The following is a 142,278-nucleotide window of genomic DNA, read 5'->3' on the forward strand; positions in this document are numbered from 1 at the left end:
AACTTATCAATAAATTTTATTTATTTATTTTGACAATTTGAAATATTATTTTACCATTAACACTATAAAAGATATACACATAATTTTTTTTTCTCCTTCAAAATTCTCATTAAGTTCCTTTACTAGTTTTATACGCTTTATTATATGGTGTTGGACATTTGTCTATGTAAGTACACACACTTTTGGCACATCACATGCCCTTATTCATATCCTGTCATTCTTTACTTTTGCATTTTTTAAACTTTTTTACCAATTTATAATACATACATAAAATAATTATAATTTTTATTAATTTTTTTAATATATATATTTATCGACACAAAATTAAAAGATAAAAAAGTAAATTATTATAAATATTTATTATATTTGATGTTAAATTATAAAATATATTTAATATTTTCACTTAAATTCTTGTGAACATATCTTAGAAAAACTATTTTGATATTTACAGTGATGCTTGCTTTTGAATCATTTAAAACTTTATTTTAGTTTAGCATATATTTTGTTTTAATGTTAAACCTATGTGAATCAATATTTTATAGCATAATTACATTGAGTTTTATAATTCATAAAGTTTATCGCACACTCTTAAAATTCAATGTCATATCGTGATATATTATTATATCACATGTGTTGTATATTATCATCTAACATGTAAATCAACTTACGTAGAATTGATAGATAAGGCAAAATATGTCATTTAAATTGTATTGGGTAACTAAGAAACTAATGAAGCATAATTATTGTCTAACACATTTAAGCTTAAAAAATGTAGCTATATTTGCATCAAATTAACATATAGTTGGCTTATTTTACACAACAAAATTGAGTTTGATTATGCAAAGAGTGACATATTTGCACCAAGTTCATCTTGCGGGATAGATTATATTGTAGGAAAGTAACAAGAAGTGCTTCAAGTACTCACTCATCACGTGATGCTAATTTGACAGTGTTGTTGAGTTAGAAGACAATGAAGAACATCCAAGCTCGACTTCAGATACATTGGACCCCATCTGTTTAGACCGAATTTCAAAAACCAGACTGAGAGTCTTTACATTTCTCTCATTGAAGGTACTTTTGCATCACAACCATGTCTAGTACTAATTCCTCTTTTTTCTTCTTCCAATGGTTTCCAACTTTCTCTTTTCTATAATATTCGGTTCTTCTTATTGATCATTTGGTTTAAGGTGTTTTCATCATGAAAATGGACCACTTCCTCATCAACTTATGATGCTGCCAATGTGGATCTAATCGCATGATCACATAATGTTCATTTTAGAGGATATATTGTAAATGCCTAGACTATGTTCTTTTGGTTCCACTTAATTATATGTTATTCCATACAGTGATAAAACTTCCTACACAGTAGGAAAAAAAAAGGTATCTTATATTTTACATTTCATTGGATTTTTGGATATATAACGCTTTATCCTTATGTTTCACTCTTTTTTAAATAATTTATTTAACTTTCTATTGTACCACTTAACATTCCTCAAGAAACATTAATTTCTCAGTTAACTTTAATGGCAATTTAACAATTTTATTTTCAGTCTACCCCCTAAGTTTTTTTTTTTTAAAGGGTAACAATGACTAAAAGCCAAATCTTAGGGGGAAGAGAAATTGAGAAAGTGTTAATTAAATAATAAAGATATTTGCATGGATATACTTGGAGTTAACAACGATAACGCTTAGACTTTGATTGATTTAAAATTTATTCTTATATTTATTATTTTTCACATTATTTTTATATTTTGACATCTTTTATTGTTATAAAAGTATACATGTCTCCCTTAAAAATGTATGAATTTCTCATAATATTTTTTAAATTAAAAAACTAAAAAATATATAAGAGAGGTACATGATTATATATAATTTCTACAATAAATAAGATCAAAGCGCAATTATCATTAACTTTAGCAGAAATCCGTATAATTGTCCCAAAATTATTAAAAAAAAAAAAAAAAAAACCTAACAAACCTTAAAGTTAACTAAAAAGTTCAAGTTTTTAATTTAACTAAAATTGAGGAGACTAAGAGATGTTATGAAATTAGAAAAGGTTTAGGAGTTATTTTTTTTTAAAGTATAACTAAAGAGGATAAAACGTAATACATCAAAAGTTTCGTTGAAATCAACTTTAGTTTTGAAAACATAAACTATAGTCTCTTAAAAACAACATCGTAAGACACATGTATTCTGAGATTTGTCTACTAAAACACATTGACAGGGGGATCTTGTCCATTCTGTGTAACTATACACTGTATTGATGAACTTTTGGGAAACAAAATGATTACCATCATGATTGAAAAATTTTCAATTGCTAGTTTAAAAATAAGTTATCAGTAGTCCCATTAGTTCTCAATCTTAATGTAAATAAAGTGAGTTTATGAGGTGTTTAAAATATAAAGTTCTAAGCTTAGGATATTAAAATTGATTAAAAAATAAATTTTAAAAGTAACTAATAAAAATTAAATATGATTCTTAGAGATAAAATTGTAAGACCAAAAAGCTTTCTGCAGCACATGGGCATCATTTCTTTGGCCACCATTATTGAGCTTCGGCTCCTTTAGGGTTTGAATCAAAACTTTTTGACGAGGTGATATACTGCTATCTATGACTCTAATCAAGGGCATTTGAGAGTCTGTGAAATGTGAATAAATTACTTCTTTTACTCATTTTTTTTTTTCTAACTAATTTATCTCCATTTTTGCATGTTGGCAATGTAGGTGGCTACATTATTTGTTACACTAATGCCAGGGACAAAAGTCAACCATATTTCTCATCATCCTATAGGAAGATCATTAAAGATGTCTGGATTTCATTGATAAGATAACACACAAGAAATCATCTTAAATAAGTCATAAAAGCCCATACTATTATGTATTCATTTTATTTTCTCTTTTCTTCTTGATCGGCCTAGATGGTGAATAATATTTATGTTACTATAATTCTATGTGACCTAATGTTAACATTTTTCTAAAACACTTATAAGATTTTACAATTTGGTTATTTTAATAAACAATAATTAAACACTGACTTAATTAGTACTTGTCAAACAAAAATTATAAACATGTATTGAAAAACACGTTAAAAATTTATAAACGTGAATTTAATTTATTATAGTTAATAGTGTTGAAGTAAACGTAAAGTTATGCTTATTTTAGCATGAAGAACTTAAAATTGATATAATGTGTTTACCTGAAAGTGACAGCATTTAATGGTCACTAATTAGTCATTTAGAGTCTAGGGCCATTGAATCCTTGTTATAGTCGATTTGCATCACAATGTCTTAGTTAATTAATTAACTACAGAAAGAACAAACAAGAGAACTAAAAACGGAAAATTTCCCAATTTTTTGAGGATCAAGTGTAGGGAAAATGTGACAAAGGGTGTCTTTGGGAGGAAAGTAAAAGTGATTCATATGTCCACAAGATGAAAGACAGTGATGGAGCTAACATGGTTAGGGAAAGTTTGATTGAGGGAACAACTTGTCCTATTTTCTACTTTTGCTTTTTCCGCCCTATACAAAGTGTCCCATTTTCTTCTTACTTTGTGAGAATGATGTTTTAACATCTTGAAAAGATTCCCAAAACAGATCACCTCACTTTATACCTGTGCACTTCCCACACAATAATTCAGTCTTTGGTCCTTGCATTCCTCTTTCACTTCTCACCACAGTGAAACAATGATTTTTATTTTTTATTTTTTTTCCTTTGCTCCCTTATCCAAATTCACCTTTTTCTTTTCTGCCCACTTTGTAAATTAAAGAAAAATATTCTCCACCAAGTGCTCATCAGCATGTAACATTTTTAAGGCCTGCTTGTAAATATTTCCTCTGTGAATTATGAGAACATTAATTTTGAGAAAAGTAATTTAGTGAATTCTAATATTTTTTGCAAGTATAACAACTAGGACATTCGGAGCCTCATTCCCTTTTTCTTTTTTTTTAATAAAGATCATGCTTTTGTCACTTAGGTAAAAGTGTCACAAAACACATATTCATTGCTTACAGAATCATATTGTATTATAGTAAAGCAGTTCTACAAGAAGCCGTTATATATATATGGACCATTTAAACTGCTTTCCATTAACAAATCAAACTTAAACCCTTTGGTTTCAAGCAACAAGGTTAGAATATACACCTTAATAAAGTAATGATATGAATTCCATTCCAGCAGCACCACACAAATATTGTTAGTGGTTATCTAATCTTAAACCTACTAATAGAAGGTGATTCCAGTTTCTAAATACAATTAAAGACTAAATATAATTTTCAGTTCTTATAAAAAGAGACTTAACTAACTAAGCTAGCTAAAACCTTAGTCACTTGTATATCTTGCCCATTATGTTATTGATAATTTTTAACATGGTTTCTAAGAAACTACAAGATTTTGTAGTTAGTCCGTGATAACAGAAACCATCAGTAGTCATGTCAAATGGCAATTGCTAGAGAGTGAAGCAAATCTAAAAAGGACCACTGATAATTGATTAGTTAACCTTTAGCTGAAACTAAGCTTAACCGATATTAATATCATTAGCTCAGTTCAATTTATGATGCACACATTCTATGTTCACAGGTTTGGTCCCATCTTCTCTTTGAACTTATGGGCAATAGATTCGGGGGAAGCAATAGTTACTAATCATCACGAGATGATGGCATTTTTTGTCACGTTATCTGTAAGAATATAACTTGTCTTTTGTTTGTTGTATGTGGTTCTGTAAGTCTTCACAAGGGACTGAAGGTGAAACAGCAGAAAGCTCCAAGAAACATTTCCCTTTGGAAAATTCGTTAAAAGAAGCACTTGATGTTGTGGCAAATAATGTTGAGTAATATAAATAATATACAAAAATTCTGTAATAAGACAGCAATGTGTTTCTTTGGTCTTATTCATCTCATCTCAGTCATCACGTTTTGTTTGTTGATAAGTCTCATTCAACCCCTTTGGCTATCAGACTGGCAACAGTGTCACGGATTGAAAATGATATTAATATTTAGCCAAAACATTCAGAAGAATGAGGTATTTTCGAGCAAATGAAGAAGAGTATTTACTTGATGTATCATTTTCTATATGCAGCTCAAACATAATAAACAAGCCAATGTTCATGTATCTTCTAAGTACTATTCTCATTAGTCAGGAATGTGAGACATTCTAAAATTGAAATTTATTGTTGCATATTATTAAGCTCATGATTAGGTACCATTAGATTTTGTAATTTAAGACGCAAAGCAAAATGTCAAGTTCTTTGTCTTGTGTACTTCAATTAACTATAGAGTGCAGCAAAAGGATAATGTTACAAGGCACAATCACAAGCCTCATTCATGGGATTGTAATGAATGAAGCAGAAAATGGGTAGCCGAATGGCATTCAAATACAAGATAAAGACCACACGCATGCTTCTTGCAAAGACAAAATGGAAATAAAAGCGAATTTTAAAAATTCCTTCCCTCCCCTTGACAGTCACTTTACCAGTTTCAAGCATGCATGTGTAGAACAACAAAAAGCATATGCTATGCTTTGGTCCCCCCCACATTCTCTCTCTCTCTCTCTCTCTCTTTTTCCCTTCTTTGAAGGCTTTGATGCAAATAGGAACCAAATGTTCTCCGTGTCTCAAGCAGCATTGTTGTGATCTCCTTTAGGAGAACAAAACCCAACATTTTTACAGTCCAGACTGAGTTATATCATAATACATTACACAATGTTTTCATAAGGGGTGCATCAAAGTTTGAACTTTGAACTTTGAACTTATAGAACATTTTTTTGAAATATCCCAAAAGTCTTTATCACAAACTCACATATGATGGCAAGTAAATAAAATTTTGATTGGTGTTAGACAAGTTAGGAAACTTCCAGCCACACTATTCCTTTTGTTTCATTATTGTTACATTTTTTTTTTTTCGCTGGAGAGTCTTCAATGGCCAACCACATTATGCCTAAGAAACATAAAGACAATTTCTCAGGCAATGTTCACAAGAAAGTTTGAAAAAATGAAAAAAAGAAACTCACATTATAAACGTTAGTTTCAGACTCAGTGATTAGAGATGTACTATCATACCGGACCTCAATTTCTGCACAAAGTATTGGGTACCATGAAAAGTGATAACTCTTACTTTGCTTTCAAATAAAGTAAAAATGTGGTTATAACTTAGAACTTGGTTTAGGTGGTTGAATTTGGAACTACAAGATACAGGGTGGTTGGGAATAAAATATTAAAAACTGGGGGGAGAAATAAACACACACATCTATTAGTTGGCAATAACTAGTTAAAATTTTATTTTTTTAAGTCGCTATCTTTTTTCCCCAAAGTAAACAAGGTTGGGGACATGAAAATTTGACAGATGAAGCGAATCCAATTTCGTTGATGGTCCTAATTTTGTTGCTATTGTTGTTGAACTGATGGTCCCATGGTTCTCTGTTGTTCACAATTTTTATTGGTATTATTGTAATGAAAAATTAGCTTTGCTAATAATTATGCCCCAAGTTTATCATAAATTTATGTTAAAATGCTTCTTGTTACATCAACAGGGGTAAAACAGAATAAATACTTCTGAGACAGATTTGATGCATGTGCATCCATCTAAAACCATTATTTTTTAAGAGTTATATGTTCTTTGAACAATTACAATGTTAATGTATGATTATTCGGAGAAATCATGCTGAGATAAGCCAATATAAAAATACAAATAAAATTATTGTTCTTTTTCCCTAATGGTCACCAAATTCTACAGAAATTAAACACATTCGAGTCTTAAGGGAATTTATATTGCTTAATCTGTTCCATTGATCATATATAAAATTACAAATTGTTAGATTAACTTGTTATAAACAATCTAATCCCTGCTCAAAAGAACTTCTAAACTGTTGATGGTTACTTCATCAAGCTAATTCGCATTTCCTTGTATTCACGAATTATGCAAAAATATGTTTATAAAAATATCACTCCCTTTTTTATTTTGTTTTGTTTTCAAAATGTATATAAAAATGGTAAACATGTTTATATTTTTTCCATAACAAATCTTTAAAAATAAAATATTTTTTTATATTTATTAATAAAAATAGAAAATGTTTCTTCAAGCAATTAACCAAACAAGCCCTAATTTCATATTAATTAATGGCAGAGTCAACTAAAACCATGAATGTTGAAAGGAAAATCGAAAAACACGTCTAACAATATGGTTTATTTAATGCCCATTTGATTTAGGGTTAGATAAAATTAATTTTAAAATATTAAATATAATTGAGAAACATGATAAAATTAATTTAAATTACATAATTTACATTAAAACATATATTTTAAATTGAAACGTGTAAGAGTTAATTTTAAAAATTTAAAAGAAATAGGGACATAACTACATTATGTTTGATTTTAGCTTTCGGTTTCAAATCGAATAATTTATGCTAAGAATTTCCAAGATAATTCAAATTGGCATTGACATGACATCCCTATAACTGACGTGAGTTGTTTGAATGTCATTCCATATCGGCAAAGTCAATAAAAGAGGAAATTATGCATCGAATAAAAAAGGAGAGGAAATTATCGCTTAAGCATTGCTTCCTCCTCAAGAATGTTTTTGTTTTTTGGGCTCATCCCACTCTATCTAGCAGGATTGCAACCATCAGTTTATTGGATCAATCAATGGGGCTAATATTAGTGAAGCCCAACATTTAACTTCAAAATCCACCAGTGGCAGTTGAAACTTGTTGCCATTACAAAATCCAAAAGTAACATTTAGAGAAAATAAAGAATAAAACTCAACAGTATATTTATAGTGATGTTCCTTTATCTTAAAACACGTATACAATGAACGCTTATTAAGACATAAGAACAATTTTCTTATTAACTATATTTATTATTTATAAACTCTAATGGCTGCAATTTTGGGCTAAGTGAAGGGAAAATGAATGATAATTTCATTCGTTCTTTCTTTTCATAGTGATAGAGCCTTATGCTGAGGTCCATTTGGAAGTTAAGCTAGATCACCCTTGCCCTCGTAATACACTATCAAATAACTACGGCACAAAATGTGTATTTTGAGTTACACGTCATAATAGTTGTGAAGAATAGCCAATAACGAGTAAAATGAATTAAGGCACCGAGGCATTGTTAGAAAGTAATTCAACCTATAGAGTAAAACATAAATTTCAATTATCTTGTGTTCACACGGTAGTATAATATTCTTGTCGTTGTCGAATTCTTACGGTTGTCGCTCCTCCTCTATCATTGAAATTGGTTAAGAAACACTGAAAACCAAGCTGAGAATAACTAACCAAGTTTGGCAACTCCAATAATACAGACTCGAAACATACTAGTGTCCCACTATTCCATATGAAAATGGTTCAGTCAAAGAACAAATGAAGCCCACTAATGTCAAAGCACCAACCAAAGAATTGGTTTGCTGTCCTTCAATCAATAATGATGTTGAAGACAAGAGCTACGAAGTACATCAGAAACGCAAGTTGCAAATTGCAAGGGGAAAAAATCTTAGAACGTCAAAAATTTTGGTTTTTTGGGCTTTATTCAAGGCAAGATTCAACTTCCTTTTTTAAATTACGGACAAAAGAATAAATTCTGACCAAAATTTCTGAACAAACGCCATTGTACATTCTTCTTAAGAGTACAATATGAGATATGTTCTGAAAACTTAAGCAGCCAACATACCAGAAGAAGCAGCTTCTTTAGAGTTCATGGAACAAAAGAGATTCAAGACATCTGCATGATTGCGGATGTAACGCGGACATTTAGAGAGGAAATTTTGTGCTTCATCATGCCGTCCATGCTCGAAAAAGGCTTCAAACATTCGTAGAAACACAGATGTAGATGGGAACCTCTTTGATGTCATCGCCCTGAGAAACAGTATGGCATCATCACCACTTCCACATTTTGACAAGTGTTCAAAAAATGGATCAGTGTAAGGTGGAAAACCGTGGTTTCTCATTAAACCCAAAATATTTAAAGCATCTGCAAATCCTCCCTGAACCAACAACTTAGTTACCAACAGCTTGTAAGTAGAACGCCGGGGCTTTAACTCTTTTTCATTCACCAGTTGACAAAGAATCTTGCATGCATCTATTGCCTTATTCATTTGGCAATAAGAATTCACTAACAAATCAAAAGTATAGCCTGAAGAAGTGACCCCCTCTTTCTCAACCATCTCTTTAAAAGAATCAAAAGCTTTGTCAAGGTTCCCAGCTACAGTGTGTCCCTCGACCAAAGATTCCCAAGTCTTCTGATCTGGATTAGACCCAGATGCTTCAATTCTATTCACGAACTCGTGAGCTTGTTCCTTGTTACCAGTAGAACTAAGTTGAAAAGCAATTTTCCTCCGTAAATTACCACTAGCAACAAACCCACAATCTTCCATTTCTTTCAAAACCTTGTTCCACTCTCCAATCCGACCAACACTGGTTAAAGACTTCAAAACAGCATTAACCATAGCATCGGTCACAGCATTCCCACTTCCAGTAAAAACCTTCACAACCCTTGAAAACAAATCCATATCCAACTGCTTACCAGCAACAACCTTTCTCAACAGAAAGGTTGCACACTGTGGCGAAGGTTTATTTGCGCCAGCCATAGCAAACTCATAAAGTTCCACAGCATCCTTAATCATTCTCCTTTTCCAAAACCGCCCCAAAACCTTAACAAATGTCTCAACCTCCATCTCAAACCCGGCATTCCTCATATCACCAACAAGCTTCCAAAACCGATCAATCGAGTCCTCCCTCCCCAACACCCTCGCCATCGCATTATAAGTGCATCCATCATGCTTAAATATCTCACTCTCCTCCAACCACCTGAAAAATATCAAAGCCTTCATCGGTTCAGAACTCAAATTCTCCAAAACCAACTTAACCATTTCGCCAGAGAACCCAACATTCAACTCCCTAATTTGCCTCTCAACATCATCATCCCACACATTGTGCCGCACAATCCTACACACTCTAGAAAAACTCTTCTCATTCGATTTATCAAACAAACCCTTCAATTTCATCACATCACCATCCATTCCACCCTTTTCAAAACACTCCAAAACTCTCTCTTTCACACCCTTGGAAATCCCATAACCCTTTTTCTTCATAACACCAACCATTTCCCAAAACTCATCAACAAAACCATTGGTCCCCAAAACGCGCAGCATCGAGTTGTAGCATTTGGAGCTCAACTTCTCGGGGTCGTTTTCCGAAACCCATTGGAAGAACCTCCGTGCCACGTCAGCATTGGAATCGAGCTTCCCCAGAAGCGCGAGGACAGCGTCATGATTAATCGAAACGCGATTCGAATCAAGGAGATTCTTGACGTCGTCGGAATCCCTATGTTTCGAGAAAATTTCGGCGACAAGGACGTGATCGGAATCTGTGTGTGCAAGAACGGGTTCGGAAGAGAAAGAGCGAAAGCTAGGGTTTAAAGGGAACGTGGAATTGGTGGTGAAGCGAGGGATAACAGAAGAGAAAGAGCGAAGCACCTGAATGTGTTGCGAATGATTGGAAATGCGATGATGAGAACGAAGAAAAGGTTGAAGAAGACGCCATTGGTGTCTCATTGCTGCAAACAACGAATCGAGCAATCGAGATTTTGAGTGAGAGAGAGAAAAGAAGAGGAAGACAGAGAAGCACTTAACTAGGGTTTTAGGGGATACCCATTTTGCTGCTTTTTTTTTTTTGTGATTTGTAGATTTGGATTCTGATTTAGGCTTGGGAAATCCATTGGGCTTCATCTTTTTCTATTACTATGGTCTTCATAGGTTGAGGAAAATATTATTTTAAGGTAAAAAACTAAAATAATATTTAAAAACTATTTTTAAAATTTTTGACGGTGTTTATATTAAAACATAAAAATGTAAAAATATTATCTACTCTCTAAAATTATATTATCGGTTTTATTAGACTTTCTCGTGGTACATATGATTAACCGTAGTTCTTAGAAAATTATGATCAAATTCAATGATTCTTCTCAATTAAGATTAGGCTTTTTCATTTGAAGGGATTAATTTATTTATCACTATTTTTTCAAAAAACAAATGTTTGGATTTACTCAAAGAAGAAAATGATTTTGTATTTTTAAGTGTTTGGGGTTGGAAAAAGCTGTTTTCAGAAAATTGATTTTTATAAATAATTTTTTGTAACAAATGAAAGAGGATATTATTCTCATTTGCTTTATGCTAATTAATTTCCATGAAATAAATGGAACAATAGTATTTTTCGAAATTCTTTTTCAAATTATTTGGTATACAAAACGAAGGAGATTTTGTTACAACATTGATTCATTGGTATTATTAAACAAAACATCTTTAAAGATTAAAACTATTTGCATTATATTATTTGCCTTCTTTCGATGTTATTGGGATTCCACTCCAAAAGTTTTTGGAAACATGAGATTTGGATGAAGTTATATGAACCAAGAACATGAATGAAGAGAATAAAATCCAAATAAAAAGAAATGAAGTTGAGTAGTAGTTATAAGGTACCATAAGCATGTTTACACAAATGGACGAAGGATTTTTACACAGCTCTTTAATTGATCAATATATAATTGCTGAATAAAAAGACACCAAACAGAACACAATGCAATGGAGCCACATGTGACTCAGAATGTTGAAACTCAAAAGCCATCTGCAAAAAGGTTTGTGCTTAGTAATCTTGTTGATAATATCATTTTCTATATCAACAATCATGTATAAGAATTTCAACTTAAAAATAAGGTTTGTTGCATTATTTAATCACCCTTTTTTTTCCTTTTCAATTCATTGTTAAGGCTAGAGGATAAGGTGGCAATTATAACTGGTGGTGCAAGAGGAATTGGTGCTGCCACAGCTAAATTGTTTGCAGAAAATGGAGCACATGTTATCATTGCTGATGTGCTTGATGATTTGGGTGTCACAGTGGCTGAATCCATTGGGGGACACTACATACATTGTGATGTGTCAAAAGAAGCTGATGTTGAATCAGCTATTAACCATGCATTGGCATGGAAAGGCCATGTAGACATAATGTTCAACAATGCTGGAATTTCTGGTGATGAAGAAAGAAGCATCACAACCCTGGATATGGACCAACTAAAGCATTTATTTTCCATCAACCTTTATGGAACCATACATGGAATCAAACATGCTTCAAGGGCAATGATCAAGGGTCAGAAAGGAGGATCCATCATATGTACTTCTAGTGCAGCATCCATCATGGGTGGCTTGGCTTTACATGGGTATACCATGTCAAAAGCAGCAATGGATGGGTTAGTGAGAAGTGCTGCTTGTGAATTGGGAGTGCATTTGATTCGTGTTAACTGCATATCTCCACATGGAGTTCCCTCTGAGATGCTTCTTAGTGCTTGTAGAAGGTTTCAGAATGTTGATATTACACCTGAAAAATTGAGTGAAACTATTGGAAAGAGAGCAAGTTTACTTAAGGGAAGAGGTGCAACCATCGAAGATGTGGCACAGGCTGCTTTGTTTTTGGCTAGTGATGAGTCTGGCTTTATAACAGCACACAATCTTCGTGTAGATGGGGGACACACATCAGCTGATAGTAAAATGAGTTACATCTACCAAGACCCGAAATGAAGAGAAAATACCAATCAATAAAACTAGCTTTCATTTGACAGGGAGACACAAGAAAGTGAATTAGGCTTTGTTCACATTCAACTTGATACTCTTTAACCTTTTATCTATTATATAGTTCTTTAATTTCCATTCGAGAATAATATATGGTTTCTTCATGGTGCCTTAGCATTCCTTGACATTTCCTATCAATTCTCTTGTATTGTTATTTGGTTACTCCATCAATACATTTTTTCTTTCCAAATTTCACTTGTATCTTTTAATATTATTTATAGAAAACTTTGAATTTTTTTTTAATCATTTAAAAACCAAGTATATACTTTAAAATGTATGGAGCTTCATGACTTTGATCTTGAACATTTGTTTGACTCCCCACACATATTCATTAGAGCTCAGAGGTGATGTAGTTAATCTTTGAAGTTTCTTCTCATATGGATCAAATTAACTCGCAATATCAAAATTACGCCTACCTACACCACAGGATTTGCCACACAAAATGTAATCCATGCTTCAATTGACCAAACTATTAGATAATTTTCTTGAAAAGAACCAATGTTTTCAAGAACAATTTCCATAAACTGTAGTAAGTTGGTCCATCCATTCAACCTCATATAAAATACATAATTCCTATTTTTATCCTCAGCCTCTCGCTCTGTCCTTGAAAAATTAGATTATTTTTAATGTTTTAAGAATGTTTTTTACAGAAATTATGCTGGAACACTTGCATGCAATTTTTGGCAAGATGAGAAGAAAAGAAAAGCACAAATAAGTATGAGCTTGTTTTTAATCAATCACTGCAATTTGATTGAATTGGGCTACAATGGTCCAAAATTTACTTAAGAAAGAAAGACGATTTAGGAGAACATGTTGATCATAATTTAATAAATTGAGATAATTAGTTATTGATATTTTAGGAGGCCTTGGCTTTTGACCTTAGTTTGTTGAAACATGATCGTAGGTAATTAGTAGCTCAAAATGACTAAACACCTCTTTGATTTGGTTTAACTTTAAAAGTTTCCTTCATGATTAAAATCTAGAGAGTATTAAATTATTTAAGATAAAACTCGTTATTTAATTAATTACTGACAGCTACATCATAGGAGTTTCTCTTGTTGAAACAACCAAGAGTTACTCACAAGACCCGTAAAAGGGAGTCCCACACAAATTAGAGCATCTTTTTACATAATGCCCTTGTAAACAAGAAATTAACAAGATTAAAAAACAAAAACTAAGTTAATCTGGATGATCAAGATCCATCCCGCTTAACATTTCACTTCTTGTTCAAGCCAGTTGCATTCTTAACAGCATCAGCAGCTCCTTGGGCACCTGCCATCACCTGTTGACCAGCCTGCAAACAATATAAAAAAACACACATATTAAAGTGGATCAACTATATAATAAAGCTAATATTAACTTAGATCTAGTCTAGTGTATAACCAAACATGCATGATACTCACAATTTCACACCCATTTCATAGATTAACAATTTAACAAAGCATTAAATTTGATGAATAAAAAATTGGAACCTCTTGTATGGTTTCTTTAGCAGACTGAGCAGCATTGCTAGCCATGTCCATCAAGTTGTTAGCCTTTTCCTGTAATATATACCAAAAAACATATATGGGTTATTAACTATTACATAAATTGAGAACACCCAAAAAACTAAATTTGAGTGAAGAGTTAGAAAACCTGAGCTTGGCCTGCGGCCTCTCCAGCTTGGTAGTTCATCTTCTGAGAATCCATCTTCTGGGAATCCATCTTCTTTGAAACTGTAATGAATGTAATGAAGATAAAGAATAGTTCTAGTTTGAGATGAAGATGAATGTTCTTGCACTCTATATTTATATGCAAGTTTAGCAAAGAGTTGCATTGCACAAGCTTTTGCTACCACATGTTTAAGGGGCCACGTGGAATCCTAACATTTTCTTTGAGCGGTTCTTGGGTTGTGCTATTTTTCAGGAGATGCTTTAAACCGGTTCACGAGGAGTTCTGTGGAGAACTTTATGTTATTTTCTGGTAAGTGGTTGCTGATTTCATGTATGAACAAATTCTCTCTAGTGAAAAATAGACATGTTCTTTAGAAAAATGTTTGCGCAGCATTGAAAGTGAACAATTTTTAGGTGTCCTTATTATAGTTTTTAAATGTGTATAAAAAAAAGAAAAATAAGAATACTAATATACAATGTTAAATATAATATTAATTTTTAGGTAATTCAAATAGTTTCCTCTCATATTAATTTTTTTTAAGTTAAAAAAATTCAGATACCGTACATTGATTTGGACGGTTTGAGTCCATAAAATAACTATGAAAGAATCTACAAGCATTTTATGATACTTTGAGCAATTTTTATGCATTTTTTTTATATATCTGCTTATACAATTTATAACTATTGCCAACAACAAACACGAGGCTGTGAAATCTTTTGTTGTGTTTGGCTATTTATTTTCCTAATTTTTTAATAGTCATTATAATGAACAAGACATGAGATTTCTTATATTTCTTCCGTTTTTATATGTCAAATTTTCTTTTCTTACATTTATTAATTAGCGTATGCATTAGCACAATTCAGTTCATCGAAAAAATTGGAAACATATACTAAATCATGTACAAAGGAAATAATTCTCTTCTGTACATATATATATATACAAAAAATTGTAGTAATTTTTCTATTTATAAATATTTACAATTTTTTATAAGATTAAATTTATTTTTTTTTGCTATTAAGATTAAATTTATTTAATATTTATGAAGAGAAAGATAAATATAAAAATTTTATATTATATATAAAATTTATGTAAAAAGTTAACATGAAAAAAATCTATTTTATAAAAAAAATTATATTAATTGTAACACTACATATGTTTTTCAAATCTTTTTGCTATTATAATTATATGAATTTATGAGTCCTAAGATTTCTCGAACAGCTTTTATTGTAACATTAATATCCATCATCTATGTATACTGAATTCTTGTCACAATTAGTGTAAAAATTCTTTGCGCATTAAGTTTTCGAACTTGTTTATCATTTTGAGTGTTAGATTCAAGTGAAAATTGAATTTCAAGTTAAATGAAATATTGATAAGTTAGAGATCTATAAAAAGATAGATCATACACTTATATTCTTACAATTTTGATGTTACATTATAGTGTCTTATTCATTATAAAAGAAAAAAATATAAATATTTTTTTGCTTTTAACCAAAAAATATGTCACCAAACTTCTTTATGATATTGATTATTATTTAAACTTAAGTCAGAAATATGTACCTTAAAGATAAAAAAAGAAAAAGTTAAAAAAAACCATTTAAAAGTTACGTACATTAAAGGTGATAATAAAAAGAAAAATGATAGTTTTGATTTGGACTAATTTATTTTCTTTTATTTATTTTTCAAAAACTTATTTAGTTTGATATATGTTGTTTCAAGAATTTTTCTCTGACACATAGTTAGCCTAAGCCTAAATAAAGATTGTGGAGCCGTAGTAGATAGGTTTGGCATATTATTCCATATTGTTGGAAAATATTTATACTTAGCTAGTATTTCTTCTCAAATAGCTCCTCTTTAATCACAACTTCACATTTGGTTTCAATCATAAAGTGAACTATATATTAAAATGATTTCATGTTAAGGCTTCATATATATGATCATTTATATTGAACCAACAAGGTTGATAATAATATTTAGTTTGTTTTAATATTTAAGTCGAACTTGAGAATTTGAATGTCAACTTATTAACATGGAGAACAACTCATTAAGGATAAATGTATTTGCATGATTCAAAAAAATTCATTTTCTTGTTGTAAAAGAATTATCTTAATATATATATTTGTCGTTGAAATTAACATTCTCATTAGGGATCGAAATGGAATTTAAAGTTTTCTGCACGCAGATGAATCTGATTTCAATAGACTTATGAGAAATTAATGATTACATTTGTGAAATGAAATCAATTTATGATAATGTGTGAGATTAACATGAACACATAAATCTAGGGTTGAATCAACAACGCATGTAGCAATGTGAAGAAAAACCAAATGTAGCAAAATGGTCCATTAATCTTCACTTATTCAATGCATCCTTCACTGCATCAGCAGCTCCTTGTGCCTTGGCCTGGGCCTGTTGACCAGCCTACACAAAATAAAATAAATATCACTTAATTTTTCAAATCCATTTTATGCAGAAAATTCATGTATGGTATTAAAGATGCTAATACATTGGTAGATGGCTAAGAAGTAAGAACCATTTTAGAAATTAAAGTAGAAATTAATGAGTGAAGCTTAAGCCTTAAGGTTTGGCTTTCAATACTAGAGTTTCACTTATTTTTAATTTTAAATTATGACATAATTCATATATTTATTATAGGCCTTTTTTAATAATCCTATCATAATGTGTTTAAAAATTTGTCTTATAATTTAAAAAATTTATTTAAGTATTTATCTTTAATTCATATAGACAAGCCCATAAATTTATCAACACATATGACGAATACTAGCGATTAACACATTCTTTAACACATCATTTTTTATTGATCAACTTATTAAAAAGTTAAAATAATTTTTAAAAAGTTATTAATTTATAAGGTGGGTGCCTTGAGTTTTTAAAATGTTAATCAATCATAAGGTGTTATTTTTATAGTAATTCTTATAGTTATTATTTTGCTTGATAACTGTTTTTAAACATTAAATTTTATTAGTTTAATTATTAAATAATGTGATATTAATATGTTGGTCATCCATAACAAATTTTAGATAAATTAAATGGTTATAAAAATATAGTTTTAAATTCAATATTTACTTCTAACAAAGAAATATATATTCAATATTTACTTATAATTTAAAAAGGTATATTATTATATGCTAAAATAAATTTGTTTAATAAAATATCAATTAATTTTTTATTTGTATGAAATTTTTATGCACGTAATTTATTTAATAAAATATTTTAATTAAACAGTTAAATTAACAAAATTTAATATTTATAAAGAATTATTAAACTGAATAATATTGATAAAAATCACTCTCAACCATGTTTATATAAACAAGCTAACTCACCAAGCTTAACAAGCTTTAATTTATAAAGGTTTAAAGTCAAGTTTATTTAATCAGATCAGTGTCATGCTAAGTTAAGCCTAAAACAGATCAGGTGTCCTATGCGATAATTATTTTCACCCCCATTTGCAAATTAACTATCTCTAATAAAAAAAAATCTAATAGTTCAAAGCCTACATATAATATGTTAACACAAATAAATTAAAACTTGTAGAACCTCTTGGATGGAGTCTTTTGTAGACTGAGCAGCATTAGAAGCCTTGTCCATCATGTTGCTCATCTTTTCCTATAAGATAAACAAGCAATTAATTGTAAGCACTAAGCACTTATATGTATGAATAGATTAATCAAGAATTCAAGACAGCAAGAGACAAATTAAAAGAAGAGAAACGAAATTAACCTGAGTTTGGCCCTTGGCCGCTCCAGCATTGTAGCTCATCTTCTGGGAGTCCATATCTTCTTTTCTAAAGTGTATTGAATGAACTAAAGATATCAATAATTAGTTGTTATGTTTGAGATGCAAATTAGCTTGCAAACTCTTAGATTTATATAGCTTTTCAAAACATTGCATTGCCCAACACGTGTTTTCCCTCATTCTTCGCTTTCAAAATTGAAATTTTCAATGTGCCCTCTTTCCACGGTTTCTAGCTAGGACAAAGTCATGCCATTCTAACAAAGGTAAATATGGAACACTTTTTGAGTGCACAAAACTTTTATGTCTACACACTCTCCTCAAATGTGGATGCAATTTCGGGTTTGAAGCTAATCCACAACTTATTTCCTTTGTTCTTCAATTTATTAAGACTATGTATGAATCCCATGAAGCTTCTGCTAGTTAAAGCAGCATGTATAATATAGAGACAATATTTATTAGTTTCACTTTCGGATTAGCTATGTTCTTGTGGTCTTTCATGGGCATGCATGCTTGTAGAATATCTTACATGAAAAAATCTTTTTTTTCTTTCGTTTAAGAAAAATTGCTTAAAATTGGATTCAGTTGTACAACATAGGAAAAAAAGTGTATAACAGGGATACTTACACTCATTAAATGAACCAACCAATGCATTGATGGATCCAAAAAAAAGATGTGGGGGTGAGAAATATTTAAAGTAAAAACTAAAATAATTTATACTATTATAGTCATCTTATCAAACAAATAGTGGGGATAAACATTGAAGCAATTGAGTAACATTGAATTTAATATCTCTGGATATTAGGGAGAATTTATACATGGGTGTGGAACATCCGAATAATTTAAAAATCACCAAACAATTTCGTACTGAGAATACCTATACTATCAAGAAAAACTTTTTGTAATATAAAATTCACATGATTTATTGATAGTAAAATGTTTGGCATGGACAATAAATATTAAATCGATCGATATTAGTCCATCAAAAAAGACAAAAGATGGGACGGCAAAACTGATAGTTAAGCGTTTGTTCCAAGTTTGTGATTACACTTTCAGGAATATTGTCAAAAACACTATGATCAAGAACATATTCTTTTATATATTAAAAAAAAGGAATATTATTCTTGAATAAATTTAAAAATATATCTTATTACCATAATATTTCTACAAATGTTTTCAAATTTATATAACTAAAAGAAAAAAAAAAACTAAAGATGGGGAAAAAAATATGGTAATAATAAGGTGGAAATTAATGATTGGATGGTCCCAAAATAACTTTATTTGCATTTAAAAAATTGAAGAAAAATACTAAGCAGTATTTTTAAGACATTGTTTGATGAATCAAAAATTAAAAAAAATAGTAAAATGTGTTATTAATGTACTCTCACTGTGATTTTTAATATATATTTTAAATTTTTTAATCAATGTTCTTTAAAAAGTCTATATATTTTTAAGTCTAAACTGAAATAAGCATGTGATAACAATACTTAAAACTATCAATAAAGAAAATGAAGGAAACAATATGGAAGAATTTAATTATAATAGTACATGTATATATTTATATAACAATGAAATATAGGTGCAACACCCTTGAACAAGAGATAGCATCCACATGAAGATTTATTTAAGTAATAAACATAACACTCACAACATAACCCCCAAATTTATTTAAGAAATAACACTTGGCACTGAAGATAAACAACAAAACATAAAAAACCATAACTATATCTCCCTCGCTTCCTCTTCGTTCTCATCCTCACTCCAGCAGCATTTCAGAATAGACCTGGGAGATCCACAGCCATCAGCAAGAGAAAAGCTATAGTACACAACTGCACCTCCTGCTCCAAGCACTTCATTGCTCCTCTCTTCACAGTAGTATCCTTTAATGTCCAATGGAAATTTGTCAAGTTTTTCACCATGCATGTCAATGTGCAAAGCAACAGAAAACTCAGCTGGACGGAAGCATGCTAAAACCCTTTCAACAAGCTCAGTCAGAGCTATATCTTCATCATAGTCATAACCCACAGCTTCAAAACTTGCATAACTGAAACCATCTTCAGGGGTGACATGGATAGTGGATATTGCACTACCCTCTATTCCATTCATTGAATACCCACAAGGATCAAATTCAAAATCACATATATCAGATTGTGGAAGGATCTTCCTGATTCCAGAATTTTCAGTCATCAAAGCAGCTGAAGATGTATTACTTTTGAAAAATACAGATGCGCTTTTCTTATCTAAACCAGTCATGCACATCTCAAGACCATACACAGCTTCTAATGAGCCTTCTGGTTGTGCACTTGCAGAGTAGACATGCCAAATCTGTGACTTGTTAGGGTTACCCATAATATAAGCTTTGCTACCAGAATCAAGGTTGCTAAAATAACTGTCAAGAACAGCAACTTCCTCTGAAAAGCTACGATGAGGGAATGGCTGTGCACCAGGGAAAATGAAGCTTCCACGAGTGTACCTCACGGATTTCACAGCAATGTCAAGAGCATCAGCAAATTTAAGAATGACAGGGATGGACAGAAGCAATTTTGTAGTCCCACAAGTTTTGATAATAATTTTATAAGGATAAACAAATAGACTTGACTCCGAAAGAACATAAGAGTCAACATAATCATTTGAAAGTGATGAAACAATGGTGCACTCAGCTGGGTTCAGAATCTCATCCAATTGATCTTTACACAATGCTCGGAGGCCTAATCCTCTAGGGTCAGCAAACGCACCTCCCTCAAAAAATGATATCTCAAGCCTCTTTTCGTAGCCTTCAAAACCAATAGCTGAACTTGTCAAGGCCATCTTGACTCAAAGAAACAAAAATCTTGGTGTGCAGATAGAGAACAAGAAAAGCAAGGAAGAGGACACAAACAAGAAGAAAAGGAGACTAGAATAATATAACAATATGCAAAATCAAGGGGCTATGTCACAACCAACCAAAACTCAGGATGGTTTGCGGATGCACTGCACAGGAAAAAAATATTAAGTGTTAATCAACAAAATCAATAGACATTAAATGTTTCCATTTATCAGGGAAAAAAACAACGAAATAGAAACTAACGTTGGAGTATGCAGCAGATCTGAACTTCTTGATTCCACCGTGTGGTCGAACGTCTTCAATGATGTAATCGAGAGGAGCTTCGTACAAAAAGGACTTACTACTGGACTTCTTTTTACCACCCTTAGACTCCATCAGTTCATTCAGACCTTCCTGCCAAAAGAATAAAGCAAAAAATCCATGACCAAATAGGCCAGTAATTACAATACAATCATGATGTCTAGTTTTTTCACATGTGAGGGAGACTGAAACATATGAAATTATGAAAGGAAAATTGAAACTCTCAACAAATTCATCTTTTAACATAAACTAGTATAACCTCTCAAAATCTTGAATGAACAAATACATCCCTATTGTTAAATGATCATACCAATTTCATAACCAGTTGATAAACTCGGAGGAGTATTCTATAATGCAATCATGCCCATATTGCATGGAATACAAATCAACAGTATTAACAATTCAAAAAATGTTCCCAACCGACAGTATCATCAACATTTAAAAAATTAAATTAAAAATTATAAAAAGCATTGAGAACAATGAAGAACAAGAGCAAAAGCTTCCAATCAATTTTTTAAAAAAGAAAGTTAACATTTTTAATACCACAGAAAGCCTTGCAAATAATGCCACAACTCCCGAAAAAGTAAAGTTTAATTCCGGCTCTCATTCAACTCATTAATTCGTTCAAAAATTGATCGATTCATAAGTATTCCTCCAAAACATAAACACGAATCTTAAAAAAAATAATAATAAAAATAAAAATCCGATACTTACTGTTTTAAACAATGGTAGACCAATCTAACTTCTCGTATATTCCCTCCTCGAATCAAACTTCAAATCAAAATTAACGTAAATGAATAAAAACAAAAGGTAAAGACAAAAAACAGAGCAAAAACAGAATCATCAGAAAATAGTTATTTTGCCACAAAATACAAAAACTCAAAATCAAAAAAAGAAAAAGGAAAAAGGAAAATGGTAATGCACCTACAATATTAAAGAAATTGAAGGAATGGAAAGGAATGCAGAGAAGTTGAAACAGAATGGGTTTTACAAATGAAAATTTGTTGGGTGTTAGCATGTCGTAGGAAAACAGAGGTGAAGCTTATATAGGGGTGGGGCGAATGTACAATGACGATAATGCCCCTAAGCTATTTTTTTTTCTTGCTTTCGCTTTCCGCGTCCTCCCAATCTTATAATTGGCAAAGAATCTCAGATTACGTGACAAATAAGTAATTGTCTAAATTTTGTTATGGGGTTAGATTAATCACCACTCATTTTTTAGATTTATGTGTTTCTGGTTTTTTTTCAATAAAATTTCATATTTAAATTTCATGTATACAAAAGTTACTGTTAAAAAAAATAAGTTTCATAATCTTATATCTTTTTTATTTAAATAATCCTTTTTAAAAAAATAATAAATTAAAATGTCAACAACTTTTAAAAAAATTAAAAAAATAGAGAAAAATAATGATAACATTGCTGATAATATTATATATATATATATATATATATATATATATATATAAAATAATACTTAATATTTGAGTCTTTAATTTAATTTATATTTAACGAATTATAATTTATTATTTTATTGATCGTTAAATATATATACATATAATATAATAAAAATTATAAATTTTATTTTTTTATTTTAGAGATGAATTTAAATTAAATCTCCGTTTGTCTATTCTTTTTCTTTTAATTAAGAAACATTGCTAAGTGGAACTAATTATAAAAAAATGTATTTAAAAAATATTATTTTATTGAAATGTTTAAAATATTATCATCATTATTTTTTTTCTTTTACTTATCAATGTTAAAGTAAAGCTAAAAGAGAAATTATGATTTATTAATTTTTCAAAAATAACAAATGAAATGAGGGAAAAAGGAGTTTTAAGTGAAAGGTAAAACAAATAGGTGAAATATTTATCAGATAAAAAGTCCAATGGAATATGTATAGGTTCATGTACTAGAATTTAGATAGTTAATGTGAGAAAGTGTGTGAATAGTGAATTGAATCAAATTGAATTGATTCTGAGGAGAAAAAAATTATTTTAACTTTATCTTTCCTTTTATTAGTTTAGTTTTAAATTCAAATTTGATATGATCTAATCAAATTTAAAGTGGCTTAGTATAGGTTTTCTTTTATTTTCTTTTGTTTAAATTAAGTGGAAAAACAAATCTCATTTCATCTCTTTTATACATTTTCCCACAAAACATTTATCTTAATTTAAACATAAAAATTATATAACAAAGTTAAAACACAATACCGAAAAACATATTTTAAACTAATTTAAAGTTAATAAACTTATAAACATATCACAACAAGAAAATATAATACAGGTTAATTATAAGACATAAAGAAAACAAAGTAGCAATTTCATGAATGCATACTTTGGCAAATATCAGTGTTATAATAGTTTTATAGATAAAACCATATACATAAATAAGTTTAGCTTAAACTGGGACTAACTCAATTTTCAAAGATGAAGTTAAACATACAATAAAATATAAAATTTTAAAAATGAATAGTTATAACAAAGGGGTGTGTTAAAGATGTGATTTTCAAATAGGAACAATAAGGGGTATACGTGTGCGTTTGTGAACAATATTCGAGTTAGAAGAATCAATGAAAGTGAGTTGGTTCCCTTAATATTTTTGTCTTTGGTCTTTTATCCTTTGTTTCTTAGCTTTCCACGTTCAAATTTTATCGTTTTTGGCCCCATTGCGAATCACTTCCTCATTAGGATCTTATTTTTGGGTATGGGTTACATTTTATCGTCCAAATTGCATGCTTCGGTGCATATGATTCCACGTTAACATCATCACTCACAATTTCATAGTTGACACAATCTTTTTAAAGTGGAATATATTTTATCTACTTCTGTTTTTCTTTATCATATTTTTTTAGAAAAAATATAATATACTTGTTTTATTCCATTGTCATGTTATTTTTCACTTTTAATCGAAAAACATTTATATGTTATACTCTTATCTTATTTTAACACTTTATATTGTTATCTTCGTTGAAGCTTCAACCTTGAAGAAAAGATTCATTGTATGATATTTTTGTACATTGTCATCAACTCACAACTTCAAAAGAATATAGAAAATGTGGGAATGATCACTTTATATAGTTGTGGTTCAATTGCCCTAGACGCTTGCAAGTCTTCACTTTTTAGATATCTCCAGATTAAATCACCTTTTCAACATATTTTTATCATATTATTGCTTCAGTTCCTTTACAAGTTTGGATATCTAGTAACAACCAATACATAGATAAAGCATGGAACACTATATCACATAAAACAAATATTAGATTATAAGTGCACTTAATATGGTCAATTGTCATGTAATATACATTTTAATATCATAATGCATTATTGGGATGTCCACTATACAGTTTATCCGCAACCCAAATTCTCTCTTTCTTTATAATTTCTTTCCCTTTTTTTAGGACTCCTTTTCATGTTGGCGAATGATGTCTCAACACTTGCAATTCAAAGTGAAATGCAAGATTGTACAGTGTTAATCCTACTAATTCAATATTACTTAATGCTTAAAAAATTTTAAAATAGTAAAAATTTGTGCAATTGAAACCCCTTTTCAAAAAAAATTATCGTATGGTCTCTGACCAACATGCTCTCAACTAATAAAACATGATACTATGTACTCTTACAAAATATTGAAAACATGATGAAATATAAATAGATGAGATTACCTAAAAATTTCTTCTTTTTAAGACGCTAGAGAAAGACAAACACATAGTGTTCTTACTTATTTTAATTTACTAATGTCATATAGAAATATAAAAAAAACCGATTGTATCAAATATTAAAATATCATGTTGATGTTTTAAAATGTTGTACAGATGATAAAACATTTTCCTTTTCTTTTTTTTCCCTTGTTCTGTAGCCCTTCCTTTTTACGTTTTTGTTTTTGGTCAACTTTTTGCGTTTTGTTACGTACAGCAACAAAAAAAAGAGTGTTGATTGTGCAGGTGCTGTGTTGCTCATTTAGGCCTGTTTCTTTGTGGGCCTTGTATCGTGTTGTGTTGCAATTTTTGGTAAAAACAGCCTAGTTCTGCTAAAAAAAACTAAAAAACAACTGAATCCTAATAGACTAGCCCATTTCTTTTTTAAGCCCTTTTCTTGTATAAAAATTTCATTCTAGAATCCTCTTTTTGAAAATAATTTTTGAAAGTAATTTATTATCTTTTAAAAAAACTTTTAAAAATATATGAAACCCTCTTTTTGGAAGGGTACCTAATTTTCTTTTTTTTAAAAAAAAAACTTTATATATATACATATGTATAATCGCTGAAAGACCTAGCCTGGCATGTGCATGTAACTGGAACATGAATATGATTACCTCCTATAAATATACATTTTATGTGGTCCAAAATAATCCATAATATGTGTGATATGAGTTTTTTTTTCTTCTTCTTGGGAGATACCATAATGCAGAACATTCATTACAATTTCTCAAACAATAAAAATATAACTAATCTACCAAGAAAAAATATAACTAATTATTCAGAACATGCATAATTAATTGCACGTTTTTACAAGAAAAAAATTATATATTATTTTATAGAGTCTGGTCAATCAATTAATATTAAATTTTCATTTTAAAAAATATATATTTAATATTACCAAAATAAAAATTTTAATTTTAATTGGTGAATAGCAGCAACAAAAGTTATATATGAGCTTAAACTTTATTTTATAAAATCGCTGTCTTTAGTAGGTATGCTCTTAAAATTCAAATTGTCACCACATGTTAATGGTGGACGCTATGTTTTGTGTGTTTCATTTCAGTGTCTGCGTCAAAGGAGAAAATCCATGGAATCCAACTCAGTCATAGTTGGGATGCAATCTTCAACTTTGAATTTTGTCCTTTGAATTGGAATAATAGTTAAGGGCATCTCACTTGTACTATTACTTGGAATAATAATAATTATTATTAATATATGTATACCATTTGTTTACTTTTCGGCTTGGGTCACTTTCATATGAGAAATTGCTGCGCATTTGGCCGTTCCATTTTTCATGTGCATCAAAGGTGCCCAAAAATTGGAGTGAATTGAATTTGACACTTGCCCAATTGTACTAAATGGTGGCATATTGCTTGCAGTTGTCATGTCTTCTTTTATGAAGAACAGCTACCACTTTTGGACTCTTCCTAGCAAATGGAACTAGTTGTTATCTCATCAGCACTTTTTTAAATGAAATGGACAAATTTGATTTGAAATTGATAAGGTTGGTACACAAATTGAATCTGCAACTTGGACTTTGATTTTCTGTCACCGGAATTGGAATCATGGTTAATTCAACTTTAGGATGCGAGTCACTTTGGAATTTAGAAATTGCAAAACTTTTGGGCATGCTGGTTTTTATATACCACTTCATAGAACTATTTCAATCCCTTCATTGTTGATCCGACAAAACCTGTAAATTTTTATTACACTGAATGTAATGTTTGAAGAGAGAGAGAGTGTGAAGGGATTTTTTTTTTTTTTTTCTATAAAAATATCATTTAGCGGTTAAAGATTTGTTTAGTTCTTCTGTAAATAATCGTAATGTGTTATGAAGAAAAAAACATGGGAAAGTAAATTTTTTATGTTAATCTAAACATTTATTCAACTTTATTATACGTTAATTCTTTTGAGGAAATCAAATCTCAAGTAACATATTTAGAAAAGAGAATGTTTATTGTCATATTCATATACTTATTAGTACTTTAATTTTTATAAAATATTCTTACTATTTATTTATTTATAAAATCACATCCTAAGCGTTTGATTTTGATGTGTTTGCTGCTAAAGCCTATGCAGTAACCGAGCTTGTTAATTTCCTCAATCAACTCAGCACACATCATTTTAACCGTATACGTCACTTCGTATTAATATGTCCAAATCAATTTAAATTAAATCTTTCAACACTACCAACGGGTGCCAATTAGCGAATTAAGGTACTAGCTTTGTATTTTTCACGTAACCTTGAGTATATATAATGTTATAAATAGTTTTATTTTGGTAATTTTGTAACTGCACTCTGCGCACACAAGTGGAATTAATAGACCGAAAAAATGGACTTTTCATTAACTCAATTGAGCATTTCATTGAATTGAATGCACAAATCAGACAGATACAGGATCCTCTAATCTCTACTTTGTACAAAGATTTGGCGAATCCTGTTGCCTAAGAGCAAGACATTATTACATCCCATTAATTAAACCCATCAAATTAAAAGACAGCAGCTTTTAGTCTCCTTCCCAACTCCTTCCTGTATACAAAACAAAACATCAATGTCAGAACAACATCAACCAAATGTTTCATGTTGCATGCCACATAGGAAAGTAGTTAAAATAATTACTAGAATGTTTTTTTTTTCCAATTTACCTCATCAGTTGCCTGTCAAAGCCAGAAGCAGCCAACATTCCCCTGTTCTCTTCAGCCCTCCTCAGAAGGTATGGCATAACCTTCTCCACAGGTCCAAATGGCATATACTTACTAACCTGAAACCCTGCATGGCTCAAACCAAAGGAAAGTGCCTCTGACATTCCATGTAGCTGTGCAAATTCAAGTTTGTGGTTCACCTTTCCAATTCCTAACTCGTGTGCTTTTGCAGCAGCCAATCTCCCTATGTAAACACCATAATTCAAAGTCAGATAAAAAACACACCATACCCACAAATTGAATTTTTCTTATCATAAACCATCACATCATAGCATAAATAGCCATGCATGTACCTGATTCAACATTATGAGTTGCGAGAACAACTCCACCAGGGCCATTGGCAATCTTCTCAAGCATGTATGATGAGCAATCATTGAAGCACTTGTGGGTATCTTGGATGGTATTGTGGATAGGGGATGCATAGCCCAAAGAAGCAGCCAAGCTTCTCTCACTTGACATATAAGCACCTCTCACAAGTTTGAACCCCATTGAGATTCCCATCTTATCTGCAGCCTCACTTGCAAGCATCAACCTCTCTTGGGCATCCTTAAGGTAAGTCTGAATGGTTCCAAACACTGTAGGATTGTCACCTTTATTGTGCAAGATGGCAGAAGAGTAGGTGAAGTAATCAATAGCAGGTTGAACTTGGGTGTGCTCGGCATCAACCAATAGAGGAATGCTGGCTTGCACACACTTTTGGCACAGTTCATGGAATCTCTCAAAAGCAAGTTGAAGATCACTCTCTTCTTGTGGAGTGAGAGGTTCAGGTCTCTTCCGAGTGTGGTACAAAGGGCTTGAATTTGAGAAAATGGGGAAGCAATCTTGCTTCCAAGGCAAAGTGAAAGAAGGGTCTCTGTGCTGCCATCTAAGCAAGTCACTCATTCTTTCAAGCAAACTCATAGGACATATTGCAGTGATTTTCACGATCACAAAGCTCACCTGTCACATCAAAAGACAATTTTGGAACCATTAGTGACTAACATCATCTCAATCACATAAAAAGAGCACAAGTAGCCACAAAATTTGCGTGGTCTACTAGTGCGGTAGTGCCTTTTACCAAAGAAAATTTACAAAGAAATCACTGATTCTAGTAGTCGTTGCATTCAGCTGCGCTGGAGAAAAAAACAACACTCCACAGTCACACTACCCCATTTCATGCACCTTCACCGAGACACCAATCACCAATCTTTGTAACATTTGTCCCTCCCTAGCTAGTAGCTACTAGTAACATTTTAACGGACTCGATTTCGTTCTTTAACTATTCCATCATATCATCGCTGCAAAGGTGGCTCCTGCACATATGAACGATGGTGATTTTCGCATCATCTCCCCCCGAACTACCCCCATCATCATCATCATCATCATTCTCTCTCATTTCAACAATGCCATTAAGTACACGTGTCAGTCACTCCCAGATCGCACCATTCTCTGCCGTCTGTTACATGCAAAAACCCAAGAGCAAAAACAAACAAACAACAGAAAAAAAAAAGTGTTCCTTATATACACGCTCACCATAATCCCCACACCATTTTTATACACATACGTTAATGAAAAATAGTTCTTCAACACCTCATTAGATGTATATACAAGAGACCAAATAAAAAAGTATTTTTAAATAAAAAATTATTACTTTTTACACTCAAACACATCCTTAAAAATTAAAATGAATGAAATCACTAAAATTTATATAATAATGAAATGACCAAAAGAGAAATAAGAGATATAAAATGCATAAACAGCCATTTATCATCTCTTTTTACTGTTCTTTTGGTCACTTCATATGACATATCATATATCCCTTTCTTGTGCTTTCATAATGGGTGTTTACAAAATATCTTTCATTGACAAAAAGATGGTGAGGAGAATGGTGAGCAAATAAGAAACGATTTAGAAAGGGAAAAAAAAACAAAAAGGGTAAATGAGAGTGAAAAGGGGTTACCGAAGAAGGGGGGAGCGATCTGCTGACGCGGACGGTGTCAAGGAAACCTTGGAGGTTGCGGTCACAGGCGTCGTTGTCATTAGCGTCTTCGACGCTGTAAACGAGCATGCCACGCAAACCGGCGTCGTTTAAGGAAGCGATGCTTTTGCCGGCGGTGGAAGCGTCCTCGCCGGCGCAGAAGTGGCTGTAGAAAGTTCTGCGTACGGCGGCGAGGACGACGTCACGGAAGCCCTCCATGTGCATGAGGTTGGATCTCATCAGCCACGTGCCGAAATCCACCATTGGTTCGAGGGCGGTGGCATGGAGCACGGCGGAGGAACGGAGGAGCTTCGGGGTGGATACAAAGGAGAAAAGTTTCTCCACGTCGTGAAGGTTGAGGTCGTCAGCGGCGGGGCGGAGCACGGCGGAGGATGGGGGTTTGGGGTCGAGGACACACGGAGGAGAGAGAGTGTGGGAGAGTGGCGCGTGCACTGTACTTGCTGTGTTGTAGCGGAGGTTCCTTAGGATTCTTTGAGGGATCACACGAGTGGCCATCAACGTGCGAAAACTTACGATGTTGTTGGGTTTGTGTTTCTCCCTTTTTTGTGTTCCTCTCTCTCTCTCCCTCTCTCTCTTTTGTGACCTTCAAATGCTATGAGATGCAAAATGTGAAGTTCCATGTAAGCTATGAGCGGCTTTTATAGGGTTAACTTCATGTCTTTGCTCACTCTTTATTTTTAGCAACTCTCCTTCAAAATAGGGTCCTTTTTTTTTTTTTCTTCTTTTTGCAAATTTTGTTTTAAGGTTATTAATCTTAGCATAGCGTGAGTTGAGGGATTTGAGTTGCAATTAATGAAGGGTCCAAATTCCATTGCTGAGACACATCTTACGTGGATACACCAATCCTAATCCTATTTGTATGGTTAGATTATGTAGATGATGCTGATATGTGATCTCTTTTCTCGCATCAATTAACACGTACATGTTACATATATATTATCTAACTAATCAATCAATTAAAAGCTTATTAAAATAGTTTTAATGCTTAATTTGATTATATTTATAATAACTAATATGCTTTACTTTTCATGAATAATAAGCTGCGCCGCAAACTAGTAGGCTAATGATAGGGTAGCAGTCTTAATTAGATAGGTACCGTTGTTCCATCTAATTAATTTGGGTATAAGTGTGTGTATAACGAAGGATAAACAACTGTAATTTTCGTAACAAGTTTATCTATTATGAGGATATATATAACACTCCATTTTAAGTTAGTTTGGGCACTTACAAACTATAAGTGTGAGATATGTTTAGAGTAGAGGTATTTCCATACTTGAGTCAACAAAGTTACATGCAGAATTAATGAACTAATCTTGGCAAAGCTTGATAATTTGGCAATGATGATCATTCTCTAGCTAATTTTTTTTCCTACCTATTTGTTTTGTTGATAGTTGGCACTATGGTATACTTATGTCAATTATTGAAATTGAATATTACTTTAATATTTATTGATTAATTCTGACCATAATGTATGGTATAAATTAATTCATGATTTATTTATTATTATATTTTAGCAACATATAATACACCCTTATTGAAAAATATCTTAATTTTTTATTTATTCATCTAAATAACTTGCAAGTTATAATTTAGTCAATGTATTTTTAATTATCAGATCGAATGATTTTGTATATTAAAGCGAGCATCCATTAAGTTTTATTTTAATAAAAGAAATTAAACATACACTTGATTATAATATACAATTTTATCAAAGGTCATGCTTACATATGATATCTTTATTTTTCGACTGGGGTCACTTTCCAGCTTAGAAATTGCAACACTTTTGGCCTTTCCACTTTGTATATACTTTACAGTCCTGAAAGGGGGACCTTATGTTTCATGTGAAGTGATACGATTAGTCTAGTCTCTCTATTTTTGTCCTGATGTATGTACCTAAAGATTCCTTGAAAAAAGAGAATGAAAGAGTAAGAAGAAGAATTGATAATAAAGGATAGAAAGGTAACTAGCTAAATTTCCATTCACAAAGTGTTAGTCCTACATTACAGAGTAGAATGGGTAGAAAAATTATCTGTCTACAAAAAAATTTCTCAGAAAATTTGAGAGGCCATGTCAGCAATTTTGTGCACAACTTAGAAATTGGGTAATAGATTTATTTAGCACATGCTACTAAGATCCTATAATTTGAACTATTTTTGTAAATAAAATTTTATGCAAATTTAGTAAATTGTGGTTTGTAGTGTACCAGTTAATTAAAATTAACAGCGATATGGTTTACTTTAGTAACTATAATAACTTCCACTAAACAGAATCTCAAATTGACCCTCTATTTTCAGGTTAAAAGACTTCATGATTTGTAGTTTGTGGTCGGAAACCACCATGCAAGTTGGTTTGAACAGTAAAACCGGCTTAATTCTAGCTTTTACTATTTGTTTGGGAGTAAAACTCTCCATCTAAACTAATTCATTAAGTGATTAGTGAAAGTTGTTCACTGAAAACATGTCCACTGCAGAACAAATTCCTTGTTATTTGCTGTGCTTCTTCAAACCTTTTCCTCATTTTTCTCATGTGTTTTTTCATATTTTCACACGTTTTATTTTTTCCTTTTCTTACATGCACAATCCCTACATACACAGCTAGACAAGTGTTAATGAAAAAAAAAAACTAAATGTAAAATGTTTCAGTCTAAAAGTATTTTTTTCTAGCAAATTTAGATTAGATAACAAAAATTAATAGTGGACGGATCTAGCAATATGATAGACATAGTATGTCTAAGGGTAAGTGAAATTATAAAGGGTGCGAAAGATTATAAAAAGATAGTAGGGTAAAATGGAAAAAGGAAAATAAACTAGTACCTTGTTAGCTTAAAAATAGTGGTACATGAATTAACATTTTCAAAATTCACTACAAAAATTCTATAAGTTACTTAAATAACTTTATTGACTGTCTAGTTTGATCAAATAAGCTTTTAAGTTAATCAAATAAGTTAGACATTAGCTTCTTCTTCTTTTTTTAACACACTTTTACTAAAAAAGAATTTTATTAACATTAATTCTTATGACTAAGTTTAAACATTCATAAATAAAAAATATTTATAAAAAAATACACAATTATTGTATTGAAGTTATAAAAAATATAATAAATATTTTTTTTAATAAAATTTTATTATTATTAACTGTTTATTCTCAATTCTAAGTATTGAAATTAATAAAATCTTAATAAAAAATATATAATTTCTTTTATTGGTACAAAGATTCCTAAGCAACATATATGAAACATAGTATCACCTACACACCATTAGACATGAATCAATAGGTATTGAAATTAAGCACGCCATTAGGCAATGAAATCAAGCACTACCATCAGGCATGAGTTGACATCGAAATTAACCAATGATATCTTATAAAGGGAATAATTGCATATGTAAAAAAGTTAAAGAAATTAAACTTAGAGCATGTTTGGCTAAATACAGTTCCAAGCACACACTAATTTAATAAATTTGGAAGACCTGTTTGATTGAAATAAAAATAAATGTTGTGCAATTTTTAGAATAAGTGTAATGAACTTATTAAAGTTAATCATGATCAGAAACAAGAGTTACTTAAATGAAGTATAAAAGAAGTAATTATCACAGTAAGATTTATTTAAAAAAAATAAAATAAAAAGACAAGCAAGTCATGGTGATTTTAAAGCAAAAGAAAAAGGTTTGGTTGACATGACAAATTTAAGGGGTTTGGGATCTTTAGCATTAGGATTTAGTTAGGTCTTTATTTATGCAGTGAATCCCATAAGTGTTTAATTGTTAAATACGTGTAAAAGTATTTAAGTAAAATATGTATGTATATGTTTAGTATGTTCAGTCGTATTATTCTTTGTTAATATGGTTAAAAACTTTGATATCTAATCCAAAGCAAGTGGTCGAAATTCAAGAATCGGTCAATTAATGAAGACAACAGTGATAATATGTCTAATTGTTATGTGGTCCAATTCAGAATCAGCTGTCGATGGAATATTGAACATAACTGGATGCTATTTTTCGTGAAATTGGGTGTTAAAAAACACTTGGATACCAAGATGGCAATTTTATATGTCAAATTGTTCGTAGCATACTCAATCACAGGATTTTTACTTCCAGACTCTCAAAATTTTATGTTCATTATCCAAAGCACACGAAAGTCATGTTTGTGCCAAAACATAAGGAGATCAGCGCTCCTCCCAAATTCTCTTCCTTCGTTTGTCCTCTCATATTTTGCGCTTTTGCATTTTTAGTTAAACGAAAATGCAAAAATACAGACACATGGGAGTTATATTCGTATCAAAACATGAAAAAATCCTGACTCCTCGTAACTTCTCTTCCTTCATTCGTCCCTCACCCTGCAACACTTCCTCTCCCTCTGACCAATAATTTTACAAAAAATTTAGAATTTGCTTTAAAAATAATAAAATTAAATCGTCCTGTTTTCGCATGACCTGATCTAAATCCGAGTGAATCCCACCTTTGAATCCATCTATTTTCAAAAGTTGTAATAACCACTTCCTTGTCCAATGGTGGAAAAAACTGTAGTCACTTTTTTTTTTCTGGTTATGTTTGTAAACATCCAATGCATTGGATCCATTACAAAGAAATTTGGAGAGGAACAGCAAAAATCACGCAACTTGCAACAAACATTTTTCTGTATAATGGTGGATAGAGTACAGATACAAATGCTACAGGCCAAACAGGACAACGCATGATATTAGCCTGAGAGAACCATTATGAAAGTGACTCCAGTATACAGCTACAAAAATCCAACTTTATGGTGTGCCGGGGTAGAAAATACAGTACTAAAAGATAAAATCATGACGTGTGGAGAAGGAGAAGGCCTATAATTATGCATCTCTGATATTCAACATATAAAAGCAAGGGAGAGAGAAAAAAACCTATGTTTAACTATTCTCCAAAGTTAACCAAAAAATGTCACTAAGAATGCTGTCACTCTATATTAGCCAATTGACAGTAATGTTTCCAAGCCATGTGAACAATGGGAACTGAGCCAAAGCAATGAAGAGCAAGAGATAGTGGTGTTTGCTTGAGTCATAACTCCTCACTTCTGCAAAAAGAACTCTCTTCATTGTTTTCACCAAGAATACTCCCATACATAAGCAGGTCCATGGCATCATAAAGTAGTAGGAGTAACTCCATATCATTCTTCCTGAAACAGCCAAACACATGCCTGGAAAAGTGTACCCGGCGTATGATATAATGTCCAATAGAGGTGCCTCCCCGGTGCCCAATGAAAGCAAAGTAACTTTAAGCAGTGCTGTTTGCATAAACCAACCAACTAATCCTTTGATGAATAACCAATTCAAAGCTTCAGGACTAAATCTGGCCACAAACACAGCATGTTTAAGAAACTGACAAATAAGAATGTATGCAGAGATGGAATGAAAACGAGCACAATAAACCAAACTAAATTTCACTGAAAGTTGCCAGAGTAAAGCTACAGAATTTTCAAAATAACAATCATAAAAATGAAATTAGTAATCTATATAACATCTAAGAAGAACATTACTTGTCTGACTTCCGATTAAGTTTTTTATATTTTTTTAGTTGTATACTAAACACAAAGAAAGGAAAATTTTGAACTTGATTAGAAAGAGAGAGAGAAGCCAAGACTCATTATATACACCCCAGACAAAAAATGGGAGGTGCAACTGTTCAACTCGGTTAATACAGTTCCATTTTTTCATTGCAAAGGTAGATAGCCATTTGACTTCTCCTTGCCACCACCGTACACAGAAACACAAAAATCCCTTTTATAAAATGATTTACCAATTCTTCATAATCATCACAGAGCAAATAAACTGAAAGCATAGTTAGCACAGACAAAAAAGAAAGAGGAAAACGGTTTTATCTATTCCTGTACAATTCTCCTGATCAAGGACAGTAGTAAAAAGTTTGCAACAGAGTTCCCAGTACCACTAATAGCATTTTTTTCCCCTTTGGTCACTTTTGCAAAGGCCATTCTCAGTAGCAAGTTTTAGCAAGAACACGAAATTTATTCAGCTGAAAAAATGCTAAGTACTAATCATGCTGAGGAAGTATGGAACACAGGGATGCATCCAGTCTAGGTGAAAAAATATAAGGTTAGGTGACAAGTTCTACCATATGCAACTCAACAATCCCCAAACGAGAGGGGGAAAAACTGTACAAGAAAAGAAGGGAAATATTTGTATACAATGAACAGTGACATGCAGTGTACAGCAGACACAATCTACAAGCACAACAAGGGGCTACGGTGGCTAACTTCAAATTTGAGGGTATTAGGGTAATATAATTCATTTCAGTACTATACTATAGAATTAAGTTGAAGGAAATATTATACTTACTTTCCCCGAAGGCCCAATGAGATGCCAGCAAGAACAACATAGGTACCAAATGCCATTAATGGAATATACAGGTCAGGTGCATTTATATCATAAATTGGTGGTTTATAAGAGAGCCTACCTCCCACTGGTTCAGTAATTCTTGTCCAATGACCCTGAACAAGAGAAGAAAAAGATAAGGGCAAGCAAGAAGATAAAATAAGATAATGGAATGAAAGTTCAACCAGATAAATTCCAAAAATAGTGACATTAAGACTCCTTACCCGGTGCAGGAATGGGAACAAAACCACCTTTAATTTGTTCTTAACATAGTGGTCATTCACTTGGAAGTAGTATTGGGGATCAGAGAAATACCGGCTTATCTGTTATTGAAAAGAAAAAATTATTTAAAAGAACTTTGAATTCACACCTAGAGATAATATCTAGAATTAAGGTAGACAAGATCAGAAAAGCTATTTTAAGTCATCTTTTAGCTGTAAGGGTTTTCCCTCCAAAATCAGGGGAACCTGACTTGATTGATACAAGTGCATGTGCCATATATGAAATAGAATTGAAAGTGAATCACAGAACATTTCAATTATCTGGAAATAGTTAAATGGGAAGTCCAAATATCGAAATGCTATGTTGTGCAGTACAACAGTTTCTGATAATCAACAGATATCATTGTTCAAGTGATATACCATACAGCTTAGAAACACGGGACTGAAGAGTTTATATCCGTTTTCTCTGAGCAGTTTAAACATGAGGAAGACAATGAAAAACAAAAGAAATTAACAATTAAAAAGAACATAGAGTAATAGATTCAATATTACCAACCATGAATTATTATTTTATATTAAAGATTGAAAGAAAAATGACAGACTAATACATACATTGCTTTGGACGTACTCAGAGCTTGATCCTAATATTTTTTCTCCATACGCGCCCAAGCCACCTCGAATGAGTCCTGAACCGGCAGCATTAAATGCATTCCCAAACAGATTAGGTTGCGAGCTTGTTGGAGGTTGAGGAACATGTTGAGGAACTCCCGGTGGCATCCCAACATTATTATACATTGTTTCTGCCACATAAATGCATATAATCAATCAGAATTCAGAAATAACTTTTTTAAGGTTCAAGGGAATGTGGGGATTGAACCCCAGCACATAACTAGAACCATCCAGTAAAGAATAGGAGAGATAACCAATTGAGCTATGGTGCAATCAGAAACAACACCAATAGGCAGAAATCAACAAAATACAGACAAATAAAAAGCTCTCATCACACATAAAAACAAAACAAAACAAAATCCAACAAAAACATAAGATCCATTTCAGTTCAAATGTTAGGAAGACACTGTGCTAAGTCCATGTTGGTGATCTCACTCTCCCAACCCATCCAAGTTCTCAATTTGTCTATGCTACGGACCCTGTCCCACTCTACTTTGCATCTATCAAACGGCGATGTTTACGCCCAACTTGAAAACATATTCTAGTTCAAAAGGGTATAAGGATAAAAATAACAAATTTACTAACCCCATGCTTAAGTGGGGTTTAAGAAAGAACAACACGAGCTTCTAATTACTTCAGTAGAAAACGAATACATATAAAAACATAACAAACATAAACAAGGTGGAGAAAATGGGGATTATTATTAATACCCAATTAGAAAAAGTGGATTTTAACCAGGATTTTAGGCTATCATGAACAACATGATCATAAGGGTTCAAGAGGACCAAATAGAGAGATGATGAAAAAACTGCGAGATTTTTTAAGTGCGCGCAAATCAAGCAACGACCCAATAACAAAGGAGCATAGCAGAGTGAAAAATTCTAAGCTTTAAAGCAAAGCAACGAAGAGAAAGAGAATGATCTGTAATTGAAATGCGGAAAAGAATAAAAAAATAGAAAAATGAGGGAAACAAAATTAAGAGAGGGAAAGAAGAATGAACCTGAGTAGAAAAGAAAAAAGATGGTGTAGTCAAAAGAGAAACGCTGTTGGAAGATGAAATGAAGAATGAAGCAAAGAGAGATCTCACACACTCACCATTGAACCAAGTGAATAAGCTTTCCCTTTTTAAATCCGCACCGTTTTGATGCCTTCCTCTCCAATCTTATGACCAAATCCTACTAAGTCTTATTATTATTATTATTATTACTATTTATACATGAATAAATTCACAGAAAAATAATTAAGAATACTAAGGCATAGTTTGCCTAAAAATATCTTTTTTTTTTTACTTTTATTAATTAATAATTATGAAAATGTTATTTTACTTTTGTTTTTATTTTCATAAATGTGATAGTTAAAATAATAAAAATTGTTATAATTAATACAAGTGTTTGGTTATAGAAAAAAAATAATATAAAGTGATGATTTTCACCCAATTAATTTTACAGTGTCGAAGAGATAAGACAATTCTTCTCTCTTATGCTCGTTTTTTCTTCTTGCTTGAGAAGAGTTACCATCTTCATAATCATCATGTTCAATTGCACTCATAACAGTTCAGTTAATTAAAATTTTAAGTTTTATTGAAATAATGAGTTAATTTTTTTTTATTAAGGTAACTTAAAAGATACATATTCGTTATAAATGCAACACTAAAAAAAATTATATATTTTTATCCAATATTGTTTTCAAAATTATCATAATATATTGTTATATTGAATACACTCTACTTTAATGTGAGATATTTGAATATTGGGTCAATTAAAAAAAAAAAAAAGGCATAAACCACAAGATTTGTTGCACACATTATTATAGCATGTTTGGTTCCGTGGAGTGAAAATTGTTAACCCTGTTATTCAAAAATCAAGACTCTAAAAATGGTTTTTTAGAATTAAAAAAAAAACATTTAATTTTAGTTAAGGGTAAGCTTGGAAGTGGAGAGAAAAAATAAATAGAAGAAATTGGGAAAAAGTTTGGTATTTGAATAAAGGAAGAAAAGATAAGAAGGTTTATTTATTTAATGAATTTAGAAAGTATTACTTTTATCTTAATTATGAAGTATAAATTTATTACTTTCTCATTTTTTATAATATATAATAATTTTATTTAACATATTTTATATATTAAAATTAATTTTTAATGATTAAAATAAAACTGTGTAACATACTAGTCATATAATTGGTATATGACTAAATTTAAATTTTTAAATAAATAATTTCATAATAATTCTATACATATATTATATTACAATTTATTTTTTATTATATTTAAGTTGAATAATTCTTTTTTCTAAACTACACAGATTCTTCATAGAAGCAATTCGATTTGAGGCAGATGACAATTTTATATTTTATTTGAATTGAAGTAAATATATTAATGTATAAATAAATTAATTACTTATCTTTTGGTGATGAGTGCTAGAAAAATCCTTTTTTAAAATCCTCAGCATCATTTATGTTTTGTGCATTTTAACGTTCGGTTGTTGCAGAAAAGAAAGGAACCCTCGTTGAAGCAGGTAATCAAATCAAACCACCTTACATCCTGTCGGAACTTTAGTCTTTTCGTTTCACTATGATTGTCTGTACTGCTTACTTTTTGTTGAGGAATTTGTTATAGACAAGTATACGCTCATAAATTGCCTGCAAGATGTTTGATAAAATTGCTGCTTCTGATGTATCTCTGTTTTTCAACGTGATTTTCTGTGGTTTCTTGAATAAATCAATTGCAGGAGCCCAGATGCGTAGACCCACTTTTTGCAAATTGTCATTTGCTGATTTCCTCTACTTTTCTGCTTTATCTTCATTCTTGTTTGTGTTATTTGATTAGATGCTTAGAATGGGAAGCAATTGTTTGGATAGCCACATACACTCAGTTCACTGGACTCTTTACTCATTTTCAGTCCTCTTTTATATGCGCCCTATTATGGATTTATTCTGCTGTCTGTTCTATGCTGCTTGGAGTTGTAACAGTGGTAGATGTTGTTTTGGCTACCAATTTCAATGGTGCTTCATTAACTTTTTGTCATGTTCCAAAGTTTAGATGGTACAGAGTTTTAAGATCCTCTATCATGATTCACTCAACATTTTAGTGTATAATTTGATCTTCTGAAAAGTATAATTCATTTCAAATTGTGAACTACTTTTATTTTTCAATGAACTATTTGAGTAATATGATTACTTACTCTGTACTTGCCATCTTTCTCTTGTAAGGAATGAGCCGTTTGCAAGGATCTTCTTCACTTAAACGGAAACGACAAGACTTAGCCTCAGTGTCTGAGTCTTTGACAGATGGAGAGCGTGTACTCTATAATCTCATTCATAGCAAGAACGATATGGGAATCTGGACAGGAGACATGAAACGGGAAACAAACCTGCCTGACAGCATAGTAAAAAAATCCCTTAAGTTGCTTCAGTCAAAGAATCTGATAAAAGAGGTTGTTAACATTCAAAACAAAGGGAGAAAGCACTACATGGCAACAGAGTTTGAACCTTCCAAGGAAATCACTGGTGGGGATTGGTATAATCAAGGGAGTCTTGATACAGAATTCATAAACCTTGTAAAGGACGTGTGCTTGAAGTACATTTTCAGGCAGAAAGTTGCCACACGTGATGGAGTCTTGGAGTGGATCAGAAAGAGCGAAGTCTTCACTGCTGAAGTCACGACGCAGCAAATAGATGAGATTTTGCGAACTTTGGTTTTGGATGATGAGATTGTAGAGGTGAAGAGCACTGGATTTGGGGATTTTGCATCTGTTCCTATTGGCAGAATTTGTTACAGATGTAAAAGCAAAGGTGGGAATAGAGGGGAAGAGAAGCCTGGTGCCATGGCTTCCATTCCATGTGGAGTTTGTCCCCGAATAAACTTTTGTACACCAGATGGCATTGTATCCCCAAGAACTTGTGTCTATTTTCAGAAATGGTTGGATTTTTGAAGGATTCAAAAACCAATTCATGAGTAGCTATTATATTTGTATTTTAAACATTGTACTTTATGTATCAAAGATCCTTGTCATTAAAATCAAAACTGTTTTTGTGGGTCATCTCTCTCAGTTAGTAATCTTGGTTGGTGGTCATCCAAATTAGAGTAACCAATCTTTTACAACTATTTTATGAATCCATCAAATAGAAAAAAGAAAAATGAAAGCTATTCGATCTGTTCATCGATCAGATTAAAGATGCGTGTTGTCTCAAGATTTTTTGTTGCTTTAGAATCTACTGTGCTACATAATCTTTTGTTGAACTTGTTCTAGTTACAACCAGAGCAATACTGTCACAGCATATTCCTTGTAATAACTTGGTCAATCATCAGAGTCTAAACGAGGGGTATATATATTTGTTACAGTGAACGACTCATTCCAAGGCTTCTTCTCAGATGTGCTCTTTATGAATGAAAACAGATTACCACAAGCAAACAGAGAGAGGTATAAAGCCTCTGTTGTGGTACGAGGTCAGCACAAGCACTAAAGATACTTTGGTCATAAAGGCTTTTTTACAAAACTTTTAGAACCAAAATTTAAAATTTGTTGTTGATCACATGCATGGAAGCGATATTTATCTAAGGCGAATTCTAGGCATGTTATAGTTCCCCGAAGTGATATTTATGCAAGATATCATGTTATACTTCCCCCAGTGAAAAGTTTTGTTTTGTCTTTTAGAATTCTGTTAGGCAAACAATAAATAAGTTTTTTTTTTTTTTTTTTTAAGAAATGTAGCATTTAATATCATTAATGCATTGAATCCTGTAATATTCTTTAAGTTTTAAAAAAAACGTATAGATGTTTATTGTGTATAATACATGTTGAAAGATTTATTTATTTTATAATGTTAATTTATGTTAATATATATATCTTTACTTTTTAGTAGGTTAAAATTATGTTTTACTTAAAATTAAATAAATTATAATTACGTTTTTGCATTTTTTTTGGTATAAACACATTTTTAAAGGAGGCTTTTTTTTTTTAATTTTAAAGGATTTTTATACAATAAAAAAGTCAATTTTATATATTTTTATCAAACACAATTATTATACACATCTAATTAAATTAATAAATAAATATTTTTTTAATGTGTCCAAAAATAAAAAAAAATGTTAAGAAATGAAGAAATAATAATTTTAAAAAAAATTTGTAATAATTTATTGTTATTAAAATATGTGATATCTTATTTTTTTTTATAAAAATATATTATATGTAAATTTTTATTCTATCGTTCAAGTTAAAAAAAATTGGATAAATAATATAACAAGAATGTTCTATTTCCAATTATCAAAACTTAATTATCACTTGAGCCACTGTTCTTCCACCATGGTTAGCGTAAAAAAGAATATTAAATTCTGATTTATATTATGATTTCATGAAGAGAATAAAGGTTGAAAAAGAATAAAGCGAGCCTCTAAAGGTGGTTTAATTGCGTTGTCTTAATTCCTCCATCTTTGTTCCGTGTCATTTCCATACTCCTCTCCGGATCGCTCACATTCACTGATCAAGGTTACATTTTTCTTTTGAATATTAATTTACGCTACCATTCCATTTTCCTCTTCCTTGTTAATTTGTTGCAATTTCGTTTCTCTGCATTTTCACTTCACTGTGTTCTGTCTTCCCCATTACGCTAAGTTTAGAAAAGGCTGATATATGCAATTGCACATAGTAAGTTTTGAAGCGAAATGGGACTTCACCCTAGTTTCCTAATTGAAAACTGAACGCAAAACTGAAACAAAGTTTCAATTTTGTGATTGGGTTTGTTTTGGTTTGGATTTTATTCCTGTTTTCGTATAAGTTTTTTCATTTTGAAAGAAAAAAAAAATCACTGTTTAAATTGTGTTGATTGTGTGTTTGTTAGTTGTGAAGCGAAATTTAGTATATATAATACTTATTATTGTGGCAGGGATTTGATAAGATACTGTTTGTGCTGGTGAGGGCATCATCAGAGTGAAGTTGCTGATTATATAGCATTTGTTATTGGTTGTTTAACCCTACTATTTATAATCAGAGGAAAGAGAGAAAGAAAAAAAGGAGCAGAATGAGTAGTCCACAGCTGCCAAAGAAAAGAGTGGCATTTGTGCTGATTGATGGGTTGGGTGATGTGTCACTGCCAAGGTTTGGATACAAGACTCCTCTTCAGGCAGCGAAAGTACCCAATTTGGATGCCATATCATCTGCTGGAGTTAATGGACTAATGGACCCTGTTGAGGTTGGCTTAGCTTGTGGAAGTGACACTGCTCATCTTTCCTTGTTGGGTTATGATCCTAGAGTTTATTATCGCGGTCGAGGAGCGTTTGAATCCATGGGGGCGGGGTTGGCCATGTCACCTGGTGATATTGCTTTTAAGGTTGGTGTAGAAACCTATCGTCATATTTTTTTTAAAGCTTACTTTTGAATTGGAGCTCTGCTTTAGCCTAAGCAGACTAACTTTTCACATTAATGCTACTTCAAAAGCTATAATCTTTTTGGTACATAGTGGTAGTTTGTGTCTTTCCAAAATTATTCTAGGAAAGGCTCTAATAGTTGACCTTTTGCAGATTTATTGCAATGCATTACCAATGCAATTGTGAGTGGCATCAGTCTTCTGACTTAGTGACTAGTGTTACATCTAAATTCCTTATATAGATTGTGCTTTCTTTCTCTGTTATCTGAAAATTATTATTTCTTAACCTTACTTTTCTAAACGGGACATATCATACATCTCAAAGTTTGTTCTGCTGCTGCATTTTTCATGCTAATCACTTGATGAAATATTTTCCGGCAGTCAAACTTTGCCACTCTTGACGAGAAAACTGGAATAGTCACCAGTAGGAGAGCTGACAGGCATTTTGAAGAAGAAGGCCCCATACTTTGTGCTGCCTTGGATGGAATGAAGCTGCCATCTTTCCCTCAATATGAAGTCAGGGTCAGGTGAAGATGCCTAAGGTTGCTATAACATTTAAGGGTTAATTGTTAATGTAGGTAACCACTTATTATGTGTAATGTTAAGTTTTTAATGTTCCTACTTTGTTTTTTAATCCAAAGATAGTTTTGAGAACACTGGTTCTTGTTAGAGAAAATTTTAATGGTGGAAGAAATCTCTATGTTAGTCATCTCATAAATTTTGAAGGATCTTGGATCGTTGACTGTATTTTATCTATTTTGAAGATTTCATTCCAAAATTTTAAAATTCAACCCTCAAGTAAAATTGATTACTAGAGATTGACAAGTTGGGGAACTCAAGATTTATGCAGAATTAAATTAACAGTTCATATCTAGTCCACCAAAATAATTATCAATTCTGTATACGCTTCTGCTATTCTTTCATTAGGTATGCAACGGAGCATAGATGTGGAGTGGTTGTTAAAGGTCCAAATTTGAGCGGAAATATTTCAGGAACAGACCCATTAAAGGACAACCGCTTACTTTTGAAAGCAGAAGCTTTAGATGATTCTCATGAAGCAAGGAACACTGCTGCTGTTGTTAATGAGTTGTCCAAGGAAATAACAAAAATTCTGGTTTCTCATCCTGTAAATGCTAAACGTGTTGCCGAAGGGAAGAACATAGCAAATGTAGTCCTTTTAAGAGGTTGTGGCATTCGAATTGAGGTCTGTTTTTTCATTTTATTTCATAATTGGCACACTTAGCTTTCAAGCATTGAAGTGATGCTTAAAAGATCCAAACTACTTAAAGGAAAGCACATCAAATATGTAGCAATCATTTAAGAATAATTAGAAATAACAATATTAACATGTATGTTCTCCCGTTTTGAGTTTCTTCTCATTTGAGTTTTATGGTATGTTGCTTTCTTTTTGAATATTGTTAACTTTCAAAAGGTGGGTACTAATGAGGTTTTGTGGCTACAGAAGCGGGCTTTCTGTAACTTCAGAACTTTCTATTATTCTGTTACTTTGCAATATACACTGTAAATACTTGAATAAAGAGTTAAATGCCAGTTGGTCTGTTTATTGTATCCTCTGTCTGAGCTGTTATTTGATGAACTGAAATCTAGGTTATAGATGGTAATGTGTGTCCATGTACTAGTTGTATTCATTTATCACTTTAAATTGTATATTACAGGTTACACCATTTTTAAATAAACATGGTTTGTGGCCATGCATGGTGGCTCCAACAAAAATAATTGCTGGCCTGGGCTTATCACTTGGTATTGATATTCTAGATGCTCCTGGAGCAACTGGAGACTATCGAACTTTACTAACTTCAAAAGCATCAGCAATAGCCAAGGCACTCTCGGCTCCTTTACAGTCCTGCCCCCAAGTTTTTGTACCTGGAGAGGATGAGCTTAAAGCAGGCCGGTCGGATGGCTATGACTTTGGTTTTCTTCATATCAAGGTCATAATGTTATGGCTTTTAATTTCTTTATCTGCTTTTACTTTTCAGCAATTTGCCTTTTAGGTGTTCCAAAATTCCCATTTTACAGATGGAGAAGTATGAAATTGTGATTTAATCTTCAGCCTAATGTGAGGCTATGATGCATATTGCAAACAAATACCTTATTTTTAGTGCTGCTGTTGCATGGTCCTTTTGAAAAATGAAGATTTGAAAATTTTCAAAGATGATACAGAATCCAGGAAAATCAAAATTGAAATACAAAAGTTAAGCATTTGTAGACACTTGACTACATCACAAACCCATATTAGAGTTAAATCTACCATCTTTTACGAATAATACTGCTCTTTTCATTTATCCTTCTTCTTATGTTGTTCTAAGCTATATCTATTTCTAGATTTTTGGATTATTCAATTCTAAGAAGACCTTATATGGTATCGCAGGCAATAGATGATGCTGGTCATGACAAGGCAAGCATCCTCAAAGTCAAAGGATTAGAAGCTGTAGATACCGCTGTGGGGCAGTTGGCAAGGCTTCTCTGGGAAGCAGAATCAACAGGAAAATTTCAGTTTTTCCTTTGTGTCACAGGTGATCACTCTACTCCAGTAGAATATGGAGATCATAGCTTCGAACCAGTTCCATTTGCCATGTGTCGGTTGAAAGACTTTGTTGGTGCAGTTGGTGAATCCATTGTTTGCAAAACTCCTCTTGATCCATTTCCTATTCCAAGTGTTAAGTCTGGTGACGATTTACTTGATAATTTGGAAACAGAAGAAAGAAGGGACAAAAGTTCTCAAGCTTACTGTGGTGATTCAGTTTATGAGCTAAATGAAGTGGCAGCTGCAAGTGGGTGTTTGGGGCGTTTTCCTGGAGGAGAAATGATGGGAATTATAAAGAAATTCCTTGACTTAGATGTAGAAACTGCTTAACTAGGAACTAGCAAGTTAGGAGTGTTATGGCAGTTCATATTTTTCTGAGAAATTTTAAAGTTCAGACTTTTTCTTCTCTCGCTCTGAAGATCAAGGGACTTCAGGGTACAAAAAATCAAATTTTGAACTCTTTGTAGCATAAGAAGTCTACTCTAAAAATAACAATGGAAACTCACTTTAACTAAATTTATCTATCTTGTTCCCCCTCCCCTCCCCTCCCCTCCCCTGCCCTCCCCTTTTTTTTTTTATCATCAATTAAAGATAATATTATTAAATTAATAATGAATATTGTTGAATTAAAATGACTTTTTTAATTAAAAAATTAACAATGTATTGTATGTCTATTTTATTATTTTACTGGCCGTTAGATTTAAGTTAAATGAAATATTCAGATTAGGTATAAAAAATTTTAGATTTATACTGATATAAGAAGATCTTGTTTTTTTTTTTAATAGTTAATATGAGTATTATTAATATCTTAAAAATAAGAAATAAATTATAACAATTTTTTAATTAAAATTTAATTATAAGACAATAAAAAAATAGAAATTTTTAAAAATATTTTTATTTAAGCTAATTTTTCATCTAGATATGTTTGTTTAAAATTAATAATTCTTATTTGATATATTTAGATAGATGAATTGTATTTCACTCTTATAATTATACTTGTATGAGAATACATGCCAAGACAAAATAGAGAAGATAGCAAGATAAATTAACTCATTCAGAAACATTTTCTGCTACATGACATTTTTGCAAAAGAAAAAAAAATTGTGATAAATATAGAAGAAAGTGAATTTTTTTTTTATAAAACATTAATATTATTAGTGAGTTTTTTGTGCATTTCATGAGCATTGGTATGCATATTATTACATAATTTTTTTGATGAAAAAAATATACTATATGAATAGTGTTAAATAAATAAATAGGACTTTTAAAAGTGAAAAGAAATAATAATAAAATTGAAAATTGAAATTAAGGTTAAATTTAAAAACTTAAAATACAAGAAAATGTGACAAAATAAACAAATAATAAATCTTAAAGTTACTCTTATTTAACATAATTAATAAAATAATTATTTTTGAAGATTAAGAATTATATTTAACATATAAAAATAAATAAGTATATTTTAATTGAATTATGCTACACTTAAAAAAAAAAAGATCAAGCACTGAAGCTGAAGATCATGGAATCTTCTTTAAAAGATTTAATGTGACAAATTTTAATTTTTTTTAATCTTTTATCATCATTCCAATAACAAAAGCCTATCCTTAATAAAAATTGACAAATGTTCTTCAAAATGCTTTATTCATATGAAATCTTTCTTAATTTATTTTTATTTGATTTTATGGAATCTTTTTATCGTATTAAAATGTAAGTGGTTATGTTTACTTTAATTTTTGTATTTTATATATTGTAAACCAATTTTATTTTTATGTAACTCAACTTAAATTACATGTAAAAGTGAACATTCATTATTTAAATAAAATTTTTAAGTTGTGAAATATAATAAAATTTTATTTAAAATATAAATTTTAATATAATATAATACATTAATATTATTAAATATTATATTTTTAATAAAAATATATTATAGAAATAATATTAATCCGTTTGGACAAAAATTCCGGCTAATTAACATTTTCTTTGCTTATGCATGTGTTGAGTGTTGTTAAATCATATATATTGGCAACGGAACATTTGAGATGACACATAAACATGACCAACAACCTATCACGTGACCGAATTTGAAATTAGAGACATAGCACGTGCAGCATCCATTTGGTATTTTTCATTTCATTTGATTTTGATTTGAAGCAAAACCAAAAACTCAAACAAACAAAAACCCTCTCTTTTTCTTTGGTTTTCTCTGTGAATCGGAAGTAGCAGTCATGGAAGCCATACTGGTGGATTGTGTGCAGAAGAGTCTTCGCCATTTCATGCACACCAACGCCATCTTCCTCTGCCAGCGTCTCTGCGCTGAGTTTCCCACTGAGGTAGGTACCTTTTCCCCTTTTCAATTTCTCTCAATTTTCCTTTCCTTTCTCTGCTGAGTTTGGTTCCTTAGAAACTCTGAGAAAATGGAAATGGAAATCGAAAATTCTCTCTTCCCTGTTATAAGCTCCTTCTTTTAAGCTCTGAGATCGATGCTCTTTGGCTTCACCTAGCTGTTTGATTCAAGTCCATTTTGGAGTTTCTGTGGTGATTGTTGATTTTTTTTTTTATAGAGGATTTGGATTCGGTTTCTTCTTTTAGGTTCTCCCTCTATTTGAATTGCACATATATATATTTTTTCTTCTTCACAGTACACTAGTAAGATTAAATTGGGTTTGCCATGCTAGTTTGAATCATGAAGTTTCTTTGGTTCTGCATTAGTTTTGTGAAAGTAGTGAATTCATACGCGACAGTTTTTCCCTTTTCTGAGGTTTGAAATTGCCTGTGTGCTCGGTGCATAACAGTGAAAGGTTTTTTCCTGTGTGAGGACTACTTCCCACCTATAGCTGTTTTTGCAAACGGTAATGGGTTAAAATATATTTTGTGCTGCACTTATGAAGAGACTTGGACCTTCAATTTATTTACTTGAAGTCTGAAACATAATTCAATTGAATAGGAAATGCAAATATGGAGTTATAGACTTGTTTTTGTAATGTATACTAGCGGGTGCTTGCCTCTGTGTGTGTGTGTGTGAGTTAAAGGTTAAACTTTTTTCTTCACTGCTTATAATTTATCATTAAGTGTAGGCCCAATATTTTTTATTTGGCATGTATCTAAGATACATTACACATGCCTGAATGATAATTTTTTGTCCTTATAACTTTTGCTAATTGTTACTTCTTGTTCATTGGTGGTCCTCTCTTTAGCTGATATTCAACCTCACTTGCTGAAGGATATTTTTACTCTCTTTCATGATTTAGTTAGATAATTATTTTCTGTATACTATGCAGACAAATCTCCAATTGTTGGCTGGATGTTACTTGCAGAGTAATCAAGCTTATTCTGCATACCATATCTTAAAGGGTATATTTCTATCAATATTTATATACTAACCAGTTTTTGGAATCACATTCGTAGGCCTGTTAATTTTAAACATCACCATTCCTCATCTGTTTCCTGAATTTCATTTGAATAGATAATGTGTTATTTCATTTGTTTTCTGTTATATAATAGCTCTGCTTCTCATCATGTGTCACTTGTTATTCATTTTGTCTTTAATACTTGAAGGAACACAAATGGCTCAATCCCGGTACTTGTTTGCAATATCATGCTTTCAGATGGATCTTCTTAATGAAGCTGAAGCAGCATTATGTCCTGCTAATGAGCCAAGTGCAGAGGTATAAAGCACAATTTAAAAAATGTATTTTAAATTAAGAATAATCTTCCAAATTTTTTTAATGATCTCTTAGCGACCTTGCATTTTTGTCTCATAAACTGTTTGCTTGTGTTTTTATCTTTCTTATGTTTGTTTAATTCCTTATCTAATAAACTATTGTTAAATGCATCTTTCATATATGATATTAGTTCTGGCATGGTGCTCTGCTTTAGTCTTTAAGTTGTTTTTATATTATAATTTGTTTATACAATTGCTAGGAAAAATTGATTGACCACTTTTGTTTTGTTGTTTTCCTCTCTTTGTAGGTTCCAAATGGTGCAGCTGGTCATTATCTATTAGGGCTCATTTACAGGTTGCTAATCAGTCTTACCATCAATTGTTAATTTGTTTTTATGAAATCTGCTTTTAATGTTGTGTGAAAGGAAATTATCTGATCCTGGATAAATCTGATCATATGCATGTATACCCATTTAACATCAAAGCAGACATGATTGGAAATTTATATTCATATTCCTACCTCTTTGAGGCATATGCAAAGGCTTTAAGTCAAGCCACTAAAAGGGATGATAGCTATATGGTGGTGAGAACAAATATTAATTAATTGTAGTGAAGTGTTGTAACTTGTAACCTCTAAATAGCTGTTATAGAGTTTTTTTTTTCCTTTCCTCAAAGTTCAACAGCCCGTTAACTATTCATGCATGAGTTAAGCTGTTGATGATACTCTTAAGTAAGTTTAGCTTAAACCTTTGACTTTTGCAACCTGTTTTATATCATATATTTTAGCCAAGTTAAAACAGTGATTGTGTTTATTATGTTGAAAGATTTTTTGGTTTGCTTCTTTGACAAAGTGGATTGTTAATAATCTGACTTTTCTTTAATAGATATGCAATCTGCTAACTTTTCATTGGAGGAGTTTCCCACAAAGTCCACTGTTGAATTGAAAGTTCTTGTCATGTAAATTATACCCATAAAATTTTACATAAATCAAAAATTGTTTTAAACTCCTATACTTTATGATTAATGTATAATATGATTTTTACATTCAAAATATATGAAATGAACTATTTGATTACATTTTTATTGATTTTCAAGTTTTGCAACATTTGGCATGAAAGATCAAAATTATAGTTATAGTTCAACTATTGAATTAATAAAAATTACATTATATAAAAACACATTGGATGTGGTAAGTGTGTCAAGTTTTACGCTGGAGTAAATTCCTTGTGTGTGTGTGAGTGTGTCTCATGTATGCATGCAACACTTCATAAATTCACCCTTCTAAATTCTCTTTGCTTATTATTCTCTTTTTCAGATACACTGACAGAAGGAAAAGTGCCATTTGTCATTTTAAGCAGGCACTATCAATGGATCCTCTAATGTGGGCTGCATATGAGGAGTTGTGCATATTAGGTCTGTATGATGATATTCAACTTGCTCACTGGGCAGGCTTTCCATAAATAGATCACATATATGATATGAGAATAATGCACTTATCATTTAAGCATTTGGTTCTGGTGATGGATTGAAAACTTGAACAGGTGGCCTTGAATCATCACCTTGATGCTCTAGGAATTGATAATATTCCCTTTGCTTTTGACTCTTGAGATTTGCCTGTGTAAACATTTAAAAATTTGTTAATTTTTCTGATGACCTAATCTGCTTGTGATTGCTTTCTGAAAAATGCGTATATGTATTTATGTATAAGTTATGAATGATCATACAGATAATATGCTGCTGATGTACAATCTAAAATGTTCATCATGGTTTTCTAGAGTCCATTGCAGTTTAGGTGGTAGTAGTATTGTTATTGCTTTGAAATAGTTATGATTCATTATTTGATTTCTGATGGTTTTGATTGATTTATCAACATATCTTCATACACCTATGCGTTGGTAAGGAATATGGGTCTAAGAATTCTAGGTTGTGAGCTTGACACTGACACATTATGAATCATTACACATATGAATGCATAAATAAGTAAGAACATCTACTTGTAGTGTTTTGAGACCAAATTTACTTTTAGCTCTCTTTTGCCAGGCCTGACAGTGTTTGGTTGGCAAGTTGCTGGCTACTATAATATGCCAGATGGATTATTTTTCTTGACTTTGAAGTCTAGTGGATCTCTTTGGGTTTTGTTTAGCCTTTTTGATGATGAGTGTGATTTTACAACTTCATTTAAAGGTTGTTCTTCAAATTGACTAATTTTTTTTGCTGATCACTCTGGACTTGTTTGGAATTGCCGTGACTTACTACAAGCTACTGAGCTTCTATGTGATGTTGATGTAAGATACTACAATTAAAAACAAGTGTGAACGTAGCTTGCATCTCATTGAAAGCTAAAGCAAGTTTCATATTAGACTGCAGAAAGCAAAAGTGAGGATTGAAATGTGCAAAACTAGAGTTTTTATTGTTGTTAGATGGTTATTGTATTCATTTCTTTTAAAAACAAATCTAAGTTTTAGACTTGTAGTCTTTTGTTGTTCCTTGTCAATTATCACTATAATGTTTTCTGAATATTTAGGTGCTGCTGAAGAAGCAACTGCAGTTTTTGGTGAAGCAGCTGCTCTTTGTATACAAAAGCAATACCTTCATTGCTCAAACTCTCCTAAGTTGCACTCATCAGCTGAGGATTGTAACGTAGTTGACACTAGACACTATATCTCAGAAGAAGCAAGTCCAAGGCAACTGAAACTCATGCAAGGGCTGAAAGATATACCTGGAAATCATCATGGAGCATCTATTTTAGGAGGAACTGCTCAGCCGATTAATAGTGGTCTGTCTAACATATCATTTTATAACACCCCATCACCATTGGCAACACAGGTAATTGCGTCTAATTTCATATCATATATTCATATTAATGTTTATTAAATATTTTGGATAAGCTAAACTACTTATCAAGTCTCAATTTCTATAATTTTTACTTTTGAAAATGATTATCTAAATTCAGAAATATTGATTAAATGTGTTCTGTTATTTGATGAACACAAATGCTTGTTTCTTGGTTTATTGAATGTGTTCTTGACGCCAAATTTTCTTTTCGAACATTTGACATTTTTTGTTCACCTCTTCTGTAGTTGTCAGGCCTTGCTCCACCCCCTTTGTGTAGAAATGTGCAGCCTAATGGCCAAAATCTGAGCACACTTAGTGCTGACAGTTCTCCTAAGTCAACAGTAAACTCTACTATTCAAGCCCCACGACGAAAGTTTGTGGATGAAGGAAAGTTACGGAAGGTGGGAGACTTAATTGCTATAAAACTTCTTTTGTCTACTTCCTTTGCATCACTAAATAAATTGACCACCTTTTTTGGCATTTTATGTCTTAAAACATTTTTCTGAAACTTGGTTTTTTAAATAGTTCAAAGGCTTTATACAATATATCACCTAACAGAGCAAAAGCTTAGTTAATTTATATTCTATAAGGCCTGGCATTATACTACATGCATTATAACTTATGTGGATTTCTAAATATATTGCATGCTATTCTTGTTTATCACATTGCACTCTTCCTTGTACTTTTATTTTTGTTTTCTAATCTTTTAATTGTTTCAGATTTCTGGAAGGCTGTTTTCTGATTCTGGTCCTCGGCGTAGTTCAAGACTCTCCAACGATGCTAGTGTAAATGCAAATGCTAATGCAACAGTTGTGTCTGGAAATGGAACTAGTAACTCTTCTAAGTATATTGGAGGGTCAAAGCTTAGCTCTATGGCATTTCGTAGTGTGACCGTTCGTAAAGGGCAGTCATGGGCCAATGAAAATGCTGATGATGGTGATGAATCTTTATATATAAAACTATTTTATTCTATTGCTTCTTTTCTAAGGGTTATCCTTCATAAAGACTATTGTTTTGATGCTATTGTTGTTAATCCTCTCCCTCTTGTGCAAAGACACATTCCAGCTAATGGTTTTGGTTGTTTCTGCAATAGTCTTCTATGCCATTGCCTTTTCCCCCAAAAATGCTATAACAGGATGGGGCTATAATGAAAATTATAGATACATGATTAAAAATTTATATTAAACAATAATTGATGGTTACAGAGTTTGAGTCAGTGTAGAGTCTGCATAAATAAATAATTGATATTGATACTAACCTACAATTATAATGTTATATCTGTTACAAAATACTAACAGAATAATATTTATTCTATTAATCTAGTACTGATGTTGTGCAAGTAGTAGTGTTTTACTAACATAAATTATTCTAAAAGTCTAACGTGAAATATCTTTTTATCAGCTAAAACTTAATGTGTCTTTCCTTTATTTGCAGGGATTCGTAATGATGTTCTAGATGATACCCGTTTAAATGTCACATCAACAACATCTAGTTCCTCTCCTACCATGGAAGTTAAATCATATGATCAAGAAGCAGCAAGTTTTCCAATTGGTGGACTAACAGTGAGTGCTTCAAAAGTCATCTCTGGTGCTTCAGAAATATTGAGCCTTTTAAGAATTCTTGGTGATGGCTGTAGACTTGCCTACTTGTATAGGTGCCAGGTATTAATCAATTATCATTTCTGGAAAAAAGAAATATATAATTTATTTTCATCTCTTCATTAATTTTTTTAATTCCTAGTGGGGTAAGGCTTGGTTGTTGTTGTATATGAAGAATGAATAATTAAATGAAGATACATTGTTCTTGACTGCATTTAGTTTTCTAATATCTATTTATTGGTGAAACAGGATGCTCTAGATACCTATATGAAACTTCCACATAAGCATTACAATACTGGTTGGGTTCTTTCCCAGGTAATTTTGGTTGCTCAGTTTGCATTTTCTGGTCTTTCATAGGAACTTCTGCTGTGTACTGATTTAGCAATATACTACATTCAGGGATATTATGTTTTATTCCTATGCTTTGTGGCTCTACATTGTCAGTTTATTCTCATCCAAGGTTGTCAAGATTGTGATCTTTCTAACATCTTGTAGAGTATTCATTAAATAAGGTTGCAAAAAGAGTTAAAATTTTGGCTAAAAATTATCCTGTCTCTACACCTTTTGTTTATGTGATCAAATTTACTCTCTTATATCACATTTTCTTTGTCTTTCTTTCATTATGCTCTTGTGATCAATATTGTTTCCATCAATATCTTTTCTGGTTGATTTTTTCAAGATTGTAAACATAGTAGTCAATAGCGGAAATAGCGGCCGCAATCGCGGCGGAGCGGCCCTTTCCCGCGACGGAGACGCTGTCGCGTCGCGTTTCACAGTAGCAGCTGTCGCGCCGCGATTCGCGGCGGAAAACACCGAAAATAGCGGCTGGAGCGGCCGCTATCTCATTCTCGCGCGTTTCCCCTTTTTGCCCCTCATCTTTTACCGTTAGGGCCCTTTAAGGGGGGGCAATTTTGGAATTTCAACCCCCCTTATTTTTCTGAATCATCTTCTTCAACCCTAGCCTCCATCAGTCTGCTCTCCTCTCTTCTCCCGTCGGTTCTCTCTCCTCTGTTCTCGGTTTTCTGGTCATCCTCTGTTCGCTGTGCTCTGTTTTTTCGGCGAACTTCCACTTGATTTTCCGGTCATCTTCTTCGTCTCCGGCAAGCTTCTAAGGTGACCCAAATTATTTTGAGTCATTTTCTTCATCTCTTCTCATCTTCTTCAAGGTCAGCATAACTTTCCGGTCATCTTCTCCAACTCCGGCAGACTTCCGGCGAACTTTCCGGTATTGAACATTTTTTTTTCCTATATTTTTTTCTGTTTTTTTTTTCTCTTCTCTGTTTTGATTCTTCTATTATTTTCTGTTCGAAATTTCAAAGCTTAAAGAAGTAATGGCTACTCCTCCCAATCTGTCACAAGGAACCGGTTCTGTTTCAATTTCATCCTGTGCATTAGTGAAGCCTTCAGGAAATAATTTGGATATAGGTTGGCAATGGAATATTTTGAAAGACATAAATAATAAAAAGTCTGTTACTTGTGACTTTTGTGGAAAAACGACTACAGGCGGTATTACCCGAGCAAAGAGGCACCAAATGGGAGTGAAGGGAGATGTTGATAAGTGTCCAAGGATTCCCAAAGAAATAAAAGAAACACTAATAGCAGCTCATGAGAAGAAGAGAATTGAAAAAGAGGTATATTTACTTCAGCATGATGAAGATGATGATGATGAAGAAGAGGTGCAAGAAATTCAAAATATTCGTAGTGGAAAACGACTTGCAACCTCAAGTGTTGCATCAGTTTATGTTAGTGGTTGTAATGCCACCAAAAAAGGAAAAAATGTCAAGGGCCCATTGGATTTATTATGGTTAAAGAGTCCAGAAACAAGCATCAAATTAGCAAAATCAAAAAGACAAACAAGTATAAATGATGCTTGTGTCAAAGAGGCAAGAGCAAGAACAGTTCAATACATAGAGCGATTCCTTTGTAGGAATGGAATTGCTTTCAATGTTGTGCGCTCAAAAAGTTTCAAATTAATGGTTGAAGCTATTGAAAACTATGGTCCACATCTAAAGCCTCCTAGTTATCATGAGTGTAGAGTTCTTCTTCTTAAAAAGGAGTTAGAATATACAAAGGAAATGTTGAAAAGTCGTGAAGAAGAAAGAGAAAAATGTGGATGTTCAATTATGTCAGATGCGTGGACGGATAAAAAAAATAGAACATTGATCAATTTCTTAGTAAATTGTCCAACTGGTTCTATGTTTGTAAAGAGCATTGATGCATCTGCTTATATGAAAACTGGAGAAAAGTTGTTTGAGCTCTTGGATAGCTTTGTTGAAGAGATTGGAAAGAAAAATGTTGTGCAAGTAGTTACTGATAATGGAAGTAATTATGTATTAGCCGGTAAGAATTATTCTTAACTCCCTATATTAATTTCAGTTACTAATTATTTTATTAGTTTCTAATTTTAGACTATGCAATTTAATTTTAGGTAAGTTGTTGCAAGCTAAAAGACCACATTTGTTTTGGACTCCATGCGCTGCACACTGTATTGACTTGATATTAGAAGACATTGGAAAAATACCTAGAGTCAAGAGAACAATCCAAAGGAGAGTTACTCTTGTGGGTTTTATTTATAATCATTCATTGACTTTGAATATTATGAGGAAGTTCACCAATAAAGCTGAATTGGTTAGATATGGAGTGACAAGGTTTGCCACAACATTCCTCACATTACAAAGGTTGCATAATAAAAAAAACAACCTTAGAAAAATGTTCACTTCCGATGGCAAAGAAGCTAAAGGAAAAAGGGCAACAGACACTGTACTTATGCCTTCTTTTTGGAATGATGTGGTTTTCTGTCTTAAGGCTATGGGGCCACTTGTGCAAGTTTTGAGACTTGTTGATAATGAAAGAAAGCTTGCAATGGGTTATATATATGAGGCAATTGATAGAGCTAAAGAAAGCATTCAAAATGCATTCAAAGGAAATGTAGACAAATATAAGAAGATTTTTGCTATAATTGATAGAAGATGGGAGTGTCAACTTCATCATCCATTACATGCTGCAGGTTATTATCTGAATCCTCAATTTTTTTATAGCAATAAACAAATTGAGAATGATCCTGAAGTTGTGGAAGGCTTGTATAAATGTATTAAGAGGCTATGTACAAGTGAAGATGATGTAGACAATGCTACAGTTCAATTGTCAACATATAGAAGAGCTGAAGGTCTCTTTGGTTTAAGTGGAGCAAAAAGACAAAGGGCTACAATGGCTCCTGATAAGAGATTTGTTTAATTTTTTTATTGTAATGTAATTATGTAGATATAACACAAAAGGTTAATAAGTTGATGCATAACTTGCAGCTGAATGGTGGAAGAATTATGGAGTACGTACACCACATTTACAAAATATTGCTATTAGAGTGTTGAGTTTGACTTGTAGTTCATCTGGATGTGAACGAAATTGGAGTACTTTTGAGCACGTAAGTAAATATCTGAATCCTCAATTTAAAGTTTTTTTATGAAAAGTGAAAATCTAATATTTTTTTTTTATGGTAAAATAGATTCATTCTAAAAAGAGAAGCAGACTTGAGCATCAAAGGTTACAAGACTTGGTTTTTATTAAATATAACCAAGCTCTTAATGAACGTTTTGAGTGTTCTGACGTGGTGGATCCTATTATCTTAAAGGATGTTGATGATAGTAATAATTGGTTGCTAGAAGGAATAGCTGGAGATGATGAAGATGCTGTAGATGAATTAGTGTTTGATGATGATAACTTGACTTGGGGAGCTGTTGCTAATGCAATTGGGGCTAGTGAGCCTATAACCTACACTAGGCGACAAGCTAAATCAAAATCCAAGACAACTACAATTGCTTCTTCATCTAAATCTAAGGGAAAAGGGAAAGAAATTGTACAAGAAGAAGAAGAAGAAGAATGTGATGACGAAGACTCTGAAGAAGAGGATGAGGAGGAGGAGGAGGAGGAGGAGGTTCTTTACAAAAGTAGTGATGAAAGTGAAAATGAAGAGGACATTGCAAATCTTGGAGATGAAGATGATGATAATTATTAAAATATTTGTATTTGAATTGAACACTTAGTATTTTTAAACATCTAAGCATTAGAGACTTAAATTTAGTTAGTTAAATTTATTTTTATATTTTGTTGTAAATTGTTATTGACATCTAAGCATATATATATATATGTGTGTAATTTAATTTATGAGTTTATGAGTATATTTATAATACCTAAAATAGCGGCCATCCCGCTATCCGCTATGCCGCTATAGCGTTTTTGAGGTCGGCCGCTCCGCGCTGCTATCCGGGATTGACTACTATGATTGTAAAATAATATGTTGAAATATTGGGGTGTAGTCAGACAAGGAGTACAAGAGAATAGGAATACTAATAAATATTATGAGATTGGATTTAATGATAAATACAAAGCACAAAAACCTACATTTGCCTTTTTTTTTTAGTACCAGTTTAGTACTATTACCACAAGCTCAGACCTGCTTAATTCTTTATGGTTATTGGGCTATAGTTTCTTACTATTGCATCTCACTGACTATTTATAGTATGATTCTTGGATGTTTTAAGCAGGTTGGAAAAGTGTACTTTGAATTGGTTGATTACTTAGAAGCTGATCAGGCCTTCAGCCTTGCTCGTCAGAATACACCTTATAGTTTGGAAGGAATGGATGTATACTCGACAGTTCTTTATGTGAGTTTATATTATATTCATTAGTTTCTGTGATATGCATATATTGGAGAAGCAGGAATATAAGATTTTATTGACAAACTCTGAATAATAGAATATAATATTGGTATATGTTGTGTGTTACAAATTGCAATAATAACAACACACTAACCATTATTTATACTAATAATCCTAACCTAAATAACTAGGGAAACAAATCATGAAGTATAATGAAATATGAAAATCACCCTTAAGAAATCATCCAAGAAATTCTAAATTATTCCAAGCTACAATAATTATACAATGAGATATTTTCTAGATATTTTAAGTTTCACAAGGATAAAGTTTTAAATTTATTTTCTTTTGTTGCCTTTGGGATTCAGATTCGTGGTTGATTCAATTAGTCAAGTCTTTTGGTAGAAAAATTATGCCTTTATCATGATGGCTTGATGATAGAATGGAACTGATGGGTAAATCCAAAGAGAAAGTTAATATCACTTGCTAGTCTTTGGCACCATTTGGAGGAAAATATTCTAGTTGATGTTGGCCTACTGTAAAATTGCCTGTGGAGAATGTTTTACCTAAGGATTTTGTGATGTAGCTGGCTATCTATGTAATCAGATTACTTGTTTTATGGCACTCATCAACAAATTACAAAAGCATCATGAATATTGATGTGTGGCATAACCTTCTAGAGCTATTTTATTTTATTGTCATTCTTCACTTCCTGCTTCCATTTTGTGTCTAAATGTTAAATGCATATCTGCATTTTTAATGCTTCACCGAAAGACTAATGTATATCTGGTGCAGCACCTAAAGGAAGATATGAAGTTAAGTTACCTGGCTCAAGAACTGATATCAACTGATCGTTTAGCTCCTCAGTCCTGGTAGGCTTATACAGAACTGTGTGATTATTCTATGTACTGATTTTTATGACTTAAATTAGTTTCCTTTAAAACCATTTCTACTTGCTATCATCCTTATTCACTTTGCAAGAATGCCCAAAACGGCATCTCTTTGCATGTGTATCATTTGCATGAGTGCATGTGCTGTGAGCCAAAACTGTGTTGTATGTTTGTTAGTAAATGCGTTAGTTGTTGGGCTGATGCCACATTCCAGACATATATGATAACATTAGTGTCTATGTTCTTGCCTACTATTTGTGATAGAAGGCCTTCCATGTCTAGCCTAATCGTGTATTTCACTATTTAGTATTATCTGAGCTATAATTTTTCAAAGCCTTTTCATAAATTATACTTGTCATCATAGCATTACCTACTACTTGAGAAACATGATAATGTGCTTTATATATATGTAAGTTTTTGCTGTAGTTGGGTGTTCTATTCTGATTACTATCATTTATCCTGGTTTATAATTGTGTTTGAATGCTCTGGCAGGTGTGCCATGGGTAATTGCTACAGCCTGCAAAAGGATCATGAAACTGCACTGAAGAATTTTCAGCGAGCTGTTCAACTGAATCCCAGATTTGCATATGCGCACACCCTTTGTGGACACGAGTATGGGCAGTGTTTTTTTGTTTATAATACATACACACAAGTGTCTGTGTATCTTCTGCAATTTTTTTGTGGTCTTCTGATTCATTGCTACTTACAGGTATGTTGCACTGGAAGATTTTGATAATGGCATCAAATGCTACCAGAGTGCACTCATGGTTGATGCAAGGCACTATAATGCCTGGTATGGACTTGGAATGGTATATCTTCGCCAAGAGAAGTTTGAGTTCTCTGAACATCATTTCCGGATGGCTTTCCAAATCAATCCACGCTCATCTGTTATAATGTCATACCTTGGTACTTCTTTGCATGCTTTGAAGGTTAGTCTCTTGCAACATTAATTGTAGTTGTACAAATAAGAACTACATTTGCCTTTTGCTTGCGTTTTGCATCTCCAGAATTTTGAAATCACGTTATGTGTGTTATATGTTTGACAGAGAAGTGAGGAAGCACTGGTGGTAATGGAGAAAGCTATTTTAGCAGATAAGAAAAATCCCCTTCCAATGTATCAAAAGGCCAATATACTCATGAGCTTGGAAAAGTTTGACGAGGCATTGGAAGTCTTAGAGGAGCTTAAAGAGTATGCTCCCCGTGAAAGTAGTGTCTATGCTTTGATGGGCAAGATCTATAAAAGGCGCAACATGCATGAGAGAGCAATGCTTCATTATGGTATTTCTTTGGATTTGAAACCATCTGCAACAGATGCTGCTGCTATAAAGGTGATTGGCTTATAACAGCAATTGTTTTGCTCTAAAGTTGTCAACAACTTTACTATTTATCATTTACAATTACAAATCTTTATGCTTTTTTTTTCCCTGAACTATTGGCTACTCTGGAAAGTGTTGAAACGTCACATTTTCTTATGCAACTTGAAAATCTTTAACAGGCTGCCATTGAGAAATTGCATGTACCAGATGAGATTGAAGACAACTTGTAACTTGATGTATGAAGGGCAAAGTGCTAACTTGGTGTAAAATATCCGCATTTGAATCCTTGATCACAAGGATTTGGCTCTGCTTGTGCTTTCGGCATGTTGTGCATAAAAGCAGTACAAATGCTTGAGGGAGTATTCATTCGTGCAGCCATCACGCCCATCTAATTGACGGGTCTATAGAAGTGACCTGAGTTTTGTAGATGATTCACACACAAATAGGACATGATGTAACAAAGGTGCTAAGAAGCTCCTACACGTGTTAAGGAAAACAACATGTATCATGAACACCCATTCAATTTGTTAATAAATCACAGCTTTAGTCTGTTGCCTCTTCCATTTTGAACTTTAATTGTCTCAAGACGCTGAATTTCATCCCAAAAAATTTCTTTATTTTTTATCTTTCATATTTAAAAATGGCAAAAGGTAAAAGAAATGAAATGATACTTTTGAAAAATAATGATGATATATATGATATTATGTCTTTCCTCACATTCACGGATAGAATATAGTACTTTTAAAGTGTTATAATTTAATTATGCATAATATTTACATTGTATGCTTCTAACTTGTCACACGGTTTAATCCATCTTCAACTTTAAAATATTGAACCTATTACAATATCAAACTAGATTCGATTGAAGTTAAATTCAACATACTTGCTCATAAACGTTATGATAAAATTATAATTTTGTACAAAAAGAAGTCACAAATGAAGAGTCTTAAACATTAATTAAATAGTGATTAATATACTTTATTAAATTTTTTTATCATTAAAATAAATATGTTACATTTTAAAATTTTATTATATCTTCTAAATTATTTTCTTATTATTTTATGAAATAAAATAATAAATAAAAAATATTCATTATTTTAAAAACATAACAAATATTTATTTTTTATTTAATGATAAAAAATATAAATATAAAAAATTAGAATGATTGTATAATTTTAGTATAATAAGTATTTTTGATAAATTATATTTTTATTTTTATTTTTCTTTCTTTAACCTCCTAAAGAAAAAGTAGATGCTTATTGCATTGGAACAACGCTATCGCGGTTGTGACGAACCTACGTGACCTTCTCCTACCAACCATTTCCTTCCTCCATCATTGTGTTAGGGTTTTTGGTATTTGCAGTTCCTTCACTTCCAAACACACCGATTCACATTCACACTCTCCTAAGTCTTACGGTACTTTAACTTGTTTCTTCATCATTCTCTTTCCTCATTCCAATTATTATTCATTACATCAATTTCAAAATTGATTCTCTCGGTGCCCTAATTTCACAACCATCGTTTTCTCTTCAGCAATGGGCAGTAAAGGTCGCATGCCACCGCCACCGCACCTGCGGCGGCCGCACCCGCCTGGACCGCCCGCGATGCCCCACCCGCTGGCAGCGCCATTCGATCTGTTGCCGCCGCCGCAGGTGATGGAGCAGAAGCTCGCGTCGCAGCACGCTGAGATGCAGCGTCTGGCTACCGAGAACCAGAGGCTCGCCGCCACGCACGGCGCGCTGAGGCAAGAGCTCGCCGCCGCGCAGCACGAGCTGCAGATGCTGCACGCGCACATCGGGGCGCTGAAGGGGGAGCGAGAGCAGCAAATGCGCGCCGTGCTCGACAAGATCGCGAAGATGGAGGCTGAGGTGCAGGGTGCGGAAGGTGTGAAGCTTGAGCTGCAGCAGGCGCGTGGGGAGGCGCAGAACTTGGTTGTGTCGAGGGATGAACTTGTTTCGAAAGCTCAGCATTTGACTCAGGAGCTTCAGAGAGTTCATGCTGAAGTGATTCAGATTCCTGCTCTTATCTCTGAGCTTGATTGTCTCAGACAGGAGTATCAGCGTTGCAGGTATTCTTGTCCCTTTTTATTGTTTGGGGTTAAATGCATTCCATAGTTAGTTATTGAATTTGATTCTCTTAACAAACCTGCATATATCTATTGTGTAGCGCCTTTGCCTTAAAGAAAATATTGTGATGGTAATGTTAGAAGTGACAAACTGTGAACCTGTATGAGAGCATTGGTTATGTATTGTTGTCTCTGAAGACGATACTTCCTTTCTTGTGATATATGAAATAGGTAATTTGGAATGCTAGCTATTTTTGCTGGATGTGAGCATGCCCATTAATTCATGGGTGGTTTTTGTTCCTTTGTTTAGGGGCCTTTTAGTAGGAATGGTGGGTGGGATTTTGTGGAGAAGTGTTAACTGACAAGTTCAGTGGTAGTTGAGTCCATTCCATAACATTTGTTTTCATATAATGAAGGATATAACCTGATAATTTGTGAATGGAGAAGTGAAAAGAAATTAAGGGGGTAAGTGAACTTGGAAATATGGAAATTCCTTGCATGTAATTTGTTTATTGGAAAATATTGTGAAGAATTTGTTTCTTAGTAGTTAGAAGGGTAGAGAATGGGGAAGCTGGGAAATGGGAATTTTGGAGAAATTGGTGAAGCAATTTGGAAGACAGATAATGATATTGGAACTAATGAACTGTACAGCTTCTGTCGCATCACAATTAACAAAAAGTTATAAATGCTCTCCTTTATTTGAAATTCTGTTTTTCCTGTGTTCACAGGGATAGAAACATTTCTTTCATATTGAGGGTTTTTACAAACTTATGAGGGGTTTCCCTTGGTCTGGAAGGGGAGAAAAGAGAAGAGATCACTTGCAGGAGTGGTACTTTGTATTATGAAGGAAGCTTTGGCCCCTATCAAATTCTTTCAACCTCCATTACTCTTATAAAGAAATATTATTTTATTGTTTTTCCTTTTATACAGAGGAATGCTTTGCCTCTGGCTACATTCTTACTTAGGAGATTTGTTGTAGGCAGTAGGCCTGAGATGGATGAAGGCTTGGGTCATTGCATATTGTGTATTCATCTAGAGACAGTAATTTGTAGGTTCTTCATTATTCAGGTAGCAAAATATTATTCTTCAGTGATCTGGTATTTTGCTTGAAATGTGGCGTGCAATAGGAATATAGGATTAGTAGCAAGAATATGCTACTGGTTTATAGACCTCCTAAAGCCTCTACCCTGAAATGTGTGTTTAGTATGCTAGCTTAGGAACAGATGCTCCCTTATCCAATGAATTGTACTACAGGTATTTTATTCTTTTCTTTTCTTTTTTTGGAACAGGTGTTTATGTTTCTTTATTAATACTGGGCATGTCCTTAGTTTGGTGTAGTCTTTATGTAGGCTAATTTCAGAGATTTTGAAAAATAATGGTGTTTTTTTTAGTATATAATCTTGTCAATTTTGGAGGGATTCTTATCCTCACGAAATTTGTTTTTTCTATCAAATACAAAAAAGAACAGACAAAAAAACCTTATGATGTCTGTTTTTGCAGCCCTCAGGTGTTTTTGGCTGGAGTGAAGTGCTTTTATTTTGCATGGGGTTGTGTTACCTTTACAGCCATTATAATTGGATAAATAAATTTCATCAATTTTGTTTTGTTGTCTGCTCTTAGCTTCAGCATGAAAGCTTATTTGCACCAATGAGCTTTTTGTTGTTGTCACTGTTTTCCTTTCTGTTGTCTTTATAAAGTAATTTTGTAGTACTTCTATTGTAATATTCTTATCATCCTTCATCTCCTCCATTTCCCCCTTGTTAAGATGTGCCCATGATAGAGTCATTTTCTCTTCTAATTTTCTCTGTCCATAAATTGTACTACATTGAGCTTTTTAAGTTCCAAGCAATGCTGGAGTGTTCCCATAGTTTGTAGCTGAGTTTGTTTATTACTACTTATTAGTTAGTGTTCTTTCCAATCTAACCAATTTGATGTCTGTGAAACACATATCTGCTGGACTTAACAATGAAAATTCTCTTTCAAAGCAGAGGTTTTTTCCTTTCTATTAGCCTATCTTTTCTTTTATAAGCAAGTTATCCTCTACATCACTCAGTTCTTATAGGATTGGATTTATTCTTTGTTCTAGTAGAATTATAAATAGTCTATTTGAAAGGGTGTAATACTTAATTTTCCATATATGTACCAGGTTATCCAATGGCCACTGGTCTTGGCTGTATAGTGCAATCAGATCCTAAGTTGATGCCTAGTTTCTTGGTTTTGAACTCCATTCTGTTTTCATTTCATCTGTCCCTAAGGTGGTGGTGGAGCCTTGTGCACTTTGCTTCCATTTTTTATTCTGCTTTATGTAACTTAATCAGTCACTCAAGTTCTCCCCAAGTCTCCACAAGTTTATGAAGTATTATAACCTTTCCAATTTTAATCTCAAGGTCATTTCATTGGCCTCTTGATTCAAACTCATAAGAGTTTCTTCAATGGCAAATATATGTGGAATTGCCAATCAATGTGTTAGCATGGGCATGTGACTCAGCCAAAGAGATGCTACTAAGGCACCTACCTATGCTTCCCTTTCTAGACAGGCTTGGTTAAGCTAGGGTGGTCAGCATGTGGTAGGCATAGAAGCCGAAAACCGGTCTGGCAGCTATACTTTGGTGTTTTGGTTATGGGTGAATCTTCTATTCTCATCCCTTCTAGTTGGCATCCCATCAACCACCAATTTAACCTGTTAAACCCATTCATCACTTCCAAGTTCCAACTGATTCTAAACTTAGATTAACTCCGAACTTTCAATCCACCTATTTGCACCCATCTTTAGCTTAAGTAAATCCTGAGCCCAACCCTTTGATTGCTGTTCTCACTTTCTGTCCTTGCAGCATGCTAGCATAGTGTCAGACTAGACTACCATGTTAAGTGCCCCTGACAATATGTTGTTCTGGTCATGCAGGGCCACTTTTGACTATGAAAAAAAATTGTACAATGATCACCTTGAGTCTCTTCAGGTGATGGAAAAGAACTATGTTTCTATGAGTAGGGAAGTGGAAAAACTTCGAGCAGAGCTTACAAACACAGCTAATGTGGATCGAAGAACTAGTATGTATCTCCTTTCATACCTGTTTTCTGCGTTAGAGCCCTTGGTCCTCAATTTTTCATGATTTGTGGATTGATCATGGTAACAAAATTCAGGTGGGCCATATGGTGGCACCTCTGGAACTAATGAGAATGAGGCTTCTGGTCTTCCTGGGGGACAAAATGCATATGAAGATGGTTATTCTGTTGTGCAGGTGTGTGATGCCTCCCTGTGTTTTGGTGTTTCATGTTTCTTGTGGGAGTGCAGCATTCTAGTTCATTGTCTAAAATTATTAATTTCTATTTTTTAAAATAAATTATTCTTGACTTGTTTTGCCGGCATGTTTGAACTTATTTTTTAAATTCTTCATTTTTAAATATTGCAAATTTCTATTATGATTACAAATTGTAATTGGCAACTATGTGCCTCTGGTGTCAAGAAGTAATGATGTGTTGTGGGGATTGTGATACAAGCCGATGATTTTTTTGAATAATTAAATGTCTAGCAGTCATTTGTTTTTGTCTCCTATATTATGGAGCAACCTGATTAAGCATAGTTTGATAATCATTGTTCTGATGGTACCAATTTGACATAGTGTTGGTTACCTTGATAAAGAATTTCAAAATCTATTGGATTATCATGCTTATTGTCATGTCTGGTACGTGCCTTTTGTAATAACAATTTGGACAACTATTACTTTTGTGCAGAGATAGTTGGAATAATTGAGAGTTTATAATTGATGCTCTGTGTTCGACTGTTATATTCTTGTACGTACTTATCTGAAACAGAGCACAGTATACAGTGTAACTATAAAAAATAAAGGATTTTAGTTTATGGCTGACAAGGGAAGATTTACTGATTAGAAGGGCCACATGCTTTTCGGGTTGATTCTATTTATATGTTCAAATAATTTATCCAAGTTTGATCCACCCACTTTACTTCATCTGCCATGTGGATTGTAAATAATGTTGCATCCTACATTTTGTTTAACAGGGACGTGGCCCCCTCCCTGCGGCTAGTGGTGCTGGTGGTGGCAATGCCAGTACAATTACTACTCCTGGTGCTCAACCTGGTCCAGCTCCTGCAGGGACTGGTTATGATGCTCCCAGAGGGCCTACTTATGGTGCATCTACAGGGCATTCTTATGATGCACAGAGAGGTGTTACTTATGACACACAAAGGTTGACTGGTTACGAAGCATTTAGAGGATCTGCTTATGATTCCAAGAGAGGGCCAATTTTTGATGCTCAAAGAACTGGCTATGATCCGCAGAGAGGACCAGGTTATGATGTCCAGAGAGGACCTGCTTATGATGCATCAAGAGCAGCTGGCTATGATGCACCAACAAGAGGTGTTGCTGGTCCTCATGGACATGCTCCACCAGTAAACAATATGCCTTATGGATCCACAACCCCACCTGCTCGTGGTGGAGGTGGATACCCTGCTAGGAGATGACCTTGAGTCTTGAGATGCCTAACCCATCATACATTGATGGCACTCAAATCAAGTAGCGTGTCAAGTGCTACTAGAAAGCTCATCTCACGAACGTCTGTTTTGTCCTATCTTTCTTATGTAATGTGCATAGTAAACTAGAGGGGAAAGGCCGTTATTGGGAAATGCATTCTCACAGCATATAATTGTTCTAGATGAGGTTGGTAACACAGTATCAAACCTCCCCTATCTATTGGAGTAATTTTATTTAAGATAGCTTAATTTTTGAACTCTTTTCTCTTAGCCTTGCATCTAATGATTCCAAATCCAATTTCACTTTCAATCTAATTATATATGCGTATTTCTTTCTCTTTTTTTTTTTTATCAATTTTAAGCTCCTTGTCTTTTAATTATTATTATTTTTTAGAATTTTAGATGAATTTTAAAAAGAAATTGCATGTCTGGGTATTTATTATAATCATTAAAGATTTTTGACTTACAACGCGTTGTTAAGATTGAAATACATTGCAATACAATTCAGCCGTAGAACGTATAATATGGATTTCATATTTGATGCTAAGTTTGGTATCCATAAAATTGGATATATTTGTAATTTTTGGTCCCGAAAAACTTGAAAGAGGTGAAAAAGTCTTCAAAATATTACATTTTAATATTTAAAATTAATCTTAGTAACTGTTATTAATAAAATTGTTAAAATAATAACCTGGCATACAAACGAGATATTATTGACAAGATTGCACATATTTATGTCCATTCATGTGATCACTGTGTAAACATGAATGATGTTATTAAATGAGTTGTATGCTTCTGAATTACCGAATTCCTTTCCCATGAGTAGAGTGATCTAAGAAATTTAGCATGTTCCTCATATGATCTTTTTGCTTAGCTTGTCTTTGTGCCAGAAAGATTATACGTGAGCTGAGTTGGCAACTTCTTTTTGCGGCATTTGCTCCAACGTGTGTTTCTAGATCATTTCAGTGATTCGCCTAACATACTTCAACACTCCTGTACTTGGACCATGATGTGGTTTGTATACGTCTGTCACTTAAATATTCATCTTTGCTGTATTTTGTTTTTATTAGGTAAGCTATGGTCCCCATAAAGTTTATAACTAACACAACACTGGAATGTAATAACAGGTTAGAAGCGTACTTGTATATGTTGATAATGCACATAAAATAATTCAGAAAGATACTTTCAATGACATAATATCATGCTTTTGCTCCCCTTAAATACCAACATATTCTTTTTATTATATGGTGAAATTCGTGTATGTTTCACTACTTAGGGACTGGAATTCCTGAAGTGAGTTTCACAGAAATTTTGATTAATAATAATGAATATGTTAAAAAGAGTATACGAAATAATGAGTTGTTAGAATTTCATTTATCCTAAATATTTTATGGGTACAACGTAATTGACTCCATGAAGAAGAAAGGGCTCGGAAAGCCTCTGTCACTTTTGATGTTTCATATGTCCACCATTGTTTGAAACCTTGTGACAATTGAGAAAAAAAAAAAACATAGTCTATTATGGAGGGAGGTAGTATCAGAAATTTCTGAACGAATTTGAAAAGAACTAAATAATGTCATGTTGCAGTGATAGTAATAGGAATAAGAATTATTTGCTTCCAAGGTTTTCTCGTGTTGCTTGTTTTGACAATGGAGTTGTGAAATATATAGTGATCTTGCAGAGGGTGCAGTAATTTTTAAAAAATTATAATCAACTGTATTTTTATTTAACATTCAATAAGCATTTTAACAGTAAAACACTGGCTGTATCTTCCTTTTATCTTTCTCCTTTCGCACATAAGTAGTAGAATTATAGTGTGAATACATAATGAGATGAACAAAATGTACTATGCAAATGTGAGATGATGCATGTATAAGAGTGCGTAGCATCATTTTCTCTAATGATGAACCTAATGTGCTTGACAATCCATTTTGTATATTAATCTGCGGCTCCAATTTGTTGTGAACCTCCATTTTGGAGTATTACAATAATGAGATTTAGTTTATAATGACAAAAATGAAAGAGTTCAATTGAATTTCATTAGTTCATTACGATAAGGATTTTGACCAATTGATTGTGATTGTTATTAAGTACATGCCTACAGAACAAGCAATGATGTACATCCAATGTGTGCACATATTCTCACTAATGAGTTGTTAATGTTTTGTCATTGTCAAATCTATCAAATAGCTTTATGATAATTTATCTTAACGTGTCTGCATCTGATGCAAAGATTCAGAAAAATTATAGACCAGAGTCATAGACCAATGCTACTAAGAAGATAATATACTACTTGTTTTCGTGAATATATATTTAACATCAATCTTCAAATTAAAGTCTTGGAGTTGAGGTACACTAGGAAAGATACAAGAAGTACGTGTAACCAAATGTTCATCGTTTGAATCTTCTTATTTGATGTATATGCTTATGTTTGTCGTATACTTTTGTTATTAGTTTGAGTCTGATTGCTCATCACTTTGAGCAGTATGTCATCACAATGAATTGAGGTCTGAGCAGTGTGAATTCCTGTGGTCATATCCACTTTAGAGTTACATTACATCCTATGTTGATTCATGAGTTGTGGTATCATGATCCAAATTCCACTCAAGAGAACATGTTGGTTGGGTCTCATGGCCACCAGCGTCCCAAGAGAACATTCACAATTCACAGCAAAAGTTATGTGTCTATAAAGTTTTTAATAAATCCTTTTAAGAGTAAAAAGTAAGAAGGTAAAATAAATTGAACTTTTTTTAAGTCAAAATTTAGTTATGTATTTAATATTTTTAGAAATTATTTCGTTCAACTTTTAAAAAAAATAAAATATATAAGTTAAATTTAACTTACGAAAAATGTTTGATTTATTTGACATTCTTATTTTTCACTATATTCAATCATTGATTGTTTAGCATTAAATTTCTTCTAGGTCCATTCTAATTTACATTGACAAGTAATGGTGTGAACTATGGTTATAAAAGGATAAATTCTCTCATGGATTATTTTCCAATACTATTTGGTTTTGTATAAAATAAATTGTGAATAAGATATGTTGTAGACTACTAGGGTGGGGAAAATATAAAAGGTGGTGTGGAGTGCTATAAGAAAATGCTAAAGATGTGTGGTTGGTATTGATTTGGACTTAGCCCTTGGAAGAAACTATTATGCTTAGTCATTTTCCTTTATAAAGTGTCCTTATGCACCTTGTAGAGTGCATTTTGATGGCCAAGCAATTTACTATCCCTTGTCCTCCATCGTCAATTCATCATCCCCACATCACAATGTTATTCAAGTGCAGCCAAATTCCACAACAGAAATTTTCTACTTTATTCTTGGTGCTTACCCGCTGCACTTACTACTAATACTTGTATTTAATTTTGATTCCTATTCTTACATCAATAATTTTTTTAACACTTCCCTTCTTTCTGTATATACCTTTCCTCTCTTTTTCTACTAAATTGACACTTTTAGCGAATTATAAGACAACACAAAAAATAAAGACATGAATAATGTCAACTACTAAATATTACTTTTTGATATTTTGTCTTCACATATGAACTAGTTGTCTTCTCGAAGCAAGTTTAAATACTATATTTTTAACTATGATATGTGTGGTTTTTAGTGCATACTTTTATTATTGTAAAACCCAATAAAAACCTCATATTCGCAATTTAATAATCCTATGATCTAGTTAATTTTCTTTCATTTATTACAATATGAAATATGAGCCACTTTTACATAATTTTATTAGATGTAGGAATAATTTTAGAATGACCAGTTAAAATGTTAAAGAATGACCAAATCAATTTATCAAACCATGCATAAAATGATGTTACGATATATTGTTGAATGATAATGTAAACTTTTTACATATTAAATCATGTGTGCGTATGTGTATGAATCTTACTAACTAAACGCTAACTAAGGAACAAAATAACAAATAGAAAATATTCGTCAACAAAAAACAATACACAATAATGAAGAAAGTATAAAATATTCAATAATCGAAAGTATATATTCAATAAAAAGTAGAGCATTTAACAATGAAGGCATTGTAAAGCTTTTCTTTTTATTTTTACTTACATCGATTTATGCTTGAAGTTTAGTAAAAGAGTTTTACTTTACAAATTTAATACATTTCTGACGCGTTTCGTTGTGAAATTCTCTAATATTATTTTAAAATTAATGCGCGCGAAAATCCTTTAAACTTTCTAAGTTTAATCCATTGATAACATAAAAAAAATGTTTATTTATTATTGTTCTGTATGACAATCACTTAAATATTATTATAAAGTCGATTGAAAATCTTAATAATTTATAATGCTATAACACTTTGCTATTCATCAGCAACATGAACAATTAAAATATTAATAGATGCAAGAATATAACTGGAAACGAGTATTTTTGTTGTCCCTTAACTTAGCCTACGTTGAAAAACAATAAAAACATTGAACCCCAAAGTATTGTGCATCAAACACATAGATGTTATACATAAATTGAAGAAATTATTATTTATTCACACACACATGTAAAGTTTTTATTTGAATTCATTTTAATATATTAATCTTAGCAATTTGCTCGGTTAAAAAGCATTCTCTATTATCCCTTAAAATTTGAAAAAAAATACAAATATTTTTATCTTAATCGGAAAAAAATTAATAAATGCATGTTTTGATATTTAAAGAATACGGCCAAAAGCTATGAATTTATGGTAATAAAATTTAAAAAAAAAAATAACTATGCACTCTATTGGTAAAAATTTTACACAAAATTTACTCAACATTCGTTACATGTATTCTTGAAACACTGTTCTGAATTCCTATGTATTTTAGGTTTAATTCAGTGGCTTAAATTTTTTACACCAACTTAATTCTTAATACTTTATCAAGAAAAGAGAAAATTTTCAGTAACTAACAAAACTGCGAATTGGAGGATCTATGGAATATTCTTTCCTCCTTCGTTAAATATCATCTCTATTCATTACACAATTTGACGAGACATTTAAGATAGCCAATTCTCATCCATAAGTAATAATTATTTTAAAATTTATATTTAAAGTAATCTTTAATTAATGGATGATATAAAGATTTTTAAACCAATGATGTATTAAAATTAAAATCATACACATGCTCATATATGTTACATCATTGATTTTCAACATACTAAATTTTCTCCATTTCAATAAAAACAAAAGTGAACGTGACATAATTGCCCTGCACTCTTTATTTTGATGGTCCACCCAAAACAGGCTGAGGTTTATACGCAATAAATTTGAAAATGAAATGAGCTTGAGAGAAAATCTACCACACACAGTATAAATAAAGATATTATTCCCACCAAATTTTTACTTTTTATTTCCTGTTATTTAATTATTTTCCTTCCATTTTTCACCTAAGCAAAATGGCATGAAAAGAAAAATTCAGACTTGTTCAGAAAATTCTTTGCATGCTTCATAATAATCTCATGAGAGCAAAGTTCTAAACTTATACATATACATAACATAATAATTAGTACTGACTTGGCCATGTGGGTTCATGCTGGATGCATGTGGTTTAAGTTTAAGGCTAATTACCTCATTAAAATTGAAACAACATATGAAGAACAGAACCTTATTGAATAGTTTTACTACTACACTGAAAAAAAAAAAGGGTAGCATAGCATCAGAAGGTGAAAGTTTTGGACTTAGGTGAATCAGCAATTTTAAGGGTCTCTTCAATAAGCTTTCTTGCCTTTCTGCTCTTTATCTCCACTCTCATGCTCTCACTCTTCTCCATCTTATCATAAGGATTCTTCAGTTTCAATGACCTTATTTTGGATTTTAGAGTCACTACCAGCCTTCCCAGACCCATCATCACTATCTTTGCTAAATAATTCTGCTCAAAACAGTGAAAGCAACAAAATCACAAATCAGTGCATGAGAAAAATAGAACAAAGAAAGAGGGTAAGGAAGTAGTGAAACAAACCTTGTGGCCTTCTTGTGTTTGGCAATAGAACACTTTCAATCCACTTGGTAGAGAATGCAAAAAAGAAAGAATACTTAATTAGTGAGGAAGAACAAAAGGGTCTATGATGAGTAAATAAATGTGTATGTTGAAGGGTGAAAGAGAGAGAGAGAGAGAGAGGAGACAAGTATGGAATAGGAAATGAATGAATTGAAGGGTTGGTTGTGAATATGTGAATGGTAATTAAGCATTAAGAGCATGGAAGGGTGACCACGCATATAGTAAGGAAGAGATATGTGGATTCATGCCCTTAAATACTTGTTGTATTTTCAGTTTGTACTGACTAGTCAGTACGATAGTACCATAAAAATAAGTTTTAATTACTAGCCCTTTTTACCGAAACATATAATATTTAAGTAATGGAAATGAGATAGAATAGAGGGTTTTATTTTAAAAAAATTAGTAGACGATTAATTTACTTCTTTTTTTATTTTATTGTTGTTAGATAGTTAAATTATCAAAGGAGTTTGATTGTTTCAAATATCTACTTATTATGACAAACACTTTTGATTAAGTGTTAAAAGAGTTAAATATATTATTCATGCGTATAAATACAAGAAGTTTTGTACTTAGTATTTGTAATTTTTTTTCTTTGTTTTCATCCTTAATTTTTATTTTCTTTTTGTCTTTATCCTTAACTTGTCATTAGATAATTGCTGGATTAACTAATAATATATGCCCTAGTAAGTTCTACCACGTGTACTAACTCATCATATAAGTTAAACATGATAAAATTGAAGTGTAATATAAAAATTATATTTAATTATAATAACTAAAAACAAAAATCACTATATATATATATATATATATATATATATATATATATATACACACACGATAGGATCCTTTAAAAATATACATGATCTTGAATATCCTAAAATTTATATGAATAGAAAAAAATGAACTTTTAGGGATAATACCTGCTTTAATATTTAATCGCATTTCATTGGGAGATCACTTACAAAATTAAAAAAAAAAAGGAAAAAGATGTCAATTAATTTTTCTTTAATACAAAGTACACTTTTACATTAGTAATGAATGAAATTTATTTTTAATGAATAACTTCTATTAAATATCCAATAGTTATATGGCATATTTGGGTTTATTCATAATTTAAAACAGTAGTAAAAGGTTAAAAATGGATTGTTATTAGCCTCAATTGTTTTCTTAGAATTATATTCCTCCTGAATGTTTGATCTATGTTAAAATTTTTATGGTGGTAACTTAAGAAGAAATTAAAAATTTATATATTTATTTTGTATTAATATATCGATCACAAATTTTACCTTCCGTTTCCCTACTTTTAAAATTTTTAAGATCATAGATGTTCAATAAAAATATAATCAATCGTCAAATATAAAACCAATAATTAATTATCTAATCAACTATGTGCACATACACAAGGGTGTGTATTATTTTAACAGATAAAATTATTCTTAGCACAAATTATAAGGATCTATATTGAATCCTACCTATAAGCTCATGAATTATCTTTTCATTCAGTTCTTCTATAATTAATTAAATATCAAATCACTTATGATATTATTAATCTCCACTTTATCTTAGAAAAAAAAAGGGAAAGAGAAACCATACCAAAAGACGTTTTGGTCCACCGAACTAAATACTTAGAAAAAGAAAAAGAGATTCAAAGATATATAATATTTTCTTTTTATTAGTTTTGTGAAAAAAATTAAAAATATTATTTCACGAAAATAATCTTTAACACTACTAAAAAATCTGTAAATATAGACGAATTTACAGACGAATTTTAGCATTATAAATGAATTTATAGATAGTTATAGTCCGTCTATAACATGCGCATTGATAAATAATTACAGATAGAAAAATATGTCTGTAATTTATAGACAGAAAAATCTGTCTATAATTACAGACGAAAAAGTCTATCTATAATTATAGATGAAAAAATCTGTTTGTAATTTATTTATGAAATTTTTTACAAATTATTTTATTTTTTATAAACATAATTATTCCTCCCTGTTCCTAATTATCACAATTTATAAACATAATAAAAACTACAAAATTATATATTTAAATCAGAAATTATTTATAAAATGTAAAATTAAAATGTCATTATAAATAAATTTTGGCAGAATCTCCTGTAATATATGAATATTTTCTTATATTTGTTTACATTAAATACAACAAAATTTTAATGTAAATTTTGACAAAATATCTCTTAATATATGAATATTTTCTTACATTTGTTTACACGTATTTAATATAAAAATCTAAATTTTCTTTACACATAATCTATATATTATGTAACAATCTATTAATCAATGCATAAAAAACATACACATTACAATCCTAAATCGTTCTAGAGCACATCCTTTTATAACTCCACAAGATGTATATTCTACAAACTCTGCAAACACAAAGAATTTCACAGCACACAATAATCAGGTTCGGAGAAGGACCTCTACGCCTTTCCCCCAGTCATACAATCTTCAATCCTACAACTCTATCTTAGAAGTTTTAAATCTCTAAAATACATCAAAAATAAAAAAACTAAACCGATTAAAAGTTAAAATATCGTACAAGGAACACAATGATGCAAATTATCTTTCAAAAGGATGCTTCAATTACTCGCAAAGGTAAAAAAACTGAGCTCCTAGAGAGAGACACAGAGAGGCGAGAGAGAAAGAGAGATTTATGAAAAATGAGGAAAGAGAAGGGGGAGGCGCGATGTTATGGGTTTCAGACATTATAGACAGGAAAATCTATCTATAAATGGTTTAATGGAACGGTGCGTTTTAAATGTCCATTTATAGATGAATTTTTTCGTTTGTAAATTCGTCAAAACCATTTACAAATGGAAAAATCCGTCTGTAAATAGTCACATGAAAAGTCGCTTAAAAGGAGTAATATTTATAGACAAAAAAATCTGTCTGTAACTCCTGCTCTTAATTTTCCTCCAATTTTCAAATTATAGATGAAAAAATTCATCTGTAATTCTTGTCTATATAATTTTGCGCCAAATGACGAACAAACTACAGACAAAATTTGTCTGTCTGTAATATCCGTCTAAAAATAGTAATATCCATCTAAAAATAGTACTTTTCTAGTAGTGTAACCAAATACGTCCTAAAAAATTTCAAGACAAAAATAACAAGTTTTAACATATAATAGAAAGCAAGATAACATTCTACATACACCTTAATAGCTCATGAATGATGGTAATTTAACTAATTGTTATGAAAATTATTACGGGTAGAAGCCTTTGCAATTCATGCCAACTTGCATTAATTAAGATAGCAATTTTTCAAGGCTAAGTAGTTAACTTCTCAAAATATTCAATGAGTCACATGAATTCATTTCTAATATGACAGCAAAATCAATGGAGAAAACATTTAAAAATACAATACTAATTAAACATGAGTTTAAATTGTAATTGAACATATCTCGAGTGAAGGAATCAAGAACATGTAGAAGCGTGCATGTTGTGATATTACTTAGGGTTCTCAAAATGATAGAAGTTCAATAAGTGGATCAATGACACAATGTGAGATTTGTCAAAATTAAAGCCCAAAAAATTATATAATTAATTACTATATTACTATTTTCATGTGTATTCATTTAATTTTTAAATATGAAATGATTAAACAAGTTAATTAGATATAATTTTTTTTAGCTTAATCATCTAAATGAACAAAATATAATTTAATACGTCACTCTAAAATGCATTATTTTTTTCCTGGTCACTTTTGTTTTTTCCAAAATGGTCATTCTGAAAAGCTCTAAAAGATCATATGAAGTTTTTGGGCCATGGGTTGCACCCAATATCAATGAGTGGCCCAAATCTATACCTGAATCCTGATCCTGATGTTACATATTTCCAACAAGACTAGACCAAAAAACAAAACATTTCCGACAAGACAAAAGTGTAATGTGGACCAAAAACAGAGACAAAAGTGTAATAAGGTATGGCAATCACAGTTCTTAACTGTGTGTATATATTTTGTACCAAAAAATAAAAGCAGCGTGCATTTGAATTAACTGTTTAAATATGATAATAAGATCATATAATAAAATATGAGATTATTTATAACAATTAAATTTAAAACATGAATTATTAGAAAATAAAATAAAAATATCAACTTAAATTAATCTGATAACTCATAATTATAATCTTTAAAAAATTATTTACGAGAATAACCGTTTTTTTTTTCATAATAATTGTCACTTTGTCAAACACACCAGCTATCTTAATTCTACATTTGTACTCCAAAACTTCTTATCACAAAACTTTATCTTTATATTAATATAAGCATTGAAGATACTTTGAAATCACTTTTTTTTTTTTTTTTGGTTTTTTGTTTTGGAGGGAGGTCAATGGTCATATTATGAACAAATTTAATGAACACAATATATGCATACTATTTAATTTCTCATCAATAACTATTGTGTAAATAATTTATCGTCATCTGCATTTTTTGGTGATAAAATTTAATCATTAATTAATTAATAAATATTTCATTCTTTATATCAGTGTGTTTACTAATGATTAAAAAATATTTTAAAATTTGATTATATTATTATATGAAATAAGTTTTGTGTTTACTTTTTTTTTTTTTTTGTCAAAAATTAAGTTTAAGATAATATATTTCATTTAAATTATTTAAAAGAGGCACATTTTGAGTTAACTTATAACAAATATGTAGTTATTGACAATAACTAGTTATTGAGGATAAAATGAATAGATAAAAAATTAAAAGTAATTACAAATTTAATCATAATTAATTTGTTCATCAGACAGATATATTAGCATTTCTTCAAACCGATATTTTCTTCTTTACAAAAAAGCTTTTTATCACACTTATGCATGCTAATTAACAATTATTTACATTTTAATTATCAAAATAAAAGTAGTAGTAGAAGAAGATAAACAAAAAATTTCAAACATTGTGATCTTGAAGTAAAACGTGAAATGCATGTAACAAGGAGCAGGTGAATTTCTTTTCATTTTGTTGAAAAGTTCACTCCAGTTACTCACTCCACCTTCTGAATGCATCCAACAACAACGACTATGACGCATCAAACGAGCGTTTTGTGCGCGTAGCATTATTATATTACAAAAATCGTATTTAATTATTCAATAAATTTGTACACTTTTTATAAGATAAATAAAAAAACTGGGTAAAATGACATTTATTTTATTTTTATGTAAATAGTAAAAATAAAATAAAAAGTATTTAAGAAGAAAAAAATTTAAATTTTTAAAATTAACATAACATTTTTATTATATGAAAGATTAAATTAAATTAATTTATGCTTATAATCCGAAGAAATAAAATAAATATCTATCATAAATATGTTTAAATGATATAACTAATTAATGGCATTATTATAGGTAATTAACTAAATATAACAAGAAATTATTAAAAAGAAAGAACATCAAAATAGAGATCTGGATCAAAAACGTCTCTGACATGCCAGCATGATTTTCTTCCTCAATATTGACTCTTTTCAGTGGAAATTAATATTGGGTCTTGCACCAATTAAGAAACAAATTGCCTAATTTATCCTTGAACATAGAGAACCCCAATATTTTACGTTATTCGAGAAGAAAATGCGGCTTTGAAATGAATGATCGCAAATCTCAACGTAGTTATATAAATACGATCTCAATTTGCAGACTAAAATATATATTTCAGTTTTTTATTCAAAAATAAAATAAAACCAAAACTCAATATATAGTCAACACTTGAACATATCATACCTTAATTAGTTGCTTACGCACAAGTAAGAAAATTTCAATATATATTATATATTCATTAGTCATATGCTATAACAAAAAAGAAAGATCATCTGTTATGATAAATTACTATTTTGCACGTAATTAAGGATAGTAGGACACAGAAAAAGACAATTGCAAATATTATATATCGTGGCGCACAGCGCATGGGGGAGAGGGACGTATAGAGGATAAGCGAAAATGAAAATCTCCCAAACACATCTCATGCATGTGTGCAAATAATCAAAACCTTAGGGATACAAATTATAATATTTAAATCAAAAGTGGAGAACAACAAGCATTTGTAGTTGGTTTATAGTGAAAACATTACTCAATCATAACCCAAACAAATTAAAAAAAAAGAACCTTCTTTGTTAATTCACATCCCCAATATGTTTATATAAGCAAAACTGCTTCCATTTCCTCTATACCTTGCCACTCTTCCCTTCAATCTCTCTCTCTCTCTCTCTTCTCTTTCTCCCTCGTTCCAAATGAAGTTCCAAGTTGTAGAGCTTCTATTTGGTAAAAACACCCCAAAACAAATGATCCCAAAAGTAACTTTACTAGCAGTGTTTGCTGTACTTGTATTTACTGTCACCCCACTATCCTACCCTTTGTTTAGATACTCTTCATCCGTGAAGGACAAACAATCTAAGCAAGCATCATCTGCATTTGATGATTTGAATGAGTCAGCAAGCTTGCCCTCAACTTCTATAAAGAAGTGTGACATTTTCACTGGTGAATGGGTTCCGAACCCAAAGGCTCCATATTACACAAACAAAACATGCTGGGCAATTCATGAACACCAAAATTGCATGAAGTATGGTAGACCAGACTCTGAGTTCATGAAATGGAAGTGGAAGCCAAATGGATGTGACCTTCCAGTGTTCAACCCTTTCCAGTTCCTAGAAATTGTTAGGGGAAAATCCATGGCATTTGTTGGAGACTCAGTTGGCAGAAATCAGATGCAGTCCATGATTTGCCTCCTATCAAGGGTAAGTCTCTATCTTCTGCCTTACTCACCAAAATTAGATGGTACTTTTTGTTTTTCTTTCTAACATTTTGAATCAATTATTTATGCTTTATTGGTTCATAATTTAATATTTTTTTAATTTTGTAGTTAAGAGTATTCCGAAGTAAAATTTTGATCCGTTGAGTGCATATCGGCTTGCTAGCTAGTTTGAAAAATCAACAAGGGTCTTTAAATTTTGAAAAATGTTTTTTTTTAATTTTATAAAAACATGACATTATTTTTAGCTTTTACACAATATTTTGATGTTTTCATAACTTCGAATTTAAATAATTAAAATAAGAAACAAAGTAAAATAAAAAAATAAGTTTATAATTATGAATAAACTTAATATTTTAAGCTAAGCATATTGTTAAAAGAACTGTCACTTTAATGGTTGATAATATTTTGAGAGATTAGTCTGATACTTTTCACGGATTCTATATAAAAAATTGAACATATTTTGGAATAACCTTTAGGCTAACTTTTGAAATTAGTTTGGAATCTGATAACATAACAAGCCTACGTCTTTACCTTAAATTCAGAGCCTTGAACACCTTAAGAATAATACTTTTTTCCTTAATAGAAATCTAAAGTGTGTTTTTTTCTTTTTCTTAAGCTAACAAATTTCTTATCTAAAACACCCCCCAATTTTGAAGTGGAGAGGGTGAGATTTCAAATCAATGAACAGCCATCATTACTATTTTTCCAATGTCTGTAGACTCGTGAAGATTAGACATCAACAAGGTTTCAAAGTTAGCAATAATATATATATATATATATATATATATATATATATATATATGTTATTTAATAATTTAAAATAAGTTTTATTAGAATGAATTTCACTTAATTTTAAATCAAAACGACACTATCTTTAGCATATTATTTGAGCAATAATTAAAAAAAAAATTTTTTGGTCGAGAACAATAATTAAACCTTATTTTAAAAAATTATGTACATTTAATCAGTGTCGGGTTTACTCCAAATGTCTTTATCCTAGCTATTATTTTTTCAATTGCATATACCTACTTTGTCCTTTTACCAGTAGCGTAGTTAGTTCACCTAAGCCCATTATGGGATTCAAGGATTAGGTAAATGATCAAATGGAAGTAACATGCATGAAAGCATCAAGCATGCATGCCGAGGAATCGAATCTTTTTCCCGGGAAAATGTGCCAGTCACATACATCGCACCTTGTCTTCCACGTTTCTGTCTACCACATGAAAGAAAATCTCAACCTTTTTGTAAATTACAGCACCATAATCACCAAAGATTATCAGTTCGAGAGTTGGTAATTTCGTCCTCCAAGAAAAGATTAAGTGTTCTCCTTTAGTTTAAATTCAAATTATATATCTATATTAAAATATATGCTTTTAATGTAAATTTTTATTTTCTAACTATGACATAAGCATGAACTATGTCTTTTAAACAGAAAAAAAAGAGTGTGTCCAATTTTTGTTTTTTTTATTAAGTACATTTACCTAACATGACTTCAATTAGTAAAAAAGTCAAAATAAAATCTAATATGATTTTCAGTTACTAAAATTCTTGAACCGAAAAATTGCTATACCATAATCTTCTGATGTCTCAACTATACTTGTGCGGCACTCGACCCTCCACGATTAGCCTATGCATAAAGCTATTCTGACAGTAACTTAGTCACTGTTGATCGTTGTAGTATTTTTCATTCTATGGTCTTGGCTTTGGATTATATGGATATTATCAAGAGTCGACGTCACCTACGTCTACAATAATTGTTCAAAGTCCTGCCAAAACAGAAAGTAGAAATGGTTGAGAAGTGATCTATTCATTTTTACGATGGTGTATTGTGTTAATAATACAGCTTTGACCCTTAATAAGTGAAATTTATCCAAAAACAAAATAAAAAAAATATAAGACTCGTTATTTTTAGTGTGAGACACGCAAATTTTACTTATTTATATATGAAGAGTGTGTTAAATGATATTTGCATAATTGTGCTCGCATTTCTCTTATATGACACTAGGGAAAAAAGAAAAAAGAAACAAGGTGCCCCAGCTTTTGTAGTTTTATGTCAAATTGTCTTTAAAATTCCAAGCAATTTGCATAGGGCTACTAGCTAAGTCATGTTTGGATAGGTATAATTATTCCGAATAAAATCAAGCGGTTTGGATTTGCTAGTATAGGTTCAAGTTGTAACATCAAATTCTATCTATAAAAAAGAAAGAGAGAACTAAAAGTGGCCTGGAGTGTTCAATAATTGTTGAAGCTCAACCAAAATAATAGATAGATCTAGTTGAGAGGTCACATTTCTGAAAGTAGAAAAATTAGAAATGGTTTTGTACACGTCAATTAGTCTTGACAATATTATGAATACTTCTCATTGGGCTAAGTCGTTGGTTGAACATGTAATTAATGTCAAATTAAAGCTTGCCCAACCAAATCCATATTTGCATGGACAAAATTTCTTATTAGTGTGTGCTTGAAGGGAATCCAAGATAAGAATCCTGATGGGACCACTCAATTATTTTACTTAAATGTCTGTAATACAAAAGTGAAATATATCATAATGTATTATTGGCATTAGCGTAATGCATTATTAATCAGATTAGCTATCTATTTGTGTGTCTTTTGTGGAAAAGTTCACATGTAAACAATATACCTATGAGCTGGATCCTCCGAGTTTGTAACATGCAGGGTTTCTTTTCACTGGGAACAGAAAAACATGACTTAAAATAAAGGAGGCTAAAAAGAATGGTTCTAAAGATGATGTTCAACATAAAATAATTTGAAAAAGCTTGACCACTGTTAGGAGTTTCAAAGTAGTAATATATAGTACTACATATTAGATTTGAAACTTAACTATACACTTAGGGGTGGCAGGTCACGAGACTATGTATTAATTAAATTATATATATTAAAAAGTTATTCAAGTTTGAGAAATTCTTTTAGGGTTTGTTAGCTCCAACTCTTAAGACTGAATTTAAGTATCTATAAATAAAAAAATTATAAAAAAATATACATTTAACTGAACTACCCCATTTACAGTTCTTGTGCCTTATTTTAATTTGTTTAACAGAATTGCATCTTTTCTTTTGGTCATTAATACAAGCATGTAGCTGTTTGAATATTTTTTTATGCATATTTTTTAAAACTTTTCAGGTAGAATGGCCCATAGATGTATCATATAAAAGAGATGATTATTTTATGCGGTGGAGGTACCCTAGTTATAACTTCACCATGGCTGCTTTTTGGACAACCCATTTAGTCAGATCCGATGAAGCAAATACAAAGGGTCCAGGCCCAACTGGCCTCTGCAACCTTTATCTTGATGAGCCAGATGAGAAATGGATAACCCAAATTAAAGATTTTGACTATGTAATTTTCAATGGAGGACATTGGTTTACAAGGTCAATGGTGTTTTATGAGAAACAAAAAATTGTTGGATGTCATTACTGCCTTTTGGAAAATGTCCCTGACTTGACCATGTACTATGGCTATAGAAAGGCTTTTAGGACTGTGTTTAAAGCCATAAATAGACTAGAGAACTTTAAGGGCACAGTATTTCTTAGGACATTTGCACCATCTCATTTTGAGAATGGTTTGTGGAATCAAGGTGGAGATTGTGTTAGAACTAAGCCATTTAAGAGCAATGAAACACAATTAGAGGGCCTCAATTTGGAGTTTTATATGATTCAATTGGAGGAATTCAAAATTGCCGAAAAAGAAGCCAGAAAGAAGGGTTTGAAATACAGGTTACTTGATATCACACAACCAACATTGTTGAGACCAGATGGTCATCCAAGTAGATATGGACATTGGCCAAATGAAAATGTGACATTGTACAATGATTGTGTACATTGGTGCTTGCCAGGACCTATAGACACATGGAGTGATTTTTTATTAGCAATGCTGAAGATGGAGGGTGTGAGATCAGTTGAAGAGAGACTTCATTTGCGAAGAGGTTGACAAATGAAATGGGTTTTATTTATTTATCATTTTTTTTTACCTAATCTGGCTTGTAATTGTAAGCTACCATATCCACATGTATTGTAATTAATATTTTTAAATTAAGATCAGTTTTGATTTACGTTTTCAATAATAGGTGATTTAAATAGTAAGGGGTTTAATTTCTTTTAGTCTAAAGTTTGAATCTTGTAAAATTAAAAAAAAATGGTCTAGCCAACTAAAATTAATTGAGATTTAAAGTCAATTTTAAATATTAAGACTATAACAAAATAAAAGTGTCATTTATGCATTAATTGATATTCTAATTTAGTTATTATGCAAGAATGAATTAAATGTTATTGGAGCACTCTCTTTCTTTCTTAATCGAATTTAAAACCTTCATCTTTCCTCTGAAGTTAACTACACACCGACATATCTCTTGAAGTTAAGTCATAAATATACTTATCCTTGTTGACTTGAAAATTATATCCACTTCCCTTACACTTTACTCTAATTTTTGCACATTAAAATTTATTTACATATATCTTTTTTTTTTATGTACATATTATACACACATAATATTGTTTTTGTATCATATATTGTGTAAAGAAATTAATTAACGAGATTTGTAAAGTACAACTATAGGAAAAGTTTAATGTTAGTAAAATATAGAATTAACATTTATTTTAAATTGATTTAATTACTCATCAAAAACAATTAATGAATGTAGATAAAAATTTAAACAATGTAATAATTTATGTCATTTACTATTAACCTATCGACCATTTTTCCCAAGGGTTTCCCAACATTGATATTTGTTCAATAAAAGCATTCAGATAAATCTTTGAGCAACTTTGGGATATGAAAATTGAACTATGCTCTAGAGTGGTAAGCTTATTGAATCATCAAAGAAACTATATGGTGTTCAGAGCAAAATTTTTAACATTACATGAAATGTGAAAATTGAAAAATTCTATCCTCAATAAAATGAATTTTTTGTCAACTATCATCAATAACTTAAAAATACAGAATTAATAACTAAGAACCAAACTCTTGAAACAGTGGTCCCAGCTCCAGCTCAAGCCCAATTAGTGTGAGTTAAACTCTTGATCACCATGATTCCAATTATAACCTGCCAATGAAATTTGCCACAAAGTTGAATATGTTTAGAGAAAAAGTAGAGGCTTGAATATGGAGGAGTTGAGAAATTACATAAAGTTTTAGATTTTACTGTGTTAAGAAACTATTTTAGTATCAAGTCTGATAAAAAGAAAAAGAAAAAGATAGAGTATCAAGTTTGATATTAATAACAAGGGGACCATAAATTGATTGGTACCAGTGCAACCAACTGCTGTTGCTATCTGATACAAAATAAAATAGGTGCCTAAAATTCAAGCTTTGCATCTTATCTTGATAATAACAGAAAAAGAACACCTAACAAAAACATGCATTCCCATTGCTCTGTGTTTTTATGTCATGACATATAGGATGGAAGTGTATATATGGTATTTCTTACTCAGAAATGCTTACATATACTGTTGATTAATTATAAAATACATTGTTAATTAATATATCATAAATATGATTTTTTATATTAATTATTGAAATGCTTTTATGCAACCGATATGGGACACAAGGACCACTTAAAGATAAAAGGCTTGTTGGCGTTCTGGATTTTGCCTTGATGCATTATTCCCATGCTGGCGAGCCCACCACCTTCTTCTAAACTTGTATACTGAACCTCTTTCTATGAAGTTTTGTTCACAATAATTATGCTAAGTCATATTCAGATTTGGACTTGCTCTCAATTTTACACAATAAGGTTAGTTATCAATGTACCAGTGCTTATTTCATAAATACTGTAACCTCCAAGAATGTACCAAGCCAAATCTATTTTACTTTTACTTCAGTTTTGGGCCACAATCATTTCTCATTTAATTTTATATACTTCAGAAGCACTCTATAAAACAGTCATGAAAGTTAGAAAATGAAAGTAGAGAGTCAAAGAGGAATATAAGTTTTATTTTTAATCAAAATAAAAGGATTGTAACTATATCATTATTCATTAGTTAATTGGAGCTTGGCAAAATTAAAATATGTATAGAAAATGAACAAGCGAAACACAAAATTAAATTAGTGTAAGTTAAAAAATATGCCAATTTATTATAATAAGTCAGACATTTGAGGTACGAGAATCAGATTGAAAGTCATTATTCAGATGTAAATGTTACTTTTAATGTAACTTTTACATAAAATGAGAGTGAGATATAAAATAAAAAAGTTGCATGTCACATATATTAAACTCTAATATACGTCACACTCTTCTTATAAGAAAATCTATTTCAAATATACATAATAAGTTGTATGTCCCATTAAATTTTTTACTATTCATTCATGTTGTATCCGATATTTTATTTTGTTTTATTTTTTAAAAAGCCATTATTACCATTAACAACTTACCTATGCCCAACAAATGCTTCCTTCATATCAGTTCAACCCTTCACTACTCGAACTACATGTTTTATTCGTATCTGACTTAAGATCGATCAATACCTTATTTTGATTTTGTTTATATGTGTTACTGAATAATTTTTAGGAATAATAAATGTCGAAAATTTCTCAGCCACACACCTTCAATCCTTCGTCTATCCTGTTTTCAAGCCTCTCATTTTCATTGGTGGTGCCAAGTGCCAGATACTTTTCAATATTATTGCTTTTTTTTCCTCTCATCTCTTTTGGTTTGATTTTTCGCTTCTAGTAATCGGAAGTGATTAGTCTTACCAAAACAAACAGTGCAAAAGAAAAGAACGTTTAACACTAATCAGAGCTGGAGTTCTCTCTTCTGCTTTCTGAAGTTAAGACTTAGTTGTTAATGATATCACGTTACCAATAAACTATTTATTTTAATATTTAAAATTAAAAGAATTAATTATTTTATTTTTCACCTTAAATTATAATTATAAATTTAATTTTTAATTTTATAAAATATTATTATTTTTTTAATTTAGTTTAATCGGATCCAACTAAAGTCGCGCGCCTGTATATGATAAATGAGTTTATCACTAAAGATTTTTTATATACACAAAAATTCATTCAAAATTTTGCTTAAGAGCCAACCTTCCTTAGTAAATATTGTTCATTTTATTTTTTATTGCATTAAACCAAATTTTTTTTCAATAAACATAATATTTTACAAAATTTAAAACTAAAATAAAATTTAAAAATTAAAATAGTTAATGCTTTTAATTATAGATTGAATTTCATTGCACAGAAGTAAATGTAAAAAAGCTAACTCACCACCTTTTTACCATAAAAACTAAATAAAAAGTGGTAGCTAGAGTTATAACTAATTTTAATGAGTTAATAAATTTTTTTGAACATTTTGATAAATACATTTTAATATATACGTGGATGGATGTGTATAAAGATGTATTTAATAATAATTTTATTTTAATATAGCGATAATTATAAAATTAAATCATATAATTATACATAAATAGTCAAAATCAAAAGTAAATTAATAATTCTACAAAAAGTTATAAACATTTTTTTAGTTTTTAAATATTTAAATATAACTTATACTTTTTATTCTTATTTTCATAAAAAAAAAAAATCTAACTTGAAACACACACACGCACAATGATTACTTTATGTGACGTATCATGAATCCATGATAATCAATATGCAATGCCACTAGAGAGTGTTGTCACTGACTCAAAATTGAATGGTTGATTCAAATTAACCACACATCAAAAGAGTATATAATATACATACATATATATAAGTCGTATATATGTTGGCAAGTCTTTTGATACAGCAAGCATCAACTGAGCCATGAGATTTCGGTCCATACAACTTCTCCATGGCAAGTACGCATCAGGAAACACTACCAAAAGCGTTATGCTTCTTCCATTCGTTGCGCTTCTTATATTCATCTTCTCGTTGTCTCTCATGAGAAATTCACATCAATCATCTCCTGAGATATATGCTAGCAGTTTGTATGTGAACAGCACAGAAATGAAACAATGCAACATCTTCTTTGGAGAATGGGTTTCTTATAGTAAAGGACCTTATTACACCAACGAGACTTGCCCTTTGATCATAGACCAACAAAATTGCATCAAGTTTGGGAGACCTGACAGAGAGTACCTCAAATGGAGGTGGAAACCCCATCAATGCGAACTTCCACTCTTTGATGCAACCCATTTCTTAAAACTTGTCAAAGGAAAGTCCATGGCCTTTCTTGGAGACTCAGTAGGAAGAAATCAGATGAATTCATTGTTGTGCCTCCTAAATCACGTAAGTAATAACCAATCAATTAATGACACTTTTTTTTTCTTTTTTCATTTTTTAAATTTAATGTTAAGTACTTAAGGACATATATTTATTTCCTTAAGCATTTTTAATTACTTAAAAATATATTAAATGATCTTTATATGTCTGATATAATAAATATTTTTAATAGTTTTTTATTTTTATTTCTTTAATCATGCATAAAATAAAAAATATTTTTTCTTTTCATATAATGGTAATGGTAAAAATTGAGTCTACTACCTCAAACTACACAAGCCACTTAACTTTAATCCAATCTTGATGACTTGACAAATCAATTTCTATTACACCCCCATCCCTCCTCCAATACCAATCTACTACTCAATTGTATTACTTTTAACCCCTTTTTTTGGTTCATTATTAAAGCTATTTCTTAACTAATTGTCTTTTTTTGTGTGTATATTAAAGCTACTTTTTAACTAATTGTAGGAGAGTAATTTTTTTCGAGACACAGTATGTTGAAGTGGGGTTTGTCTCCTAATTATATAGTCAAAGTTCACTTTTTACTCTTACACACGTTATGGCATTACATTAATTTGTTGGTGATCCGTTGCATACATATTACATTACACAAACATTGTCTCATAATTAAGAAGATTAGTCACAGTCCTAGAAAACATGATTTACTCTTTTAGGTTGCACGTCCGGAGGATATTTCTAAGAGATACACTACAGACCCCATATATTTCCGAAGGTGGTTCTATGTTGATTACAATTTTACCCTTGTAACACTTTGGTCCCCATTTTTGGTGAGAGCCAGTGATGCTGACCTCAATGGTCATTCTCTCAATAGCCTCATGAGCCTGTATCTAGATAAGGCAGATGAAGCATGGACTAGTGAGATTGAAAACTTTGATTTTGTCATTGTCTCAGCTGGCCAATGGTTCTTTCGGCCACTTGTGTTCATTGAAAATGGACAAGTTGTTGGGTGCCACAAGTGTGAACACGAGAACATCACAGACCTTACTCACTACTATGGCTACAAGAAGGCATTCAGAACTGCAATGAGAACTATTGTGAATCTCAAAGGGTACAAAGGGGTGACATTTTTTAGAACATTCTCCGCAGCTCACTTTGAGAATGCTGAGTGGAACAAAGGAGGGAGTTGTGCGAGGACAAAGCCTTATAGCAAAGAAGAGATGAAGTTTGAATGGTATATTCTAGAGACATATATGACTCAAGTGAAGGAGTTTATAGCAGCAGAAAAGAAAGCAAGAAAGAGGGGTTTGAAGTTTTTTATGCTAAATACAACTGAAATAATGCTGTGGAGGCCTGATGGCCATCCCAATAACTATGTCTATGGACATACAAAGAACCATAATGTGACATATAATGATTGTGTTCACTGGTGCTTGCCTGGCCCTATTGACACATGGAATGAGTTTTTATTCTATATGTTGAAAATGGAATGTCAGAAATCTTTCATTTCATCGTTACACAGATTTGTCTAGAACATCAGATTTGTCGTGCTATACACTTGAATGATACTATTTATTCTTTTGTTGAAGGTTGTGTGCAAAGTATATTGTACTTCTTTCCTGTATTTACAAACGAGAGGTGATTGAGAAATGGGCAAACTAAATGTATTTTAGCTACAATTGATTATTGATTCTTGAACGAAAATAAAAAGCAATTTGTGTATATATATCTTATTGTACTTCCTCTATATTTTGATGTATTGGTTGCTTAATTGGTAAAAATATTCAGGCCCCAATGTCCCTCATTTGCAAGTAAGTAATGCTCTGGCCTTGGTTTCATTGTCAGTATGGCCCATTGAGCCTTTTACTCCTTCACTTCACAGGCCAAGGTTGGATCATGGGTTAGGCCAGTTTGCTTCAGATATTTTAGGTAAGTGTGGAGTCATAAGCTACATCAATCTTTATTCAGACAACTAATCATTTCGACCCAAAAAAAAGGTACCACTACTCATTGACTTGACCGGAAGAAAAAAAAGGCAAGAAAAGATTTTAATTTTAGTGAAAAAGAATTACCTTATTAATTAATCAGAATATGTTATGGATATAATTTTTATATAATAATAATATATGATTGGATGACAGTTTAATTTTTTTTTATACATCATTAGTTTATTTAAATTAAATTCAATATAAAATGAGTCGTTTACCTTTATTTGAAAAGGAAAATGACTTTTTAATTTGGTCAAAGGTGATATATTAAAATTTTCATTTGTTATGCATGGAAAGCAATCCTAGAATTTGAAGGTAAATAGAGATTTGAACACAAAAGGATAGGTCCAAGTGTTCGTTGTAATTTTGAAGTTTATTTCTTTTTCATTCTAGCTTTTGTAGTTATAAGTGCCAATCACTTCTAATTCGGAGTGAATGAAATTTGACAATAGTCTAACGTCGGAAACCACAGTCATCATAAGACCCATCATTCTATCCGAATCGACATTAACTATGTTGCATGGACTCTAAATAAGCGTCCAATCTTATCAAATTACCCCTATCACACATTATTAGCAAAAAGCTTCACCTGTGTAAAGGAAGAAGCTAAAAAGCCTAACTTCTTAATTTTGAAATAGCACTTTGTGAAAATCCCTACCAACTTACTTCTCAGTCCCTTCATTTCATCCCATACAAACAGGCCCTAAATAAAACACTCCATTAATTCTCAACTACTCCATATATAATTTCTTTTCCTTTTCTTCTTGTTCAACTTCATCCAATACCTTTGTTTTCTCATCATCATTCATCAATAACTGAACCTGACGAAGATGCTCCCCAAAGACATCACCTCCAAAACACTCTTAGACACTTCCAACCCCATAACTCCCCTTGAAAACGTTGTAAACGACTCAGCAAGCATGCTTACTAGAACTTTTCCAGAGAATGTCCTAAACGCAACCCTACTACCTGACCTCTTCAATTCACATGCAACGTCTTTTCTCGGAAAGCTTCAAGAGCTTGTAAGAATTTCGTTTCGTCGTTCTATAACAATAGGCTTCGTTCTACTCCTCCTTGGGAGCATAATCATGACGATTATTATTTCGATAATTCCATTAACGCCGTTGATTATAGTAACGAGCCCCATATGGATACCAACCGTCACGGTTTTCTTGCTCATTACCGCATCGTTCTTGTCGATATCGGGGTTCGTTGTTGTTGCGGTGGCGATCGCGTTATGGGGTTACAACTACTACAGGGGACGCACCCCACATGGCCGGCGAATTGGGTGAGCTCATGGTGACCACCGAGCCCACAAAACTCTTCACTACGAGGTTTTATTTATTTACTTTAAATAATTATATATTTTTTATTATGTTACTGTGTATTAAGCCGCAACATATCATTATTGATTAATATTTTTACTTTTAATTAAATAAACTTGATAGTTAATGCTAAGTATTTCAACTTGTAATTGTGGTATATTGTGAAAAATTCGTAATTGTGTCTCGAATTTGAGTTTGAATGAATACTATTATGTTAAATATTTTTAAAAAATTGTATCTGCAGTAATTTTATTCGGTTCATGCAAGATTGACTTCAATGAAATATACCTACAGTTTTTTTAAAAAAATTCATAATTATGTAACGTAAAAATAAAGATGTGTTGTGAATTGTATTTATTTAAGATAATAAAAGTCTATTATGTAACTTTGTACTTCTTTTTAATTAGATGCCACAGATTTATTTGTTTTTAGTTTTTTATTTTTTATTTGGCTTGATTTTTTAAAGCATTTTATATCATACTTTAATGTTATATTATATCTTTTGGAGTATAAAAATATCATACTATTCTCTTAGATGTCAATTCACAGTCAATGTTGTACTAAATTAATGTCTTCATGATAACTATGGTCATTTTGAATTATAAAACCATGGTTGAGCAGTTAGGATCAACAATGATCCTCCAATAAAGACAAGTATCCGTAAAATCTATCCCAACAATCAAAACACACATAGCAAACAAAAGCTTTTGAGGCAAGCGAGGCACAATTATAAGTTTGAAAGCTAAACTACATATAACTTGTTATAAGCATCAAATCACACATGACAAATTTGCTATTACACGATCTAGATTCAGTAACTCATATTATTGCAATGATAAAAACTCAGAAAAAGGGGTAACTCAATGGCTACACAAAGCAAAGGAATTTCAAGTCTATGTTACACACTTTATGTCTTACCCATATTCTTCAAGTGTTACACCATTCTTAACTTGAGTATCAAAGTATATTCTGCAAGATATTATTGTTGACTTAATTTATATCATTAATTCTACATAAAATATGCATTGAGTATAAAAAATTTAGTATGATTTAATTTTGTCCTGGTTGCGGGATAATCTATAATGGGTTGGCCTAGTCTACTATTCTAATTTTTATTTTTTAAACAAAATTTTCGGTTTGAGACAGAACTAACAAAATGTGAATTATAATTTTGAATTGAGATATAAAAAAGTGAGTGTTTTTTTCTTGAATTTGTCATCCATTAATAAATTGTTATAATAAATTTTATTTAATCAATAATAAACTTGATCTATTTAATCTTTTTTTACTTTTAACTAAGTTCTCATTAATTTTAGCTTTAAAAACTTTCTTTTGATGAAGTAACAATTATTGAAATTATTCTGTAATTATTATATGAATTTGGAAAATAATTATATCTTGTTATTTAATTGATATGCACCCATTTTCACTTTTATGATTTTACTTAAAAAATTCAATTTGGAAAATATTATAATACACACACACACCTATATATATATATATATATATATATATATATATATTCATGAAACCTACCAAGCAATTACTATTTATGATAGTCTTTTTTTTTTTTACTTTGGTCTATTAAATTGAATTAATAGAAGATGAAAAATTAATGTATAAATAAATAAAATAATTAGAAAATATAAAAAAAAGATGAATAGTTTATTTTTTATAAAAAAATATTTATTCTGAATACTATTCGTAGCCTAATGAACATTTTTAATTTTTTATATTAATAATTAATAATATATTGAGTATCTAAATTAAGACAAATATCCTTGAGCCACCTATTCATGCTGTCACGACCAATATCACCGTTCAGGACAACCCTCTTCATTATTCTTAATAAATGCGTAAAGTACTAATGCTAACGTTTATTTTGAATAAATTTTTCAATAATATTTATAAGGAATAAAAAAAATTATGTAATAATATAAATCAAATTCTTTCTATAAATTTAAACTAACTTAGTTTTCTCTATTTTTAGAAGTTATTTTATTTAACTTCTCTAAAGATAGATTATTTTTAATTTATAAAAAAAATTTGTTTTTGTATCTCCATTTATTAAAAATGATCTACAGACTCTGGACAATTCCTTCTAACTTCTAATCAGGCGAGTCTGTAATCTCCATCACATTGTATAATAAATATTGGTGTTTGTGTATTTAATTACGTATATGCATTATGCAACTAGCAATTAATTGGAAGATCCTACTCATTGAATCTTAGAGGACCCATATGCCACATATGACAGAACTCATGTAAATTCAAAAGGTTGTAGTGGTTGATGGAGGAAGTGGGTCCATTGCACCCTTGGTCGACTATTAGACTTTGTAAAGATGTGATGCCCATTTGATTTATTTGATTATGAAACGTGGTAACACAATAATTGTTTATTTTTATTCACAAGTGTGTGCACTGGCACTGCAATCTCCAATATAGCACACATATCATGTTAGTTATGAGATCATGGCAAGTTGGCAACTATAACTATTTTTATCAAGTCTTGAAGAGTTATGCTGCTAGTTTGACTTTGCATTCTAAGGATGGCTTTGTAGCATGTTGTGCATAAAGTTTGCATGCATCGTTGCTTCTTGTATGTTGAGCTTTGCCTCTCAATTCCCAATTGTGTGTGGAAGCATGCATACCTGAATTCTAAGCTCAATTTGTAAGCTTGAACATGCTATGTTGCAAGTTATTTGTTGCAGCAATGTTTTCGCTATCGATTAGATGAATAATATTAAGCTTGATATAGTTTAAGAAGAGAAATTGTGTTTATATTATAAAATTGTGTAATATTTATTTTTATATAACAATGAGACGTGAAAAATACAATTCTCTACTAATAAGAATCTGCATGGAGCAATTAGTAAACTATATGACACAAAATTAATGATCATTTGAATTAAAATTTTAAGGAAAAAAATTCTCAATGTTCGGATAAAAATAATTGATCCTGATGTCTAAGAATAAAACTCCATTGTAATCAAAATGGGTATATAAATAAATCTCAAATAAGCGCATAAATCGCCTTAACAACCAGCCACATAACTAAGTATGAATCTTTATATTAAAGAAATAAGAAGCTAAAAAATCACCCAAAAAACAATATGTATGAGGTTTTGTTGAAAGTAGAAATCTCAATTTACGAATCACCAATCTATCTATTCACTTTCAAGAACTTCTTATCAAGAATTTTGATTTTTCAAATTTTAGCTCAATTCAACGATCGATGAACGACGATCTCTACTTATGATTTTATCATGACTGTCGTATGAGCATGTGAGTTAGCTTAATTTCTTCTCTTTTCTTTTGTCGATTCTATTACTTTCTTAACAGAACATCTTTAATTGTTTACTTTAATCATATTTTCTCGTTTTACACAAATGAGACATGCAATGAACTTTCATAGTTTGCGTCTTTCTTTCCATAAGAAAGAAGTTTAATATCTAATATTAGGAAGATAAGAAGAAATAAAATAAAGTCAAAATGAGAGACATGAGTTAATTTTTTTAAATTAATCCTATAAAAATAAACGATCTATATGCTGTTAAAGTTTTAGTATTTTGCAAATCAAATTAACATTTTGAATTGTTGTAGCTATAATAATTAGCGGTTATGTGATTAATAAATCGTCAAATTAAACTTTGTAACGAATATGACGTGACACCATGATTTGTATTCTAAGCCACGTTTGATTAGTCATAATATTTATATTTTTTAACATGAATTTTGCTGGTTAATTTGATCCAGGATTACGCATTTTTGCATATTACGTTTGTATTAGACTAATTTTAATCGAATTGAATAGAATTGTGATAAGTAACAAAGTCATATATTTTTGAACTCTTTAAGCAAATGATTTTCTGTGAACTCTAATTCGAGACTTCTAATCAGTCAAAAAGTTCCTTATCATTAATCTTGATAACATGTTCTGGATTGGGTAAATATGGTTAGAATTTATTCTATTAGAGTTTATTTAATTTGAAAGTTGAATTACTTATAAATATGTATTCATGCAAATTCTATGAAGTAAGAGTGTGTTTAGATAAAATAATACAAATTTACAAGAAAAGAAAAATGAAAAAAATGTAAAAGAGATGCAGCTGAAAGGCAATATAAAAAATTTAAAACCAGTATCTAATTGTATTTTTATTTTAATTTAGTTTTTTATTGTTCAAATTAAATTTTTATTTTTACTTTTTTAAAACACTTTATACGTTTTTTTTGTTAATTTATATGAATTAATAATACGTCATATTTTTATTAAACATGAAATTTTTAAATAATATTCTTAAAATTTAAAAGAAATAAAAATGGGAATTTTAAATTAGAAAACTAAAATTATTCATGAGCTAAAATTTGTAGAAAATTGTAATTAAGTTTATATATATAAGGCAGGAGTTCATACCAGGTAGTAGTGTTATTGTTTGTTTGTTTTCTTTACATATTGTATAGTTGGCAAAGAGAGGGAGCAAGCAAGTAAGCCATCACTTTAATGGGACAGAGAAACCCATCCACTTGAATTATATTTTAGCTCAACAAACTGTAAACTTCACTTTGAAGAATGTGGCCTCATTGATTCACTATGCTTATAAACAAAACTGATTGGACAGCAACATGTAATTGCATTTGTGATTCAGATAACTATTTATTTCTCTTTATCCATTTTGGCACAAATTATTGCTGTGAAAAGAAGAATGAGATCCACATAATGAGTGCAATACAATAAATAAATACAAGTTAGAATCAATCTCTCAGCCTCTGAGTCTCTGACTATTCCAACTAACTAATACTTAAGTAAGAAACCCTTACTTTGCTTCCTTTTCTTCTTAACTTCCAAGAATTTATATTTAATGCTGACCATTACTCACAATCAGAGACAATCACTGCAACATTCTATGCCAATACTCTTCCATATTTTAATTGCAGAGGCACGTTCTTGGGCTATAATTAATAACATTTTGCAATCATTTTTTTATTATCGTAAACTACCACTGCTTATTGCAATTAACTAATGAATTATAATGCCAAAAACATCTTATATCAAGCGGATTTTTTGGAGTAGCTTGAGCTATACATCTCATATTCAAGGAAAGAATTACTATATTCTAGTAAGTAAAATTTAAAACGTTATAATGAAAGGGAAACTTATAATTAAGAATTAATTCATTTATTAATTTGTTTATGGTAATATATATATATATATATATATATATATATATATATATAACACAATTTAAGATATTCTTTAAATTTTCTGAGCCACCAAAAGACACGGCAATTTTCCGGTGATGACAGAAAATACTATTCCGTAGTACCAACAAAGTGAATGAGGCAGAGATAAGAGGAATATAATCTCACAAAATATTTGATAAAAAAATTAAAGAATCTTACAAAACACTGAAAATAGGAACTTACAAATTACAATTAGTAAACGAGAAAATCCACCCTGAAAAAGGAAATCACAACGGTTAAAAGAAACTTTACAATATGGCAATAAAAAAAAAGTGATAAAATGATAAAAGTATTAATAACCAACTTTGTTCCTCCGATTCAAAAAAGTGAAAACAAAATAAAATTTAAATCATATGGTTTAATGATTGTTTGTCCCAATTTTCAATTCGTACACGACCTTTTCCCATTAGCAATTTAGCATTGCATGTGAGTGAAGGACAGAGAGAGAGAGAGAGTAGCAGAGGCTATTCTGAAAGTCGTCTCCACGTTCTCTTTCGCACATCTTGTGGGGTGTGCTGTGTCTGTGTGTGCCACTATTGTCATATTCCGCAAAATCAGCTTTTTCCTGTGGAGTTTTGAAGCTTCCATTCTTTTGCACAACTCCTACTCCATACAAAGACCCTTTTTCTGATATTGTTGAAGGTTTCATTTTTAGTTCATGGGTTCTAGCCAGTGGCAGTTTTGGAGATCTGGGCATGCTGCATTTTGCACTTGACTTTGGCTGGATCATAGTGCTGGATGCTCCTTGATTTGTGTTCTGCTGCAAAAAAGGGTTTGTTTCATGAGCTGGGTTTCTTTTCCCCATTCTGAATTTGCTTTTACTTTTAGTATTGTCAGGTGCTGTAGCCTACAAAAGTGTTAGCTTTCCTGAAAGTAGTTTGTGGGTATTGACTTTTTACTCTTTGCCAAAGTTCTTTTTAGGAATTGGGTCTTGGTGGATGTGTTGGTTTTTTCTCTGAAGAAATTTGAGCATTGCTTGTGGAAGGGTTGATCTGAAATATCAAGTGATATTTGATCTGGAATGTTGTGATGGTCTTGTTTCTTGTGGGAAAAGATTGGAAAATCTACTGTTAGTGGTTTTAGGGAGTATCAAAGTAGTGGTGATGAGAGTGTTTTGCTAGTACATTTGTGATGAGAGTGTTTTGCTAGTACATTTTGATCTTGAAGGAAGATTTGTACTTTGCATAGTGATGGCTTCAACCCTTTCTCCAAATGCTTCTCCTTCTGCTGTGCCTCCAGCATCTGGTGGTGTTCTATCACTGCCTCCTTCTTCATCTTCTCTAATAAATTCCCCCACTCCACCATCACCACCCAATGTATCTCAGCCTAATCAAACATCCAATTCCCCTGCCCCTTCATCTCCTTCTGACCCTTCAGCTCCACCTCCTTCTCCTCCACAGGCAGTGCCAGAAACTCCTCCTCCTTCTCCATCCCTCTCTCCTCCCCCATCATCCACACCACCACCAACTTTGCCCCCTCCTTCACCACCAGCTTCTCCACCACCAGCATCTCCTACACCTCCAGTTGCAACATCACCACCAGCACCAGCAACCACTGCCCCTCCTCCAACTGAGACTACACCTTCCCTTCCAACTTTGTCCCCACCACCTCCAGCAACTGGTTCCCCTCCTCCTCAATCTTCAGAGGCACCTCCCACAACAATTCCACCTCCCTCTCAACCGACTTCACCGTCTCCTCCTCCTCCAGCCAATGTTCCAAGGCCACCATCCACCAGTTCTCCTCCTCCACACAAGGAGAATCCACCTAAAATAACTCCTTCACCTCCTTCACATGCATCCCCTCCATCAGTTTCTCAATCCCCTCCATCTCCTCCTTCCATTGATGCTCCCCCTCCATCCACATTGCCATCAATTCCTCCTTCAGTCCCTTCAGGCTCTTCACCTCCGGTTTCTTTGCCCGACCCCCCAACTAATAAAACAACTGCCGGAGGTCCAGGTGGTCCAAGTGTATCATTACCGTCTCTTCCAACTGAGAAACCCACTGCTAGGCCAACTAATGATGGCAGTAATATGGCCTCAAACATCAAACCTTCACATTCAGGAGGGTTAAGTACTGGAGGATCTGTGGCTATTGGCATTGTAGTTGGCTTTATTGTCCTCAGTCTTCTTGTTATGGCTGTGTGGTTTGTACAGAAAAGAAAGAAGAAGGTAGCTGGATCAAGAGGTGGTTACGCTGCACCTTCTCCATTTACCTCATCCCACAATTCAGGTATTGCATTGTGCACTACCAAATATTAGGAATGTATACTCTTGTTGGTTATTACATGTTGTTTGTTGTTAACCTTTATTATTTATTATTGAGATAAATCCTAAAGGATTTTTTCCAGCACTGCTTAAACATGATTTAATCTTGGATGTAGTTGATTCTGGTTCCTGGATATTTCAATAATGAATCAGAAAATTCCCCCAATTCTGGCTCTTAAAGTATTCATCAAAGACTCAAAAACCAGAAATCCAATGTCAGTGTCAGTGTATATTGCTCAATTACAACATGACACCAATTTCTTTTCTTATAACATGGGGTCCTTTTATTTGATTTTGCAAATCGCTTTATCAATAATTGTTAGGCATTACATTAGGATAAAACTTAGATCAAGCTCCTTGTATCCTTGCCATCAAGTTCTCCATTTAAATGATGGCACATGGATGTTCTTTCCCATAATAAACAACTTCTGTTGAATATGTGTTGCAGATTTTCAAATAAAAATACATGTCATCGTTTAGTTTGAGAACTTGATGACAAGTATATAAGGAACTTAATCTAAATTTTGTCAATTACATTATGGCTTGCCATCTTTTGGATAATATGATTAATCTGCTGGATGAAAGAGGTGATTTTAGTTTATGGCTCTTGCAATTGTCTATAAAAGATGTAAATGCATTTCTGATCTACACAGCCTATAATTATGTCTACTCTGAGGTCTAGCAGTCATTTATTTTTACTGTGCATTATCCTGTTACATTGTTTGTTTCATAGCCACCTTAAGGCAAATTTTGTGGTTACCAATCTCTTGATTTTTCTTTACTGATATTCCTATGTTGAACAGTAAGTTCTGTTTCAAGACACTACAATTAGGTTATGGCTTTGGGTAGTTTGCAGCTTTTGATTGGTTCAAATTTCCCTGTTGTCCCTGCAACACCTCACCTAAAAATATCTATGTTGTGCAGATGGGGTCTTTGGTTTTCTTCAGTATGAGACAAATTTTAGCTGATTAAGATAATTAAGCTGGATAATTATTTTCTGACTTTGTTTTGTTATAAAAAGTTTTGGAATGTTAGCCACATTATGTTTAAATCGTATTGCATTATATAACTAGCATATGTTTGTAGTAACTTTATAAATTCAGCTATAATTAAATGTGTAAATGGCTGCTAGAATAATATTTTTAAACTTTGATATTCTCTTATAGGTACCTTATTTTTGAGGCCACAGTCTCCAGCAAACTTTTTAGGTAGTGGCTCTGGTAGTGATTTTGTATATTCACCATCTGAACCAGGTGGAGTAAGTAGTTCACGATCATGGTTCACATATGAAGAACTTATCCAAGCTACAAATGGTTTTTCAGCACAAAATTTATTGGGAGAAGGCGGATTTGGTTGTGTCTATAAAGGTTTGCTCATGGATGGAAGAGAAGTAGCTGTTAAACAGCTCAAAATTGGTGGTGGGCAAGGGGAACGTGAATTCAGGGCAGAAGTTGAGATTATTAGCCGTGTACATCATCGTCATCTGGTTTCCTTGGTTGGTTACTGTATATCTGATCATCAAAGATTGCTTGTGTATGACTATCTTCCCAACAATACTCTTCATTACCATCTCCATGGTAAGATAGATATCTTTGATTAAATAATTTGAATAAACAAGGATAATTAGTTCATCACAGAGAGCGTGAAGGCAAACACTAAACACCAATATTTGCTATTCTGCAAGCCCCTTCCAGAAAACATGGTGCATCAGTTCTATTGACATTTTTCAAAATATTTTCTAAGTGAACTTGTCCAAGGAGAACATGCCATGTACGCATACATGCCCAATCAAAATAATTAACTAGAGTGATAGAAGCACCTGTGCCTTAATTTCATTTTTTTGTCATTAAAAATTGCTTAAAACTGTTTTAAAATTGGCCTATAGTTATTTTTTAAAATGTCCACAACATGAATATGCTGTATCCCACCATGTCAGAGCTCGGGAAAAATGAATACATACGAAATTGTATTGGATACATGTTAGTGTATCGTACAAAAGATGTGTCCCAACATGTGTACACTGCACCAAATTGGTGTTTCACTGCTATATAGAGCTGTAATGTTTGATATCTCCTTTTGGTAAGCCACGGAAGAAGTAACATTTATAAAGTTAATTTATTTACTCGATGACAAATTATTTGAACCCTTTTTTTATTAATATTTTTAATTTTTATTATTTTTAGGGTTGACCTTTTGGAAAATATTGAAATTATGGATTACATACTTGATTATTACCTACTGTGGTAGTAGAAACACATACGTTATTATTGTTTCCCCATGAATTTACTATTATCACCTGATGTTGCCCGTGAATTTACAGTCCAGTTAGGTTGTTCAGTAAACTCCTGTCATTGTGCCATTATGAATCCATGTTTTAGGTTCAAAGACTTCATAGTTCTTCATATAAAATTTGATCTAAATCTTGATGTGCAAATTTAAATTTTGAAGGTGAAAACAGACCGGTTCTGGATTGGCCAACCAGAGTCAAGGTTGCAGCTGGTTCGGCTCGTGGAATTGCTTACCTACATGAAGACTGTAAGTTTCTTCTTTTTTCTTAGTATTTTCTAGTGTATAGTTTTCCACCGAAGACTGGGCATTTGCATGATGGTACTGCATGTTCCTTTTATGATTTAAGGTATTGTATTAAATGTATAATTTTCTTTAAATAAGTGCGCTGAATTCCTTAGAAATTTTGCTACCACAATTTAGATGTTAACATCAGACATGGTTGCATTCTTGTTGATTGCACAATCATAATTACTTATGATTTTACTGTTGATCTTTTTGGTTTTATAGCAAATTATATTATTGATCTTATTTCATTTTAACTCTTTTATCAGGCCATCCACGCATCATTCATCGAGATATCAAGTCATCAAACATCCTTCTAGATCACAACTTTGAAGCTCAAGTAAGCCACTTTTATAATCTGTAACCGCCAATGCAGAATACATTTTGAAAATTTTAAGCAAGTTTGTTTAGTAAATTGATTCACATTTAAATTCCACCTTGTGCTACGTTGACGTCTTCAAATTTGTGTATCACTTTTCATCTGATTGTGACCTTTTTTGGCATTATTTTGCCATCAGGTTTCAGACTTTGGGCTTGCAAAATTGGCGCTCGATTCAAATACTCATGTGACTACACGCGTAATGGGAACCTTTGGGTAGGTTACACCTTATTTAATTGGGAAGTTTGGACCACATAATTTGATCAAATCCTGTTATTAGCCCTTAAATTTTATTATTTCTTCTGACTATCCAAATTGCGTATCAAAATAGATGTATGAAATCTATTGTATAAATTGCTATTTATCATTGTTAATATTATTTTTCAGTATGAGTAATAATTATTAGTTTGTTAATTAAGTTGGAGAAGGACTGTAAGTATTGTATTATCATCATCTGATGGCTTATTTAAATTCTAATTGAAATATTTTCAGCTTAATTTTATTCCTCTCAGGTTGTGTCTGTTATGCACATTATTTATTGATCTTTGATGTATTATGTTTATGAGTTGTTTTTATGGGCTTTTTTAACATATGAAACTCAAAAGAGTCATTTGGATATTGATAATAATACTCAAGTATGACCAGTTCCTGTTCTTAGTATATCTAACGGAAATGATGGTCTAATTGCCAGGTACATGGCACCAGAATATGCAACAAGTGGGAAACTAACTGAAAAGTCTGATGTATATTCCTTTGGGGTTGTGCTTTTGGAGCTAATTACTGGTCGTAAGCCTGTAGATGCATCTCAGCCAATTGGTGATGAGAGCCTGGTTGAATGGGTGAGTCATGAGTTTCCATTAACATTGCTTCTTTTATTATTGCTTCTTTTATTATTATTATTTGGAAATACATGTAGAAAAATAGGTTCTAAAGATTTAGCTTACACAAATGTCGTATTTTAATTGATTTATATAGCTTCATAGGTTCAGACTTCAGACATTGAAAAGCAATAAAATCTTGTTCACATCATTTACAAAACTCTGAAAACAGATAACAACTTGAAAAAATGTAACTTATTTTTTTTTATAATTATTAGTAAAAGCATAATGAAGAGGTAAAAAACCAGGGACAATCTTAAATCATAGCTCATGTTTCATAATTTGTGATTTAGAAAAATAGAAATTTTTATGAATGCTGAAGGAGATATTTGTGATCAAGTATAAGATCAACTTGTACTCGCCTTCATTTGCTTACATAATAGTACTCAATTACATGCATTTTCTATAGATTGTAGAAGAGAGGCAATGGTAAATTGTTCATTTTCAATAATTAACAAACTTACATCCAGGCTCGGCCTTTGTTGACCGAAGCACTTGATAAAGAGGACTTTGAAATTTTGGTGGATCCAAGACTGGGAGAGAATTATAATAGAAGTGAGATGTTTCGGATGATTGAGGCTGCTGCAGCCTGCGTGCGCCACTCATCAGTAAAGAGGCCGCGGATGAGTCAGGTAATGTTATTCTCTGGAATTATAGCAGGCCACGTATAGCTGTTGTGATTTTGAAGATACCAATTTGTACATGCTTTGATTTCATTTGTGCATCACTGCTTCAGGTAGTGAGAGCTTTAGATTCCTTAGACGAGTTTACGGATCTCAATAATGGAATGAAACCGGGGCAGAGCTCGGTGTTTGATTCTGCACAGCAATCTGCACAAATAAGAATGTTTAGAAGGATGGCTTTTGGGAGCCAAGATAGTTCCAGTTTCTTTAATGAGTCTCAGAGTAGCTGGAGGAGTAGAGATCAGGAATCAACTACTGTGTTTTCCCAAAACAAATCTGCCACTTGGAATGTTTGAGTCAGATGATTCACTCTTATCTTTAGGGATTGCAGAAATTTTGATTGATGCACAACACATTGCATTTCCTTGGGTGTACTCTACTCTGTAAATCTCATTTCTAATATTTTTGTTATCTTTATCATGATTTTGCTTGCTATGGCGCTTTGATTCTTTGTATATTAGGTTATTTGTTACAGAACTCAATGTATTTATTACTGATGTTAGTGATATAATACATGTATAAGTTGTGACCAATCTGAATTCAACATTCCTTGCAATTTAAATTTCATTAATATGCGCAACTTGAATTAAATTGACATATATATTAAGATATGATTTTCTCCATCCGATTCTTATTATATTTCTTTCATCCGATTCTTTTTATAAGAAATATAATGAAGCATTTTCTTAGTCTTTATTATAAGTAATAAATAATAAATTTAAGATGTATTAATTACTAAATTTTTTTTATACTTTTTTTATTAGTATCATTAAATATATTAATTATTAATTATATCATTTAATATCATATGTATTTTTAAAATAAAATTTATATTTATAAAAAATATAATAGATTTAATTATTTTTTTATCCTGATAATTTAATTTTTTGTTTCTTATAAAAAAGATCATAATTATAAAAAGTTATAATAAAAACTCAAATAGAATAATGCTTAAATACTTATGGTGAAAATGTGTTTATGGTCAAAGCAACAGATCCAAGCGGGAACATCTTGACCATAATATAAAAAAAACGAGATCCAAGTGGGAACATCTTCATCATAATATAAAAAAAATGATGGGTTAGAACTCTCTTTGCTGTTGAAGTAGGAGAGTTTTTACGTAGGAAGTCTTACAATAAGTAGGACACCATAACGCAACTCTAAAATCTTAAGGCAATAGGTACATGAATCTATCTTTTTATAAACTCCTAACTTTCTCATATCTCATTCCATGTGGGACACAATTCATACTTGATTCCAACATTCTCCCTCAAGTGTGAACCTATCTATATTTCATATAGGCTTCCTCAGTAGCAGAATTTGAACCCGTCTATATTTCATATTGGCTCCCTCTTTCATCCATGGTCTACACTAGAGTAACTCTTGCTCTCTTCCACGTTGGCTATCATCCACTTAACGACACTTTTTCAGCTCCACACGTAAGTGCCTTTGGTATCACTATTAGGTTGGGAGAGTATTTAAGTAGAGACTTATAATGAGTAGGACACCACAATGCAACCCCAAAACCTTAAGGCAGTGGGTACATGAGTCCATCTCTTTATAAACCTCCTAACTTGCTCATATCCTCTTGATGTGTGAGTGATTGTATTGAAGTAGAGGAGATTGAGAATATAGACAAGCATATGGTAGGGTGAGGTAAAGTTGATGATCTTGAGGGTAAACACTCACCTTAAATACTTATGAGTGAGAGGGAAACACTTTCTTATGAGTGGTGATGATATCTTTTATTGATGGTTCATATAAAAGCTTTGCTGTTTATTAGCTCAGATTTGTAAGATAGGAATGATGTGGAATGAAGAATTCTGTACAAACTAAAAATAAAGTCTTAGTAAAAGGATTTTCATTATTGTTTTGATGATGCATTGAATCTCCCTTGGTGTGTTCTGGTTTGCTTGAGGACAAACAAAAATCTAAGTTTGGAATAGTGATGAATGCAGATTTTACTAGTTTTTTAAGTAGTTTTTTAGGTTGTCAAAAACCTTGTATGCGATACCACTGTTGGGTTGGGAGAGTATTTAAGTAGGGAGCCTGCCTTATAACTAGTAAGACACCATAATGTAACTCCAAAACATTAAAGTAATGAGTACATGAGTCCATCTCTTTATAAACTCCTAACTTGTTCATATTTCATTTCATGTGGGGCTCAATTCATACTTGATTCCAACATATGAAACCATGCAACAATCTTATCATGATTCTTCAATTCTTTTTGTGTTTGAGTGGACAAGGTTATTAGTTTTTGTGAGAAGTCCCAAGTCATTGTTAAATAGTTTATTGACATTAATTACTCCTACTGATTGCTTTCATGGTTTTACTTTCAGCAAATTTCGTTTTCATTTCTCTGAGTCGATTATTTTTTTAGAGATTAATTTAAGCATTTGATAGAAATTGGGGAATAGGATGCTGATAAAGAAGATGAGTAGAAAAACAAGAATGAGTTATTTGAATTGTTGAAAGACTTCTTCAACAAATTAATGATTATGAAAAAAAATGAGAAAGGGTGAGAATGAAGTAGCAAATACTAAACAATAAAGAAAAAATAAAATTATATATATATATATATATATAATTTTATTTTTTCTTTATTGTTTAGTATTTGCTACTTCATTCTCACCCTTATATATATATTAGTTGTCCTTATTAGCTTTTTCATTAATGTTTACTGTACAATGTTAATTGGACATGACAGGTTACAAATTTTTTTATAAGAATAAAAATGAAATTCGTATAACAAATAAGATATATATTTCAATCAATTAAAAAAAAATATCAACGTTACATCAACTATAAGAGCATTATTCATCAACTGCTAATTTTAAAGAACCAAGAAGAATCACACTATTCTCAAAGAAAAAATTTAAAGCATTATTCATCAAATGCTAATTTTAAACAAATAATATAATAATTTTAATAGATCTACAAAAAGTAATTTAAGAACTCAAACTTTAGTTCTATCAATAAAATAAAAAAATTCTTTAAACACACGTCCATTTGGATTACAACACTAAAAGTGTCCTAACTAATATAAATAATATTAATTTTCATTGCAAGCACGTGATCCAAAGCAAAAAAAAGAGACATCTTATTTTGTCTATGAAATAATTTGCAAGTTAATATATATATATATATATATTGCAAACGTGTAAGATTGATATAATTATAGGTATTTTTAATTTGATATATTTTATTGTTATGTTTGATTCTATTCTTATTTTATTAGTATTTTTTTAAATGAATAATTTTATATTTTTAAAAATTTATTATAAAAATAAAATTTATGTTTCTGTTAAAGGGATCAAAATATAAGAACATTCATGTCAAAATTAGTAGTAACGTATATATTACTATATAATTCATGAAATTAGATTTATTTTCTTAATTTTATGCAAAGTAAATAAACAAATTTTACTTTTATAGTCAAATGTCTCCCATTATAATTTTTAAAATAATTAAATAGATATTTTAACTTATACTAATTTATAATAACGATGTATAATGAATTGTATTTCAATAAATTAGATATTTTTTAAAGAGATAAAAATTTAAATAAAAATTCTTAACTAAAAATTCTTTAATGTTTTGGTTTATAATAAAATGTAAATAAATTTTTATTTTTAATTCACACAATAATTTATAACAATGATATATATAGATTTCGTCATTTGTATGTTATAAAATTGTAAGAGTATTAGTTTAGCTGCACTACTTAATACCATGTATATGTGAATGGTTCAAAATCTTATTCTCAAAAATATTAAATATCTATCATTATTTTCTAAAAAAAAATGAAAAAAAGTTAATTACTCTATCATTCACATATTATACAACTCATAAAATTAATTTTTCATACAAAACTAAAAATAAAAAATAAATCTTTTATCTATGTTTCATTCCACTCCTTATTTGTTTGATTACTTTTGATGTACATTTTCTTACATATTTTCACATATTTAGGTTATTCTTTATAATTCAAATGTAACTAGTAGAACTTCAAGATAAATAACTACTATTTCTATTTGCTTTGTTGTGTATTTGTTTTTACATTGATAGAGTTTTAAAGTTTGTTTGTTCCCTCATACACTACTAATTATGCATAACATGAATGGATCTACATCTAGGTTTAAGTAACTTTAAACTTAGAAGATCTGTGTAACAATAACAATTTGAATGTAAGTCATGTTTGTCTGTCATGAGAACTCTAGTTATAGTTTATCTTCTTTGTATATGTCTTGTATATCTGGTAAACTACCTATTGATTATGGACGACATTATGAAATTGATATTAGCTGCATGATATTTTATCCTTAAACTTACAAAATACCTAAAATGAGAATGCATATTATCAATGTCTTAGATCTTTAACTTAGAACTCTAGCAACCTTGACATGATATAGATAATAGAGCACACTTTCTTTATTATCTCACTACATTTTGTCTTTACATTATTATGAAGATTATTGATTATATATATAATTTTTTTTTTCTTTCTCTTCCTTTTTTATCCTTTTTTTATCATCTAAAGAAATCAATAATTTTTAAACATTATATGCTTTTGTCCTCTTTATTATTACGTGGGAAATAAAACTACTTACAAATGAAGGAACTTTTATTTTTCAACCACTTGTAGTAAAAGAATTCCACTTTAACAAAATTGATAATTTGTTATAAACAAAGTAAATGATTGTTATTCTTAATATTTGTACTTCATAATATATGTAATTAGCTCATGATGCCATATAAATATGTTTAGTGGTTTGATAATAATATCACATTAAATTTTGCATATCACATCGTTGACATGATGTTTTCAAAAAGGTTATACAGTGGATACAGTTGTTTTTAGTCTTTATACGTAGGTGTATATATTTTAAAAGAAGAATATACCCTTGAAAGTATATTAAATAAATAAATCATAACTTGTTAATACACCTTTATGTGCTGAAATATTAGAGTTTAATATACGTAATCATTTACATAAAAACAACGAGATACATGTAATATGTAACACTCTCTTCTCATTTTTTGATGATTATGTTTTATTTAATATTAAGTAGCATTAGAGTGCATTTAGAAGGGAGTATACATGATTTTTGTAAGGATTTTGGTGCAGAAGATCTCGCTTAAGCGAGATTAAGTGTGCAGGAATACCTTGTTGCAAGGCTATCTCACTTAAGCGAGATGATTCTTGCTCAGGCAAGATAAGATAAATTCAGCCCAACTGTCACCTTGCTTAGGCGAGAGTGATCTCGCTCAGGCGAGCTAGGGATCTCGCTCAAGTGAGATGGGTCGCTCAGGCGAGGACTCATAGGAAAAATAGCATGCTCTTTGGACACTATCTCGTTTAGGCGAGGTGAAGCTTGCTTAAGCGAGCATATCAGAAAATAGTGGGCGAGACCACTGTCTACATATTTCGCTCAAGCGACAGAGACGTCACTCAAGCAAGATGTCGTCGCTCAAGTGAGCTGTCCCTCACTCAAGCGAGAATGCGCGGGGCTGAGGAGTATTTAAAAAAAATTTTGCATGTGAAATTCATTTTATTTCAAACTCACGTCTTTCTCTCAAACTTTCTATGAAATCCCTCTTTCTTTTACCTAGATAAAAGCCTCAGACACTCTGATTTTTCTTCAAAGTCGAACTTGGACATTGAAGTTAAGCAATTCCAAGTAAGTTTCTTTAGATTAAACTTGAGTTTCTCCAATTGTTTTTCATGTTTTTGTTCTTATGGATATTTTTTGATACTCAGGAGAACTTTCATCCGTGAACTTTGATCCTTTTCAATATCTCTCTGTGAGCTCATCTTCGAAGTAAGAAGAGCTCTATTTTATTGTTATATTACAATATTTATTTTATGCTCATAGAGCACTGTTATGTGAATATGATATAAAAATAGATGGTTGAGATATCTTTTGTGTGAATAATGAATGAAAAGATGTTTGTTTGATGAGTTGGACTGTTTGGTTGTTTAGACTAAGTGGTTGGTACATGTTCATATGTATTATGTGATGATTATTTAATGTGAAATATTATAAAACTTGTTGAGTGATTTGTGTGATTTTATGAAACATGTCTAAGTAAAATGATATGAAGAAATGATGTGGAAATGAAATATTACAGTTGAAATTGTATCAATGAATATATGAGTGAAATGGAATTAGTCTTGAAGTGCTTTACTAAGCACGATCTTATGAATAAGAAAGATAATCACTCTAAGAATGACCTAAGAGTCGGATATGGATAGAATCTAGTGTAAATAGTTACATAGATACATTAAGAGTGTAGAGTCCGGAGACGATGAAAATCTAGGAGAAACGTAGAGTGGTGAGCGATATTCATGTATGTATACACACTTTTTCTGAGAGCGAATGCGTCACATGGCCTCACACTCGTTTTCTGACTAGACTCCTGACTATGTCTTTGTTAAGAGACCCGATTATTGTACATGTTGTATCTGTGTACATGGATTAACTGACGACTATTTACCTAGTTGAGTAAGACCTCAAGAAATGTTGGAGACATCAATATCTGTGATTATAGTGCGTATTGGAATGAGAGGATAAATAATAAATAATAAATTGTGAATGATGTGTGTTTGAATATATTTGCTATGTGAAATTAGTGTAAATATGGATATGTTGCATTTATACTATAAATTATGATTTTGTGATATTATGTTTGCAAAATGATAGAATAGACACTCATCCTTACTAAAGTTTTCTGAAACTAGGATGGCAGAACTTCGGAAGAATTAGATTGGTAGATAAATCAGTACATTTTAGTTAAATTATGTATTTAATGAATATCAAAGAGTATGTTAGTTTAAATTTGCTGTACTTGTAGAAGATGAACCTAGAATTTTTGTTATGATAGAGATGGATTACTCTTGTAGTATCCCTTTTGACTTTCTTAGGAGTAGAATATACCAGACCTTGTGTGTGTATATATGTATAGAGGTACTGTTAAAACTCCAGCATCCCTCACTTATCTTTTTACCTATAATGACCACGATTATCTCGGAAGACCGACTCGATGGACCTTCGAGCACGTTACTGGCACAAAGGTCAGAGCTGATTCAGGAGATCGTTATCTGGGTTCAGATGATGATCTAGACTCAGAGGATCTGGCTGAGATAGAGAGCTGGCACGGGGTTGATGAATATGACCAATCTAGTATTGCTGTATGAGTTGAACTTGCTCTGGGTTGTAATTTTGCATATATAATGTGATTATTTTGGTGATGTAATTATTATTCTAAGTCCCATATATTTTGACAAATAGTTTGTAAATTATTATTCTCGATATATATAATGTATGTATAATCTCTTAAATTTTGAATTTTGATTATATTTAATACAACATTTAAAATTTTTCATATCATTTACACTAATCTAAATGGAAATATTTGTACAAATTACTACATTGTGACAAAGATTTCATTAATTAGTCATAATAAAGCCCTTTATACTTAAATTTTGTATTTTACATCTAATTATAAAGTATAAAATATATATTGTATAGAATTTTGAGATTAAGATGTTACAATTTGGTATCAGAGCAGTTCATCCAAACCAGCCTGGAGTATGTGACTAGTTCATCGAGATTACGTGTTCTGTGTTATTGATTAGAAATTGTTTGATTTGGTTAAGATGTTTGAAATGTTTGTATGTTTTGAACTTGATATGAAATGTGTTGGAATAAAGTTGATGTGTAACATTTGATTTTTATAGAAATAACCTTTGATGCAAGACATGAATTCTAGATGTTACGCATATATAGATTTAGAATTTAGAATGGAAGTACATTGCATTTAAGTGATTCGCTTTCAAATATCATGGCTTTGTTGAGATTGATAGTAACCAAATGTATAAGGCCTTCTTACCTTCTTTTTTTTTTTTGTAAATAAGGGGACTAAAGCCTAAACACAAAAATAATCAAAGTAAACCAGTAGATGTCTGCTCCTAAAATTGAATATAATCTTCACTCCTAAACATTATGACTTTTGTTAAACAGTCCGCTACAGAATTAGCTTCACTAAAGATATGAGAGAATGATATAGACATTATTTGTCTTGAAAATGATAGAATCTGTTGCACCAGATTGCTACATGGATGCGTTGATGAACATCCTCTAAGCAAAAGTTGAACTCCTAATGAGGAATCCGACTCTACCAACACTTTAACATTCATTCTTGTAGATTGATAAAGACGCAGACTGTGTAGGATAGCCCATAACTCAGATTGGATGACTGAGCAACTGCCTAGCTTACATGAGAATCCAGCCACAAAGTTACTTTCATCACATATAATTCCTTCGCAAGAAGCAACACCATAGTGTGAGACTGCTCCATCACAATTAATCTTGATCAAACAGGTGTCTTCCATACTTTCTTTAAAATTCACAATTCATTTCTCTTTACCTACTTGTATATACATCATTAAAATTCTCATTAAATAACTTGATAAGCTGGAAACAGTCTTGAGTATCTACAGACAGTAGTTTGTCGCACATTGTTAAGAGAGATAAGAGAGGTTACAATTTGTTGTGACAACATTTGCATTAACATTGGTGCCTAATTATGTGATAACAAATATTTTTGGTCATAGATAGTGTTTGTAACAGCCGAACATAAAATAAATAGAATATATTTTGTATATAAAATATGTCATATAAAGAACTTTAAATGTGCACTTTCTTAAATTTTAAAAATTTCTTCAATAACGTGAAAATTTTATGTATATTCATTAAAACTTTGCATTAATTCTTTTATCTTGTGACGGCTTAAGGTGAAACTCTTTGTTTTATAGAAACATGTTTGTGATGACTCAATGTCTCTGCAACTTCTAATAACTTATTAATATTTACATGTTACCAATGAACTCATCCAATTCTAAATATTTTGAAAAATTTTTAGGATTTAAAGAAAATTGTTGAATGAAAGAGTTTTATTTTAATTTTTTCATCGTGTTTTATAATTAAAATTGGTTAACAAGTTACTAATTAATTATCTTACTATTTTATATTATTTAGAAAATAGTAGTTGATTTAAAAGTTAAAGTTAATAGTTAATAAATATGTTACTCATTTAACTATTTTATATTATAATATTTTTTAATATAATATAAATATAATATATTTAATTATTTTTATAATTTTTGATAAATTAACTGTTTTATTGTTATTATTGAGTGGAAAAAATCATCTTTATTGTATATTATGCTTAAATATTTACAATTGATTTTGTATTTAAAAAAATTCATACAATAATTTATAACAATGACGTATAGAATATTTTATCATTTATACGTTATAAAATTGTAAGAGTATTAGCTTAGCTGCATTATTTAATATCATGTACACTTGAATATTGTTCAAAATCTTATCATTCACATATAATATAAATCATAAAATTAAAATTTTTCATTTTATCTCTAGACAAAACTAAAAATAAAAAATAAATCTTTATCTACGTTTCATTTCGCATTTTTATTTGATTATTTTTTACGTACATTTTCTTGCATATTTTCACATATTTGTGTTATCTTTTATAATTCAAATGTATCGAATAAAACTTTAAGGTAGATAACTATTATTTTTATTTGATTTGTTGTTTATTTATTTTTACAGCAACAGAGTTTTAAAGTTTGTTTGCTCTCTCATATATCATTAATCATCCATAATATGAGTGAGACCCTCTACATTGGTCTAAATAAATTTAGACTTTCTTCGTAGAGGAGAGAAAAATTAGTCTTTATTTTGGACCATGTTTGGAATTACATAGATGCAGAATTCCTTTGGATGTGGTTGGAATTAAACTCACTGTGACAAATAGGTTAAAACACGTGTGTCAACAAATTGATTGTCTGCTAAATAACTTGATAAGCTTTAGAGTTATTTTTGTTCAAACATGTACACATGCAACACTTAAACCTCAAACATTAGAGATTGCACGATCTATTGAAAAGAGATGTCATGGTTTATCACTTGAAATTAGCAAAAAGGCCATAATCACATCAGTCACATTTTAGAATTTTTTTTTTCACATACATGAATGTCCTAGTAATTCTCAATCTATTCCATATTGTCCAATTAACTAGTTTGCCAAATTTCTGGGTAAGTTGAAGTCTATGTTCAAACAATGTAAAAAATTGGAATATGTGTCTCCGTTGGGAGAGTTACAAGCATTGTCAAGATTAGTCATTTCTCATACTTCAATTGAGAAAGTATGCAGGCTTGAAAATCTAATCAACTTGAAATGGTTTGACCTGTGCAACAATGAATTGAGATTGGTTTCAAAGTCTGTGCTATCAAGTTTGACCAACATGCAATATGCCTCTTGTTTGGATTTCGTGTGAGAAAAAAAAATATTTTTTCATTTTGTTTCGTGACAACTTGGTCTACATAGAATAAGAAAAAGTGGAAATGAAAATTTTTTATTTTGTTTTGTGACGACTTGATCATTAAAATGAGTATGGAGAATGGTAAAATTTTATTAGCAACTTACACGAAAAGTGAAATAAAAAGGAAGATAACTTTCAATCACATTTTTTTATTACTATTTAGTATTGGACAAAGTAACTTAATGATGAAGATGATGAGAAAACAAAGAGAAAATTGTCATTAGCTTTGAAGAAAAGAGAAAAATTAGTCTATATTTTTTTAACAATGTTTAAAATTATATAGATGCACAACCTAGAATCATTAAAATTAAACTCGTCATGACAAGTCGCTTGAAACACATGTAATAACATAATCAGAGTGAATCTATATAATAGAACACCTCATGCACTGGATAATGGTTATTGGGATCATCAAGTTGAAAAATAGAAATGAAAAAGAGTCTTGAAAACTTTCTTAAAAAGACATATCATACTAAGCTATAATAATTCAATGGAAAAAGAAATGCAAAATTATGTTGTATATTGTGCATTATTTACTCAATAAATTATTTGACGAAAGACATATCATACTAGATTATCATGTATATTATTTATATTAGAGGAAAGTGATTTGTAAGTGAAATTGAACGGAGATTGGGTGAAAATACTCAAGGACGCTTGCACATATAGGGGAAGAGGGGTTGAAGTTTTTAAATTTTTTTTTTAAAATGACATCCTAAGTTTTTTAATTTTATTCTTAAAAACCTATTCTGCAAAGTATTGCTCAAGCGATAATATATAATTTAGTAGAAAAAGAAATACAAAATTTTGTATGACAACATTTGTTTCTTTCAATTCTTTAACTTTAACTATGAAACGATCACCAACATAGTGCGTAAGAGAATGAGGAAAAAGAACTTTATTTTTTCATTTTTTTTTACAACGGTTTAGTCTACACAGAATGAGAGAAAGTAGTAAGGATTTGATTTTTTTTAATTTAGCTTTGTGACAGCTTGACCATTGGAATGTATGAAAAATGGTAAAAAATTTTAATTGAAGAAAAGTAAACTAATTTAATTAAAATATTCATTTTAATTCTTTATATATATATATTATTTATATTTGTTATATATATATATATATATATATATATATATATATTCTATAAAATTCTATTTATTTTAGAAACTAAAATAATATTTATATGCAAAATATAAAATAATAATAAATATAAAAAATAATAAGAACTTTGTTGTTTAAATTTATTTAACTTTAAATTAACATGATGAAATTAAGATTCATTGAGCCAAAGACATTAACAGTAGAACGGAAGAGGTAGTCTTTATTATTATTATTGAGTAGAAAAAATAATCTTTATTATATATAATATTCAAATATTAAATATTTACACTTGGTTTTGTATTTAAAAAGATTATGTACCAATAAAAAAATTTACGAGATCTTGTTTATAACAATCTTAGAAAACAAGAAATATAAATATAAGAGAAAACACATCTCTACTTTAGTTCCACCTAATCCATAAACAACAACAGACACTTCCTTCAGAATTATAGTTTTTGCTTTTGTTATCCTTTTTAACTCTTTAAATATAAGTGTTTATAAAAAAAGTATAAATTTAGATATTTTTTAATTAAGAAAATGTTGAATAAAAATGTATTATATCATTGATAATAAGTTTTATCTTAATAATTAATTTTTTATTCAATTATCTTGAGTGATTAGGTTAACTTAGAAGATTTATGTCACGTGATTATATGAATAATTGAGTTGAATCTAATTATATGAATTTAGAATACTAATTGTGAAGTAATGGTAAAGTCACTTAATTGTTGTCACATTGTGAATTGTATGGTAAATAATCTACATGAAGTGTGAATATTTTTGTGAGTAAAAAGTTAAGATCTTCCTTTATCTAATCAGGCTCTTCTAATCTTAAGTTCTTAACGGAACAAACTTAATAAATTGTGTTTTTGTAATTCTAAAGGGACTTAGCCACCACATTTATTAACCCTAAATACTTCCCATCATGCACCTAGAGGTTGTCTACACTATATCCCACATATATACATATATTAGTATTAAGTGTCCAAAGCTCATAAGTATTTGATTATATTATTAATAGGCTTAAGCATCATTAAATGGATCATAATTTTAGCTTATTTTTAACAAAATAAAAATAACCATAATTGATTGTAGCTCATAATAAACTTTATAAAAAATTTTAAGAGTGATTATACAGTAAACTCAACAAAAAGAAAAAGGAGTAGTTAATAAAAAACTATTTAACAAAAATTATCAATTAAGACTAAAGTGAACATCTTAAAATTTCATGCTAAGCCAAAGATGTAAACTTGAACATCCCTTATATACTTTGGTCATAGAAACTTGAGTATATATATATATATATATATATATATATATATATATATATATATATATCGACTTTATGACTTAGTATCATATTTCAAGTAATAGTTATATTATCGCTATTTTATATTTATTTATTTTTGTCAAAGTTTTAAAAAATATCTAAATATTTTTTTGTGTTAATTATGTTGGTGTTTCTATACTTGAACTTCTTCCATGAAGCCCTCAACCTAAATTGTAAACTAGAAAGATTGCGATGGAACAAATAATGCTGAGTGGCGAGAAAAGAAACATAAATCATTAGTGGAAATCGTTAGTGGCTAAATGAACTCCAATACTTGAAAATGATGTTACCAAACGAATCCATTGGTTGAGAAACAATGTCAAGAAGATGTGGGAATTTTGGGAATGATAAAGTGCTGGTCATTAGCATGCAATGAATGCGGTGGACTGGGTAAAACTTTTTTGGCAACTTATACGAGAGTGAAATAAAAAGGAAACAAATTTTGGACTGAAATTTGTTAAATTCCATCATAAGCTTTTTAGCTGTTTAAGAGCAAATTAAGATGAAATAAAATAAAGTAGAGGACATGCTCATAAAAGTGGTCCCCACATTTATTTTAATCATTTAATTGACCTTAAAAGAGAAGAAAATTTAATTTTGGGCTTGCTTGAACATAAGTGTGGGGAAGCACAAGGACATGCTCCCATTTAAGTGTGGGGGGCACGGTGCTGATGTTGCAAGTTCTATGTGACAAGAATCAATAAAATGGCACATCTGAAGGACAAGTCAAAAAAAGAAAAAAAAAATCAAAAAAATCCAAAAAGAAGGAAGAAAAAAAATCGTTCATAATAAGGTTTTGAGGTCCACGTGTGCCATGTATATATATTGTTACTTCTGCCTTGCTTGACTGAATTTCTTTTGTCTAAAACATGTTCCAGCCTGTGTGATTGTGTTTTTGGGTTCATTAGAATTGATGTTGTGCTGTGTTTTTGCATTCTGAGTTGCTGTAATCTGTAGTTCTAGTTCTTGGACGAGGACATGCAATTGTTTAAGTGTGGGGGAGTTTGGTGAGTCTTTATTTGCATGTTATTTATCCTCCTAACTTGAGCATTATTGAACCCAATTAGCCATTAATATTGATGAATTTAGTGGGAATTGGATTATTGTCCTCTCAGGCATCTTAGGAAATATTTGAGTTAATTGCACTAGTTTTAAGAGATTATTATCATTGGAATAACCCGTGCTTGTAACTTGGTCTTTGGAAGAATGATTTTATCGCAGGGATTCCCCATTGTTGGTGCATGCAAGACAAAAGAGATTGTTATCATTGGGAGACAAGGTTCATGGCTGATTTTATCTTATTTTGCAAAAATATAGAAGATAAGGTCATTAATTGAAAGATCTTAACTGAATCTAGATATTTTAGATAAATACTATTGATATAAAAATCATATCTCACTCCTCAAATATCGGATTTGAACGATTTAAGAATATCTGAAAAGATAAGAAGGAGATCTTCAACTTTTATGTTGACCACGAATTCAGAATCAAATCTTATCTTAGAGAAAAATCTGTTGCAAGATTATAGATAAATTCGCACAAAATCTGGTAGCCTCACATATGTTTCGTGTTTGGATAATATCTAGAGCCACAGATGTCCAATTGAGATGAAATTTGCAGCTTTGGAAAGCTTATTCAAATATCTACAACTTCTATTTCTATCTAAAAGAGTTAAATCGGACTTCTAAAGCGCCAAACTGGGACCACAAGTGGACTGACGGTGTCAGCCCTGATGTGCAGCGCGATTTTTGTTATTCTGGGTGCTGTCTTCGCGCCTTAATGATCATTATAAATATCCACTTACACCTTAGCGGTGAAAATCAAATGTCTTCTTAAAAATTTTTTATGTAAGTCCCACGTTATTACATGTGTTTAAAGAAATTTTTAAATTATTTTTTACAGATTTTATTAAAATTATATTATTTGTTTAAAATTAAATTTAATAAATTTAAATTTAATTGAAGAAAAATATTTTAAAAATCATTTTTTTAGAGAATTGAACGATTAGTTCTTTTTAATTGTTTTTCATGGATCACTGGTAATTACCCGTAGTTTTTATAAAAAACCAGTTTTGAGTTCAAAAACACTATCATTAAACCGTTAAAGATTTTGCTTTGTAACCTCCATTGATGGACTTGAGGTTTTTGTTTTAATTTGATTGCAGTTTTGGTTTCCTTTAATTCTCTATTTTTATTGGTTATCGTTCTTTAATTTCAATTGTTAGAATTCTGATAATTGTATTTTCAACTTCTGTTTCGCAGGTGGTAGAAGTTGAGTTGTCGTGAGACTGCACTAGCCCTTTGTCTTGGTAACTTAACTAGATTTTCATTCATCCCTTTTAGTTGCAGAGTTTTGGTATTCTATATTTTATTTTATTTTTGTGGGGGAGGTATTCGTATATAATACTAATATAACTTATGATTTTTTTTTTTATTTGTTACTTTTTTGGGTACTTTTAGTAACTTATGATTATTGTACGTTGTTAACATATTATGGTGATTGGAATTAGAATTAAATGATTTTAAAGAGTACTATTATGTGTTTTAGGTTTCGTTCTATAATATTATGATGACAAATAATATAGAATGAAAGGAGTAATACAGATGATTATGGTAACTGATTAATGCCACCTATCATTGCTGAGGTGGTTTGAGAGTTTGTGTATCATTAATGATTTTGGATGCCTGTAACCTAACTTCAGTTTTAGTAATTTTTTTTTTCCCAACATTTCTCCGTTCTGGAATAGTTGTTAAATTCTAAATGCTTATAAAGATTAAGAAATTTGTTGAAAAACATTAATGTTGACAAAACTCTAGTGTAATTTACAAAACAATCCTTAAGTTTTATTTGGTTGGAGGAAATTAGAAAGGAAGAAAAGTGATAGGAAGGTAAATGGGAGGATGAAGATTAATTTTTGCCATTTGGTTGGAAGAGATGGAGAGAGATGCTGGTGGGTGTCTTTTTTCAAGGTTTTAGTTAAAATAAAATAACATCTTAAAATAATATAAGGTTAAAATTGTTATTCAATATTAATATTTTTTTCTATTCGCGAATGCTACTATCGTAAAGTGAGAAACTAGATGAAGGAAGAGTTATTTTGAGTGTTGGTTTTAAGTTTATTATTAGTTGGATGCAGTTAGAACATTTTAGTTAATTTTTTATTAGAAAAATTATGTTTCTTGATATCCCTTCAGATGTTTCACAAAATATTATCCTCTGTCTACCAAATGAAAAATTGCTCAATTTTCTCTAATTTGAGGCGGTTTCTTACAACCTTCCTTGTCTTACTGCTACAGTTTATTTTTTTATTTTTTTTTGTGTAGTGTTAGGCAACATTTTTCACTTGTTGCTAAAATCAAATGTTTCTTTACATAAAAGATGTTCATAGTGAGCACAGATTTTACATATTACAATATTTGAATAGTATAGTTTGAATATCACCTCTAACAAAAGTTAACACTTATGGATTTAAGACAATATTTATTTGAGAATAAGGATAATACTTTAAAAAAAAAAAGTGTTGTGTATACATTTTAGGCAATACTTTTAAAGTATTACTAAAATAAAACGTTGGAGGAGAATTGGAATTGATGTTTTGTTTGCTCCATTCTTGCATGAATTCCGAGCGTTTTCATTCAAGCTAATGTTGTCGACTAGCTATTCTTCTGAAGGAGTATTTGGGGATACCATTAAATCAGCTACTCACCTGCCACCAACTGCTAAAAAGAAAAAGAAAAGAAAAAGAAAAGAAAAGAAAAAAAGCATGCAATGCACACATTTAAAGTTGGTTGTAGCATTAGTGGCAGATTATTGTTGTCCATCAATCTTTTCTCATTCTTCTGTTTGATAGGTAACACGTTGTTATTATTATTATTATTATTTCTACGTAATGTAGTAGTATCACCAACGAACTCATCACACACAGTTTTTATTTAGAATTGAATAAACTAAGTTTACTACTACGTATATTTATTTGCAGGGAGAGTCATCTAGCGAGTTGAAGTTGCATTACAATGAGTGCAGGTCCCAGCAAACAAAAGCCAGGTCCCAGCAAACCAAAGCCAGATCCCAGCGAACCAAAGGCAGGTCCCAGCAAACCAAGGGAGCCAGATTTCACTGAGGAATTCAAAGTTCAACCTAGAAAAGACCAGTACCAGGAATTTATCTCTAGAGTGCGCCAGCAAGTAGTCCCAAACCCTGCTGATCCTACTTCTACTCCTCACTCTACTCATGGTCTTCCTGCGCTTATCCCTGAACAAACTAATCGGAGCGAGATTCGACTCTTCGATTTGGTATTAAAGGCAAATAATGGAGTTCCTCACACTGTCATACTCCGATTTAGAAGGGACAACCTCTACCTAATTGGTTACCAGATGGAAAATGGAAATTGGTTAGAGCTAGACAACGAAAAACATGAGCACTTAATTACAGGTGCAGAATGGTTACCCTTTGATGCCAGCTACGGGGGATTGGCAGCAGCTGCTGTTGCTGATGAAAATAAGCAAGCTGCTGATGAAAAGAAGCAAGCTGCTGATAAAAAGAAGAAAAAACCCCTGGGTGTTGAAGACATCGCCGTTGGCTCTAAAAGCCTAGGAAATGCGGTAATTCAACTCGCTACATCTGAAGTCAATCGCAATAGGGCAAAGAGTTTAATGGCTATGATTGTGATGATTTCTGAAGCACTTAGGCTGAATAACGTACGGCAATTCGTGGAAGAGAATTACGAGCAAGGTAGCACGATTCGGCAGGGGATGGATGGAACAGATTCACGCTTCAAACGACTTGATGATGAGATTAAGGATTGGAGTCACTTATCAAAAACATTGTTTTTCTTGGATGCATGCCCCTCTGAGCCAAACAGCAATAATGTCTACCAAAGCGGCGGCAAAGAGTCCACCTACAAAAGTGCACTGCAGATAATAAAAGACTGGGGTGGTATTCAAATTATCATTGCATTGTTGGGCATTGTCAAGTATTTTTGCTTCAAACCACAGCCACGCAAGCCCAGGGCGGCCGTGGAAGATGGAGGTGATGATGGGCAGTGTATTGTAATTGGATCAGAGCTTCTCGAGGGATGTGATGATGGGCAGTGTATTGTATTTGGATCAGAGCTTATCGAGGTGTTCTCGATACGCATTGACAACAATTACACACATGCACGCGAGATCTATGGAATAATCACAGCTACTGATGCACTAAGGACCCAAATAATTTATAACACCTCAAAAGACAATCCTGAGTACATCAATCCAGGCCCAAATGATGTTTTGCTTACTGGACCATCTGAAGAAGCCATCTCGGCCCTTGGCGAGGTTACTATCCAGTTTCTTCTCAAAGAAAAGGGCAGAAACGACGGCAAAGAAGTCATCCTTTATCAAGGCTTGTACTGGAGTTCCTTCAAATTTGGCAATGTGTATGACAAACCCACATCCAAGGCATTCGACATAGATGGGGGTCGCTTGATCATCAATTATGGCGTGTCTAGACATGCAGCAGCTGCTAAAGTGAACATATCCAAGTTTAAAGGAGGGGAAAACACAAGTGAAGTTTATGGGAAGGTTTCGAGTTTAGCTGGTTGGAATGGTGCTGATGCCACAAGCATCTTGTTCCAGAGAGAAAAAGGAGATCGCGTCACAGTAAACCGTGGGGAACTCATTCCATTGTCGAGATCCATTGTAGTTGTACCATTGAGCAGCTCCACTCTCAAAGTCACAGTGCAGGTAAATCATCATAACATGATATTTCCCGACGTAGAACTTGCTAATGACACCATCCAGCTTGAAACAAAGGAATCAGGCTCAGATCAGAGGGCCATCCAAGAAACGGATACTGCGCTCTTCACTCCAGATGATTCTGTGCTCTTAATGGTTGTCGATTGGGCAACTCCAATTTGATTAAGTGCGTAAGTAGGTGGTGGTGGCATCATGTGGGAATATCATTTAGTGAGTGATAAGTGTCTAATAATAATGCTATTTAATTAGTGTGCAATTAACATGTAATCTTTTTAAATAATGTGTCATATTATCATATTAAGTGTGTTGTGTGTGATAAGACTATCTTGATGTAATATGGAGTATTTAAGTGTATAATAAATATTTTCATCCTACGTGATATTTTATGGAGGAATATAAAATCTTGTTAATTTTAGCTTTTAAGATTAAAAATAAATGATTAATAATAGTAAAATTTTATTAAAAAAGATATTTATTTTATTTTTATAATTTTAATATTATAATTATATAATTTTTTAATAATATTTTTTATTAAATTAACACTATATATATATATATAAAGACACAATAAACCTATGCATATCAGTTAATTACCTGTTTGTTATTGGACTTCCGTCATGTGAGATGATATAATATGGGCCCTATGGGTACATGTCTTGCTACAATGGGTGAAACAATTTTTTGGTCATTGATCTCCTAACCTACTGCAACGGCATTTAATAATCTATCGACTCAGTACACAAATTCGGCGTTTAATAAAGTTTCTCTCTCTTTCTCCAATTATTTCATTTGAGAGATCCACTCATTTCATTTCAAGGGCATTTGGGCTGGCCGCCACGGTAGTCATATGGGCATAACAAGGGCACTCCTCATAGTGGCCATAAGGGACACAATTGCATCTTTGACAAGGTAGTTCCACAAGCTCTTTTGCATAGGTTTGGCCGTGATGATAACTGGCACCTCACATTGCATGCGGCATCACAATCTAAACCATAACAAGAAAAATAATATTTTCATAACTCATATATATAAAATATATGCACGTTTTAATGTAAGAATACTCAAGCATTGACCTATATATAAATGCATCTTGAGATGAATATATAGTTTACATTTGGACCAGATTATTAGTATTGTAAGAATAGATATGAATGTGCATATATATGCGCATTAATCTGCTTAGTGTCTTTGAGGCTAACACTTTTTTTTTTATTATTAAAAAATTAAGTATCAGTCAATAACGTAGTAAAAATTATTATATACCGAAAAAATGTTGACAAAATACTTTGTTTCAGTAATTTTTTTATTTATACTTTAATGGCTAAAAAACCGCTCAAGGTTACGGTTTAAGAAACTCTTTCCTTCAGAAACGATTTAGGGTATGTTAATTTATACTATTTTTAAAAAAGAAATCAAACATACTCTTAGAAATAAAAAAAAAATTTCCCCTATTTTAATTGTTCCAAACACACTCTAGAGAACGAAGATTGGACAATAAGTATGGTATGCATTCCAATTGTTGACCCAAAGAATCATCAACTTCTCTACAATTTTTTATGATTAAAAAGCAAAGCAATTTTTTTTAGTAGTCATCAATTTACTCCTTGATAACCCTAAGTTAATAATCCTTGTTTATATTAGACACATCACGTATGATGCCCAACCATGACAATCCATGATTTGTACAATCCCTACCTTTCAGATATGCTGCACCAGAGCAGTACAAATTTGGGGCTCGGGGACCCTTCCCTGGGTCCCAAGTGAAATGGCAAAATATAGCACATGGAGGGGGGTTGGATTGTGCGTTCAAAAACTATTGCAATCTAAAACTTTAAAAGCCTCTCTCAAAATCGGGGAAGGAAAAGATAACTAGGAGCAAAACTAAGTTTCCTAATCTAGTTCGTATCCCACTATTGGGTCTAAATGTTATCTTTGGAATGGACTGGCTCCGTGCCAACCATATAATTCTAAATTGTGCTGCTAAGTCTATAATATTACCAGAAACACCGCTAGGGAGAGCAAAGTGGATCGCTAGTAAGACACGCACAGTGCATATAAAAATAATCTCCTTGTATTTGATTGATTCACCAAATTACCCCTAGTACTTGGGCCTATAAGTACCTTTTTCGCTAATTCATTGAAACCTGATTTTGCAACCCCCAAAGGTAGAATTAGGTTTTCTCTCTTTTTACTTTTTCTTCTAGTGTTTGGAGAATAGCTTGTAATGATTATAGGATCGCGATAGTGAATCACTAGCTCATTGGTTAGTCAAATTCTCATCAAAATTGCAATTGTATATGATGCGTAGAGTAATGGAAAGTAATCAAGACTTTTTTGCTTAATTTTCTTCTTTACAAAATCTAATGTAATCCTTGTAATAATAATTCAACCGGATCAACTATTTTCTTTTTTTTTGGGGAAAACTTGACTTACAAATATGAAACAAATGGGAAGAATCTGGTCAATTACTTGATGAGATAGAAAGATGCGAATGGGGCAATTAGCATGTGCACAGGGTAAAAGGTAATCAAACTCGAAAGTGTGCGGCTTTTGTGTCCAAGATTTTTGTAACTGTCTGAAGTGTACAATGAATTGCACTATGATCCTTTATGTGAAAATCAAACCTGTTGTTCCAAGAAATCTTGAGAAGAAATTCTGTTTCCTGCAGAATCCAGGAAGTAGAAATTTCAGTGACAAAGAAATAATCCTTATGACTTTTATGAAAAATTTTCTTTCAAGAAGATTCAAATTTACCCACATTTTTGAACCATTAACATTTGTTATTCTAGTGGCCATAAGTTTTAGATGATTCCAGTACCAATTTACTACCGTCAACTGTCTAGAAATTTTACTGCCGGATAAGTAGACCATCGAAGCAATAACATTTCAAAACTGCACCCGTGACGTTGCAAAAAGAATAGGGATAAAGGTTGATGAAGAGAAAACAAGAACTTGGAATTACCTGAAGTAATTAGAATTAAACTTGTGACAACTTGTAACATTGGACTCGATAAAACTTTAAAAGTTATTTTTGTTAAACAGTAAAGCTTGCACAATACATTGCAAAGAAATGTCATGGTTTAGCAATTGAAACAAGGCTATAATCATGAAAAAAGAAATCACAGTCGTTGGTGGGATCACGAATGAAAAAATGGAAAAGGGAAAAGAGGTTTAAAACATGTTGAAGACCAGATAATTTAGTTTAGTAAAAAAGAAAATGCAAAATTTTGTGTGACAATCATGTGCTATCTTTATTGGTATCCAATACTATAATAATAATAATAATAATAATTTAGCCGTAAAGAAAATGTAAAATTTTTGGTTTTATAGCATAAATACTATTGATCTTATTTCATTTCAATTCTTTTGTCAGGCCATATCCACGCATCATTCATCGAGATATTAAGTCATCAAACATCCTTGATCACAACTTTGAAGCTCAAGTAAGCCACTTTAATAATCTGTACCCGCCAATGCAGAATACATTTTGAAAATTTTAAGCAAGTCTTTTAGTAAATCAATTCATGATTCAATTCCAGCTTGTGCTGCATTGGCATCTTCAAATTTGTGTATCACTTTTGATACGATTGTGACCTTCTCTGGTATGATTTTGCCATCAGGTTTCAGACTTTGGGCTTGCAAAATTGGCATTGGACTACATAGTAACTTTGTCCAGGTTACACCATATTTAATTGGGATGTTTGAGCCACATAATGGAATCCTGTTATTAGCCCTTACATCTTATTTCTTCTTCTGACTATCCGTATTGCATATCAAAATAAATGTATTACATCTATCGTATAAATTGCTTTTATTAATCATTGTTAATATTATCTTATGAGTAATACTGTTAGTTTGTTAATTAAGTTGGACAAGGAATAGCTGCTAAAAAGTACAAGCCCGAAAACACAATATGGACTCCGGCCACACCTTTGTAACTCCAAATACCCAAATTCGTTATAGTCCCTAATATTCCAACCGTTCCACGAATTAATTATTCCTAAACGAGTCATGAAGAGTATAACAAACATATCCTGTCTCCAGGTTAGATCAAGAATAGGGTTAGAGAGATTAAAACTGCTAATTCATATAGAACCATCGAACCAGCTCAACCAGCAACTAGAGCTGTATGCATTATGTGATCAGAAAGTAAAAGGCTTGGATCATTTAATACAATAGTATGAATACAATAGGTAAACCCATGAAAATACCCCTTATATCAACAAAAAAAATAGACACTATGTAACTTTATTGCACCGGAAATAACTACACTATGAATTCTGAAGTATTGTGTTATTATCATCTGCTGGCTTATTTAAATTCTAATTGAAATATTTTCAGCTTAATTTTATTACTCTCAGCTTAATTTTATTCTTAGTACATCTAACGGAAATGATGGTCTGAATTGCCAGGTACATGGCACCAGAATATGCTACAAGTGGGAAACTAACTGAAAAGTCTGATGTATATTCCTTTGGGGTTTTGCCTTTGGAGCTAATTACTGGTCGTAAGCCTGTAGATGCATCTCAGCCAATTGGTGATGAGAGCCTGGTTGAATGGGTGAGTCATGAGTTTCCATCAACATTTTCTTTTATTATTATTATTATTATTAGGAAATACATGTAGAAAAATAGGTTCTAAGGATTTAGCTTACACAAATTTCCTAAATTTAATTAATTGATATAGGCATATAGCTTCATAGGGTCAGACTTCAGACATGTAAAGCAATAAAATCTTGTTTACATCATTTACAAAACTCTGAAAACAGAAAACAGCTTGAAAAAATGGTAACTTTTTTTTTTTTTTTATAATTATTAGTAAAAACTTGAACGAAGAGGTAAAAAACAAGGGACAATCTTAAATCATAACCTAGAAAGAGATTGAAAAAAAAGACAAGGAAATGGCTCATGTTTCATAATTTGTGATTTAGCAAAATAGAAATTTTTATGAATGCTGAAGGAGATATTTGTGATCAAGTATAAGATCAACTTGTACTCGCCTACATTTGCTTACATAATAGTACTCAATTACATGCACTTTCTATAAATTGTAGAAGAGAGGCAAGGGTAAATATCTCATTTTCAATAATTAACAAACTTGTATCCAGGCTCGGCCTCTGTTGACCGAAGCACTTGATAACGAGGACTTTGAAATTTTGGTAGATCCAAGACTGGGAGAGAATTATAATAGAAATGAGATGTTTCGGATGATTGAGGCTGCTGCAGCCTGCGTACGCCACTCATCAGTAAAGAGGCCGCGGATGAGTCAGGTAATGTTATCCTCTGGAATTATAGCAGGCCACATATAGCTGTTGTGATTTTGAAGATACCAATTTGTACATGCTTTGATTTCATTTGTGCATCACTGCTTCACAGGTCGTGAGAGCTTTAGATTCCTTAGACTAGTTTACAGATCTCAATAATGGAATGAAACCGGGGCAGAGTTCGGTGTTTGATTCTGCACAGCAATCTGCACAAATAAGAAGTTTAGAAGGATGGCTTTTGGGAGCCAAGATAGTTCCAGTTTCTTTAATGAGTCTCAGAGTAGCTGGAGGAGTAGAGACCAGGACTCAACTACTCTGTTTTCCCAAAATAAATCTGCCACTTGGAATGTTTGAGTCAGATGATTCACTCTTATCTTAAGGGATTGCAAAAATTTTGATTGATGCACAACAAATTGCATTTCCTTGGGTGTACTCTACTCTGTAAATCTCATTTTTAATATTTTTGTTCTCTTCATCGTGATTTTGCTTGCTATGGCACTTTGATTCTTTGTATATTAGGTTTTTTTTTACAGAACTCAATGTATTTATTATTGATGTTAATGATATAATATCTTGTATGAGTTGTGATCGATCTGAATTCACCGTTCTTTACGCAGTTTAAATTTAATAAATATGTGCAACTTGAATTAAATTGATATATATTAAGATATGAATTATAAATCATAGATGGTTAACTAGTGTGATAGGTTATATTATTTAATTTTAAATTAAAATAATTGTATAATTAATATATTGAATTTATGTTAATGTATTATTTTATATATTTTTTTAAATATTAATTTTAAAAATATTTTATTTTAAAATTAATTGTATAATTTTATTTTTTAAAATTAGTTAGTATTACGTAAAAGTAAACAAGAGAGTTTCAAAAGGAAATATGAGATAAAAAAAAAGATGAGCCAGAACAGTGAGGGTCACTGTTGAGGCTGACCCAGGGGTCATTTCCTCACAATATTACAACACGAAAAGTCCAAGTGTATGAAGAAAGGATGGGGATGCTTAAGCAACTCATCTGTGAACTTCAGCAGATTTTGGACTCTTGCCACTCTCATTCGCATTCTTCAACCTTCTCATCATACTCTCTTTCAATTCTGTTACATTTTTTTCTATCTATATGAGTATGAGTATTTCTTTCTTTCTATCTATATGATACATTTTCTCTCTCTCTCTCTCTCTGTTGTTCTGTCTAATTTCCAATTCTGTTATACACCTAGACTAATGTGGAACCATGCAAAAATCTTATCATGGGTCTTCAATTCTTTTTGTGTTTTGAGTGGATATGGTTATTAGTTTTTGTAAGAAGTCTCAAGTCATTCTTAAATAGTTTATTGACATTAATTACTCCTACTGTTTGCTTTCATGGTTTTACTTTCTGCAAATTTCATTTTCATTTATCTGAGTCGATCATTTTACTTAGAGATTAATTTATGCATTTGATAGAAATTGAGGAATAGGATGCTCATAAAGAAGATGAAGTAGAAAAAAAAAGAATGAGTTATTCGAATTGTTGAAAGACTCCTTCAACAAATTAATGGTTATGAAAAAAAATGATAAAGGGTGAGAATGAAGTAGCAAATACTAAAGAATAAAGGGAAAAATTATATATATATATATATATATATTAGATGTCCTTGTTAGCTTTTTTGATAACGTTTACTGTACAATGTTAATTGGACATGATAGGTTACAAGTTTTTTTTATAAGAATAAAAATGAATTTCATCTAATAAATAAGATCTATATTTCAATCAATTCAAAAAAAATATCAATGCTGCATCAACTATAACATATATAAATAATGTTAACTTCCATTGCGAGCACGTGATCAAAAGCAAAAACGATATATATATATATCGCAATCGTGTTAAGATTGGTATAATTTTAGGTATTTTTAATTTGGTATATTTATGTTTGATACTATTCTTATTTTATTAGTATTAGCTTTTTTTTAATGAATAATTTTATATTTTTAAAATTGTATATGTTTTTTCTTAAAGGGATCAAAATTTAAGAATATTCATGTCAAAATTAGTAGTAACGTATATATTACTATATAATTCATGAAATTAGATTTTTTTTTCTCAATTTTATGTATAGTAAATAAACAAATTTTACTTTTATAGTCAAATGAATTTCTCCCATTATAATTTTTAAAAAAATTAATTGTATTTTTACTAACATTTGTGCTCTGTTATAATTGTATTTGTTCTCTTAAGTCAAAGGTCTAGCTTTACTAGCCATACAAACTATCCTTTCAGCTTCACTTTTAAACGCAAGTGCTAATAATTTCTTTAGCTTTGTTCTAAGATATCGATACTTTTTCGATCGTTTTAAAATAAACTAATAGTAATTAAAATAAGTAACTAATAAAAAAACAATTATTTAAATTATTAAAAAAATTAATTCAAGGTTGATCATTAAGTTTATTAGCTTAATATAATACATATAAAAGTAAAATAAGAAAGATAGATAAAAAGATTGACTTTATGTAAAAGTATCATTATAAGTACTCTCATTCAGGATAAAGGAGAGCTTAAAATTTTATTAGAAACATCATAACAGAACGCTAAAGAGAGAAGTAAAGTCACATATTTTAATTGCAGAACGAAGAACAAGTATATCCCTAATAAGAACCCATGTTATTTATCCTCCTAACTTGGGCATTATTGCAACCAATTAGCCATTGATATTGATGAATTAAGTGGGAATTGGATTATTGTCCTCTCAGGCATCTTAGGAAATAATTGAGTTAATTGCACTAGATATTTTAGAAAAGTGCTATCAACATAAAAATCATATCTCACTCCTCAAATATCGGATTTGAATGATTTAAGAATCTCTAAAAAGACAAGAAAAAGATCTTCAACTTTTATGTTGACCACGAACTCAGAATCAAATCTTATCTTGGAGAAAAATCTGTTCAAGATTAAAGGATAAATTCGCACAAAATCTGGTAGCCTGACATATGTTCTGTGGTAATTATTCACTTAACAAAAAATTGCAAAAATATACATAGATAAACGTTATGTTTGTGCCAAAAAATGAGTGTTAAATTCAGACCCCCTCACCCAAGTTTGGGAGCAACCCCTTCTCTCTCACTCTCATTCTCTCTCCACAGTATTCCCTTCTTCTTCACCTCTTTCTTTTAGGATTAGTTTATTTTTATTTTTGATTTTGCTTTGTAACCTCCATTCATGGAGGAGTAGTTCTTTTTACCTTGTAGGATTGACGTTGTTCTTGAGGTTATCGTTTTAACTTGATTGCAATTTTGGTTTCCTTTAATTCTCTATTTTTATTTTTATTGGTTATCGTTCTTTAATTTCAATTGTTAGAATTCTAATAATTGTTTTTTTTAACGTGCCTATGGTTAGATTTCATTCATAGGGAGAGAATTAGAATTGATTCCCAAATTTGGGAATTAGGTTGATTGCGAATGATAATTAAATTGGCTTAGATTCATTGTATTGTGTTTATAAGTGTTCAAAAGGCATTAATTCTAAATTTCAGTGCGTTAGAACAGAGTATTGAAGCTATTTCAGCATAATACAAATTCTTAATTATTATTTATGGAAAATTAGAAATTCCTGATCTCCTAAACTTCCACAACTGATCCCATGAAATTTGACGTTATGCTTATGTTTAAATACTAAATAATTGCTTCATTTTCAACTTCTGTTTCGCAGGTGGTAGAAGTTGAGTTGTCGTGAGACTACACTAGCCCTTTGTCTTGGTAACGTAACTAGATTTTCATTCCTCTCTTTTAGTTGCAGAGTTTGGTATTCGTATATTTTATTTTATTTTTGGGGGGAGGTATTCGTATATAATAATAATATAACATAATTATTTTTTTCACTTTATTTGTTTTTTTTTTCTTTGGATACTTTTATCAACTTATGATTATTGTACGTTGTTAACATATTATGGAGATTGGAATTAGAATTAAATGATTTTAAAGGGTTCTATTATGTGTTTTAGGTTTCGTTCTATAATATTGGTCATCTTACGATTTACGTACTATACAGATGACCATGGTAACTGATTAATGCCACCTATCATTATTGAGGTCGTTTGAGAGTTTGTGTATCATTAATGATTTTGGATGTCTGTAACTTAACTTCAGTTCTAGTAATTTTTTTCCCAACATTCCTCCGTTCTGGAATAATTATTAAATTCTAAATGCTTATAAAGATTAAGAAAGTTGTTGAAAAACTTCTAGTGTAATTTACAAAACAATCCTCAAGTTTTATTTGGTTGGAGGAAATTAGAAAGGAAGAAAAGTGATAGGAAAGAAAATGGGAGGATGAAGATTAATTTTTGCCATTTGGTTGGAAAAGATGGAGAGAGATGTAGGAAAGAAATTACAAAATAATCATTTTCTTTCTCTTCATCCAAATATACATGCTAAAAATAAAACTTCACCCAGCTTTGCTCCGTTTTTTCTCTTTCTTTTGCTAAATACACCCAAATATACATGCGAAAAATAAAACTTCACCCAACTTTGCTCCTTTTTTTCTCTTTCTTTTGCGAAATACACCCTTACTTATTTATCTCTCATCTCAGTTACTCTATTTTTTTTCCTCTAATTCTCTTTCATCTATTTTTCAATTCATATGGGGTATGTGATTGGGAAAAAATATTTAATACAGACTAAAATATTTAAATGAATAATTATTTGTAGTGAAATCAAATTTTTGAAATAGACATATAATAAAAGACGAAAAAAAATACTATTTTTTAAAGATTTCTATTGGCGAATGCTACTATCTTGAAGTGAGAAACTAGATGAAGGAAAGAGTTATTTTGAGTGGAAAGTGGATGGCTTTGAGGTTATTATTAGTTTGATGCAGTAAGTACTTCTTAGTTATTAATTTTTTATCAGAAAAATTATGTTTCTTGATATTCCCTTAGATGTTTCATAAAATATTATCCTCTTCTATCTACCAAATGAAAAATTGCTCAATTTTTTCTAATTTGAGGCAGTTTCTTACAACCTTCGTTGTCAAACTCCTACAGTTTAGCATTTTTATTTTTATTTTTGGGTGTAGTGTTAGGCAACATTTTCACTTGCTGCTAAAATCAAGTGTTTCTTTACATAAAAGATGTTCGTAGTGAGCACAGTTTTTACATATGACAATATTTGAGTAGTATAGTCTGGATATCACCTCTAATAAAATATTTACACTTTTTCTCCAAGGTAGTACTCTCAGTTTTTTTGTTTTTGGTAAATTAACAGTTATGGATTTAAGACAACATTTATTTGAGATTAGGGATAATACTTTTAAAAAAAAGTGCTGTGTGTATACATTTTAGGCAATACCTTTAAAGTATTAATGTATTACTAAAATAAAACGTTAGAGGAGAAGTATTAATGTATTACTAAAATAAAACGTTGGAGGAGAATTGGATTTGATGTTTTATTTGCTCCATTCTTGCATGAATTTCGAGCTTTTTCATTCAAGCTAATGTTGTCGACTAGCTATTCTTCTGAAGGAGTATTTGGGGATCCCATTAAATCAGCTACTCACCTGCCCCCAAGTGCTAAAAAGAAAAACAAAAGAAAAGAAAAAGCATACAATGCACACATTTAAAGTTGGTGGTAGCATTAGTGGTGGCAGATTAGTTGTTGTTGTTATTGTTATTATTTCTACATAATGTAGTAGTCGCACCAACGAACTCATCACACAAATTTTTTATTAGAATTGAATAAACTAAATTTACTAGTACGTATATCTATTTGCAGGGAGAGTCATCTAGCGAGTTGAAGTTGCATTACAATGAGTGCAGGTTCCAGCAAACCAAAGCCAGGTCCCAGCAAACCAAAGCCAGGTTCTAGCAGACCAAGGGAGCCAGATTTCACTGAGCCATTTGAAGTTCAACCTAGAAACAACAACCAGTACCACCAATTTATCTCTCGAGTGCGCGAGCAAGTAGTCCCAAACCCTGCTGATCCTACTTCTACTCCTCACTCTACTCATGGTCTTCCTGCGCTTATCCCTGAACAAACTAATCGGAGCGAGATTCGACTCTTCGATTTGGTATTAGGGGCAAATGATCGAGATGGGAATCATCACACTGTCAGGCTCCGATATAGAAGGGACAACCTGTACCTAATTGGTTACCAGATGGAAAATGGACAATGGTTAGAGCTAGACTACGAAAATCATGAGCACTTAATTACAGATGCAGAATGGTTACCCTTTGATGGCAGCTACGGGGGATTGGCAGCAGCTGCTGTTGAAGAGAAGCAAGCTGCTGATGAAAAGACGCAAGACTCCATGGGTGTTGAAGACATCGCCGTTGGCTCTGAAAGCCTAAGAAATGCCGTAACTCAACTCGCTACATCTGAAGAAAATCACAATAGGGCAAGCAGTTTAATGGCTATGATTGTGATGACTTCTGAAGCACTTAGGCTGAATCACGTACGGCAATTCGCGGAAGAGAATTACGAGCAAGGAAGAACGATTCGGCAGGGGATGAAAGGAGGAGATTCACGCTTCAAACGACTTGAAGATGAGATTAAGGATTGGAGTCACTTATCGAAAACATTGTTTTTCTTGGATTCATGCCCCTCTGGTGATTCAAGCAGCAAGATTGAATACATAAGCGGCGAGAAAAAGTCCACCTACGAAAGTGCACGGAAGATAATAAAAGAATGGGGTGGTATTCAAATTATCATTGCATTGTTGGGCATTGTCAAGTATTTTTGCTTCAAACCACAGCCACGCAAGCCCAGGGCGGCCGTGGAAGATGGAGGTGATGATGGGCAGTGTATTGTAATTGGATCAGAGCTTCTCGAGGGAGGTGATGATGGGCAGTGTATTGTAATTGGATCAGAGCTTCTCGAGGTGTTCTCGATACGCATTGACAACAATTACACACATGCACGCGAGATCTATGGTATAATCACAGTTACTGATGCACTAAGGACCCAGATAATTTATAGCAGCTCAAAAGACAATCCTGAGTACATCAATCCAGGCCCAAATGATGTTTTGCTTACTGGACCATCTGAAGAAGCCATCTCGGCCCTTGGCGAGGTTACTATCCAGTTTCTTCTCAAAGAAAAGGGCAGAAACGACGGCAAAGAAGTCATCCTTTATCAAGGCTTGTACTGGAGTTCCTTCAAATTTGGCAATGTGTATGACAAACCCACATCCAAGGCATTCGACATAGATGAGGGTCGCTTGATCATCAATTATGGCGTGTCTAGACATGCAGCAGCTGCTAAAGTGAATATATCCAAGTTTAAAGGAGGGGAAAACACAAGTGAAGTTTATGGGAAGGTTTCGAGTTTAGCTGGTTGGAATGGTGCTGATGCCACAAGCATCTTGTTCCAGAGAGAAAAAGGAGATCGTGTCACAGTAAACCGTGGAGAACTCATTCCATTGTCGAGATCCATTGTAGTTGTACCATTGAGCAGCTCCACTCTCAAAGTCACAGTGCAGGTAAATCATCATAACATGATATTTCCTGATATAGAACTTGCTAATGACACCATCCAGCTTGAAACAAAGGAATCAGGCTCAGATCAGAGGGCCATCCTAGAAAAGGATCCCTCGTTCTTCACTCCAGATGATTCTGTGCTCTTAATGGTTGTCGATTGGGCAACTCCAATTTAAGTGCGTTAGTAGGTGGTGGTGGCATCATGTGGGAATATCATTGAGTGAGTGATAAGTGTCTAATAATAATGCTATCTAATTAGTGTGCAATTAACATGTAATCTTTTTAAATAATGTGTCATATTATCATATTAAGTGTGTTGTGTGTGATAAGACTATCTTGATGTAATATGGAGTATTTAAGTGTATAATAAATATTTTCATCCTACGTGATATTTTATGGAGGAATATAAAATCTTGTTAATTTTAGCTTTTAAGATTAAAAATAAATGATTAATAATAGTAAAATTTTATTAAAAAAACGTATTTATTTTATTTGTATAATTTTAATATTATAATTATATAATTTTTTAATAATATTTTTTATTAAATTAACAATATATATATATATATATATATATATATATATATATATACAGACACAATAAACCTATGCATATCAGTTAATTACCTATTTGTTATTGGACTTCCATCATGTGAAATTGTATAATATGGGCCCTATGGGTACATGTCTTGCTACAATGGGTGACAATATTTTTGTCACTGATCTCCTAACCTGCATTTAATAATCTATCGAGTCAGTACACAAAATCGGCATTTAATAAAGTTTATCTCTCTCTCTTTCACCAATTATTTCATTTGAGAGATCCACTCATTTCATTTCAAGGGCATTTGTGCTGGCCGCCACGGGTAGTCATATCGGCATAACAAGGGCACTCCTCATAGTGGGCATAAGGGACACAATTGCATCTTTGACAAGCTCTTTTGCATAGGTTTGGCCTTGATGATAACTGGCACCTCACATTGCATGCGGCATCACAATATAAACTATATGCACGTTTTAATGTAAGAGTACTTAAGCATTGACCTATATATAAATGCATCTTGAGATGAATATATAGTTTAGATTTGGACCAGATTATTAGTATTGTAAGAATAGATATGAATGTGCATACGCGCGTTAATCAGCTTAGTGTCTTTGAGGCTAACACTTTTTTTTTTTATTATTATTAAAAAATTAAGTATCAGTCAATAACGTAGTGAAAATTATTATATACAGAAAAAATGTTAACAGAATACTTTGTTTCAGTCATTTTTTTATTTCTACTCTATTGGCTAAAGAACCGCTCAAGGTTACGGTTTAAGAAACTCTTTCCTTCAGAAACGATTTAGAAATCAAAATTTTTTTCCCCTATTTTAATGGTTCCAAACACACTCTAGAGAATGAAGATTGGACAATAAGTATGGTATGCATTCCAATTGTTGACCCAAACAATCATCAACTTCTCTACAATTCAAATGTATTTAACAAGATAAATAATTCCTATTTCTAACAAGATAGATAATTTCTATTTCTATTTGTTTTTATAGCGATGAAGTTTTAAGATTTATTTTTTTCCTTTTTATCTATGAGTTGGGATCATTTCAGATAACTTTAGACTTAAAAAAAGTTGTGTAGCAACAACAATGTGAATGTAAGTCGGGTTATTTGTCATGAGAACTTTAGTCATAGCTTATCTTCTCTATATATATCCTGTAAATTTAGTAAACTATCTGTTGATTGTGGACAACATTATAGAATGAATGTTAGCTCCTGTGATCTTTTATACTTAGTCTTACAATATACCTAAAATGAGAATGCATATTATTAATGTATTAGAATATTAACTTAGAATTCTAGCAACCTTGACAGGATATAAAACACACTATCTTTGTTATCTCACTACATTTTTATCTTTACATAATAATGATTATTAATTATATATATATATATATATATATATATCATTTTATTTTTCTTTCTTTTCCTTTTTCTCTTTATTCTTTTCTATCATCCGAAAGAATTAATAATTCTTAAACATTATATGCTTTTACATGAGACATTATTCAAAAAATAAATCTTATTTTTGCATATATGCTTTTTGTGTATGCATATTTTTTTACACCTCAAGTACTTTTGTCCTCTTTATTATTACATGGAAAATAAAACTAGTTACAAAACTTTTGTTTTTCAACATCCTGCTTTAACAAAATTGTTAGTTTGTCATAAACAAAGTAAATAATTGTTATTCTTAATATTTGTACTTCATAATATACGTAATTTGCTCATGATGCCATATAAATATGTTTTGTGGCTTGATAATAATATCACAGTAAATTTTTCATATCACATTGTTGCCATGATGTTTTCAAGAAAGTTATATGGTGGAGACAGTTGTTCCTGGTCTTTATACGGAGGTGTATATATCTTAAAAGAATATACCTGTTTGTATCTATTTTTATCTATGTGGGAGAAAAAATGTTTATATTCAGCTACAAAGTTTATTTCGTACACTGAAAAAAATTCTATTTTCTTATTAATGAGAGTTTTGACTATGGGTTTATATGGTTCTAATAAACCAACTTTAAATTTTGAATTATTATTAAACTTTGAATAGTTCCATTTTTATATTAATGAGAAGTCTGGCTATGGATTTATATAGTTCTAATGAACTAACATTAAACTTTGAATTATTAACATTAAATTTTAAATTATTAACTAATCAATTGTATATTAAATATATTCTTGAAAGTATATTAAATAAATAAATAAATCATAACTTGTTAATACACCTTTGTGTGCTGAGATATTAGAGTTTAATACACGTAATCATGTAAATAAAAACATCGAGATGCATGTAATATATTATTAACATATAACTTTTGATGTAAGACATCACAACTTACAGGAACTCTAGATGTTATGCCTTGTTGAAATTGATAGCAACCAAATGCATCAAGCCTTCTTATTTTTTTTTTTTAATTCACAATTTATTCCTCTTCACCTATTCGTATATATAGCATCACTAAAATTCTCATTAAATAACTTGATAAGCTGGAAACAGCCTTGATTATTTGCACATAGTAGTTTGTCACACATTGTTAAAAGAGTTGAGGGAGGTTACAAATTTGTGTGAGAACATATGCATTAACATTGGTGCCTAATTATTTGATAACAAATAATTCTGGTCTTTGTAAAAAATAAACACATCTATTTTGTATATAAAATATATCATATAAAAAACTTTAAATGTGCACTTTCTAGATTTGAAAAATTTCTTTAATAGGTGAAAACTTTAGATTATATTTATCAAGACTTTATATTTTGTTTTATAGTAACATGTTTGTGAAGGTTCAACGTCTCTCCAACTTTTGATAACTTATTAATATTTACATGTTACCAATAAACTTATCCACCAATTCTAGATATTAATATGGAAAAATCTCTCTTCTTCTCTTTGTATTTCTTAAATTTTTAAAGAATTTTTAGGATTTCAAAACAAAAATTTTGATTGGAAGAGTTTTATTTGATTTTTTTTTCTTCTCTTGTGTTTTGTAATAAAAATTGGTTAACATGTTACTAATTGATTATCTTACTATTTTATATTATTTAGAAGAGAGTAGTTGATTTAAAAGTTAAAGTTAATAGTTAATAAATAAGTTATTAATTTAACCATTTTATCTTATAATATTTTTAAATATAATATAAATATATTATATAATTATTTTTATATTTTTGATAAATTAACTGTTTTATTATAATTATTGAGTGGTAAAAATCATCTTTATTGTATATAATGCTTAAATATTTACAATTGATTTTGTATTTAAAAAAATTTACACAATAATTTATAACAATGATGTATAAAATATTTTATCATTCCTACGTAATAAAATTGTAAAAATATTAATTTAGCTATATTACTTAACATCATATACCTGTGAATTGTCTCAAAAATATTAAATATCTACCCTCATCTCTGGAAAAAAACAAAAAAAAAGTAAATTACTCTGTCATTCACATATAATACAAATCATAAAATTAAATTTTTTCATCTTATCTCTAGACAAAACTAAAAAAAATAAAATAATACATCCTTTATTTAAGTTTCATTCCACCTATTTATTTGATTATTTTTATGTGCATTTTCTTGCATATGTTCACATATTTGTGTTATTTTTTATAATTCAAATATATCTAATAGAACTTTAAGGTAGATAACTATTATTTTTATTTGATTTGTTGTTTATTTGTTTTTACAACAATGGAGTTTTAAAATTTGTTTACTCACTTATATACCATTGATTATCCATAACATGAGTAGGACCCTATATGTTGGTCTAGGTAATTAGACTTTCTTTTGTAAATGAGAGAAAAATTAGTCTTTATTTTGGACAATGTTTAAAATTACATAGATGCACATAGTGTTGAAATTCTTCAAGAAGGGGTTGGAATTAAACTCATTCTGACGAGTAGTTTAAAACATGTGTCAACAAATGGATTGCATGCTAAATAACTTGATAAGCTTTAGAGTTATTTTTGTCAAAACTTGCAAATGAATACATACAACACTTAAACCTTAAACCTTAAAGATCGGAGATTGCACGATACATTGCAAAAAGATGTCATGATTTATTACTTGAAATTAGCGAGAGGCCATAATCATGAAAGGACGAAATGACATTATGAATATAATAAAGTTAAAAAAATGAAAATGGGAATGCAAAATTGTTTTTTATACTGTTTATTGTTATCTGATAAGATACAGGAAGTTGTTTATGAAGCTCGTTGAAAGTGGAGTCTTAACTAGAAAGAGGAGTACATATCATAGAATATGACTGGAAAGAAGAGCATTGCATATCAATGAAGGACGAACTCGATGCACTGGAGAATTTTTAAAAATAAGATGTAATATAAATTTGTATTGCATTTTATTTTTAATTCTTTTCAAAATAAAAATCAAACATACTATGAATCTTTCGCTAAAATGTTATAAGTAAATCTTTCAAGAACTAAAGCGTTGTTTTATTCTTTAGTTTATTACAATCATTTTGTTAAATATTTGCTTAAGATTAGAGTTGGTTGTAATAATGTGATCGAGGATGAATATTTGTTGAAACATATTTTAGTTATTTATTTATAAATTTGAAACAAAAGTTATTTTTTAGATTAAATTTAAAATAAAAGTTATTATTTAAATATTTTTTAATTATGATTATTATAAATAATTATTAATTTTACCAATGAGACATTGGTCTAAGTTGAAAAAGGCTCAGATCACTTAAATATTGGGTCTTAGATTCAATTGCTACATCCATGTGTATGAAGAAGTAATAACGGGAAGAGATCTCCGCTTAGACACTTGAGCATACCCCGAATGATTAGTCTTTCACCTATTAAGTGACAGGATACTCTAGAGAAAAGAAATATTTATTATCTTTTGTTACTTACTTTAATTTCATATGTTTATTTATTAATTAAATCCAACATATAATAATTGTTTTAATGTTTTACTTTCATTTTTATTATCATATATTATTACTGGTATATCTATTCGATGGGAGTCATCCAGCATAGCAGAAGTTGCATTACAATGAAGCCAGGTCCCAGCAAACAAGCAAACCCAGATTCCACCAAACAAATGGAGCCGGATTTCCCTGATGGGGAATTCAAAGTTCAAGAAGCAAACAATAATCAATACCATGAATTCATCCATCCCTCGAAAGAGTGTGCAACAATCAACAAGAGGGAATTTTTGGGAAGGTTTTGAGTTTAGCTGGTTGGGATGATGCTGAAGCCACAAGTGTCTTGTTCCATAGAGAAATTGGAGATTGCATTACAGTAATCTGTGGCAAACTCATTCCATGATATTTCCTGATGATGAACTTGCTAATACCACTATCGAGCTTAAACTAAATATGTCTGGCTTAGATACCAGGGCTATCGAAGAAAAGGATCATCTTAAACTGTTCACTCGAGATGATTCTGCGCTCTTAATGATTGTCCATTGGACAACAACATTTTAAGTGCCTAATAAGATGACGGTACTATGTGGAAATATTAGAATTTAAGTTTCTAATAAAGGCAAAGTGTGCAATGCACAATAAATACATAACAAGTGTGTAATACATAAAATAAGTGGTGCAAGTGTCGCCACTCGCAATAAATTAAAATAATTTTTCTAACCAAGTTGCACAAAAAATGCATTATAGTAACAACCTGAGTCGTCTATCGAGGAAGCGTTTGAAATTGATTTTCGAAAATTAGGCGTTTTAATGTATCAAAGATTAAACAAATTAATTTGACAAAATTAAAATTAAAGATTACCTGCAGAAGGACGCTTCAGATTAAAATGTCTACTCATTGTGTAATAAGTAGAAAAGGGGTTTTATTAGCGAAATTAATAGTTGGTTAATGTAGTTGTGGGGCGCAAGTTATTTGCTTAAGTCATAAGCAATCAGGAAATTGGCGGAGAATTAGTTACAGTCATCAGAAACAAGGGTTATATATACACCCTTCTTCTGTATTCAATTGAGTTTTTCATGCAATGAAATAAAGTTTTCAGTTTCCCATTCAATATTTATTGAGAGTGAGTGAGGGTTTGATCTGAAATTCATATTCAGATCTTACAATTGGTATCAATTATGTTTGAGGATGATGGTGACGAATAAGGAATTAGAGACCCGTATGGACTCTTTCGAAAAAACATTCACTGGTACACAAGAATCAACTAAACAGACATTGGCATCATTGTAGAAATCGATTGAAAGTCTCATTTCATCCATTGCTGCATTGAATTTTGGCAAGAAGATCACCTTGGAAGAAGATTCCGCAAGCGAAGTGGCAGGTTCGGTACAATCTGTCCTCAATCGTACACAAATTCAATTTTCCTCTTTTGATAATAGCAATTTTTGCGAATGGCACGCCAAATCAAAATAGTTCTTCGAATTGGAGAACACGCTGGAGGATCAACGTGGAAGACTATTGCTGTTGTCTAGGACGGCAAATTCTTTGCATGACAACGTTACTATATGCAAAAACCCCAATTTCAATGACAAGACATGGCAATAGATTCTTCAGGACGTGGGGAACAGATTCGATGATAGCACCTTTGATTATCCAATTGCAAAACTTTCAAGACTCAAACAAGAGGGTACCTTGGTCGATTATCTTGAAAAGTTCAATACGTTATTGCCTCAAGTTTCTGTGATGGAGAATATGACAATCAATTTTTTCTTATCTGGGTTAAAGATTGAGTTAGAGAAATCTGTGCGCATTCATAAACCACAATCCTTGCAAGATGTAATACCCTGAATTTTATAATAGTATTTTGATTATTAATATAAATTGTAGATTTCCATTTGAATGTGCATTTTTACTTATGTGGTGATGTAGATATGTGTGTATGAATATATGTGGATAAGTATGTAAGTGTAAATGTGAATATTGACTTGTGGTTGGGCTAGATTGATTGAGAAATAGGCTAGATGTGTACTGTAGGAGCATTCTCGCTGTAGCGAGAAGGTACTAGACAAG

The 142,278-nt window shown here is 31.3% G+C and overlaps 17 protein-coding genes across 40 annotated transcripts; 11 read left to right on the top strand and 6 right to left on the bottom strand.

Annotated features, from left to right (window-relative positions):
* Positions 1-8,127: 8,127 nt before the first annotated feature.
* Positions 8,128-10,615, bottom strand: LOC113862956 (pentatricopeptide repeat-containing protein At5g15980, mitochondrial-like). The gene has a single exon (XM_027496283.1). It carries the CDS (start codon positions 10,535-10,537, stop codon positions 8,639-8,641), a length of 1,899 nt encoding a protein of 632 aa, XP_027352084.1. The 5' UTR covers positions 10,538-10,615; the 3' UTR covers positions 8,128-8,638.
* A 948-nt stretch (positions 10,616-11,563) lies between these two features.
* LOC113863870 (short-chain dehydrogenase reductase ATA1) lies at positions 11,564-12,553 on the top strand. Its single transcript, XM_027497629.1, has 2 exons — positions 11,564-11,616; positions 11,749-12,553. Exons 1-2 carry the CDS (start codon positions 11,564-11,566, stop codon positions 12,551-12,553), a joined length of 858 nt encoding a protein of 285 aa, XP_027353430.1.
* Positions 12,554-13,759: 1,206 nt separating this feature from the next.
* LOC113860760 (stress-induced protein KIN2-like) lies at positions 13,760-14,340 on the bottom strand. The gene is made up of 3 exons (XM_027493266.1): positions 14,240-14,340; positions 14,077-14,145; positions 13,760-13,898 (listed from the first exon to the last, which is right to left on the bottom strand). The coding sequence occupies exons 1-3, from the start codon at positions 14,306-14,308 to the stop codon at positions 13,821-13,823; spliced, it is 216 nt and encodes a 71-aa protein (XP_027349067.1). The 5' UTR covers positions 14,309-14,340; the 3' UTR covers positions 13,760-13,820.
* A 2,269-nt stretch (positions 14,341-16,609) lies between these two features.
* Positions 16,610-18,052, bottom strand: LOC113860761. The gene is made up of 3 exons (XM_027493267.1): positions 17,999-18,052; positions 17,816-17,884; positions 16,610-16,678 (listed from the first exon to the last, which is right to left on the bottom strand). Exons 1-3 carry the CDS (start codon positions 18,050-18,052, stop codon positions 16,610-16,612), a joined length of 192 nt encoding a protein of 63 aa, XP_027349068.1.
* Positions 18,053-19,532: 1,480 nt separating this feature from the next.
* On the bottom strand, positions 19,533-22,168 carry LOC113860758 (S-adenosylmethionine decarboxylase proenzyme-like). 4 transcript variants are annotated; one of them, XM_027493262.1, is made up of 4 exons: positions 22,063-22,168; positions 21,849-21,905; positions 21,078-21,227; positions 19,533-20,980 (listed from the first exon to the last, which is right to left on the bottom strand). In XM_027493262.1, the coding sequence occupies exon 4, from the start codon at positions 20,816-20,818 to the stop codon at positions 19,733-19,735; it is 1,086 nt and encodes a 361-aa protein (XP_027349063.1). In that variant the 5' UTR covers positions 20,819-20,980; positions 21,078-21,227; positions 21,849-21,905; positions 22,063-22,168; the 3' UTR covers positions 19,533-19,732. The 4 variants fall into 4 exon arrangements, with proteins under 4 accessions (XP_027349063.1, XP_027349064.1, XP_027349066.1 ...); XM_027493263.1 differs by having other exon boundaries at positions 21,849-21,894; positions 22,063-22,162; XM_027493265.1 differs by having other exon boundaries at positions 21,078-21,223; positions 22,059-22,152.
* A 4,987-nt stretch (positions 22,169-27,155) lies between these two features.
* LOC113860757 (proline dehydrogenase 2, mitochondrial-like) lies at positions 27,156-30,155 on the bottom strand. The gene is made up of 4 exons (XM_027493261.1): positions 29,474-30,155; positions 27,828-28,473; positions 27,478-27,718; positions 27,156-27,361 (listed from the first exon to the last, which is right to left on the bottom strand). The coding sequence occupies exons 1-4, from the start codon at positions 30,005-30,007 to the stop codon at positions 27,322-27,324; spliced, it is 1,461 nt and encodes a 486-aa protein (XP_027349062.1). The 5' UTR covers positions 30,008-30,155; the 3' UTR covers positions 27,156-27,321.
* Positions 30,156-34,129: 3,974 nt separating this feature from the next.
* Positions 34,130-37,926, bottom strand: LOC113862734 (protein YIF1B-A-like). 2 transcript variants are annotated; one of them, XM_027495888.1, is made up of 5 exons: positions 37,766-37,922; positions 36,709-36,896; positions 36,100-36,198; positions 35,840-35,991; positions 34,130-34,835 (listed from the first exon to the last, which is right to left on the bottom strand). In XM_027495888.1, the coding sequence occupies exons 2-5, from the start codon at positions 36,889-36,891 to the stop codon at positions 34,448-34,450; spliced, it is 822 nt and encodes a 273-aa protein (XP_027351689.1). In that variant the 5' UTR covers positions 36,892-36,896; positions 37,766-37,922; the 3' UTR covers positions 34,130-34,447. The 2 variants fall into 2 exon arrangements, with proteins under 2 accessions (XP_027351689.1, XP_027351690.1); XM_027495889.1 differs by having other exon boundaries at positions 34,131-34,835; positions 37,855-37,926.
* A 1,132-nt stretch (positions 37,927-39,058) lies between these two features.
* On the top strand, positions 39,059-40,932 carry LOC113863518 (DNA-directed RNA polymerase III subunit RPC6). The gene is made up of 2 exons (XM_027497122.1): positions 39,059-39,277; positions 39,972-40,932. Exon 2 carries the CDS (start codon positions 39,974-39,976, stop codon positions 40,691-40,693), a length of 720 nt encoding a protein of 239 aa, XP_027352923.1. The 5' UTR covers positions 39,059-39,277; positions 39,972-39,973; the 3' UTR covers positions 40,694-40,932.
* A 1,234-nt stretch (positions 40,933-42,166) lies between these two features.
* Positions 42,167-46,181, top strand: LOC113862825 (probable 2,3-bisphosphoglycerate-independent phosphoglycerate mutase). 2 transcript variants are annotated; one of them, XM_027496054.1, is made up of 6 exons: positions 42,167-42,247; positions 42,645-43,088; positions 43,506-43,651; positions 44,052-44,328; positions 44,801-45,073; positions 45,514-46,181. In XM_027496054.1, the coding sequence occupies exons 2-6, from the start codon at positions 42,780-42,782 to the stop codon at positions 45,997-45,999; spliced, it is 1,491 nt and encodes a 496-aa protein (XP_027351855.1). In that variant the 5' UTR covers positions 42,167-42,247; positions 42,645-42,779; the 3' UTR covers positions 46,000-46,181. The 2 variants fall into 2 exon arrangements, with proteins under 2 accessions (XP_027351855.1, XP_027351856.1); XM_027496055.1 differs by lacking the exons at positions 42,167-42,247; positions 42,645-43,088 and adding an exon at positions 43,283-43,307 and having other exon boundaries at positions 45,514-46,138.
* A 1,643-nt stretch (positions 46,182-47,824) lies between these two features.
* On the top strand, positions 47,825-61,177 carry LOC113861268 (cell division cycle protein 27 homolog B-like). 3 transcript variants are annotated; one of them, XM_027493974.1, is made up of 16 exons: positions 47,825-47,996; positions 48,945-49,017; positions 49,222-49,331; positions 49,636-49,682; positions 50,643-50,740; positions 51,852-52,153; positions 52,408-52,563; positions 52,882-53,098; positions 53,597-53,823; positions 54,010-54,075; positions 58,302-58,421; positions 59,208-59,284; positions 59,795-59,914; positions 60,012-60,231; positions 60,349-60,630; positions 60,798-61,177. In XM_027493974.1, exons 1-16 carry the CDS (start codon positions 47,892-47,894, stop codon positions 60,846-60,848), a joined length of 2,271 nt encoding a protein of 756 aa, XP_027349775.1. In that variant the 5' UTR covers positions 47,825-47,891; the 3' UTR covers positions 60,849-61,177. The 3 variants fall into 3 exon arrangements, with proteins under 3 accessions (XP_027349775.1, XP_027349777.1, XP_027349776.1); XM_027493976.1 differs by having other exon boundaries at positions 47,972-47,996; positions 49,272-49,331; XM_027493975.1 differs by lacking the exon at positions 47,825-47,996 and adding an exon at positions 48,426-48,464.
* A 716-nt stretch (positions 61,178-61,893) lies between these two features.
* On the top strand, positions 61,894-67,424 carry LOC113862709 (protein FLX-like 2). Its single transcript, XM_027495845.1, has 5 exons — positions 61,894-62,034; positions 62,152-62,686; positions 65,586-65,731; positions 65,825-65,922; positions 66,702-67,424. The coding sequence occupies exons 2-5, from the start codon at positions 62,154-62,156 to the stop codon at positions 67,161-67,163; spliced, it is 1,239 nt and encodes a 412-aa protein (XP_027351646.1). The 5' UTR covers positions 61,894-62,034; positions 62,152-62,153; the 3' UTR covers positions 67,164-67,424.
* Positions 67,425-79,367: 11,943 nt separating this feature from the next.
* On the top strand, positions 79,368-83,947 carry LOC113862662 (protein trichome birefringence-like 19). The gene is made up of 2 exons (XM_027495769.1): positions 79,368-79,918; positions 83,077-83,947. Exons 1-2 carry the CDS (start codon positions 79,415-79,417, stop codon positions 83,881-83,883), a joined length of 1,311 nt encoding a protein of 436 aa, XP_027351570.1. The 5' UTR covers positions 79,368-79,414; the 3' UTR covers positions 83,884-83,947.
* A 3,704-nt stretch (positions 83,948-87,651) lies between these two features.
* Positions 87,652-89,837, top strand: LOC113861731 (protein trichome birefringence-like 19). Its single transcript, XM_027494731.1, has 2 exons — positions 87,652-88,161; positions 88,830-89,837. The coding sequence occupies exons 1-2, from the start codon at positions 87,697-87,699 to the stop codon at positions 89,643-89,645; spliced, it is 1,281 nt and encodes a 426-aa protein (XP_027350532.1). The 5' UTR covers positions 87,652-87,696; the 3' UTR covers positions 89,646-89,837.
* Positions 89,838-97,035: 7,198 nt separating this feature from the next.
* Positions 97,036-104,025, top strand: LOC113860586 (proline-rich receptor-like protein kinase PERK8). Of its 3 annotated transcripts, none has more exons than XM_027492996.1 (9): positions 97,056-97,893; positions 98,068-98,896; positions 100,098-100,508; positions 101,380-101,466; positions 101,772-101,842; positions 102,021-102,097; positions 102,573-102,720; positions 103,230-103,391; positions 103,496-103,972. In XM_027492996.1, exons 1-9 carry the CDS (start codon positions 97,858-97,860, stop codon positions 103,736-103,738), a joined length of 2,064 nt encoding a protein of 687 aa, XP_027348797.1. In that variant the 5' UTR covers positions 97,056-97,857; the 3' UTR covers positions 103,739-103,972. The 3 variants fall into 3 exon arrangements, with proteins under 3 accessions (XP_027348795.1, XP_027348797.1, XP_027348796.1); XM_027492995.1 differs by having other exon boundaries at positions 97,088-98,896; positions 100,098-100,139; positions 100,254-100,508; XM_027492994.1 differs by having other exon boundaries at positions 97,036-98,896; positions 103,496-104,025.
* A 13,111-nt stretch (positions 104,026-117,136) lies between these two features.
* Positions 117,137-122,445, top strand: LOC113861203. Of its 9 annotated transcripts, none has more exons than XM_027493865.1 (4): positions 117,137-117,566; positions 117,874-118,134; positions 118,549-118,595; positions 120,267-122,432. In XM_027493865.1, the coding sequence occupies exon 4, from the start codon at positions 120,301-120,303 to the stop codon at positions 122,179-122,181; it is 1,881 nt and encodes a 626-aa protein (XP_027349666.1). In that variant the 5' UTR covers positions 117,137-117,566; positions 117,874-118,134; positions 118,549-118,595; positions 120,267-120,300; the 3' UTR covers positions 122,182-122,432. The 9 variants fall into 9 exon arrangements, with proteins under 9 accessions (XP_027349666.1, XP_027349671.1, XP_027349668.1 ...); XM_027493870.1 differs by lacking the exon at positions 117,874-118,134 and having other exon boundaries at positions 117,137-117,294; positions 117,493-117,566; XM_027493867.1 differs by having other exon boundaries at positions 117,137-118,047.
* Positions 122,446-124,510: 2,065 nt separating this feature from the next.
* Positions 124,511-127,467, top strand: LOC113862561 (proline-rich receptor-like protein kinase PERK8). Its single transcript, XM_027495640.1, has 6 exons — positions 124,511-124,542; positions 125,393-125,462; positions 125,640-125,695; positions 126,432-126,579; positions 127,127-127,288; positions 127,395-127,467. The coding sequence occupies exons 1-6, from the start codon at positions 124,511-124,513 to the stop codon at positions 127,422-127,424; spliced, it is 498 nt and encodes a 165-aa protein (XP_027351441.1). The 3' UTR covers positions 127,425-127,467.
* A 2,637-nt stretch (positions 127,468-130,104) lies between these two features.
* On the top strand, positions 130,105-135,888 carry LOC113861565. Of its 7 annotated transcripts, none has more exons than XM_027494476.1 (4): positions 130,266-130,419; positions 130,986-131,032; positions 133,043-134,965; positions 135,589-135,884. In XM_027494476.1, exon 3 carries the CDS (start codon positions 133,077-133,079, stop codon positions 134,919-134,921), a length of 1,845 nt encoding a protein of 614 aa, XP_027350277.1. In that variant the 5' UTR covers positions 130,266-130,419; positions 130,986-131,032; positions 133,043-133,076; the 3' UTR covers positions 134,922-134,965; positions 135,589-135,884. The 7 variants fall into 7 exon arrangements, with proteins under 7 accessions (XP_027350276.1, XP_027350273.1, XP_027350277.1 ...); XM_027494477.1 differs by having other exon boundaries at positions 130,344-130,419; positions 133,043-134,747; positions 135,589-135,888; XM_027494475.1 differs by lacking the exon at positions 135,589-135,884 and having other exon boundaries at positions 130,105-130,277; positions 133,043-135,155.
* Positions 135,889-142,278: the final 6,390 nt, after the last annotated feature.

This window comes from Abrus precatorius, unplaced genomic scaffold, assembly GCF_003935025.1.
Source record: "Abrus precatorius isolate BTA unplaced genomic scaffold, Abrus_2018 Scaffold3, whole genome shotgun sequence".
Classification (NCBI taxonomy): Eukaryota; Viridiplantae; Streptophyta; class Magnoliopsida; order Fabales; family Fabaceae; genus Abrus; species Abrus precatorius.

Excerpts from the sequence above, each read along its gene's own strand:
- LOC113862956 (XM_027496283.1), bottom strand. The coding sequence starts at position 10,537 with ATGAGACACCAATGGCGTCTTCTTCAACCTTTTCTTCGTTCTCATCAT.
- LOC113863870 (XM_027497629.1), top strand. The coding sequence starts at position 11,564 with ATGGAGCCACATGTGACTCAGAATGTTGAAACTCAAAAGCCATCTGCA. Across the intron at positions 11,617-11,748 it reads CAAAAGCCATCTGCAAAAAG|GCTAGAGGATAAGGTGGCAA; the intron begins GTTTGTGCTTAG and ends TTCATTGTTAAG.
- LOC113860760 (XM_027493266.1), bottom strand. The coding sequence starts at position 14,308 with ATGGATTCCCAGAAGATGGATTCTCAGAAGATGAACTACCAAGCTGGA. Across the intron at positions 14,146-14,239 it reads AGGCCGCAGGCCAAGCTCAG|GAAAAGGCTAACAACTTGAT; the intron begins GTTTTCTAACTC and ends TATATATTACAG. Across the intron at positions 13,899-14,076 it reads CTAAAGAAACCATACAAGAG|GCTGGTCAACAGGTGATGGC; the intron begins GTTCCAATTTTT and ends TATTGTTTGCAG.
- LOC113860761 (XM_027493267.1), bottom strand. The coding sequence starts at position 18,052 with ATGGACTCCCAGAAGATGAGCTACAATGCTGGAGCGGCCAAGGGCCAA. Across the intron at positions 17,885-17,998 it reads CGGCCAAGGGCCAAACTCAG|GAAAAGATGAGCAACATGAT; the intron begins GTTAATTTCGTT and ends TTTATCTTATAG. Across the intron at positions 16,679-17,815 it reads CAAAAGACTCCATCCAAGAG|GCTGGTCAACAGGCCCAGGC; the intron begins GTTCTACAAGTT and ends TATTTTGTGTAG.
- LOC113860758 (XM_027493262.1), bottom strand. The coding sequence starts at position 20,818 with ATGGCCTTGACAAGTTCAGCTATTGGTTTTGAAGGCTACGAAAAGAGG.
- LOC113860757 (XM_027493261.1), bottom strand. The coding sequence starts at position 30,007 with ATGGCCACTCGTGTGATCCCTCAAAGAATCCTAAGGAACCTCCGCTAC. Across the intron at positions 28,474-29,473 it reads GATCGCTCCCCCCTTCTTCG|GTGAGCTTTGTGATCGTGAA; the intron begins GTAACCCCTTTT and ends TTGATGTGACAG. Across the intron at positions 27,719-27,827 it reads AACTCATAATGTTGAATCAG|GGAGATTGGCTGCTGCAAAA; the intron begins GTACATGCATGG and ends GTGTTTACATAG.
- LOC113862734 (XM_027495888.1), bottom strand. The coding sequence starts at position 36,891 with ATGTATAATAATGTTGGGATGCCACCGGGAGTTCCTCAACATGTTCCT. Across the intron at positions 36,199-36,708 it reads CTGAGTACGTCCAAAGCAAT|ATAAGCCGGTATTTCTCTGA; the intron begins GTATGTATTAGT and ends TTTCAATAACAG. Across the intron at positions 34,836-35,839 it reads TCATTGGGCCTTCGGGGAAA|ATTTAGTCCTGAAGCTTTGA; the intron begins GTAAGTATAATA and ends GTTTGTGGCCAG.
- LOC113863518 (XM_027497122.1), top strand. The coding sequence starts at position 39,974 with ATGAGCCGTTTGCAAGGATCTTCTTCACTTAAACGGAAACGACAAGAC.
- LOC113862825 (XM_027496054.1), top strand. The coding sequence starts at position 42,780 with ATGAGTAGTCCACAGCTGCCAAAGAAAAGAGTGGCATTTGTGCTGATT. Across the intron at positions 43,089-43,505 it reads CTGGTGATATTGCTTTTAAG|TCAAACTTTGCCACTCTTGA; the intron begins GTTGGTGTAGAA and ends ATTTTCCGGCAG. Across the intron at positions 43,652-44,051 it reads CAATATGAAGTCAGGGTCAG|GTATGCAACGGAGCATAGAT; the intron begins GTGAAGATGCCT and ends TTCTTTCATTAG.
- LOC113861268 (XM_027493974.1), top strand. The coding sequence starts at position 47,892 with ATGGAAGCCATACTGGTGGATTGTGTGCAGAAGAGTCTTCGCCATTTC. Across the intron at positions 47,997-48,944 it reads GCGCTGAGTTTCCCACTGAG|ACAAATCTCCAATTGTTGGC; the intron begins GTAGGTACCTTT and ends TATACTATGCAG. Across the intron at positions 52,154-52,407 it reads CATCACCATTGGCAACACAG|TTGTCAGGCCTTGCTCCACC; the intron begins GTAATTGCGTCT and ends CCTCTTCTGTAG.
- LOC113862709 (XM_027495845.1), top strand. The coding sequence starts at position 62,154 with ATGGGCAGTAAAGGTCGCATGCCACCGCCACCGCACCTGCGGCGGCCG. Across the intron at positions 65,732-65,824 it reads TAATGTGGATCGAAGAACTA|GTGGGCCATATGGTGGCACC; the intron begins GTATGTATCTCC and ends AACAAAATTCAG. Across the intron at positions 65,923-66,701 it reads ATGGTTATTCTGTTGTGCAG|GGACGTGGCCCCCTCCCTGC; the intron begins GTGTGTGATGCC and ends TTTGTTTAACAG.
- LOC113862662 (XM_027495769.1), top strand. The coding sequence starts at position 79,415 with ATGAAGTTCCAAGTTGTAGAGCTTCTATTTGGTAAAAACACCCCAAAA. Across the intron at positions 79,919-83,076 it reads TGATTTGCCTCCTATCAAGG|GTAGAATGGCCCATAGATGT; the intron begins GTAAGTCTCTAT and ends AAAACTTTTCAG.
- LOC113861731 (XM_027494731.1), top strand. The coding sequence starts at position 87,697 with ATGAGATTTCGGTCCATACAACTTCTCCATGGCAAGTACGCATCAGGA. Across the intron at positions 88,162-88,829 it reads TGTTGTGCCTCCTAAATCAC|GTTGCACGTCCGGAGGATAT; the intron begins GTAAGTAATAAC and ends TTACTCTTTTAG.
- LOC113860586 (XM_027492994.1), top strand. The coding sequence starts at position 97,858 with ATGGCTTCAACCCTTTCTCCAAATGCTTCTCCTTCTGCTGTGCCTCCA. Across the intron at positions 100,509-101,379 it reads TCTTCATTACCATCTCCATG|GTGAAAACAGACCGGTTCTG; the intron begins GTAAGATAGATA and ends TAAATTTTGAAG. Across the intron at positions 103,392-103,495 it reads AGAGGCCGCGGATGAGTCAG|GTAGTGAGAGCTTTAGATTC; the intron begins GTAATGTTATTC and ends TCACTGCTTCAG.
- LOC113861203 (XM_027493867.1), top strand. The coding sequence starts at position 120,301 with ATGAGTGCAGGTCCCAGCAAACAAAAGCCAGGTCCCAGCAAACCAAAG.
- LOC113862561 (XM_027495640.1), top strand. The coding sequence starts at position 124,511 with ATGGGGCAATTAGCATGTGCACAGGGTAAAAG. Across the intron at positions 124,543-125,392 it reads GCATGTGCACAGGGTAAAAG|GCCATATCCACGCATCATTC; the intron begins GTAATCAAACTC and ends TTCTTTTGTCAG. Across the intron at positions 126,580-127,126 it reads ATGAGAGCCTGGTTGAATGG|GCTCGGCCTCTGTTGACCGA; the intron begins GTGAGTCATGAG and ends ACTTGTATCCAG.
- LOC113861565 (XM_027494475.1), top strand. The coding sequence starts at position 133,077 with ATGAGTGCAGGTTCCAGCAAACCAAAGCCAGGTCCCAGCAAACCAAAG.